At 39.5% G+C, this 121,896-nt stretch overlaps 2 protein-coding genes across 2 annotated transcripts in view; both read left to right on the top strand.

Moving 5' to 3' along the window:
- The first annotated feature begins 19,337 nt into the window (after nucleotides 1-19,337).
- On the top strand, nucleotides 19,338-56,747 carry LOC113833780 (signal-regulatory protein beta-1-like). Its single transcript, XM_035439979.1, has 6 exons — nucleotides 19,338-19,893; nucleotides 20,048-20,398; nucleotides 47,118-47,468; nucleotides 51,940-52,257; nucleotides 52,701-53,033; nucleotides 56,650-56,747. Exons 1-6 carry the CDS (start codon nucleotides 19,824-19,826, stop codon nucleotides 56,745-56,747), a joined length of 1,521 nt encoding a protein of 506 aa, XP_035295870.1. The 5' UTR covers nucleotides 19,338-19,823.
- Nucleotides 56,748-115,350: 58,603 nt separating this feature from the next.
- The window catches only part of LOC100766667 (signal-regulatory protein beta-1), a 12,683-nt gene continuing 6,137 nt past the window's right edge, over nucleotides 115,351-121,896 (top strand). The window contains exons 1-2 of the mRNA XM_035439978.1: nucleotides 115,351-115,423; nucleotides 118,180-118,530. Of these exons, the coding sequence (XP_035295869.1) occupies nucleotides 115,351-115,423; nucleotides 118,180-118,530 (424 nt within the window). The remainder of the gene's footprint in view (nucleotides 115,424-118,179; nucleotides 118,531-121,896) is intronic.

Here is a 121,896-nt window from a genome sequence, read left to right as displayed (position 1 = left end):
GTGTCTGTCTGTCTCTTTGAATATCTTGTTTCTACAAATAAAGCCTATCTGAAGGTCAAAGATTGGAGCTTGCCACTAGATAACCATAGAGGTCTGGATGTCTGCACAGACAGAAAGAAAGTGAGATCGATGGGCAGAAATGGGATATAAGGATGGGGAAATAGGAGCTCGCTCTCTTGTCTGCTGAGATGCTAAGGAGGTAAGGTGCTGTCATGGCTTGCTTCTTCTCTCCACTCTCTCAGCATTTTTCTCTATATCTAACTCCACGTTTTTATTACTTAGAACAATTAAGAACTCCATATACAGAAAGCTACAAACTTCATCATCCTTATCACAATTTTTAAGAGTTCTCTCTGATGGCTCTCTATCTAGGCTGTTGCTTTGGGTGGTGATAGGGAGATCAGGCTTGTCATAGAAACCTTCCATGTCCCTATTTATCCACTATGACTCTGTAGACATCAGTACTACAGCAACAGTAGCTTCAATGTCCTTTACACACAAAAGGGGCACAGATTATGGACTTCTGCTTAGTTTCTAGCAACATTTCAGACCACAGATATCCACAAGGTCTCTGGCACCAGATTGGGGCATGGTTCATCCTCAGGATGGTCAAGCAGATCTTGGTTCTATGCTATACCATTGTCCACAGACAGATAGTTTTGTATAATTGTGATGAAAGTAGAAGTGAAAAGAATCATATTTGTGGTTTTATCAGAATTAAAATGGAGTTTATATATCTACAACACATGCATAGAACAACTCAACCACCTTTGCTTTCACACTGATGGAGATGAAAGAATAATTTCTTCCTAAGATGCTCACCCTATTTTTGTACAGCTCTGCCTTTCTCCTGGATTCACCTAACACAAAGCTGCAATGTAAATAAAATCTAATAGTGCTTCCTTAGTTATCCCATCAGATGTTGGTTGGCATCTCATGGTCGTAGGTCTTATGTAAGGCTCCTGGAGATCAATATCCCCCCAGTCTTCAGGAGTTACCTTTTACAAAAGCCTACATCTTTTTGTTTCTGTTTATTTTATTTGTTTGTTTGTTTATTGTTTTTGTTCTTGTGGAATGCAATGCATTTTAAATCATGAATCCTTTATAGGTATGGACAGACTGATTCAGGGTACAAATAGAGCTACCATTTTTCTTATTCAAAATATTATTATTTTAGTCACTGTGTTGACAATGATATATGCCAATGCATGTCTTTGAAGTACAGCTGAAGCATGGAATAAGAAAATGATATAAAGGAAAACTAAGTTGCAGCAGATTCAGAGCACAGTACAATTATCAAGCCCAGTATCTAGAAGGAGTAACATTCAGAGCTGCAGAAGTGGAAATGCCCTGGAACCTGTTGCTGATAAGCTAAGCCTAGCTCTGAGCAATGGTCCCTTGCAGCTGAAATCACCTAAAACTCATCTTTTTCTTTCTTGGTGCAAGCTTTATGAGTACCTGCTTGTTTTGTGGGAAAGAATATGAAGAGTGGCAGAGAAGAAACTCATGAAAATCTTGAATAATTTCAGCCTCACTGAGTGGGATGATTGTCCAGTGAGTACAAACGTTCCATGTGGACAAATTTGTATTGGGTCCTAGGGTTTTCTTTTGAAAATATTACATTCTAAGTAACTTTTCAAAAAATAGTGAAGATTTTGAATATCAGGCTCTATGTAGTATTGAGAGCTGGGCTGGGGATAGGTAGAAATTGGGAGAGATTGGCCTAGAGTAACTAGGAGTAATGGTTATGATGACTGAAGACAGAAGGCATAAGTCTGTGTCTGGCATACTTCAGAATACTTCTTAGTTATCAACTTATAAAAGTGACACTATACTCAGTGGATTCAACAATATAAATGTTTAAGTTAGTCACAAATGTGCAAATTGGTTATAATTCTACAAACAAAAGTAAGAATGCTTCATTATGACTTTAAATGTATGGTGTAACATGACTTCTTAGTGTTTTTTTTTCTATTGGCTCATTTTATATTTACTACTTTAAACTTATACAATATCTACTGACAATTACTTTCACAAAATGTGTCACTTGAATGAGTCACAAATATTTGGCAAACAATAGCACTTTTATACAATGTTAACCAAAAGTACTATTTGGCAAAAGGTAAGATAGTTTACTATACTATGCATCTTCTTTTTTGAAGATAATTGTGTGCTATTTCATAGAACACAAATATTTATATAAATCTTAACTGGGTAAATTTCTCTCTTCTGGGGGATCCTGGGGACATCTTTTCCACTTAATTCACATCTTGATGACATTCCAATGTCCTAAATACTTCATTTTTGAGGTACAATCTCATCTCACAGTTTTTACTATAGAGTTCAAGTTTTCATTTAATAGTAGCTAAATAGTTCACACAAATTATTTGATTAGTAATATATTGCTTCACAATATACAATAGTCAATACTCTAACTACACCTATTGACTTTAGTCTCACAAACAGGTAAATTTTTTAGTTTTTGGTTGACTTGGTATGAGATATAAATGGCAGAGGAGCATGTTCCTCATTAATATCCATTTAGCTGTCTGGCCATATAAATATATATTCTACCCAGAATAAATACAAAGGACACAGTCCAAAGTTAACAATGTAAACACATTCCATCTCCCTATTAGTTTCATACCTAATAGTATGAAATAGTACAGTATGGCATAGCAAAGACTCATGGTCTAGTCCGAATGTGACTCAAAAAGGTTTTCGAAGTTTGGGAACCTCTACACAAGTCTGTTGACTTTCCTAATCTTCTAACAGAACACCATTTTATTCAAGAAGAAATATTTCAGTGTAGCCTCTCCAGGCTTCCCAAGGCATCTGTACAGCCTTATTGTTCTGCATAACCTTCCAACCAATAAGAGTAAAGTGGTGCCTTAAAAGCCCTCACTGGCTGTTTTACTTCCATTGACACTCTCTTGTCATGCCTTAGTGATTACTGTTGAAAATCAAACATCAATAGCCTCAGGTGACTACTGATAAAAGTAAGAACATCTAACTAAACTGAAAGATTTTTTTTAAATTATTTTTATTCATTGATGGATTCTCCATATGTAGTCCTGGGTGGCCTGCAGCTCGGAGACCTACCCGCCTGTCTATGAGTACTGGGATTAAAGACATATACTACCATACTTTATTTTACTTGGGTTTTTTGTTTATTCAGTCACCTGCTTAGAATAGCATTGATCAAATTGGGCTACACCCTCCATAATTAACAATGGAGAAAACAAAGATGTGACCATGAGCCAACAAGACAATTCAGGTTCCTATACTCAGGTGTCAATGTCACAGCAAATATTAGCGTGATGCTCACGGAAACACCACAGCAAAGACTACTTATACCCAAGTTAGAGAGGAGAAGTTCAGGTATTGAAGGTTTGGTTCTGTTGCTTTTTCCTTTGCAACTATCTGAAGTCCATGAGGGCAATTATCCTTTCTTTCTCCCTATTTTCTACCTGTATACAGGTAGAAATTGAAATATCTTCTTTTTATCTGGCACAGATTCTAGGCATCATTGTGTCAGTCTGTTCTTCCTGAGCAGGACAGTTCATATTGTTCCCTTCTTGGTATTATGTACTCTTTAATCATCCACTAAGCATATAGTGATTGAAGTGCTCCCACTTGCTCTCTGTAACAAACAGGGTACTGGGGAAAAATGACCTAGCAAAGGCAACTTAAGAGAGCAAAGATTTATTTGACCCACATCTCCAACCTACAGATCATCATTCCAGTAAAGTAATTCAAGGTGGCAAGAATTCATAGCAGAGAGTGACATTATAGCCCAAGACAAGAGTGGGTTGCTATGAATGAGTGTATGCATGTTAGTATTCAGGTTGCCTTCTCATTTTATAGTCCAAGATCCCCTGTTCATGAAATTATTTTGCTCAAAGTCTAGATGAATTATCCCAACTCAATTAACTAAAGTAAAGCCCTTTTAGACAGTCTAAAAGGAATTCTAAATCTAAATAATCTGTTTTAGATGTCCCTTCCAGCTTGCTTCATCTGCATCAAGCTGACAATTACTACTAATCATTATCAGATTCTACTTGGTAGATTCTATAGCTTCACTTGGACTACATTTACCAGGCTAGCAGTGAAGGATTTCCAAAGGTCATTCCCAGAGGACAACGTATTTACTCGATCACTAAGCTTTCTTACAAACATCATATGGGCTTAACTGAGAACTCTTACATGAGCCTGGGAAAAGACAGCCTGCAAAGCAACAACATTTGCAGGGTTAAACTTAAGTGTTTAGAAAATATCATTTTGTCCTGGGTTCCAATTGGTGACTTACTAAGATAAAAGGCATTGAACCCAATTGGATCTAGTACAGATTCTAGAGAAGGGTGTGGGTTAGTTTTTCCTAGGCATATCTGATTCCCTCTAAAACTCCTGATAAATTACTTTTCAGAAGAAGCTGCCTGCAACACTGTGCCTCTATTTCAAAACAACCAGTATGGTTCCTGTTTCTTCATAACACTGACATATTCTTTAGGCAGAAAAATCCACAGTTCTCTTTTTCTCTTCAGATCAGACTTGGGGATCTCAGCAGCACAGACACTGCAATGAGAAAGCTCTTTTTTCTCACCATGCTTGACCTGGACTTTTGGTCACGTATTCCTCGCACTGTCCTTCTGCTGACCCTACTGCTGGGACTCACAGGTGAGTATGTCCCAGGAATAGAATCATCTCCCTACTGCTACCTACAGCTGCTAATATAATTCAAGGACTTCAGGTAAACACCAAACTGCCACAGGAGTGAAGTTCACAATATTGTTTTTTTTTCTATAGGCAGAGTCATAAGAACTACTCTGTGAGTTCATATATTTACAAAAATACCTTGCAATAGAATCACTCTTAAGTCACTGTAATTCTGAGCAGTCTAGTCAGTTACAAAGTAGCTGATGCGCTGGCTTCATGCTCATCACTGTCTGCTGACTTACTGACACACTGAAGCTGACATGCAGGCCAGTGACAGGGTTATGGCTGAAGTGTCTCTGGCAATGCTCAGCCACCATTCCTTCTCACTTAGGGTCCTCATGCTGTCCTCTGTCCTCCACTTCCTTTCTCATCTGACCTCATTCTTCTCATGGAGTGCTGCTGCTTTGAGAATTTGTACTGTTGTTTTGTCTCATCAATGCCTGTGTTCTGTTGCTAGGGTTGACATGACAGGGTACCACAGGCTGTTGGTGAAAACTATAGACATTACTTTCCTCACAGTTCTGGAGGCTGGAAGCACTGGGTCAAGATGTCCACTAAACTAATTTATTCCATAATGCTTCTCCTGTTATAAATTACACCTTCCTCATCTGTCTTCATACATGATCCTACCTCATATTATCTGTTTGGTTCTTCTCCATTTCTTTAAGAGTCACCTGAATGACCTTAATCAACTTTTACTTCTTTAAAGTCCCTGTTCCACATTATAAGCTACTGGGGTTATAGCTTTGATAAGTAGAGTATAAGCAATTCATCCATAACATGCAACTACGCATTCTTGGTCTTCTTGATCTTCTCAGTGAGCTTTGTTTTCCCTCTTCTCTTGGCAAGCAGGATCATTGACACTTTCTGTGGTCACTTCTCCAGATTCCCAAAAGGCTCTTTTTCCTCAGTTCCTTCTTTGACCATAAAGAAAATTTGAGGGCTTCAGGTCAGTGATTATTAGACCTCAGGCTCCCCATTTTGGTGAGGTGTTATGTCACCTAAATGTCACAGAATTTGAACACTTAAAATATGATCATTATACCATCACTGCACCTGATATTAGTAATAATTTATATGTCCTTCTGAATATTTTAGCACTTCCTAAACTTTTTTAAACTTTCTCAAATTAATAAATAATTTTGTTAATTACATCTTTTTCCCTGATCCCTTTCTCTAATTCCTGGGCTCTGTTCCTTTTTTTTTCTATTTTAATCATGTGATTTATTCCTTTTAAATATGTAAAACAATGTCTTTTCTCAGACATCAGCATGCATCTATTACATAATTTCTAATTCTACATTTGTTTAAACCTTTAACACTTGCATATCGAACTGGTCTGTATATAACGTACGTTTTCTGGCCCAGCAGGTCCCTCAGCCCTTAAGCCCCCAAATAAACATGCTGACACTACATTAGTTATAAAACTGTTGGACCCTGGCTATGGCTTCTTATTGGCTAGCTCTGTCTAAACTATTAAGCCATTCCTAATAATCTAAGACCTACAACTCCTTTGCCTGATACATTGCAACTGCTCAATTTTTCTGCAGAGAAGAGATGAGAGCGATTTCCTGCTTTTTAAATGAACCCCACTCCTAAATATATAAATAACAACTTGCTTAGTCTACACAATGGTATCTGAACTAGGACAAAATCAATAAACATTATTATATTAAAGGGAAATACATCATTGTCAGAGATTGTTTGTCCTTGCTCTGTATCTTCAGTAGTGTTTTATCGATGCTTTGTTTTACTTCTGTATCCCTACCAGGATAACCCTTCTTCCTGCTGTCTCCAATGGAACGGAACAGCCAGCAGATTAAAATTTCTAAACTGTGATATTTAGGGAAACTTAGGATTTTGATGGCAAATTTATCTTAGAATTTCACTGCAGTATTGGGAAGTTGTCTAGCACAAATGTTATATTTTCAATATGAAATATACCCCTAATTTTTTCTCAGCTGATGGCACTACTCTGAAAAACTATTGGGTGTTTAGAAGGTAAGGTGGAAATGAGCAGCGTTGTTCCATTATACACTGTCTTTATGAGCAAGCTCTACCTCACCTGAGACCATAGCAATGGAGCCAGCCAGCCCTCCGATCCCTCAACTCTCTGAAACATTGAGGCAAAATGTTTCTTCCTTTGAACTGCTGATCCCAGGTATTTTTCAAATCAATAGAAAGCTAATTTAGAAATCTATTATGAAATCCATATGCCCTTCAAAATCTAGAGCTAGATCCACCTTCATGACACTATGCATAACATCCAGTGTCAGGAAAGGCTCATAGGCCCAGAAAATCAACTGAAAGATTGCATTTCAAAATCAGGAACACTCACCATGTACCAGATGCTGTGCAAAGTACTCCCACAGTTCTACCTCATGTGGATGATCTTATCACATTGCCATAGACACAGAAAAAGAAGTAGAGGCAAAAACAACCCTAATGGCAATGTGCAGAGTGGTGGCTTAAACTCAGGCTGTCTGAATAAAGACATGGGATTATCTTTGTAATTAATTACCAATTTAAAATGGGATTTAGTGACATTGGAAGATGTCACACTGAGCATACCACAGGTAGGGAAAAATTTTCTGGATACTGACTAGGAGTTACATGCTGTTGTAGGAACATGTACTCCACTGGGGAATACAAGTGGCAGGATAGTTACCCATGAGGAGATTAGACTCTGCTAGGGGAAATGACAATGATTAAGAAAAGAACATGAATCTACTTTTAAAAAGTGATACATAACCAATTATCCAAAGACAAATAAGTCTCTTTGGAGAGTTAAATGTTGAAAATGTGGGTGTGTGTGGACACCAGTGAAAAGAAGAAATTTGAGTAAAGTTAAAAAGAAAATGTGAGAGTGAGGCACATGGCCCAGCACTCTAGAAGAAGGACTTTCCCCAAATCAGTAGCTTGGCAAAGACCTTGAGTAGAGCCTGCCATGTTCATGAACCAAGCTTTTACCAAGGTGAGTGGGAGCCACTGCAGGCTTGAAACAGAGAAACACTATGGTGTTGCATGTCTTTCGAACTAAGTTTCCATCTAACAACTGAACACTGACATTTCCAGGACAGATAAAAGAAGGATGTTTCATGTCACCAAATGAGAGAGGGAGGCTTTCACAGGGCAGTGATGGAGAGAAAATGAGAAAAGGTCAGATTTTGGATGCATGCTGACATGGAGGCTACAAAGTTTTCTGAAGGATCAGACTTGATGTGAGAGTGCAGACATGAGTAGGCTTGGGGCACCAGCATCTGGAAGAAGAAATGAGCTTCATGTGAAATCCATAGGTCATGTCAGGAGCTTGCTTTTGGACATGTTCACCCTGAGAAGTTTACTTCACTTAGGAAGCCCCTTAAGTTTATGACTGAACAAACAACTTCAGAGTCACAGAGTGAGGTGCTGTGCTCCAGGTCTTACTTCTGAGATTATGTATATTACTTTATTAATAATTCATTATCCATTCTCCCATCTTCACAGACTTTAAAATTCAAAGCACCTGAGAACCACAGCATACCAGCCCCAGCCCTGTAAAGACATGTAGTCACTTGGAGAAGGGCAAAATAAAATATGATTCATGTACCTTAGAATATTCTCTTAAAATTCTTTGCCAGGAATTTCATCAATATAATGACCTTTGGGATCTGTTGCTAGAATTATGTTGTTCTCTGGAAGGCTATGTTGAACACTGAGGTTGTCAACCCTGTACTAGTGTCATAGGATTTGTGTGAACTCACATTTGAGGACATAATGGACTGTCTGACATTTCATTACCCAACCAGTATAAAGTCAAAAACACTTCTGGTTTTAGATGATACAGAGCTGCTAATAGCCAGCTTTTTGGTGGATAGAGGCAAGAAGATGGATGGAGTTTCTGCCAAACAAAGCTGCTGTGTAAACTCCAGCGGGGCTCTTTAAACCAGCTGAAGCAAGGACTGGGTGTGTCCACTAGCTATGATGGCTCACATTCACGAAAACAGAGTGAGCTGAGATTCTCAAATCTATTCTGCAAAGCAGATTCCACAGGTGTCAGGATAATTAGTTCAGTTTTTTTGCTCTCTTCCCCGAAACACAAGGTTCTTAATGACTTGCTTCATTTGCCCGTATTACTTTGCCTCAAAGTGCAGCTGGCCACTGTTTTAATTCTTTGTGAAAGATGAGGTGGTTCTTGGACATGACCCATTGACTTTCAAATATCCCCCCATTTACTATTTTGCAGTTATAGAATTAAACTTATCAAATTACAAGTGGTAAGATATTATTTAATTTTACTTTATTAATCATTATAATAGAGCATCTATACCCATAAGAAATTCTGTAGATGGATGTATACCACATATATTTCTTGTCAGGTAAGCCTAAGCAAGCCATTAAATATTTTTTCTATACTTTGTGTTTTGTTCTTGTCTCAACATTATAGTTTACAGTGCTTAATAAAATTTGAAGTTATGATTGTCTTTGTAAAAACTTTATTAAATCGCTTAATGAAATTTTGAGAGTTGCTTTCATTTTTTTTCAACTTTGGACCTATGTTATCTTAGTAGAAAAGCTAATTAGGTCAATTATTCATTTTCTTCAAAAATTTTGTCTGTAAATTTGATATATATGTGTTTAGGATTTGTAATTGGAGCAAACTATAGAAGTCTGAGTAAATTAGTTATATATTTTGTGTACACACCTATGCCAAAATATAAATTCCTATATAAGCTTACATAAACTGACTCATTCCCATTATTTACCCCTAATTTATTTTTTAATCAGGAAGTATTCTATGACTATCCACATATTTTCTACAGATGACTTAGGTCATTACACAAGGTCCCATTTTGCTTTTGGATTAAGTTATGTGGGGATACTGAATTTCCATATCAGATATCCCAATTTGAGACCTGCAGTAACTGTGTAGCCTCAGTCCATTCAGTGCCCTTCCCTGCAGCTCCTGATGTGTGGCATTCACTACATCTGCTAATAAGAACCACTGAAGTAAAAGATTAGAGTCAAATTCAGAAATCCATAAATAACTAATGGTTCGAGCCACAAATCCTTCTCAGTTAGGTTCCTCATCCTGTCCTCTGGCCTCCAGTTCATTATTCATCCTATCTCAGTCTTCTCACTGAGTGCTACCTCTTTGAGAAGCTGTACTATTATCTTATTTTCCAGGTTCCTGTGTTTATTGCTAGGGCTGTTTTTACCATGTACCACAGGCTGTTGGCTCAAACCACAGACACACATTTCCTCATACTTCTGGAGATAGGAAGTCCTGGGCCAAGGGGTTCACAGAACTTTTGATTCCTCTCCTATTAGATGATGGGGGAAGTACTTCTGTGTATATGTCAGGCTTATTGGTTGATAAATAAAGCACTGTTGGCCAATAGGAAATAAAGATGGGTGGGGCTGGGAGTCGAGGAGGATTCTGGGAAATGTAGTAAAGAGGAGGGTTGCCATGTGATCCCAGGAAAAAGAAAACACATGCTGCTGGCGTCCTTGATACGGTAAATCTTTATAAAATATATAGATTAATGATTATGTTTGATACTTAAGACAGAGCTAGCAAATAAGAAATCCTAGTCATTGGCCAGCAGCATTGTAACTAATATTAACCCCTGTTTGTTATTTGGGGACCCTAACGTGGTGGCTGAACTCATGCAGCTGGCAGAAAGAGTTATGTTACAATTATAAATTGTACCTTCTCCTTCTTTGTTCATAAATGACCCTACCTCAGCTTGTCTCTGTAGATCTTCTCCATTTCTTGAAATGAAACCAGTTTATCTTAATTTCCACCTGAATACAGTCACAATATGAGGTTTGCGGATTATAGTTTTGACATGTACAGCAAAAGAAACTCATGTATTACAGTTTTCAACACATCCTGGTCTCTTTGATCCTTTCCAGTGAGTTTTATTTTCCTTCCACTTATGGAAAACAGGATTATTGACACTGAGTGTTCCCTCCTCATGATTTCCCAAAGGTTGTTTATCCTCACTTCCTTCTTTGTCTTGAGATCTATGTTAATAGTCCTTGGGATCCCCAATTTGATACAGGTATTATGACATCTAACCTCATAAGTTTTACAATGCCCTAATTACACTCTTAATTGCAATTCAGACTAGCAGTAAGAGATGAGTTGTGATGATTTTAGCACTTCCTGTCTTTCCAATTTTTAATATTCTGAAATTAATAAATAATTATATCATTTCCTTATTCTCTCTTTCCCAAATTTATGGCCTATATTTGTTTCAAGTTCTCTCTCTGTCCCTCTGTTTTTCTCTGTTTCTGTCTCTCTTTTTCTTTCTGTCTTACACATACACATACTTCTTTATCTTTCTCAGTCTACCTCTGTCTCTCTGTCTCTCTTTTCCTGTCTCTCTCTTTCAAACACATTCACATGAGCACAGACACACACATATACAAATGCACATTTCTAAATATATAAATACAACTTGCTCAGTTAAGATATTGTCTGAACAAAGATAACACCAAGAGACATTCTAATAGTGAAGGAGGATATCTCAATGAAGGAGATTGTGTGTACCTGATGTGTTAATTGATTCATGTTGCAGCCCTGCTTTGCTTTACTGCTGTCTCCCTCCCATGATGTCTGACTTCCTACAGGACAGGACAGTGAGCTGATTGAAACTTCTAACCTGTGATATTTAGTAGAGCTTCTGCTAATACTGGTTGATTTATCACAGGATTTGCTTGAGTACTGGGAAGTTGTCTATCACAAATGTTACACTTTGAATCTGAAATAGACACTAAAATCTGTGTGTTAAAGCCTTCATTGCCAGGTAAAGGCACTGCTCTGAGAGATGATGGAATATTTAGACAGTAAGGTGGAAATGAGCAACATTTTTCCACTGCATGTTGTCCTCAGGAGCAGACTCTGTGTGACCTGAGACCAGCCTGCCCTCTGCTCCACACACTCTATGACCCTGAACTCCCTGAAACATGGAGACAGAGGAAATATTTATTCCTTTAATCTGATGGTCCCAGGTATTTTTCAAATCAATATGAAACTAATATAGCAGAGTAGAATTATATCCAGATTCCCATCTGTATCTAGAGCTAGAGGCATCTCCATAATCAGAGTCAGTCTCCATGACGCTATACAGATCAGCCAGTGTCAGTGAATGATCCATGACTCATGAAATCAACTGAAGAGTTACTTTTCAATATCATGAACAGTCACCATCTTGCAGATATTGTCTAAAGTATTCCATGGTTCTACCTTGCATAGGCCTACATCTCATATGTTTTCTTGTCACATTGCCATAGACACAAAAAAAGAAGCAGAAACACTAAAAACTCTAACAACAATCTCTAAAGATGTGTTTTGAACTCAGGCTGTCTGATTGAGGTTAGGTGATAAGCAGTCACTCCTCTCAGAGGCTTTGGTCTACCCCTTAAAATTTAGCTGGGGAAGTGAGGACACTGTCTGTGGTTCTATGCTCCTGGGCTCTTCAGCATTCTCCTTACATGCAAACAATTTTTCTTTGGAAAGGTCATTCACATTGGAGACTAGGTTTCTATTTCTACATAAATTAGCAATTTAAAATGGGTTTCAGTGACATGGGAAGATGTCACACTGAGCAAATCATACATAGGGAAGAATTTTTTGAATACTGACTATGAACTAGAGGATATAGACAAAAGAGATCCAACATCCTTGACCCTTACTCTTGTGTAACATGTTTTATTCTCCTCTTTGCTGAGACAATTTCCTCCTGATTCATGGGATTTGACAGATATGTGAGCTGTTGTCACTTGTTCACTTGTTCTGCTGGGTGTGGCTGCAATCCCTGTGCTAGTGTTCTGGTATTTCTATGGACTCACAGATGAGGATATAAAGGACTGTCTGTATACCTTCCACAACCTACCTTTGTGAATTCAGCAACACTTCCCTTGCTTAAATAGTATATAGATACTGCAGCCTGGGCTCTGGGCATGGGAAGGATAAGATGGAGTTTCTTCTGAACAAAGTTACTGTGCAGACTCCAGCTGATCTCCCTAAACCATCTGAAAGGCTCTAAGGTCTGGGTGCTTCCACAAGCTATGATCACTTATATCTATGCTGAGATTCTCAAATCCATTCTGCAGAACATTCCAAAGTTGTCAAGACACTTAGTTCAGTTTTCTGTGCTCTCATACCCAACAGTCAAGGTCGCTTGTAGTCACTTCCTTGATGATTTCCTTCCCTCCCCCATAGTTGGTTGCCTCAAAGTACAGTCGGCTACTGATTTAGTTCTTTGTGAGAGATAGGTGAGTCCTGGAAAGGTGACATTGACCTTCAAATCTCCCAATACTTACCATTTCACCTTTAAATTTATCAAACTACCTTGAAAGTGTCAAAAACATTATTTCATTTTAGTTTCCATTCATTAAGATAGAGCATCTATGCTAATAAGAAAAGTTACAAAGGAATGGCTACTACAAATGTGCCATGTTAAAGTAAGTGTACTAGAGAAGCAAGCCATACATACATACTTTTTCTATATTTTCTGTTTTATATCTGCCTCAACACTATAGGTCCCATTATGGAATAAAATTTGAAGTTACAATTTTGTTTTAAAATACTATATTGAATCATCCATGGATTTTTTGAGAGTTGCTACATTTTTCAAATTCTGGACTTATATATGTTATCTTAGTACAAAAGTTAATTAGTTCTTTTAAGTCTTCATGATATTTTCTGTTTTCTGTTTTTTATATTTTTAATTACTTATATTTACATATCCATCCTCTCCCATTTTCTCACCCTCCCATCTTCCCATGTTCCTTACTCACCCCACCCCAACCTGCAACCCTACTCCTCCCCAGGGATAGTGAGTCCCTCTACCAAGGACCTTGAAAGTCTGTCATATTGTTTGGGGACGGTTTTAGAACCCCCTTGTTGTATCTGGGCTACAATAGTATCCCTCCACAGGGAAATTGGCTTCAAAAGTCCATTTGTGTTCTAGGGATAAAGACTAGCTCTGCTGTTAGAGGAGCCATAGACTGTCTTGGGTTCCTAGGTGGTACCCACATTCAGAGGGTTTGGTTTGGTTGAATGCTCTTTCACCAGCTGTATGACTAGTGTCTCCATTCTATCAGTAGGTCAGGTCAACTTTTCTGCAAGTCTCTCCATCCATGTCTTGGCTCCTTTGCTCAATCTTCCTCCCTCTCCACAACTGAATTCCAGTAGTATGGTTCAGTGCTTAGTTATGGGTGACTGTTTCTGCTTCTAACAGCAACTGGATGAAGACTTGCCTTCCTCTTCCTGACCCCAGGCTCCAATTTGGTCAGGGGTACTTGTCCCCATCCCCTTCTTTGAGGGACTATGCAATCTTCTCTTGGGGTCCTCCTTGTTTCTTAGCTCCTCAGTCAGTGTGGAATGTAAGATAGTGATACTTTGCTTTTTGTCTGAAAATCAAAAATGAGTGAGTATATACCATGTGTATCTTTTTGTGATTGGGTTACCTTACTCAGGTTGGTTTCTTCTAGTTCCATCCATTTGCCTGTGAATTTCAAGATTCCATTATTTTTTCCACTGAGTAGTACTCCATTGTGTAAGTATACATTTTATCTATCCATTCTTCAGTTGAGGGGCATCTAGGTTGTTTCCAGGTTCTGGCTATTACAAATAATGCTGCTATGAACATAGTTGAGCATATTCCATATTGTATGAGTGTACATGGATATATGCTCAATAGAGGAATTGCTGGATCTTGAGGTAGGCTGATTCCCATTTTCCTGATAAATTGTCATACTGATTTCCAAAGTGGTTGTACAAGTTTGCACTCTCAACAGAAATGGAGGAGAGTTCTTCTTTCTCCACATCCTCTCCAACATAGATTGTCATTGGTGTTATTGATTTTACCCATTCTGACAGGAGTAAGATGGTATCTCATAGTGGTTTTGAGTTGGATTTCACTGATGGTTAAGGATGTTGAGCACTTTCTCAAGTATCTTTTAGTCATTTTGGATTCCTCTATTTATTTCTGCACTCCATCTTTTAATTGTTTTGTTTAATGTTTTGGTGGCTAGCTTCTTGTTCATTGTGTATTTTGGTGATCAGCCCTCTGTCAGATGTGGGGTACGTGAATATCTTTTCCCATTCTGTGAGCTGGTGTTTTGTCTTGCTGACTGTGTCCTTTGCTTTACAGAAACTTGTCAGTTTCAGGAGGTCCCATTTATTCATTGGTGATCTCAATGTTTAACCTACTGGTGTTATGTTCAGGAAACAGTCTCCTGTACCAATTTGTTCAAGGGTGCCACCTACCTTCTTTTCTAGGAGGTTCAGTGTGGCTGAATTTATGTTGAGGTCTTTGATCCATTTGGACTTAAGTTTAGTGCATGGCAATAGATATGGATCAATCTGCAATCTTCTACATGTCGAATCCAGTTATGCCAGCACCATTTGTTGAAGATGCTTTCTTTTTTCCATTGTATAAATTTAGCTTCTTTGTCAAAAATCAGGTGTTCATAGGTGTGTGGGTTAATATCAGGGATTTCAATTGGATTCCATTGGTCAACCTGTCTATTTTTGTGACGATACCAAGTTGTTTTCAGGACTATGGTTCTATAATAGAGCTTGAAGTCAAAGATGGTGATGCCTCCTGAAGTTTCTCAATTGTACAGGGTTGTTTGGGCTATCCTGGGTTTTTTTGTTTTTCCATATGAAGTTGAGTACTGTCCTTTCAAGGTCTGTGAAGAATTGTATTGGTATTTTGATGGGAATTGCATTGAATCTGTAGTTTACTTTTGGCAAGATTGCCATTTTTTACTATGTTGAACCTACCTGTCAAGAGCATGGGAGATCTTTCATTTTATGGTATATTTTTTAATTTTTTTCTTTAAAGACTCAAAGTTCTCACTGTACAGGTCTTTCACTTTTTTGGTTAGAATTACCCCAAGATATTTTATGTTGTTTGTGAATATTGTGAAGGGTGATGTTTCTCTGATTTCTATCTCAGCAAATTAATCATCTGTATATAGTAGGGCTACTGATTTTTTGTGTTAATCTTGTATCCTGCCACTTTGCTGAAGGTGTTTATCAGCTGTAGTGGTTCCCTGATAGAGTTTTTCAGATCACTTATGTAAACTATCATATCATCTGCAAATAGTGAAAGTTTGACTTCTTCCTTTCCAATTTGTATCCCCTCGATCACCTTTTGTTGTCTTATTGCTCTAGATAGGACTTCAAGTACAATATTGAAGAGTTATGGAGAGAATGGCCAGCCTTGCCTTGTCTTGTTCCTGATTTGAAAGGTACCCCCTTAGAGTTTCTCCATTTAATTTGATATTGGCTGTTGGTTTGCTGTATATTGCTTTTATCATGTTTAGGTATGTTCCTGTTATTTCTGATGTCTCCAAGACTTTTATGATGAAGGGATGTTGGATTTTGTCAAAGGCTTTTTCAGCATCTAGGGAGATGATCATGTGGTTTTTCTTTTTCACTTTGTTTATATGGTTGATAACATTGATTGATTTTCATATGTTGAACTATCCTGCATTTCTGTGATAAAGCCAACTTGATCATGGTGGATGATTTCTCTGATGTGTTTTTGGATTCGATTTGACAGTATTTTGTTGAATATTTTTGCCTCAATGTTCATGAAGGATATTGGTCTGTAATTCTCTTTTTTGTTGTGTCTTTCTGTGACTTGGGTACCAAGGTAATTGTAGCCTCATAAAAAGAGCTTGGCAATGTCCCTTCTGTTGCTATTGTGCGGAACAATTTGAGGAGTACTCATATTAACTATCCTTTGAATTTCTGGTAGAATTCTGCATTGAATTCATCTGGCCCTGGGCCTTTTTTGGTTGGTAGATTTTTGATGACTGCTTCTATTTCATTGGGGATTATAGGTCTCTTTAAATCTGTTCTTGATTTAATTTTTGTAAGTGATATCTCTCCAGAAAATTGTCCATTTCCTTTATGTTTTTGAATTTTGTGGAGTGCAGGTTTTCAAAGTATGACCTGATGATTCTCTGGATTTCCTCAGTTGTCTGTTATTATATCCCCCTTTTCATTTTTGATTTGGTTAGTTAGTGTGCTCTCTCTCTGCTTTTGGATAGTTTGGCTAGGGGCTTGTCTATCTTGATTTTCACAAAGAGCCTACTCTTTGTTTCATTAATTCTTTATAATGTTTTCCTACTTCTACTTTATTGATTTCAGCCCTCACATTTTGATTTCCTGGAGTCTATTCCTCCATGGAGAGCTTGCTTCTTGTTGTTCTAAAGCTTCCAGTTGTTCTGTCAATCCTCTAGTGTGACTATTCTCCAGTTTCTTCATGTGAGCACTTAGTGCTATGAACTTTCCTCTTAGCACTGCTTCCAGAGTGTCCCATAATTTGTGGTATGTAGGGTCTTCATTCTCATTAAATTCTAGGAAGTCTTTAATTCCTTTTTAATTTCTTACTGGACAAAGGGATGGTACAATTGGGTGTTATTCAATTCCCATGGGTTTGTAGGTTTTCTGCAATTTGTATTGGTGTTTAATTCTAACTTTAAATCATGGTGGTCTGATAAGATACAGGGTGTTATTCTAATTTTTTTGTAACTGTGAAGGTTTGCAATATTGCCAATTATGTGGACAATTTTAGAGAAGGTTCTATGTGGTGCTGAGAAAAAAAGGTATATTCTTCTGTGTTTGGATGTAATGTTCTATAGATGTCTGTTAAATCCAATTGGGTTATAACTTCTATTAGTTCCTGTGTTTCTTTGTTCAGTGTCTGTTTGGTGGTCCTGACTAATGATGACAGTGGGGTGTTGACATCTCCCACTATAAGTGTGTGAGGTTTTATGTGTGATTTGAATTTAAGTAATGTTTCTTTTACAAATGGGGCATAGATGTTGAGAATTGAGACTTCATCCTGATGGACTTTTCCTTTGATGAGTATGAAATGCCCTTCTTCATCTCTTTTGATTGATTTCAGTTTGAAGTCTAAATTGTTAGTTATTAGGATTGCTATACCAGCTTGTTTCTTGGGTCCATTTGATTGGAAAATCTTTTCCCAACCCTTTACTCTGAGGTAATGTCTGTCTTTGGGGTTGAGGTGTGTTTCTTGTAAGCAGCAGAAGGATGGGTTCTGTATTGTATTCATTCTGTTAGCCTTATATTTTGACAGGCAGGTTAAGACCATTGACATTGAGGGTTATTAATGTCCATTGATTGTTGCTCTTTGTTTTGTATTTATTTTTGGTGGTGCCATTGTATATAGATTTCACCATCATTTTTTTTTAATGTTTGTTAAAGTAGGATTATCTATTGCCTATGTTTTTCTGGTTATAGTTAACTTCCTTGGGTTGGAGTTTTCCTTCCAGAACTTTCTGTAGGGCTGGATTGGTGGATATGTATTATTTAAATCTTGTCTTGTCATGGAATATCTTGTTTTCTCAATCTATAGTGATTGAAAGTTTTGCTGCATGGAGTAGTCTAGGCAGTCATGTTCTCTTACTGTTTGTAGGACATCTATCCAGGACCTTCTGGCTTTCAGAGTTTCCCTGGAAAAGTCATGTGTAATTCTGATAGGTTTGCCTTTATATGTTACTTGACTGTTTTCTTTTGCTGCTCTTAATATTTTCTCTTTATTCTTTATGTTTGGGGTTTTGATTATTCTGTGTCAAGGAGACCCTTTTTTTGTCCAGTCTATTTGGTGTTCTGTAGGCTTCTTGTAGTTTAATTGGCATGTCTTTTGTTAGGTTGGGAAAATCTTCTATGATTTTGTTGAATATGATTTCTGCACCTTTGAGTTGGGTTTCTTCACCTTCTTCTATACCTATTATTCTTAGGTTTGTTCTTTTCACAGTGTCCCATATTTCCTGGATATTTTGGTTAGGAATTTGTTGGACTTAAGATTTTCTTTGTTTGATGAGTCTATTTACCCTAGTTTATCTTCAATGCCTGAGATTCTCCTTTTTATGGCTTGTATTCTATTGGTTATGCTTGTATCTGTAGTCCTTGATCATTTACTCAGCTCTTCTATTTCCAGAATTCGCTCAGTTTGGGTTTTCTTTCTTGTCTCTATTTCAGATTTCAGGTCTTGAACCATCTGAATTGTTTCCTTCAGGGGTTTGATTGTATCTTCTTGGCTTTCTTTAAGAGATCTGCTGATTTCTAGTATTTTTTCATTTTTTCTTCCATTCCTTTAAGGGATTTTCTCATATCCTCTTTGAGGCCCTCTATCATTTTCATATAGATGTTTTTAAGGTCATTCTCTTCTGCTTTATCTGTGTTGTGATATTCAGGTCATGCTGGTATAGATTCCCTAGACTCTTGTGGTGTCATACTGGTTTTTCTGTTTTTAAATGTGTTTTTATGTTGTCTTCTTCCCATTCCTTTTTCCAGTGGGTGTAATGGGAGTTTCTTCTTCTCCTGATGCGTACGGGACCAAGGCTACCTTCTGGCAGTTGCAAACAGTTCCATTACTCTGATATCTCTCCACTTCTCATAGATGGATTCAAGACTGGTACAAGGTCCTAGGTAGTCTCTGGATAGGCTGCATCCTGCTGATATGGGATTCACCCCATGAGCAGTTCCCAGGCCTCAGGTATCTCCCAGCAGGGCAGAGGAATTCATGAATGCTGGCTGAAACAGTCCCAAGCTTACCTATTCCAGTGGAGTGAGGCTGGAGTGGTACCAGGGCCTTGGCATTCTGTGGGTGGGCTGGAAACTGCTGAGATGGAATTCACCCCATGTGCAGTCCCCAGACCTCAGGTGTCTCTGAGCAGGGCAGAGGAAGGCTGGCTGGAAAGAGGCCCAACATGACCTAGTCCTGTGGATGGAGGTGGGACTGTTAACAGGGCTTTGGCAGTCTTTGGTGGGCTCTATAATACATATTTTTATAACTGGTAACCTAAACTGGGGTTTTATTTCTCTAATTAAGGAGCACACTATTTTATAATGGGAGAAATCTATGGCATTTTCATTCAACCCCATCTTGAGCTGCAGGCCTGACCCAAATAATCATGTAATCAAATGTACATCTAACTAACTATACCTAGTACTATGTTCACAACTCACTAGTCTAAAACAGTCATATAATCACACTGTTACTATTACATAAGAAATATGTCATGCCATATGCACAGAAAATGAAAACAAAGCAAATACTGGATGAAGCATGGGATTTCCAAACAGAATTGGGGCTTCAATAACTATACTGCCAAGATCTCAGTATCTCTGTGATTCAGGTAATTTATCTGCTATGTCCTTGTTTTAAGAGGCCCAATATGGGGAAATGTGAACATGTACATACTATGCTCTAGTACTAAACAGTATTTGATCACAAACTAGAGCATCCTGTGAGTTTCCATCATGATGAGCACTAACTGATGTTCCCTGCAGGAACAACTACACAGGAGCTGATGGTGATTCAGCCTGAGAAATCAGTTTCTGTTGCTGCTGGACAGTCCGCCACTCTGAACTGCACTGTGACCTCTCTGCTTCCTGTGGGGCCCATTAAATGGTTCCACGGTAAAGGGCAGAGTCGGCATCCAATATATACTTCCATAGGAGAGCAGTTCCCAAAAGTCACATATGTTAGAGATACTGCAAAGAGAAACAACCTGGACTTTTCCATCCGAATCAGTAATGTCACACCTGCTGACGCTGGCACCTACTACTGTGTGAAACTCCTCAAAGCAGAAGCTGACAAGGAGATTCAGTCTGGGGGAGGCACAGTGTTGTATGTGCTTGGTGAGTACTGCATTGTCCTCCTCATTCTCATATCTCCAACAGGTCAAAATGTGCCCAATATTCTGTGAGCAACAAGGAAGAAGCAAGTCTGTAAGTGTCCCTTATGTTCATAGGGTGACTACTCCAACTGTGGATCAAGGAAACATGGGAGTAGACATGGTATTTGCTAGAGCTACCACTTCTGGTAAACAGGGGTGAATCCATATTCTTGTCTGCCTCAAAATACTTATCTTTCTCAATCTGGCCCATTCAACTGGCTGCATAAAGATAGCCAATGCCATATTCAATGACAGGGTCAAACTTGACTTACTGCCTCCAGAACGTATGACCTCACCTGATTAAGTCTTCTCTATCTTCCCAAACAACTTGGGGCCTAGTATATTCCAGGTTCCATTCCAGATGTCAAATGAGATGGCAAGAAACAGGCAACCAAGAGCCCTTTACCCAATATATGTGTCTCCATTCTCCCAAGAGGTAAAGCAAATCAAGGCAGAAAATGACAAGACCAGGGCACAGTGTGCTTTTCTCATTTTCTCTTCATCCACAGCATACTGACATCCTTTGGTATATGCCCACATTCACTATGGAATCTCTTGCACTTTGTCTCGGGTCTGTCTGGAAACAATTTTGTATCTTACTTGCACAGTCACTGAAGGTTCTGGGCAATGTAGACTTAAGTCCTGGAGTTAGTCTCCTTATAGATGATCTCCAATCACAGCCTAGGCATCAGAACATTCACTTTAAACTTCCTGATAAAGTCCAGAAGTCTCATTTCTTGGTCTTGATTTTGGCAATTTTATAGCATAAAGACAATCAGATTATGAGGTACAGCCATGTTTGCTATGTAAGGCGAGTTTGCCATACTCATGATCACATAGCCAGTTAGTGCTGGGGTCTGGTCTTGAACCCTCATCTGATTCCAGGCCAATTTCTTGCTGTCCATTTAAAGGTCACCATCATAGGAGCCTAGTGCATAAGAGATGCTCGGTCAGTATTTCTCAAACTCAGCCAGCATTTCCATTCATCATGAGATCCTCAATGTTTCAAGATGTTCCTCACACTCAGGTGCTAATAGTATTGATGACTAATTTGCACCAATGTCAACCATACTCTCACTCCACTGTTGCCCTGTGTAAACAAAGCATCGTAGTCCACCAGCTAAATACACTAATTCAGTTCCAAGATCATGTGTTTCATTTCTTTCAATTTGTGGCCACTAAGGTGGTGCCACAGTTTATTAACTTGTACAGCCATAGTCCTGGCAATAAAGCACATGCCTTTAGTTGTTTTTTTACTTTTGGGGATCTTGACACCCAGCTCCCAAATAAATACCCAGAGTCTTATTCTTACTTATGAATGCCTGGCATTAACTTGGTTTCTTTCCAGCCAGGTTTTCTAACTTTAATTATCCCATTTTTTAAAACTATGTTTTGCCTTTGGGCTTTCATCTTTTAGAAAAGATTTTATTTTCTTATCTTACATAGCAACCACAGTTCCTCTTCCCACTGCTCTTCCCACTGCCCCCCACCTACTCCCAACAAACCCCTACACACCTACTTCTCTAAAAGGGTAAGTCACCCATGGAGAGTCAACAAAGACTGGCTCATTAAGTTGAGGCAGGACCAAGTACTTTAGCACTGCATCAACTTTGAACAAGGCATCCCACCATAGGGAATGGGCTGCAAAAGGACAGATTCTGATCCCACTGCCAGGGTCCCCTCAAATAGACCAGGTCTTTCAACTCTTGCCCACATGCATGGAACCAACACAGCTTGGTCCCATGCCTGCTCAATAAGTGTTGGTCTAGAGTTGGTGAGTTCCCCTGAGCTTGGTTTTCCCCACCATGGCCTTGACCCTGCTCATGTAATGTTCATATAGTACTCATATAATGTGCCAGTGACATTTCTCAGGAAGGAGACACCAGGGTCCCTTAGATTCATCCAAAGCAAAACCCTATTTAACTCCAGTCTCAGGGCACAACTTGCCTATATTGCATAATAGTGCAGAACAATTTCTGAGCCCTGCTCATATAATGTTCATATAGTACTCATATAATGTGCCAGTGACATTTCTCAGGAAGGAGACACCAGGGTCCCTTAGATTCATCCAAGGCAAAACCCTGTTTAACTCCAGTCTCAGGGCACAACTTCCCTATATTGTACAATAGTGCAGAAAAATTTCTGAGGTCAGACATTTCTCTCTTTCACTCAGAACTCTACCTTAATGACACAGCATGTCACTGAGCTCTGTCCTTCAATTTCCCTTGGTCACCTGCTCTCTATAATTAGTGCCTGTGGAGCATGTACTGATTGTACTGTAAAAGCTTCTGTAGTGTTAGTATGGATTCAGAACCCAAATGACTGTGAGGGGTCCTAACAGGAACCTCATTTCCTGCAGTTTTTCTATAATGGACAAATATCTATGTATCCAGATCCTGATTCCAGTTTACTACATGCAGCTTTTGTTTTGGATGTGATCGCTTGCCCTTCATCAATCACCCAAAGAGTGATCAGTTTTATAGACAGGGAATCTAGGGAAGGGGATGCAATAGAGTTATTGAATTATTGCCATGATACCATGTGATCTGAACTAATTAATATACCAAAGGGAAATCTAAGTTCCCTGGGAGCAAGTTCATCAATGGTATCCAAGGATAATTTTGCTACCAAAATATTTCCCTTAGACTTGCTTCTATCCACTGTGGAAGAAGTTCTATGAACTTTTTGTAGAAATAGAACAAAGGAAGCCGTAAGTCAAGACACTTTTACATTACATTGGTGGAAACATAGAAAAGGTGTGTTATAACACAGCAGAGAATTAGAGATTTCAGATGGTATCTGAAAACATGCTTAGCATCTGAGCTGGTAGAAGTTAGTGGTATCCTAAGTTAATAGATTCTAAAGGAAAACTAATATTCTACTTGTAGATTCTCAATTATTTACCTAATGATCACAAAGCTGTTATGTCAAGTACAGAGGAAAGTGATATATGGATATTAAGAGAACTGAATATGGTCCATGATAACTTCACTCTAGACTTGAAACATACCAACCTCTCCAATTCCCTGAATTTCAAAAAATTAATAATCTTTATAAAAAGATCCATTTGAAGGTTCCATGTGGTGATATAATATTTATGATTTATTAAAGCTTGCCTGAGGATTCAGAAAGAAAAGTCACACTCAACCTACAGAGATCAAGCAGTGTTGGTACACATCTTTAATCTCTGGAATCAGGAGACAAATTCAAATGGATCTCTCTGAGTTCAAGGCCACCCAGGGCTACACAACATTGAATCAGTCTAATGGAGTAACAGAGCTCATGCCTTTAATCCCAGCAAGAGAGAAATATAAAGGGTAGGTGCAGGGTCTTCACTAGTCAGTTTCAGGATTCTCCTGTTATGATAAATCTTTCTGCCAAAAGCTGCCCAAGCCCTACCACCACCTGCCCGCTGCGTGGATGGACAAAATAATACAGAGACATATTAGGTACAATGCTGTTTGGCCAATGACTAGGAGTCCTCATCTGTTAGCTCAGTCTTAATTATCATAAATCTATATATTTTACAAGACTTATCTTATCAGATGCCTTATTGGCGTCCCTCCTTGCTGGTGGATCACATTTCACCGATGGAGAAGGAACAGGAAAAAGGGCCACTTCCTGTTTCCTCGCTTAGATATGAGTCTCCTTGCTATGTCACTTCTGGCCTGGATCACCACTTCTCTACTACATTTCCCTGAATCCTCTTTGACTCCTACTCCCGTCTAACTTGCTGTCTCATTGCCCAAACAGTATTTTATTTAACAATCAGTAAGATAAACACATACAGGCTTGGATGACCTATCTTGTGTTGATTCGTCAACTAGTTGTTATAGCCTATAGGCCCTCCCATGGTGGTTACTATGTTCTGCATGTCACTGTTACACTTTTACTGTAAAGTGCCATAATGCACATCGGCTAACTTTTGATTGGTTCCTTGCCAGGAGGAGGGTATCTGAACTCCTAGCGACCACAGCAGGCCCAGGCATGTCAGACAAATGCTGAACCAGAGAACTACATGTCTTTTCTGCAGCACATCATGGATGCTAAAGGGGGGGCTGGTCCCTCAAGGCAGGAGGTTTACAGCAGGTAGGGTGGGGGCTTGCTAAAATGTTCTAATCTAAGGGGCAAAAGGAAATCAACCAGCTCACACATGCATTCCCATCGTGACTTTTTATTCTTCAAGAAATGTTCTTCCCAAAAAGCTGTCTCTCAAAAGCTCTGTTTAAGATTTCTCCTTAAAAGTTTCAGTAATTTTCCAGCCAGGCATTGGTGGTGCACGCCTTTAATCCCAGCATTCGGGAGGCAGAGGCAGAGGCAGGCGGATCTCTGAGAGTTCAAGGCCAGCCTGGTCTCAAGAGCGAGTGCCAGAATAGGCTCCAAAGCTACACAGAGAAACCTGTCTCAAAAAAAAAAGTTTCAGTAATTTTCCTTCTATAAGGTCTCTCTTAATAATCTCTTTCAAAAGTTCTCCTTAAAAAAATCTACTAGAGTACTTGACAAGAATTCTCTAAATGTTCCTTCTAAAACTTGTCTTGAGCTTCTTTCTAAAAAGTCTCCAAAAGCTCCTTCTTCTAAAAGTTTTCTTGAAGTTTTTTTTCCCTATCCCACAAGGCTTCTAGATTTATATCCACAGGCACATTTATCAACTCTCTAACAATAGGGCATCTGTATTTTTCAGAGTGAGGAAGGCCGATAAGATCTCGAGAAAGGAAGGCAACTCACCTATCCCCCCTGAATGTAACTTGCAAAATGTTCAGGGGGACATGACTTGTAGAACTTGCTGTTAACTGATCAAAGATGACTTCCCAGCAACTACATCAAAGGGAAAAACTGAGGTTGTATAGTGTGAGATCCAGAGGCTGCTGCTCTTACTGCTGATGCACCAGTGAGGAGCAATTTCCTTTCTCTAGGGAACTTAGGAGAATATAAAGCACCCAATATATATTCTTTATACAGCCAAGTTCATAGTAACAAATATTCTGGAGTTGATATCTAGAATATTAATTGCTAATTCTATAATAAATGATAAAGGCTCCTAACACAAAGCAAAACTAGAAATCTCTTCACAATATCTTCTGCTTTAAAGTATTGGAGCTGGGATAGGGCACAGATTCAAATTCCTCAGAGCTTTGATTGGCTTGGTGATCTACAAATAGGACAGGTTAATCTCCTTAATTATAAACCCCTGTGTCCTCTCTAACGGTTCCTCCTTTCACTTGATTTCCAGAACCGAAAACATCAGATACTGCTGAAGTGCTTGTAGCTGTGCTTCTTGGACTCAAACTGCTAATGGTAATTGGTGCCTCTGCCATCTACATGCACAAGAAGCAGAAGGCCTGACAGTAAGTTAGGAGGGTCTCAGGGTGTATTAGTTACTATTCTGTCAATAACATGACACAGCAGTTGAAAAGAAATATATATAGAAAAAAAGGTTAATTTGCCATACTGTCCCAGACACATATGTATCCATCAAACCTGAGAGTCGTGAAAGGCAGATCAGGAAGTTAGGAGCTCACAACCTCAGTGGAAAGCATGAAATAGAGAGAATATACTAGAAGTGCCAGAAGACCTTTTAGTGTCAAAGCTCACCTCCTGTGACATAGTTTCTCTGGGAAGGCTGCACTACATAAACCTCTCCAAAGAGTACCACCAACTGGTAACCATGAATTCAAATATCCTAGAATATAGAGAATAGTTCTTATTCAAACTACCAAGGGGGATATTAGTCTATTGACTAACAAGGAATTGACAGGATCAGTAGGAAGGCCAAGGCATTTGTCAAACAGATTTAGAACCTCTGGTGATGACATGTTGCTAAGGATCCTCAGTAATCTCTTAGGATATTTTGAGACATCTCCAAGGAAGAATGGTTGTCCTGAAGGAAGGGTTCAGTCAAAATTTAGCAAAGATACCCAAAAAGGCATAAAGGATGTGAAGAACAAAGGCACTGGGTAGGATGTGGGGTATTGACCTCACTGCTGCTGTTGAAGGTCACCACTGAAAGTGGAAGATCAAGCTCCAAGGGAAACAGCAATCTTCCATTTGAACCAATTTTCTAGAAGTTCCAGAGACCTGTAATGAGGACTGTTTCTGCTTTGGTTTCTCTGCAATCATGAAGAATAGACTCTGGAAAACTGTATGACTTGGGGACTAGGTTGAAATGACAATATTATGATAGGGGCATCTCATCCACTCAGGATTGGAAGAGAGCAGTACCAGAGAAATTGCAGAACTAAGACACAATGTGCAAATTGTGAAGATATTATTGAATGAGAGGTGATTCTTCACAGCTCTTCTCTTCATCTTCTGCCCACTGAACCCTAAATATTGATATCACCTCTCTTGAATGGCATCAGCCTAGAAGCAGCTGGTGAGAAGCTATGGAAAACTGCTACAAATGTCTCCCTTACAAGGACAACTCCAACTCAGAATTTGCTATTTTTCCCCTATATCAGTATTGATAGATGATTGCTTTGATGATATTGTCATTGGATTCTACACTTGGTGTTCTTATTCTCATTAATAAAAGAATAAAAATTGGCTCAAATGAAAGTTAAAAGACAACTTATTCCAGTTATTGGGAAAATTTCAAGTTTAGGAATGTATACAACTCAGCAACCTCACAGAAGAGGAAAATGGAGGGGTAAGGGGAAAATATACTCATGCTGTCAAGAAGGCATGGAGGTCAGACATAATGTTTAACAAACAGACATATGGTGAAAAGAGAGCATTTCTAGAAAAAGTAAATAAACCTAAAGTATCATTAATGGAATACTTAACTTCAGCCATCATCCAAATCCAAAAGAAAGAAACAATAGAAAGGAAAAAAGAAAGTTTTTCATGTCTGATCTGGCCATAAGGACATAAGCATACCCAACTGAACCTCAACATAGCATGTAGAGACTGTACTGGGTAAGGAGAATTCTGGGAAGAAAATGGCATATCAATTAATGGGAAGTGTTTTTGTTTTCTTTTTCGGCAAAGGGTTTTAACTATATAGCCTTTTCAGTCTTATATATTGCTATGTAGACAAGACTGACCTAGACATGGCTCTTGCTAGTAGCCTGGGCCTGGAAAATCATGCATCCATGTGGCAGCACAGGTCACTCAGATTGGCATGGCCTCCCTGGCAGCACAGCCCCCAGATACTAATATAACCACAGATTGTGGCCTAGACTCAGGTACTCTTGTGGACGTTGGTGGTAACATAGACCATTCATACTAATACAAAGGCTGGCTGTAGTAATGCCATGGACCTACACATTGTCTTTGGCATCACAGTGGGCCTGGATGCCACCATGGACACAGGTGGCAGTGCAGGCCACTCAGATTGACATCATCCCAGTGGTTGTGTGACCATTGAACACCACCATGACTCAACGTAGCAGTCCAGACCCCTAGTATTGGCATGGCCTTCTGTGGATTCAGGAGAAATCACAGACAAAATAAAATAAAATAGAATAAAAAGCAAAAAGAATCTGAGAGAAATCCAAAAACAGGTTTGCTGGCACAGGCTGCTGGAATGGGCGTGCCTACAGATAGGTCACATGACCAAGATGGTGGCCCCCAGGTTAGCCCACATGGCCAAGATGGCAGCAACCATAAGGCGTTTTTTTTGTGTGTTTACCTGCTTGTTGGGCTGCAACCAGAAAGGTTCCTTATGCTTTTCCCTTGGGTGAGGCAAGTGGAAAAACTGGGAAAAGCTCCTCTCCAGATGCCCATCAGCCCATGGGAGTTGACAGGGCCCTAGCCCCAAGGGGACACATCTGTCCCCAAAACCAAAAAAGGCCTCAGTGGTCTGAAACAAAACACACCACTCCCGGAGTAGGGTGCTAGACCTGACCTATGGGAGATGCACCCAACAAGTGAAAGAAGAAATCAGAGACAAAAAATCACTGAACTGAGTGGGCAGATCTAAGCTAGGTCATGTGGTCAGGGTGGTAGTCCCCAGGTAAGACCACATGTCCAAGATGGAGGCCCCCATAAGCACATTCTCAACGGCCGGAAGAAGTTTTTCTCCATAAGTAAGGCAGTAAGATGTGTGAAACTAATTTATTCTTTTTTATCTTTTTAGATCACATTTGGCCACCTGGCCCCCAATTATAGATTTATCTCAGAAAGATGCAGAAAATGTAGAAAAGGCCATAAAATCTCAGGCTTCTCAATCTACGAGGAACAAAATAGAAATAACTTCTTCAAAGAGGAAAGACAAATGCTGCTCCACATTCCTGCCCAATATATCAGAGAAATGGACTTCACTAATCTCCCAGGTAGATTTTCAGCCCCGCCAAGTGAATAGAAATAATGAACTGTCACATATCCACAGTTAAATTCAGCTCTCTTGTCAATGATTTATATGACACTCTTATACTGCCAAGCATTTTCCTGACATTGCTTTGTTTTATAATGGAAAATTATCCTTAAAATAACATTCTCTATTACCAAGACAGAACCTACTACTCTGTTCCTTGCTTGTACATACCAATGTCTGTGTATGTTTATGTATAAATAATGGTGTATACACAGAAATATATTTTTACATGCCTTTCTCTGCTGTTACATAAAATAAAACTTTAAACCTCATAACACCCATATAAGACAGCAACTTCCTTTTCCTTATAACTCAGTGTCATCTCTCGGCCTCATTATTTTCAATCTCTTATAGGAAGCAAACTTCTCTTTTACTAAAATAAAATTTGTCTCAAACCATTCTGTCCACTTAGGCCTTGGATTTCCCTCCATTGACCAGGGGATGGAAGAAGATAACAAAGACTAGGAATAGGAAAGCCTGGGGCCACACTCTTGAAGGGGATTTTGAGTTCCTGCTCTCTAATTTTCTCTTGTTTGTGACACAACCAAGCTTTGCTTTATCACTGTGTCTGTTGGATGAACATTTTCACACAGAACCCAAAGACACAAGACTACCAAATGATTGAAGCCTTTAAAGCAGGGAACTGTAATAAAATCTCTGTCTTTGCCATTTGATTTATCTCAGGGTTTTGCTTCTGTACTGGGGAGTCAATCACACAAAGGATATTCTTCAAGTCTAATGTACCTCAACGCTCATGGATTGAGGTTTGCGCTTGAGGAAGTTGAATGATTTTAGGAGGTGATCTAAATTTTAGAGATTAGGGCCTCAGTAGAAATGTGTGTCTCTTTGATATGCCATTGAAGATTCTGCAGGATTCTCAAAATTCTTCATCATTCTCCTACCATCATGCTCATGGGGATGAGCAACATTAGTCCATCACACGTTATTAGTATCTGAGCCAAGTGTCTGTGAACAGAATCCTCTGAAACCACCAGACAAAAGTGTTAGTCTTTTTCAAATGTTTTCCCCAAGTATTTGAAACAAAAAGAGAAATCTAGCCCAATAAGCTGTCATACACTGACATCTGTATCATATCCTAATCCATCTTAAGCTATACACATACATAGAAATATACTTCCACACCTTGTCCCCAGATGCATGTTTCTACACATTATCCAGTGTTCATAAAAGCTACTGTGTTTCAGAAAATCTTCTCAGGAACATGTTTTAAATTTCATAAACTCTAGAGGATATTGGAAATACTCTTGACTCTAATTCAAGTACCCCAGTTACTTCTGTCACATATAAAGGAACAAAAATCACAAATGAACCTAAGGTTCCTCAGAAGCAACTGATAGAGCTGTGTGTGGGATTATCCATCACACACAGAGTATCATCTCCCCCAGGCCTTTTTGCAGTGACATTCAGTGTTTGTGGGAAAGGGTTGAACAGGAACCAGTGGTTTTGACTTTCCTCTTCTGACATTCCTACTTCAACTTTACATGAAAATAGCTTCCCTAGAAGAATGCCATTTACTTGGGGAACTCATTTTCTGTTAAATTTCACCTAAATCATCAGTTTAAAGTGGACCTCAGTGATGCAGGCAACTATCACACTGAGCATGATAGAGATAATATTGGAGCTCATTAGAAATATGTTACATTGGAGAATAAAAGACAGAGTCATTGCCAAGATGGAACCCACCTGTTGCTAGAGGAAATAACAGTAATAAGTTAATAGGCAAAACAAATAAAGCTTTAAAGATAATATACATTTGGGAGGGATTCTATACTTGTATGATGAAATAAGAATCTGTGGAGTAAGGAAAGGAGATAGTAGAGTATAAATAAGGTGGTAAACTGAACCTTGTGGACACTAAAGAAACAGGTTTGTTGAAGGACAGCAGTGCATAGGCAAAGGCAAGGAGCACAGCTCATTGCTCCATTAAAGGACCTAAACTTTATTTTTTTAATTATTTTTACTATAAACAAGCTTCATTTACATGTCAATCCCAGTTCCCTCTCCCTCCCATCCACCCATGCTCACCACACCCACATCCCAACCCCTTTCTGCTCTCCAGGGAGGCCAGGGTCTTCCATGGGGGATCTTCTAAGTCTGTTATATCATTTGGAGCAGGGCCTAAACCCTCTGCTGTCTGTCTAGGCTGAGAGAGTATCCCTCCATGTGAAGTAGGCTCCAAAAGTCCATTTTTATACTAAGAATAAATACTGATCCACTACCAGAGGCCTCATAGATTGTCCAGACCTCCAAACTGACATTCTCAATCAGGGGGTCTGGAACACTCCAATGCTGATTTCCCAGCTATCAGTCTGGGGTCCATGAGCAACCCCTTGTTCAGGTCAACTGTTTCTATGGGTTTCTCCAGTCTGGTTCTGACCCCATTACTCATTACTCCTCCTTCTCTGCAACTGGATTCCAGAGTTCAGCTCAGTGTTTAGCTGTGGGTGTCTGCATCTGCTTCCATCAGCTACTGGATGAAGGCTCTGGGATGGCATATGAGGTAGTAATCAATCTCATTATGAGAGAAGGGCATTTAAGGTAGCCTCTAAACCATTGCTAAGATTGATAGTTGGGATCAAACTCATAGATCTCTGGACATTTCCCTAGTGCCCAAATTCTCTTTAAACCAATAATGGCTCCCTCTATTGTGATACCTCTTTTCTTGCTCTCCTCAATTCTTCCTCTGACTAAATCTTCTTGCTCTCTCATGTCCTCCTTTCCCCTCCTTTTCTCCCCCTCTCTTTCTTCTAGCTCCCTCTCCCATTCCGCCATGCTCACAATTAGCTCAGGAGATCTTGTCCCATTCCCTTCTCTGGGGGACCATGCATGTCTTCTCCGGGTCCTACTTGTTTCCTAGCTTCTCTGGTGGTGTGGGTTGTCGGCTGGTACTTCTTTATTCTATGTCTAAAATTCATATATGAGTGATATACCATTTTTGTCTTTTTGTTACTGTGTTCCCTCACTCAGGATGGTTTCTTCTAGTTCCATCCATTTGCCTTCGAATTTCAAGATTCCACTGTTTTTTTCATCTCAGTAGTACTCCATTGTGTAAATGTACCACATTTTCTCCATCCATTCTTCAGATGAGGGGCATTTAGCTTGCTTCCAGCTTCAGGCTATTACAGATAATACACATCCTTGTTGTGAGAAAGTTCATCTTTAGGGTATATACCTAAGATTTGAATTGCTGGATCTTGTAGTAGACTGATTCCCATTTTTTGTGAAAAAAAATATGCCAAACTGATGTCCAAAGTGGCTGTACCAGTTTGGACTCCCACCAGCAGTGGAAGAGTGTTCCTCTTTCTCCACATACTCTCCACCATAAACTATCATTAGTGTTTATGATTTTAGCCACTCTGACAGGAGTAATATGGTATCTCAGAGTTGTTTTGTTTAACATTTCCATGATGGTTAAGGATGTTAAGCACGCTCTTATGTGTCTTTCAGCCATTTTAGATTCCTAAATTGAGAATTCTCTATTTAGTTCTGTACCTAATTTTAATTGGATTACTTGGTGTTTTGGTGACTAACTTCTTGAGTTCCTTGTATATTTTTGGAACCAGATCTGGGGTGGGTGAATATATTTTCCCATTCTGTGGGCTGCCATTTTGCTTTGTTGACTGTGTTCTTTGCCTTATAAAAGCTTCTCAGTTTCAGGAGGTCCCATTTATTATCTGTTGACCTCAGTGTCTATGCTACTGGAGTGATGTTCAGGAAGTGGTCTCCTGTACCAATTCATTCAAGGGTACCACCTACTTTCTCTTCTAAGAGGTTCAGTGTGGCTGGGTTGATGTTGAGGTCTTTGATACATTTGGACTTAAGTTTTGTGCATGGAAATAGATATGGATCTATCTTCAGTCTTCTACATGCAAGCATCCAGTTATGCCAGCACCATTTAATGAAAATGCTTTCTTTTTTCCATTGTATAATTTTAACTCCTTTTTCAAAAATCAGATGATCATAGGTTTATGGGTTATTATCAGTGTTTTCAATAGATTTCATTGTTCTACCTGTCTATTTGTGTGCCAAAACCAAGCAGTTTTCAGGACTAAAGCTCTATAATGGTGCTTGAAGTCAGGGATGGTGATGCCTCCAGAAGTTTCTTTATTGTACAGGGTTGTTTTGGCTATCCTGGGTCTTTTGTTTTTCCATAGAAAGTTGAGAATTTTTCTTTCAAGGTCTGTGAAGAATTGTGCTGGGATTATGATGGGGATTGCACTGAATTTGAAGATTGCCAGAGCTTAAGGTACTGATTTCAATCAACACAAGGACTTCAATTAAGATAATGACTTCACCTTAGACCTTCCATCAATCATCTCCCACCAAACACAGACTGGATATATGTTTTGCAGAAAATCACTCAAGACATTCACTACTCTAACATTGTCTTCCTACAGGACCCTTTGAGGCTATCATCCCATTTCAGCAGGAAGTAACTCGAAGAATACTAAGCCTCCTTTCCCCACTGTTGACACTAAGGATAATGGAAACCTAGTTGGGGTAGTTTCCTATTGTTTAGGGTTGAGTTTGGAAGGAAGTGTTCAGGTTTTAGAGTTTAGATGGAATAGATATAGTTAGGATGTGATATAAGTAGATTATTATATCTTCTTGTAATTCACCTTTATGATTGTTAATTATAGATAACTTACACTGTTAAGTTTAAGTCCTCTTTAGATTAAAAGGGAAATTATAGGGAGAAATGCTGATTAGAGTTATAATTAACCATGCTCACTTGGGCATGGCTGAACTGACTGTCAAGCTTTTCTGGGTACGTCCTGCTGAAGTGCATACCTGGTCACTGGCTCCCTTGTGTGAGTATTTTTCCTCAATAAACTTCTGGTTATCAATCTATTTATCTCTCTACTTTGTAATAATATATAGGGGTGTTCATCAAAGGCCAACTAGGCTGAAACAAACAGAGGTGAATATGCAACATGTCTTCTAGCTTTAAATTAGGTGGTGACTACGTCTCATTCAATTGATGGGAACTTGACTTCAAAATCCAGGCACTTCACTAATTGCACAAAGGGGAAGGGGGTGGTTCAGGAAATATGAGTTCTTGCAAGTCTAAGTATTTTTATTATATATTAAAAATACCTTATATCACATATCCATTTTTTTATTTCCTTGGAGAGTCCTGAATAATATCACTGGCTTTTGTAGCTAAAGTAGTTTCTTTGTTTCCTTCTAAAGACAACTCTTCTGTTAAATAACATTCAAATTTGTTCAGTAATACATTGGCAATAGGTGGGCAGATACATATGTTCTTGCCAAAATATTCCCTAAGATAGTTGTCTATGTAGGTCTTCAGAGCAACATCCCCTCATATGAAATCACCACTATATTTTTTCAGTACTTTAACTCTCCCTCCATGTGAGTTTTCTTTTCTTTTATTTTATTTGAATGAGAAACAAGATTGTTTTACATGTCGATCCCAGTTCCCTCCCTCTCCCCCCCTCTGCTACCACTCCCCTCAACTAAAACCCTACCTATCACATTACCCTTTCTGCTCCACAGGGAGGATGAGGCCTTCCATGGGGCTCTTCAGAGTCTGTCATAACCTTTGGGGTAGGGTCTAGGCCCACCCCTGTGTGTGCCTTGGCTCAGGGAGTATCCCAACCAAAAATTACAAGATATCAACAAATCTTTCAAGGAAACAGTTAAAGTGAGTTTTCAACACAATACATTGCAAAAATTATTCTTGATTGTAGTTCCATATCGAATTTTTATGTAACATTTTTCTTGATTATTCAGAAAATTTACATCATGTACCACAATCATACCCACCTCCCAATCCTCCCATTCCTCCCAGGTATGTCCCCCCCACTTATGACCTCCCCCACACCAAGAAAGGAAGAAGAAAAAATTCAAATTTGTTGCTCATATTGGTGAGTACTGGAGCATGGTCAAATTCTCAGTAGTCAACCCCTTAAAGAAAACTGAGTCTTTCCCCACCTGCCACTTCAACAGAAGCCATCAACTGTGGAGAGCTGTGGTGATATCTTGTTTGTACTAATAAAGCCTGTTTGTAGATCAGAGATTGGAGCTTGCCACTAGCTAACCACAGAAGTTTGTCAGACATACAGGAAGTGAGATATCTGGTCAGAAAAAGGATATGAGGAGGCAGAAATAGGAACTTCCTCTCTTGTCTGCTGAGTTGCTAATGAAGTAAGGAATGGCCATGGCTTGCTCCTTCTTTCTGATCTCTCAGCATTTTCCTCCATATCTGACACCTGGTTTTTATTATTTACAAAAAATAAGAACTCCATTTACAGAGAGCTATATACTTGAGCATCCTTATCACAATTTAAGAGTTCTCTCTGATGGCTGTAGGGGAAGCTGTATCCACGCCTTCTTAGGGGCTGGCTACAGGAGTACCTGAGGGCTTGTGAGGGCACGGTCAGAGTGAGTAGGGGGACTGCGTTTTTGGTTTCTGTTTCTCTTTGTTTTTTGTTGTATAGATTACCACCGGCTGGCTAGTTCGCTCTGTAAGTAAGGCTTTTCCCTATTAAATACCCTTATATTTTTACCTGACTCCGTATTGGTAATTACCTACTATATCTGGTTGTGTTCGCTCTGTAAGTAAGGCTTTTCCCTATTAAATACCCTTATATTTCTACCTGACTCCGTATTGGTAATTACCTACTATAGATGGCTTTCTCTATAGGCTGTTTCTTTAGGGGGTGATAGGGAGATCATACTTGTCATAGAAACTTTTACATGTCCCTGTTTATCCACTATGACTCTGCAGACATCAATACCAATGCTCAGGTAACTTCCATGTCCATTACACTAAATAGGGGCACTGATCATAGAATTCTGCCTAGTTTTTAGAACATTTCAGACCAAGCTCTCTGGCATCAGAATGGGGCATGGTTCATCCTCAGAAAGGTCAATGCAGACCACAGCCTTCTGTCACAACATGGGCCACAGACAGATTTTTTGTAGAATTGTGATGAAAATAGAAGTGAAAATAACCATATTTGTGGTTATATCAGAATTAAAATAAAGTTTATATATCTATAGCACATCCACAGAATAACTCACTCACCTTTGTGTGCACACTGACAGAGATAAAAGAATAATTTCTTCTTTAGTGTGTTCACTCTATCTTTGAACAGCTATTCCTTTCTCCCAGATTCACCTAACACAAAGCTGCCATGTAAATAAAATCTAATACTTGTTTATTAGTTATCACATCAGATGTTTATTGGCATCTCATGGCTCTAAGTCTCATGTAAGTCTGTAGATTAATATCCCCCAGTCTTCAGGAGTTACCTTTTATAAAAACCTACACCTTTTTTGTTTCTGTTGTTGTTTGATTTGTTTCATTATTTGTTTTTATTCTTCTGGAATGCAATGCATTTTAAATCATGAATCCTTTATAAACATCGTCTGACTAAGTCACAGTACAATAAAGCTACCATTTTTCTTACTCAAAATATTATTTTATTCACTGTGTTGACAATGATATATGCCAATTATGTCTTAAAATACAGCTTAAGTGTAGGATGAGGAAATGATACTAAAGGAAAACTAAGTTTCAGCAGATTCAGACCACAGTACAATTGTCAAGCCCAGTATTCTAGAAGCAGTAACATTCATGGCTACAGAAGTGCAAATGCCCTGGAAACTGGTACTGATAAGATAAGCCTAGTCCTGAGCAATGTTCCCTTGCAGCTGAAATTACATAAAAACCCATCTTTTTCTTTCTTGGTGTAAGCTTTCTGAGTCCCATCTTGTGTTTGCAGGAAAGAATATGAAGAGAGAGAAGAAAGAAGACAGAGAGAAAACTCATCAAAGTCTTGAAGAATTTCAGACTCACTGGTTGGGATGATTGTCAAGTGAGCACAAATGTTCCACATGGACATTTCTGCATGGGGTCCTAAGGTTTTCTTTAGAAAATATTAGATTCTAAGTAAGATTTCAAAACATTAGTGAATATACTGAGTATCAGGCTGTATGTAAATCTGTAGTCTTGAGAGTGGGACTGGGGATAGGTAGAAATTGGGAGAGATTGGCCTAGAGTAGCTAGGAGTGATCCTATTGATCACATAAGACAGAATGCATAAGTCTGTGTCTGGCATACTTCAGAGTGCTTCTTTGTTATTAATTTATAAAACTGACACAATACTCAGTGGATACAATAATATGAATGTATCACTTAGTCATAAATTCGAAAATTGCCTATAATTCAACAGATCAAATTAGGACTACTTCAGCGGGACTTTATATGGTGCAACACGAAGTCTTAGTCAATTTTTTCTATTGGCTCATGTTATATTTACTACTTACCACTTATACAACATCTATTAACGATTAGTTTCACAAAGTGAGTCATTTGAATGAGCCACAAATATTTGGCAGACAACAGCAGTTTTCTTGTATGTCAAACAAAAATAATGAATATTTGGCAAAAGGTAAGATAGCTTACTATACTATGCAGCTTCTTTTTGAAGATAATTCTGTATTCCTGGAACACAAATTTTATATGGAAATTCTGGGTTTTTTCAATTTTTTAATTTAAATTCTTTAATTACTACTCATATTTACATATCATTCCCCCATTCCCTGGAAATTCTAGCTGAGTAAATTTCTCTCTTCTGGAAGGTCCTCAGGACACCTTTTCCACTCAATTCACATCTTGATGACATTCCAATTTCCTATAAAGTTCATATGCTGGCTAGAATCTCATCTCACAGTTTCTACCACAGGTTTTAAGTTTTCTTTTCACAGTAGCTCAATAGTTCACAGCAATTATATGATTAGTAATCTTTTTCTAGAGAATAAATAAACAGTCAATTTTCTAACCACACACAAAAATATGCATTGACTTTTCTCTCACATACTGGTAAATTGGTGTTTGGTTGACTTAGTATGAGATATGAATGTCATGGAGGCATGTTCCTCATTAACAACCATGTAACTATGTGGTCATATAAATTTATATTCCTCCGAGAAAAAAATACAAAGATCACAGTCCAAAGTTAATCATGCAAACACATTTCACCTCCATATCTGTTTCATACCTGACACCATACCATAACAAAGACTCATGGTCTAGTCCTAATGTGACTCAAATTTTTTTTTAAAATGTTGAGCACTTCTGCACAAGACTGTGGACTTTCATAATCTTCTAACACAGCACCATTATATCCAAGAAGAAATTTCTCAGTGTAGCCTCTCCAGTCATCCCAAGGCATATATGCAGCCTTATTAGTCTGCACAGCCTTCCAACCAACAAGAGTCTCAAATTAATATCTTAAGAGCCCTCACTGGCTGTTTTACTTTGAATGACACTCTCTTGTCATGACATAGTGATTGCTGTTGAAAATCAAACATCAGTAGCTTCAGGTGACAACGGATAAAAGTAAGAGTATCTAACTAAACTGAAAGTAATTATAATTATTTTTATTATTTTTTGATGGGTTCTCCATATGTAGTCATGGATGGCCTGGAACTCAGAGACTCTGATGTCTGTCTCTGAGTGCTGTAATTAAGGTTATATGCCACAATAGTTCGCTTGAGTTTCTTTTATATTCAGTAAACTGCCAAGCATATCACTGACCACAGAAGGCTTCACCACCCTTAATTAGCAATGGAGAAAATTCTGCAATATGTGATCATGGAACAACATGACAATTCAGGTTCCATTACAAAGTTTTCAATTTCACATCAAATATTTGCCATCACATTCACTGAAACACCACAGCAAAGACTACTTCTACCTGGATTAGAGAGTAGTTCAGGTCTTTAAGGTTTGGCTCTCTTGCTCTTTTTCCTAAGCTCCTATCTGTGGTCTGTGAGGGCACTTGTCCTCTCTTTATCCCTATTTCCTAGCAGCACACAGTCGGAATTGAAATATCTTCTTTTTATCTGGAACAGACTGTGGACATGGTTGTTTCAGCCTGCTCTCCCTGACTCAAGAAACAGTTGATGTTTTCCATTCTCAGTGTAATATACTCTTTCATCCTCCACTAAGCATATATTTATTGAAATGCTCCCACTTGCTCTCTGGAAGAAATCATGGTGCTATGATAAAATGCCCTGGCAAAGGCAACTTAAGAGAGCAAGGATTTATTTGGCCCCACTTCTCCGAACTACAGTTGATCATTGCAGTAAATTATTTCAGGGTGATAAGAATTTGAAGAAGAGAGTGACATTATAGCCCAAGAAATGAGTGGTTTACTATGAATGAGTATATACATGTTAGTATTCAGCTTGCCTTCTCATTTTATAGGCCAAGAACCCTTTTCTACGAAATTATTTTGATCAAAATTAAATGAGTTATCCCAACTCAATTAACTAAATACAAGGTCTTTTAGACACATTGTCTAAAAGGAATCCTAAATCCAAATAATTTGTCTTAGATGTCCGTTGCAGCCTGACTCATCTGTGTGAAGTTGAAAATTCCTAGTAACCATTAACATTTTCTACTTGCTAGACTCTATAGCTTCACTCGGACTACATTTACCAAGCTATCAGAGCAGGATTTCCAAGGGTCATTCCCAGAGGCCAGGTGATTTACTCCAACACTGATCTGTTCTTATAAACATCATATGGGCTTAACTGGGAACTTTACATGAGACTAGGAATATACAGAATGGAAACATTTGAGGTGTTAAACTTAAGTGTTTAGAAAACATCCTTTTTTCCTGGGTTCCAATTATTGAATTAATAAGTTAAAATGTATTGAAACCAAGCAGATCTAGCATAGGTTCTAAAGAAGAAAAGCAGACTATATTTTCCTAGGCATATCAGAGTCTCCCTAAAGCTCATGATAAATTGCTTCTCCCATGAAGCTGCCTGCAACACTGAGTCTCCATTTCAAAATAACCTGTTTCTTCATACCTAGTTCCTGTTTCTTCATAACACTGACAATTTTGTAGGCAGAAAAAACCCACAGGATTCCTTTTCTCTGCAGATCAGACCCAGTGAATTCACCAGCACAGACACTGAACTGAGCAAGCTCTTTTTTCCTCACTATGCTTGACCCGCACTCTTGGCCATGTATTCCTCACACTGTTCTACTGCTGACCCTACTGCTGAGATTCACAGGTAAGTATGTACCAGGAGTAGAATCATCTCCCTATCACTGGCTACAGCTGCTAATATAATTCAAGGACTCCAGGTAAACATCAAACTGCCATAGGAGTGAAGTTCAGAATTTTGGTTTTTTTCTATAGGCAGACTTATAAATACTGCTCTGTGAGTTCATCCATTGACAAAAATACCTTTCAGTAGAATCACACTTAAGTCACTGTATCTCTGAAAGACAACAGAGCAGTCTAGTCAGTTCCAAAACAGGTGATACTTTGGCTCCATAATCATCACTGTCTGTTCACAAACTGACACACTGAAGCTGATAGGAAGGCCAGAGACAGGACTGTGGGTGAAGTGTCCCTGGAAATTCTCTGTCACCATTCCTTGTCACTTAGGTTCTTCATTCTGCCCTCTGTCCTCTATTTCCTTCCTCATTTGAATTTATTCATCTCACTGAGTGCTTCTGTTTTAAGAGACTGCACTGATATTTGGTATTACCAGTGCCTATGTTCTGTTAGTAGGTTGAGATGACAAGACAGGATATCATAAGCTGGTGACCAAAACCATAGACATTCATTTCTTCACAGTTCTGGAGGATGGAATCAAGGAGTCATGATGTCCACTGAGCTAATTTCTTCTATGAGGCCTTTCTTGTTATAAGCGGTACCTTTTTTATCAGTCTTCCTGCATTAGCATACCTCAACTTATCTGTGTAGTTCTGCTCCATTTTCTTTAAGATTTACCTGAATGACCTTCATTGACCTTTACTTCTTTAAAGACTGTATTGCACATTATGAGCTACTGGGGTTATGACTGATAAGTTGAGTAGAAACAATTCATCCATAACATGTAGCTACACATTCTTTGTCTTCTTGGTCTTCCCTAGTGAGCTTTGTTTTCTCTATTCTCTTGGCAATCAGGATTATTAACACTCTGTGTGCTCCCTTCTCAGGGTTTCCCCAAAGGCTCTTTTTCCTCTTTGACCATGAGGAAAATTTGAGGGCTTCAGACTGGTATTAACATCTCACAGGCTCTGCACTTTGGTCAGGTGTTATGTCATTTAAATGTAATAGAAGTTGAAATTATAAAATATCCTCATCACACTCTCACTGCATACTATCAATAATTTGTAAGTCTTCTGAAGACTTAAGCACTTCCTAAACATTGAAAAAAATTTTCTCAAATCAATGTATAATTATGACAATCTCATCTTTTTTTGAAGCTCTCTTTTTCTATTCATGGACTCTGTTTCTTTAAATGAACCCAATACTAAATATGTAAATAACAATTTTGATCAATCCACATAATGTTATCTGAACAAGACAAAATCAATAAACATCATAATATATCATTTTTAGAGATTGTGAGTCCTTGTTATGTATCTTCAGTAGTGTTTTATCCATGCTTTGCTTTATGGCTGTCTCCCTACCAGGACAATGTGGTGTATTCCTACAGTCTCCAATGGGACAGAGAAGCCAGCAGATTCTAAAATGTGATATTTAGTGCAACTTCTGATTTTATTAACAAATTTTACTGCAGTATTGGTAAGTGGTCTAGCACAAATGTTATACTTTGAATCTGAAATACACCCAAAACTTCACATATAAAAGCCTTTGTTAGCCACTAATGGCACTACTCTGAAAGAATATTGGGTGTTTAGAAGGTAAGGTAGAGATGAGAAACATTGTTCCATTATACATTGTCCTCAGGAGCAGGCTCTGCCTAACCTGATACCACAGCAATGGAGCCAGTCAGCCTTCTGATCTTTCAACTCTCTGAAACATTGACCAAAGAAAATGTTTCTTCTTCTGGAATGCTGATCCCAGGTATTTTTCAAATCAATAGAAAGCTAATTTAGCAAGCTATAATAATATCTATATTCCCTTCCTATGTAGAGCTAGATCTAGCCTCATGACACAATGCATATAATCCAGTGTCAAGGTAGGCTCCATAGCCCAGAAAATCAACTGAAAAATTACATTCCAAAGTCAGGAACGCTCACATGTCATAGATACTGTGCCAAGTACTCCAAGGCGCTACCTCATGTAGATGATCTTCTCTTGTCACATTGCCATAAACACAGAAAAATAACTAGAAGCACCAACAACCTGAATGACAATGTCTACAGCTGTAGCTTAAACTCAGGCTGTCTGAAAGAAGTCTTGGGAATACATTTGTACATAAATTACCAATTTAAAATGGGATTCAGTGATGAAGGAAGATTGCACACTGAGCAAAACATAAGTAGGGAAGAATTTTTTGGATACTGACTAGGAGCTACATGTTCTTGGGGAATATGTGCTGCACTGGAGAATACAAGTGGTAGCATAGTCACCCATGTGGACATTAGACTCTACTAGGGAAAATGACAATGATTAAGTAAAAACATGAAACTATGATATTTTAAAAAGTGGTACATGTCCAATTATCCAGAAAAATTGGAAGCTATTTGGAGAGTTATTTATTGAAAACTGGGTGTGTGTATGTGAAAAGAGGAAGTGTGAGTAAAGATAAAAAGAAAATGTGGAGAGAATGGGGCACATGGCTCAGAATTCTAGAAGAAGAACTTTCCACAAAGCAGTAGCTTGTCAAAGACCCTAAGAAGAACCTGTTATGTCATGGACAAAGCTTTTATTCCAGGTGAGTGGGAGCCACTGCAAGATTGAAACAGAGAAGCACCATGGTATGGCATGTCTTTTAAACTGATTTTTCATCTCATGATTGAACACTGACTTTCACAGGACAGATAGAAGAAGGATATTGCATGTCACCAAATGATAGAGGGTGACTTGCACAGCACAGTGATGGAGTGAAAATGGGAAAAGGTCAGATTTTGGATGGGTGCTGACTTGGAGGCTACAAAATTTTCTGAAGGATCAGACTTAATGTGGTGGTGCAGTCACTACTGGGCTTGGGGCATTAGCATCTGGAAGAAGAAATGAGCTTCATGTGAAATCCATAGGTCATGTCAGGAGCTTATTTTTGGACATGTTCACCCTGAGATGTTTACTTCACTTAGAAAGCCCCTCAAGTATATCACTGGACAAACAACTTCAGAGTCACAAAGTATGGTGCTGTACTCCAGGTCTTCCTTCTATTATTATTTATATTACTTTATTAACAATTCAGCATCCCTTTTCCCATCTTTCACAGACTTTAAAGGTCAAACCACCCAAGGATGACGGCATACCAGACCCTGCCCTGTAAAGAAATGAGGTCTCTTGGAGAAGGGCGATTTGAAATATGATTCATGTACAATGTGTATTCTTGAATCATTGATACCTTGTAATCTTTTCTTCAAATACTTTTCCAGGAATTTAATAACCATAATGACCTTCGGGATCTGTTGCTAGAATTATTTGGTTCTTTAGAAGACATCATGCAGCCTTGTCATCTTCATGTTTCCTGTGCTCTACTTCAAGATACACATATCTGGTGATCACTTTTCTGCTACATTGATGAAAAGGTCCTTATAGTAAGAAAACTTTTGAAGACTTCTCCAAAATTGTCTGCTATGCAATGCAAGTTTTATTCCAGTCTGGAACTGTAGTACAGTACCCCTGTACTTTTCAGATGTGACTAATAACTTTGCCACAGTGTGTTACATAGTTAATTCAAAGAGAACCATGATCCACAAATAACTCACATGAGTGAGAACAACTGTGAATACACAGCAGAGGGAAATGGGTTTCCAATCTGTAGGTATTCCAACAGTGGGAGTGATGGTATCAGTGAAATGATATTTCTTCTGTAGCTAAAGATTTATTCTCAAATGTAGGAAAGTGCCTTTGACCTAGGAAGACCTAGGATATCAGGATGACTTGGCCTTAGCACAGCCAAAGGCATGAGTCCATAACCTGCTATATTTTTTCATCTGAGTTTTAGCAGCACAACACACTAAAATAGGTCCTAGGGGCAGAGTGGTAGCATGCCCATCAGTTCCCAGTCCTACCATTAACAGGTAACACAGATTGAAGACCATGTAACCTTTGACAAAAGAGATCCCACAACCTTTATTCTTATTCTTATGTAACATGCTCTATTCTCCTCCTTGTGGAAAACCTTTGCTTCTACATCATTAGGGCAATTGACAGTATTGAGTATTTCTGTGTTGTTGTTCTGATGGATAAGTTGAATATTGAGGTTGCAAACCCTGTACTAGTGTCCTAGGATTTCTGTGAACTCAAAATAAGCATGTGATGGACTGTCTAACATTTCATTACCAAAGCAGTATAAAGTCAGAAACAGGTTTTGGTGTTTCTCCCAAGCAAAGCTGCTGTGCAGATTCCAGCTCATCTCTTTAAACCAGCTGAAGCTTGTAAGGACTGTGTACTTCCACTAGCTATGATTGCTCACATTCATGCAAACAGAATTAGCTGAGATTGTCAAATCCACTCTCCAAAGCAGTTTTCTGTGTTCTCCACCCAGAAACACAAGGTTCTAGTCCCTTCCTTGATGACTTGCTTCACTTGTCCATACTTTGCCTCAAAGTGAGTACAGCTGGCTACTTCTTTAATTCTTTGTGAGAGATAACATAGTTCTTGGACATGGCAGAATGACATTCAAATGGACTCACATTTACCATTTTGCATTTATAGAATTATCTTTTCAAACTACTTTACAAGTGCTAAAGTATTATTTCATTTTAGTTTATTAATATTATGGTAGAGTATCTGTACCAACTAGAAATTTTGCATATGAATGGGTATCACATATATTTCATGTTTAGGCAAGACTACTGGAAAAGTAAGCCATAAATACTGTTTCTATTCTTTGTTTTTTTCTTGTCTCAAAATTATAGGTTCCGGTGATTAATAAAATTTGAAGTTAAGATTCTATTTTTAAAACTTTTTATTAAATCCCTTCATAAAATGTTAAAGTTGCTTTGTTTTTTAGGATTTTCAGATAGAACAAATTATAGAACTTTGAGTAAATTGGTTATATATATTTGCACACACCTATGCCAAAATATAAATTCCTATATAAGTTTACATAAACTAACTCAGACCCATTATTTTATTATTTTAATTAGGAAATATTACATGACTATCCACTTATTTTCTAGATGTGACATTAGCTCATTACACAAGTTCTTTTTTGCTTTTGGATTAAGTTATCTAGGGAAGCTGATCTTCTCTATCGGATATCCTAATTTGAGACCTACAGTAACTGTGTAGTCTAAGCCCATTCTCTGTCCTTTGCTGCAGCCCCTGATGGGTGACCTCTACTACATCTATTAATGTGAACCACTAAAGTGGACTATTAAAACCAATATTTTCCCACATCTAAGTGGAAGCTTCTAGCTCAGGGTGCTTCATGAAATTTCAACAATCATTATACTACCAAACCTTGTATTGTCACTTAAAACCAAGCTTACTCTCTGACATCTTTTATTTCAACCCAACTTAACCCCATTAGCATTTCTTTCAGCATAGGTGTCCTTATAATGAACTCACACTTTTGACTAGGAATAGCATGTCTTCTCCCATGTATTGTTCCCTAAGTGTTGTCATATGTGGAAGCCAAGGTTATATTTACATTCTGCATGTACTTTTTCTTTTAGATCTGTGAATACACATACTATTTCATTGCCCCCTGATGTTGAAATTTCTAATAAGAGCTGTCTTCATAAGACTTTGATGTTGAATGAGATGAATCATGGTCCATGCTGATCTCAGCATTCTCTGAATGCTACACTTTTGTCAGTTAGATTCTAGTGTGTGCTGATGTGAATCTATTTGAGTTTATCTCACACTGATTTACTTCAGTGTTAGAATTATATTTCCTATATTCCATCAAAACAAGGTGTTAGACAACATTTTTTCAAACAACCCTGTGCCTATAGTCCATATTCTTCAATTTCTTCTCTTTCTACTCTCCTTGCCCTGTGTTGCTGAGTAATGTTACTGAATACATTTCAGTCCTGTTAAATTACTTGTAACCTGCTGAACCCTCCATGGATGCTGCCCATTAAACTACTAAGTAATGTAGTTCTCCAATCCCAAATGCCATTTGGCTCCTTCTTACAGATTCTCTCCATTATGTTCATATGTTGCTTTTCAGACTCTTGACTTTCTTTTGTGTTTTTCATTACTTTAGTTTTTGTTCTCTTCATATCGAAAATGAATGTTGTACAGACTTGGTACAGTGCAGTACAGTGCAGTCTTCCCAGATCGCCAAAGTGCTTTGAAACTATGTTAATGGCTTTGTCAATTAAAAATAAAATTAAAACTTCTGACTTGCAAAGAATGTAATAAAAAGCTTCTGCTGTGTCAAACCAGTAATTTTATAGTAATCTGTTACATAATCCTTAAATGAATCCAGTAGACCCAAGACAAATGATAAATAGATATTTATTAGGGAAGCACATACACAGATAAGAGTAAATAATCTTCCTTATCTTCCTGCTCCAGAAGGCACAGTCTCTGCCCTTCAGATTCTCTCTGCAATGCAAGAGAGCCAGCTCCTGCTGTACCTTATATGGGTCATGTCTGCACTTGAAACCACCCCCAAAAGGGTGTGGCCACCATGAGAATTTCACTTACAAGGCAAGATGCCTCTACAATACAATGGTGGGTCTGGAGATGGTTCAGTTAGAAAGACCACCTACTGATCTTCCATGGAAACAAGGTTGAGTTCTAAGAACAACATGATGACTAACACATTCAGTAACTTCAGATCCTAGGGATCTGACAACCTTTTCTGGGTTTCTTGGCCACCAGACATGCACAGAGTCAAAATAACCACTCAAACAAAATTAATTAATTAATGTGTTTTATATTTTAAAAGCTGATAATTTACCCCAACGTTTTCTCTCTCTAAACAAGCTGCATGTTATTTTAGATTGGCAGTTATCTTTGGCATTATCAAACCACCTGATAAAGCAAGCCCCATCATGAACTGGGGACTAGCCCAGAGACACTGGTAATCGAATGTATATCTCACTAAACATACAAAGCATTTAAATTCACACCTCACTAATCTAAAAGAGTCATATCATCACATATAATACTATTACACAAGAAGTGCCTCATGTCATGTACACAGAAAATGAAAACAAAGCAAATACCAGAGGAAGCATGAGATTTCCAAACAGAATTAGGGCTTCAATCAATATACTGTCAAGTTCTCAGTGTCTCTGTGATTCAGTTTCCTCATCTGTAATATCCATGTTTTGAGAGGCCCATGACAGAGGGACTGTGAACCTGTACATGCTATGCTGTAGTAATAAACAGTATTTGATCACAATTAGAGCAGCCTGTGGGCTTCCATCATCATGAGCAGTAACTGATGTTTCCTGCAGGAGCAGCTGTATGGGAGCTGAAGGTGATTCAGCCTGAGAAATCAGTTTCTGTTGCTGCTGGACAGCCAGCCACTCTGAACTGCAATGTGACCTCCCTGCTCCCTGTGGGGCCCATGAAGTGGTTCAGGGGTACAGGGCAGAGTCGGCACATCATATATAGTTTCACAGGAGAGAAGTTCCCCAGAGTTACGAATGTTACAGATGTTACAAAGAGAAACAACCTGGACTTTTCCATCCACATCAGTAATGTCACACCTGCTGACACTGGCACCTACTACTGTATAAAGCTCCTCAGAGCAGAAGCTGACAAGGAGCTTCAGTCTGGGGGAGGCACAGTGTTGTATGTGCTTGGTGAGTACTGCATCATTCTCCTCATCCTCTTATCTCCAAGAGTTCAAAATGTGTCCAAGTTTCTGTGAGCAATCAGGAAGAAGCAAGCATAGAGGTGATCTCATGCTCATGGTGTAATGATCCCAACAGTAGACAAAGGAAGCTGAGGAGAACACAGGACATGCTATTTTCCAGAAGTCCCCTTTCTGGTAAACCAAGTAAATCCATTCCCTTGCCTGCCTGCCTGCCTGCCTGCCCAGAAGTGCTTACCTTTCTCAATCTGGCCCAGCCTAGTGGCTGCATAAAGACCTTGAGAACTGACTGCCTTGTCTAGTGACAGGGTCAGAGCTGACATAATGCTAGAGTGTGTTTGCACTAATTATTAAGAGTTATCTTTCTACCCAAACATCCTGGGGCCAAATATATGCCAGATCCCACATTAGATGTCAACAGAGATGGCAGGAAGCAGGCAAGCAGGAGCTCTTTACCCAAGATTTGTATCTCCTCTTTTCCAAGAGGAAAAGCACATTGTGGCAGAAAGTAACAGGACCAGGTCATAGTTTGTTTTTCTTATTTCCTTTTCATCCGCGAAACACTGAGAACTCATGATATGCCCACATTAACAGGTGAAATCTCTCACCTGGTTTAGATGTTGGCACCAAGCTAGGCCTTTGCCTTAGATCTGTATGAAATTGACTTGGCTCAAGAACCAACTCTCTCAGGGACAGAAGGTTCTGGACAATTTACGCATATATAGTGGAGAATTTGTCCAAATAGATGACCTCCAATCCCCAGCTGAGGCAATGGCCACTCACTTTAAGTTTCCTACAGAGGACTGAAGTCTTCTTTCTAAGTATTGATTCTGAGAATTTTACAGCATGAAGAACATTCGGACTATTCAACCCAATCCTGTTTGAGACATGAGCCCTGTGTTCCAATGCCCTATCCATGATTACATAGCCAGTTGTTGCTGAGACCTGGACTGGAACCCACATCTGACTCCAGACCACCTTTTTGCTGTCCCAGGAAATAGACACTATCTCCACTTAGGATCCTGATGTATAATAAAGGCTGAGTCAGAATTTCTCAGACTCAAAGAGCATTTCAGTTTATCATGAGCTCCACAAGGTTTCAACATATTCCTCATACTCATATGCTAATATGTGGTAGTGATGGGAAAAGTACCCCAATGTCATCCATACCCCTCACTCCATATTGGAACTAAGAACTCTTCCCCTCTGTAAGCAAATCATCTCAGTCCATCAGCTGTGGATAGACAAATTCAGACACAAGTTCAGGAATGTTTCATTTGTTACAATTTGTCACTATTTAAGTGGTGCCACAGTAGATGATGTCATAAAACCACAATTTTGACCATAAGGCATATGACCTCTGGTCAAGGCCTGCTGAGTCTCTGGGTGAACAGCTTTGTAAAGATATGACCTTTCTCTCACCCATGTGCAATTTTTGAAAGTCTTCCCACAACCCTTCATTGGAGAGTGACAGGAGTGTGGCTTCATCCTAACTTGATAAATGTTACAAATAAAGACACTGAAGTAATCTAATGCCTAGGAAACACCAACCAGCAAAGGGCTCAATAAGATGCAATCAAAACCCTTTCAGTGAGATTTCTTCTGCCATGTCATTTGCCCTAAGGATGCTCTTGATGAGAAAATACGTGTAAGGTGGCAACAAAACAGCAATGTGCTATGTGCCAGATTGCCATGATATCATTGTTATTTTATTTTCTCCCTAAGTATGTCCTATAGGAGAGAGGTCACTTCTTCCCTTCAGATAAGAGACTAAGGCACATAGAAGATGCCTCACTTCTGAGCAGGCAGACTAGAATCAAGATCTAACCAAAGGATCCTGCCTCATATACTAAAAGAGCATACATGGTATGTTTACTACATAGCTTATTCTCTAAGCAGCAGCCCAGAATGCAGTTGCCTCCTGAGTCAAGTCTTGAAAATCTGGTCTGTCCATGGAAGAAGGAAAAAGGCAGGTTCTGCCAAGCCTGGGACTCCTTATACAAGTACCTCCTGACTGGAGCCACCTGAACAGGGATTTGGATTAGAATTCCTCAAGTCAGGTTCTTAGAAAAGAGTCAGAGGCAGTGGCAGGTTTATAGAAGTGGGAACAGTTGCTTTGTTGTAGTAAATGAAAGTGAGGGCATAGCACATGGCCTCTGAGACACAGCAAGGAAGTGGGGACAGAGGCTCTGTTTCACCCTCAGTGTCCTAATCTGTGACTTGGTGATGACCACAGATCCCTTAGAGGGAAAGGCTGGGACCAGCTATATCTCCTGACACAGCAGCTACACCAAAATCAGGCATCATGGTTGTAAATCTTGGATGACTCACTCTCAATTGAAAACCCAGTTTCCATTCCTTTACAATGTTTATACCTGTACCCTTTTTTGAGGGTGATAGGACTATCTAAATAATTGCTAATAGGCATCAGGAAAGCATGGGAGAGAAATCCTTGGTCTCTGTGGAGTCCTCAGTTTCCTTTTCAGTGATGATGACAGCCATGTTCCATAGTCAATGTTATGGTCACAATCTAGGTGGTGATGCCAGTGTCATTATAAGGTATCTGTAGTTCAGTGATGTCCAGGAGAGAGGAATGTGACTGTCTTCATATGGTCAGGCCTATCACATCAATACCCCACCCAGTCACTGGTACCAACTCTTTCTTTTCTTAATTCCTTCCTTCCTTCCTTCCTTCCTTCTTTCCTTATTTACTTTTATTTAAATTTAGTTTTACATTCCAACTAAAGTTCTCCCTCCCACCCATTCTTTGGCTACCATGGCCCACAACTCTTCCCTAGCCCACCCCCTGTTCACTCCTCTGAACAGGTAATGGCTCCCAAGGGGAGTTGACTTAGTCTGGCACATTAAGTTGGGACAGGACCAAGCCTCTCCCTGCTGGGTTAGGGCTGAGCTTGGCATCCCACTGTAGAAAATTTGCTGCAACAAGCTAGCTCATGTACCAGGGACAGAACCTTGTCCTATTGCCAGGAGGCCCTCAGAAATCTCAATCTTCATAAAAGTGTCCCATATATGGATGGCCTAGTTCAGTCCCATGGAGGATAGTCAGCTGTTGGTCAAGATTTCATGAGTTTCCATGAGCTTGGTTCAGCAGTCTTTGAAGATTTCTCCATCATGCTCTTGACCTCCCTTGCTCAGGGTTGCAATAGCTGTGAAGAAACACCATGACCACAGAAACTCTTATAAAGGAGAACATTATTTGGGTGGTTAACAGTTTCAGTGGTTTGGCTCATTATCATCCTGCTGCATTCCTGAAGACACTGTGCTGGAGAATGAGCTCAGACTCTTACACATTGATCCACTGGTAACAGGAAGTGAATTGTGTGTCACACTGAGCATATCTTGAGCTAAGGAGACCTAAAAAAAAGCCCACCCCCATCTTACATACTACCTCTATCAGGCCAAACCTACTCAAACACAATCATACCTCCTAACAGTACCTATCCCTATGAGCTTATCAGGGCGAATTACCTTAACAATACCACTTCCCTCAAACAGTTTAAGTTAACATCAATTATCACTTGTTTATAATCCTAGTTTGAAGGATATTACAGAAGAATTCACATATGTAGAAATACAAATAAGTATGGTATTTCCAAATACAACCTGTTACACATAATAACTTAAGCAAAAGGCATCTATACAGCACACTTCCTTCCTCACATTTGTCCAGTCATATTTATGCTTCCAACCAAGGAGTGATTCTGTCTGCTGAGCATGCTCATATCTGTGTCTCTCCTGATTAACACATAAGAAATGAACTACATTTAGCTTAGTCTGCAGATAGTAATCACTGTTTTCAACCTCAAGCTAAGTCCAACTGAAACCCATTTAGTGATGCAGACTAGAGAGCTCATAATTTTAAATTCAGGCTTGGCACAGATAAACTACTATCACATAGGTAACAAGAAATAAACCAAGGAACTGGGCAAAGCAGGAAGGGCTCTGACTTTGTGGCTCTTCTATGATGTCATTTATTTCCTGGGTTACTATGAATGCAAATCTAAAAACATTTTCCCTAGATTTGCAAGGTTCCCAGAGGAAGCCAGCAGGAGCAGATAACAGAAAATATAAAACATATTGACAATTGTTTTATTTTGCCCTGATTGAGAATTCTATCTGGCCTTGCTCTTCCTAATTTACTGGTGGATATCTTTGCTGAACTATGGAGATAAAAGAACAACGGCTACTCAACAAGAAAAAGGACAAACCCTGGCCAAAAAATATGAATGTGAAAAGGATAAACAGTTGATGTCTATGGCTGGGACACAGCCATGACCTTATAGTAGAGCAGATCCTTAGTGTGGTTGAAGCTCTGGTATTGATCCCAAGCACCACAGTAAACAATGACAATGGGGATAATATCTAAGAAGGTTCCTCACAATGTTATGTCACCAGTGGCAGCATCACAATGACACCCTTGTCTACTTGCTTCTTTGTAGCAAAACCATCTCTTCCTGTTGTCTTGGGTCCAGAAGTCAGATCCACACCTGAGGAGACAGTGATCTTCACATGCAAGTCCAGTGGCTTCTACCCTGGGAACATCATACTGAAGTGGTTCAAAGATGGAAATGAGCTCTCTCATTTCCAAACTGCTGTGTACCCCAAAGAAAAAAGCACCTCCTACAATATCTCCAGCACAGCCAAGGTTGTGCTGGATGCTGAGGATATACACCCTCAGATTATCTGTGAGGTGGCCCATGTCACCCTGCAAGGAGGCCCTCTCCTTGGGACTGCCAACTTGTCTGACACTATCCGAGGTAAATGATTCTGAATTCCAGCTCAAGTTCATATCTGTTTAGAATGATTTTGGCCACAGTTACCAGCAAACATTCATGCACACAATGGGGATCATAGACTGTGATCGGCACATAAAGGAAATTATATTTATGTTAACAAAAGTAATGATACCTACACAGATTATGAGCCATAACCCTCATTCCTGGTATTTTCCTATATTTTTACTGTTATTATTGCTTTTCCTGTGTATCTGGGTGTTGTGCTTATTGACTTCACTTATTAGGACACTCACCCTGTGCACCTATGTGTTAGGAGCTATGTTTAGGGGCCCTACTCTGGCACAAATACTGATCCTGTCCCCATGATGAACTTGCAATGCAGATTGATCCCCCATAACTCAGATTCTAATGGCATCTGTCTGCCTAAATTCTTTCTGTCTCAGCTTCTGCTTGTATTGTTTCAGTTGCACCCATTGTGGAGATCAGCCAACAGCCATCAGTTACATGGAAGCAGAAAAATGTCACCTGCCAGGTGAAGGAGTTCTACCCTTCCAGTCTTGGGTTGATTTGGTTAGAAAATGGAAAGGTATCCTGGATGGAAAGACCTTCTACACTAACAGTAAACAAAGATGGAACCTACAGCTGGACCAGCTGGTTAATGGTGAACAGATGTGCCGATGAGGAGAACCTGGTACTCACCTGCCTGGTGGAGCATGATGGACAGCCACCAGTCATTAAAACCCATACTGTGGTGGTCAGTGCACAGCAGAGGGAGCAAGGCATTGATACCAAGTCTGGTGATTCTCCACCTTCTTTGATGTTTGTAAATTTTGCCTTTTTTTGAATGTCAAAGGTAGCATTTTATGTCAAAGGTGCCTATTTTATGATAATTCTAATATCTACAAACCAAGTTATATGTTGTCACCTTTATTGCCAACTTCTCCTGGGTCTCATACATCTCTATATTAATGTATTGACATTCACAGATAATAAATAATGGAGACGGAAAGGCATTATCCTACCCTAGAATCCTCTCTCTTGGGTTTTTTACCTAACATTTATTATATCCTCATGTTCAACTTCTTCATCTTCAATATCTTCCATGTCTCCATTCCCCTTTACACTTTTCCATGAACATCTATGTCCTCACTCAGTGTCAGACCTCCTGCCGTCCTGAAGTTTTAGTGTGGATTGGGACCCCAAGTGATACTGAGAGATCAAAACAGGGATCTCATTTTCTCCTGTTTTGTTACAATGAATAAATACCTATGTATTGAGACCCTAGCTCCACAGATACTACATGCAGCTTTTGATTTGACTGGGATCTCTTCCCATCATTACTTACCTAAAGACTCTTCAGTTTTAGAGACTGGGAATCTAGGACTAGGGAAGCATTAGGGATGTTGAGGTCTTACCCTGAGATCATGTGAGCTTCTCTATTGTAATGAAGAAAATCTGAGATCCCTGGAAGCAAGGTCATCAGAATGTATAAAGTGAATTTTTCTAATTATTTCCTCTTGACTTGTTACTGTCCTAGGACTTAGACGAGTTAGATAGAGACCCCTTCATATAAATATATCTTATTTCTCTATCATGAAACACCAGGAATGGCCATTAACTTCCATGACTTTTTAAAAACAAATGTTCCTTGTCATATAGCCTTTATTGTGATCTTTATCTTCTAGATAAACAATAGGTCACCCAAATATCCATTTCATCGCCATTAAAACAGTAAAGTTTAGAAAGTACCAGCTCCATTAGAGTATGAACTGCACAGATGACACATAATGACACCCTCTGGTAGTTCTGTCTTCTATGCTCATATCCTTGCAAATGCAGTCCACAGTGGATACTCAGTAAATAAAGATATTTTCATTCAAATTGAATACCATCATTGATTAAGTATAATTCCCAACAATGGTTTCAAATGGACTCTACTTTCAAAATTGCTTTATAGACCTTTTTGAGTGTAATAAAATTAGATTATTCTAAAAGATCACCTTCCACAGTTTGACCAGTAACAAGGAAATTCAGAACTCTTTGTCCATTTTGTCTTATGCTATAGAATTTATTAGATGATTATACTGATTGTTTTTATCTAAATGTATATGTAATTATAAAGTAATGTTCCTCTCGACATTGATGTGGAAATTTCTCATATCTCTTTCATTTAATCAGTCTTTCTAGAAGATTTCCAATTTTTTTAAGAACAATCTTCTTTCAGGGGGTATTATCTATTTTTCAGTTTCTATTTCATTAAATTTGTTCTATTCTCTCTTCATAAGTATAACAAGCAGATTGGAAAATGACTTATGGGTCATCAAAGGATATAAAGAAAAATGTTGTCCTATCTTCGGGTTCTTATTGCCATTCACTTAAGAATGGATTCAAAGGACAGGAAGCTCAATGAGAATTTAATTAGTGTTTGAAATATACATACATACATATATATATATATATATATATATATATATTTTAAGGGCCTGCAAGCTCTTACTCTCATCAGATTCAGATTCCCAGAGGTGGAAAATGTTAAAAACTATAGGCAAGCAAAAACAGAAACAAATAAACAAACAAACAAAAACTTCCATGCTATTCTATCCAGCACAAAGTTCAGACACGTTGTGAAGAACTAGTGGGGAAGGAGATATAGAAAAATGGTAGTGCAGCCAATAGTACCAGATAAATCAAGCATGGGTTCTTGCAAGTCCTGAAAGAACGATATGAAAAAAGTACAAGAAAAGGTTTTACTCCTTTAATTAAGCCACTGAAAGGTGAACTGCATAGCAGTTCTGTACTGGAGGAAGTCATACTGGGAGGAAAATGGCAATATCTCGTTAACAGAATAATTATTCCACCTCTTTACCATGACTTTTGTTTAACTTGCTTTCCTAAAGCTCAAGTTGAGATTCTATTCTTTTGTTAGGAAGTTTCCTTAGGGTTTGTTGGCATTCTAAGGATTGTATTTCCTTTGCTCTTGTTTGCTCATGGTTAGTTTTGTCTTCTTGGTTTCCTTGAGGTGGAACACAATCCACTTCATGACTTGATACAAAAGAATTCCATGTCGCTGGGTGTTGGTGGTGCACACCTTTAATCGCAGCACTCAGGAGCCAGAGTCAGGCAGATCTCTCTGTGTTCAAGGCCAGCCTGGTCTCCAGAGCGAATGCCAGGACAGCCTCCAAAGCTACATAGAGAAACCCTGTATTAAAAAAAAAAATTACCTGTCTATGGATAACTATTGTCTACCAGTTCAATTTAATCAATTATACCTTTATTACAAGCCCTGGTAACAGTGACCATTAGTTAATGGATTATTACTGCCAGCCAGTTCAGTAATCAAATTCCTATTGCCTTTATTTGAGTGATTTATGCAGACTATTCTCACATGTCAGAATCCCAGATAAGTATTCTTTTATGAAAGTAAGAAGGCAGACCTTCCCAGAACACTGTGAATATTGACACAGATATGAAACAACCTGTGAACTGAAGGAGACATGAGCTCACAGTGCAGGGGCAGCAAAAGACCCAGCTACTCCTCAGAGAGCTGGAGCATAGCAATTTTCAGGCTGAAAAGCAGAGAAGGGGCAATAAAATTGATAACGCTGCTGCATCAAGTTAGGTGTTTACCTCTTCCTAAGACACCATCAAGCCCATTTTGATTCTTGTTTGTTTAATCATTTTTTGTTTGTATTTACATGCAATGTCATACTTTCATTTTAAACTCAGACAAAGAAATGTGTTGTTTAGCTTGCAATTCCAGGATACACAAGGAAAGTCATTTCAGGAACTCAAACATCATTCCCACACTCAGAAGCAGAGAAAAACAAAGGCAACCAAACTATCTGTTTACTAGGTGATGCTAACCTAGATTTCTTCACTCTTCTTACAATGTGTGGGGTCCCATGTCTAACGAATTGGTGCCACCCACACTTGTACATTCCCAATTATTTACCTAATGACAACAATGCTGTTATGTCAAGTACAAGGGAAGGTGATATATATGACTATTACGAGAGCTAAATGTGGTTCAAGATAACTTGACACTGGACCAGCAACTTGCCAAACTCTCCAAGTCATTGAATTTCCAAATAATCATCAAAAAAGAATCAGTTTGAAGGCTCAGCTTCTTTGTGGGAGCTTTTGTTCATAAAACCAAGTGTTATATGATATTGAGAACAAATTCTGCATAATCTCTCTGAAGTACAACAAGAGAAACTTTTGCATGGCCAATGGTGAACTAGAAATCTCATTACCTTATCTTCTGATTTGAAATATTTAATCTTGGATAGGAAACAGGTTGAATCTCCTCAGAGCTTTGATTGGCTTGCAATTCACAGATGGGCCAGGTTAATAACCTAGAGATGAACTCCTTGTGTCCTCTCTAATATTTCCTCCTACCACTTGATTTTCCAGATACTTCTGAAATCCTTTTAGCTATTTTCCTTGGACCCAAACTGCTACTCGTAATTGTTGCCTGTGCCATGTACATGTGCAAGAAGCAGAAGGCCTGAATGTATATTTTATTATTCTGTCAATGTGACAACACACCATAAAGAAAACAACTTATAGAAAAAAGGGGTTTATATGGTTTTACTGGTCCAGAGGCATATGAGGTCATCAAGTTTGAGAGGCAAGGAAGACAGATCACTGATCTAAGAGAAAACATTCTCGGTGAAAATGATGATACAGAGAAAACATGCTGAAAGTTTCACGAAGCATTTGAATATCAAAGATCATCATCTGTGACACACTTCCTCTGGAAATGCTGCATTGCCTGCAGTTCTCCAATGTCACAACAACTTGGATCTCTACATATAAATATACAGATCAATTTTTATTCAAACTACAAGGGAGGTATCAGTTTATACACTCACATAGAAGAGACAGATTCAGTAAGGGGGCCAAGGTGTTTGTCAATTTATGATCTCTGGTGAAGACATGTTGTTGAGGATCCTCAGGAATCATATAACAACTTTTGAGACATTGAAGCTCCAAGGAAGTGTGTGTATCCTGCAAGAAGGGTGCAGTCAGGATCGACGAAGGTGTTCAAACAAAATGCCTACATGAGTTGAAGGACAGGTATGGTGTAGGTTGTGGGATATTGGGCTCACTGTTCCTGTGGCAAGTCACCACAGTAAGTAAGAAGGCAAGGTTTCCATGGGAAACATCAATGTACATTAAGAACCAATTTTTAGAAGTTCCAGAGATGGTTTCTGCTTTGGCATGTATGTGATCACGAACAATAGACTCATTAAGATTTTATGACTCAGGGGCTAGATGGAGATGTCACATTTTTTGACATAGGAGCTCATCCAATCAGGACAGGAGAGATGTAAGATGGATATGTAGCACTATGGTACAATGTGTACATGATGAAAGTAGTATTGAATAAGGGGTGATACTTGACAGATCTCTTCATCTTCTGGGACAGTGGATGCTGAGTATCTGACATGAATTTTCTCACATAGATTCAGACCACAAGAAGCTGATGAGAAGCTGTGGAATGCTTCCAAATGCCTCCCTTACAATGACATCTTCAAATCAGAATTTCTTGTTGTTCTTCTGCATTAGCTTTGATTGCTCAGAGCTGTGATGCTGTGAGTACTGGGTTCTATTATTGGGGTTCTTAATCTCATTAATAAAAGAATTTAAGAAGGAATTCAAGTGACAGTTCTAAGCTAATCTACTCATGTTATATGGGAAAATTCCAACTTTAGTCACTTATACAACTCAGCAACCTCACAGAGGAGAATGGAGGAATAAAGGGAAAAGCATAGTCAGGCTGTGTAAGAAGGCATGAGGTCAGACATATGGTGGACAAGCTGTCACTGGTGAAAGGGGAGCATTTAGAGAAAAAAGTGCAGAAGCATAAAGTATCAGGAAAGGTATACTTTGATTCAGCTGTGCCAAAATTCAAAAGGAAGCTATGGAAAAATAAAGCAAATGTTGCTCCTGTCTGATCTGGCCACCTTGAGGTAGGCAGACCCAACTGAACCTCAATATAGCATGTAGGGACTATACTGGTTGGGTAGAATTGTGGTAAGGAAATGGGTAGTATATCAATTAAGGGAGACTTTGTTTTGTTTTGTTATTTGACACAGGGTCTTACTTTATAGCCTTGACAGCCCTGTATATTGTTATGTAACCTGGCTGAATTTAAACTCATCAAGATCTGCTTGCATCTGCCTCTGAGTCCTGGGACTGAATTTTTGATGCACCACCATGGCCTCTAGGAAAAATTATTTAATCTATACCTTTAGTGTGGTTTAAAAGGATCTGTTGCCCAGGTGATAGATCCTGCCCACCTGGAATGTTAGGTCTCTACCCATGCCACAGATTCTGTTCTCTTAACCATGAGCTTTCTTCAATGGGCCTTTATAGCCCCCATAGCTATTTTAACTTGTTCCTAAAAATATAATCCTAAAACTACTTAGAGATGAGATCAGGATCAGAACTTCTAAGCACTTATGTTATCTCTGGCCTTTGCAAAGAACAAGGCTATCAAGAGGTCCAAGGCTATTTTAGGCTTCTAGACCAAAAGAATCAAGGTGTTTGATTTGTTTTTGCTGTAAACATCCTGTTCAGTTTCAAACTCTTCAAAAAAAAAAAAAAACACTTCTTGATTGATTCTTTGGGAATTTCACAACATTTTCTCAACATCCACTCCTATCCCGATTACTTGCCAGTCCCTCCACATCTATCCTGTAGTGATATATTATTTATGACTTCTAAAGCTTGCTTAAGGATTTAGAGAGCAAAGCCAGCCTCAAATTATAATAATCAGACAGTGGTGGAACATACCTTTAATCCCAGAAAGCAGGAGAAAACCAGATATATCTCTTAGTCCAAGATCAGCCTGAGTTATGGGAGAGTGAATCAGAGTTCATGTCCTTAATTCCTGAGCTTGAAAAGTATAAAACATAGAGGCATTCTGTCTGAGAGTTATTGTCTAGCCAAGTGGAGGAGATCATAGCAGTATGAGTGAATCTGAGGTGCAGTGAAGTCAGAAGCAGTCTGAAGATCACCCCTTTGATCTAAGTTTAGGTAGAGGTGAGATCTAGTGGCCAGCTGCTTTGCTTTGCTGATCTTCAGCTTGAATCTGGAACCCAATATCGGTCTCTGTATCTTTTATTTTCAACACTGTCTCTCACTCCTGTAGTCCACCCTGCAAAGAAAACCCTGCAGTTGCCCCAAAGAAAAACCCTGTGAAAATTATTTAAAAACAAAGCACAACAGAAAAACTAAAGTACCTTACTCCTTTATCTTTTCTGTGCTTCCATCAGCTATTCATTGTTCCTAGTAACACTGGGAAATGTGGTATGACATGCAATATGCCCTTTTGTCCAATAACCCACCCCATGCAAATGTTCATTGCAATGAGACATTGGTCTGTTTCAAGGCCTCTGGCTCACCATTCTTACTGAACCTTCACCAAACTCCTCTGAGGTATCCTGCTGTTTTCCCTAGACAAAAAGATCCCTCAGATATCTTGTTCTGCATGACCAGTACATTCATGTGATCCTGCAGGCACAGATAGGTTAGAAAGAAGGGTGGGCCAATCTAAGACCCAGAATGTGGAGCTGAGTAGTTCAGTCCTTGGCACTGGGACTCTTTCTAGGGAGAGGACCTGAGCCAGCTCTCCTAGGAACACTCCATCAGGAATACTTCCCATGGTGAGGGGTGGGGCCATCTGTCCTGAGAGCAGAAGTGGGTGTTTGAGAGTGTCAGCCATCCCATGATGGATAGGGACAGTTCTGTTGCAGTGTACAGCAAGGGGCATAGTCAGTTATACAGGGCCAGTGAAGGTTGAGGCCTTTTATCAAGATGCTCAGATTTCAACACACATTGTTCCTCTGTCCCTCTGTGGTAACACTGGCCATAAACATCCACACAGACCCCGGCTTGCGTCTGGATATCACCATGGTTCTGGTGACAACCTAGGAGACCTGGATCAGTATGGCTCCAGTAGTACAGACAACTCAGTTTATTATGACCTGAGGTGTGTCATGGTCCTCAGACATTGAAATGACCAGAGGTGGCTGCCCAGATCCCAGGCAACCTAATGGTCTTTGGTGTCCTATGTGTCATGGATATCACGGCAGCTACTAAGTGCCATTCCGCTGTGTGTCTAGGTTGAAGAGAATCACTCTACGTGGAATGGGCTCCCAAAGCCCATTCCTATGATAGGGATAAATACTGATCTACTACCAGAGGCTTCTTCACTAACACCCATATTCAGGGGGTCTGGATCATTCCTATGTTGGTTTCCCAGTTATCAGTCTGGGCTCTATGAGATCCCCCTTGATCAGGTTAGCTGTTTCTGTGGGTTTTATCAGTCTGGTCTTGACCCCTTTGTATAACAATAACTCTTTCTGATAGCCACCCAAGCCCTGCCGCCATGTGGGCACCCAAAATAACACACAGAGATTAATACTAGGTACAATGATGCTGGCCAATGACTAGGATTTCATATATGCTAGCTCTGTCTGAAGTATCAACCATAACCATTAATCTATATATTTTATAAAGACTTATTCAATGCCAGTGACAAGCCAGGATCACATGGTGGCTCCTGTCCTTACTATATTTCCCAGAATCCTGTTGGAATCCTACCCCACCTATGTTGCTTTACAATTGGCCAACAGTGCTTTATTTATCAACCAATAAGACAAACATATACACAAAAGGACTTCCCCCATCGTCTCCTCTTTTCTGTCCAAATAAACAGAATGGTTTTAACATTAGCATAATAAAATATATAATAAAACAGTAATCAAGTAAGAACTATAGTTATGATATTTAGTTCATTAACATTTAGCAAGATTTAAAGAAAATATTCTATCATCTACCTTATCTTTGTGAGTCTAAAGCCTTATTAGTAACTTATCTTTTATAATAACTATAGAAAACTATAACGATTAACTATCTTTCTTCAACGTCATCAAAGACCACAGAAGGATAATATATAAACTCTAGATCTAACAGGGACATCTCTCTACCTCCACCCAAAGTTCCTCTGTAATATTGAGGCATCTGTCTTCAGCCTATAGGCCACAGTGTGTCTGGCAGACTTCTCCATAAATCAGGAACTCTCAGGACTGTCTTGTTTTGCAAGTTCAGCAGTCATTTTCCTGTGGGTCCTGCATGTCTAGTTTATCAAACAGTCTGAGCAGTTTCCTGCCCAAATGGCTAATCTTGCCATGTTGAAGGCAAACTCCATACTGAGTTTCTTTGATGCCCATCTGTAGGGAGACACCATAAACCCCTAAGGAATGGCTATAGTTGTGCCTCACCATGCCTATCAGGGCGTGGTCAAGGCAAGGTCAGGATGACTCATGATGGGTTTTTAAGGGGTAGCAAGGCACATGGGGGTCCCTTCACTCTGGCCTGGCTGCCTTGCTGCCCTGGAACACTCTGGCTTATGTTTAGCTGGTGTTTATCTGAATAAAGATATCTTAACCATATGAACTATGGATCAGTTCTCGAAATACCCATCCTCCTTTCTGACATAATTGGTGTTGCCAGGAGCAGTTGTGTCTCACTGTCATGAAAAACCCTAAGCCATTTAAATGCCATTTATTCTGTAGGTTTTTGAAAGGTTTGAAGAATATCTATCCATCTCAAATACATCTCTGTATATCTAGAAAACCTAGCTAACCTAATTATAAGTTCTGATTATTATAGGTGATTATATAATCTGTTTTTAATTATGTATTACATTTTAAAAGATCTGTATAAAAACAATACCAAACAAGAAGAGAAACTTACATATAACAAAATTAAGTTTAAATTTTTATCAATAAATGAAATGAAAAGCCATACCATTGTAAAGTATTCATTTCTATATCGTATTCCCCTTTTTCCTTTAAAAAGAGATTGACTGTGATCAATACCATTTATAACCAACCCCATTTAAATGAATACAAACATTTATAAACAATTTGGGAATTTGGGCATCGTTCATTTCAAGCTACTTTCTACTGGTTGGAGGTGATATCCATACAATTGAGATCATGATAAAACACAGAAATCCTGGTTGTAGTGGTCTACGAATGCATCATCTCAGGTCTTTTGGATGTAGGATGAGTTGAGCCACTGCTTCAGGGGCTCTTGCTTGTGCAAACCATATTAGTCTGGCAGGAATCCATAGCTTTCTATTTTCTGAGAAAACACAAGCAAAACCTCCTTCACCAAGTAACCTGTCCTTATATACAAATTTAGAAGTCAAAGCATTTTTAGAATATATAAGTTGGATTACTTTAGCAGCATTGATAATCAAATGTCTTTTACCAGTTGTTGCTCCTTCCCCAGCAATTAAACAATTCAAAGACAACATAATAACATACAGTATCCAGACTGTGTATTTTCCATCTTTATGTGGCTTCTTCATTACTCATTTTTTTTTTACTTTTATGTTTTTCTTTTATGATGCAGGGTTTCTCTGTGTAACAATGGCTGCCCTTGAAATCACTCTGTACACCAGGCTGGCCTTGCAGTCACAGAGAGCTGCTTGTCTCTGCATACCAAGCGCTGGGATTAAAGGCATGTGCCACCAAACCCAGGTTCTCTATTTCTTCTCCTTTTTTAAAATAACACTTTATCCTGTTTCCCTTTCTCTCATAAGCCTATGTATATTTTTAAACACAGTGTCAGTCTTTTATCAGCTAAACATTGCTAAAATTAAAGTGGTGCTTGTTTTAGCCACTGTCTTTCCAAGATGGCAGCAGTACATTAACCACCAGCATTGAGAGCTGTGCAGACTGCCATGGTCTATGCTGCCATCAAGCAACAGGCCTCCAGCTTGGAGAATCAACTGCTGGTACACACCATTCAATTGTTAGCATGAGCCCTGCAGTTTTTTCAGCTTATGCTGAGTCAGTAAACCTCCCTTAAAGGAGCCGCTCGTCTCTGCTTGTTTCTAGCAAAACAGAGACCCCCTGAGAAAAGGCTGCTACCAAGAAGTCATGCTTGTCTCTGTTCTTTTGCTTCTAAAATCCCTTTTTAAGCTTTTATGAAGTTTTTATGTGGAAGTTTGTAAAACCATGTCCTGATACAATTTGTAACCATAACTCTTTCTGCCAGCCACCCAAGCCCTGCCACCATGTGGGAGCCCAAAATAACACACAGAGATTAATATTAAGTAAAATGATGCTGGCCAATGACTAGGATTTCTCACATGCTGGCGCTTTCTTAAGTATCAAACATAACCATTAATCTATATATTTTGTAAAGACTTATCAGATGCCAGCAGCAGGCTTCTTCTCTTGCCAGGATCACATGGCTGCTCCTATCCTTACTTTGTTTCCCAGAATCCTCCTTGACTGCTAGGCCCACGTATCTTGCTTCACTGTTGACCAAGAATGCTTTATTTATCAACCAATAAGACAAAAAATATACACAGAAGGACTTCCCCTATCACATTTGCTCATCACTCCTCCCTCTCTGCAACTGGATTACAGTTCAGTTCAGTGTTTACTGTGGATGTCTGCTTCTACCTCCATCAGCTGTAGGATAAAGGCTCTAGGATGGCATATAAGGTACTCGTCAATCTCATTATAGAGGAAAGGTGTCTCTACTATTGCTTAGATTGTTAGTTGGGGTCATCCTTGTAGATCTCTGGACATTTCCCAAGTGCCAGATTTCTCTTCAAACCTAAACTAGCTCCTTCTATTATGGTATCTCATATCTTGCTCTCCTCTATTCTTCCCTGAACTCAACCTTACTGATCCTTCATGTCCTCCTCTCCCCTCCTCTTCTACCCTTCTCATTCTCCTACCTCCCTCTCTCCTCCCCACACTCTCTAACTTTGCTCACTTTGCTCAGGACATCTTGTCCCTTTTCCCTTATCCAGGGGAATATGCATGTCTCTCTTAGGGTCCTAGTTGTTTCTTAGCTTCTCTGGTGGTGTGGATTGTAGGCTGCTAATGCTTTGTTATATGTCTAAAATCCATATGTGAGGGAGTACATACCATTTTTTCTTTTTGTCACTGGGTTACCTCACTCAGGATGGTTTCTTCTAGTTCCATCCATTTGACTGTGAATTTCAAGATTCCATTGTTTTTTGTCTGTTTGTTTTTCTGCTGAGTACTACTCCATTGTGTAAATGTACCACATTTTCTCTATCCATTCTTCAGTTGGGGGGCATCTAGGTTGCTTCCAGGTTCTGGCTATTACAAATAATTCTGCTATGAACATATATGAACAGATGCCCTTGTTATATGATGTTCATCTTTTGGCTGTATGCCTACTAGTCGAATTGGTGTATCTTGTGGTAGATTCATTCCCACTTTCCTGAGGAATCTCCACACAGAGTACCAGTTGGCACTCCCACCAGCAGTGGAGGAGTATTCCCCCTTTACCACATCCTCTCCAGCATAAGCTGTCATTCCTCTTTTTCATTTTAGTGATTCTGAGAGGAGTAAGATGGTGTCTCAGAGTTGTTTCGATTTGCATTTGCCTGATGGCTAAGGATCCTGAGAATTCTCTACTTAGTTCTGCACCTGACTTTTTAATTGGATTATTTGGTGTTTTGGAAAATAGCTTCTAGATTTTTTGTAAATTTTGGAGATCAGCCCTCTGTAGGATTGTGGTTGTTGAAGATCTTTTCCCATTCTGGGGGCTGCCATTTTTTTGTCTTTTTGTCTGTATCCTTTGTCTTACAGAAGCTTCTCAGTTTCAAGAGGTCCCATTCATTAATTATCAATCCCAGTGCATGTGCTACTGGTTTTATGTTCAGGAAGTGGTTTCCTGTATGAATTGACTCAAGAGTACTTCCCTCTTTCACTTCTAATAGGGTCAAAATGGCTAGATGTATGTTGAGTTCTTTGATCCATTTAAACTTATATTTTGTGAATGGTGATAGAAATGGATATATCTGCAGTCTTTTGTACACCAGGATCCAATTATGCCAGCACCATTTGTTGAAGATGCTTTTTCTTTTCCATTGTATAATTTTAGGTTCTTTGTCAAAAATCATGTGTTCCTAGGTGTGTGTGTGTGTTAATACCAGGGGTTTCAATTCAATTCCATTGGTCTACCTTCCTATTTTTATGCCAATACCAAGCTGTTTAAGGACTATACCTCTATAATAAGAGCTTGAAGTCAGGGATGGTGATACCTCCAGCAGTTCCTTTATTGTACACACTTGTTTTGGATATCCTGGGTCTTTCATCCCTCCCCATATAAAGTTGAGTATTGATCTTTCAAGGCCTGGGAGAATTGTGCTGGTATTTTGAGGGAGATTGCATTGAATCTATAGATTGCTTTTGGAGAAATTGCCATTTTTACTATGGTGATCCTACCTATCCAAGAGCATGGGAGATCTTTCCATTTTCTTGTATCTTATTTAATTTCTCTCTTTAAAGACTCAAAGTTCTTGTTAAACATGTCTTTCACTTGTTTTTTAGCATTACCCCAAGATATTTTATGTTGTTTGTGGCTGTTGTAAAGGTTGCTGTTTCTCTGGTTACTTTCTCAACCCATTTTTCAACTCTGTATAGTAGGGCTACTGATTTTTTTCTTTCAGTTTATCATATATCCTGCCAATTTGCTGAAAGAGATCTTGTGTAGTGCTTTTCAGGTCACTGATGCAAACTATCATATCATCTGCAAATAGTGAAAATTTAACTTCTTCCTTTCCAAATTGTATCCCATTGATCACCTTTTGTTGTCTTATTGTTCTAGCTAGAACTTCAAGGACAATATTGAAGAGGTATGGAGAGAGATTGTAGAGGAATCAAGTCAAGTTTAACTCCATTTAGTTTGATGTTGGCTATTGGTTTACTGTATATTGCTTTTATTATGTTTAGGTATGTTCCTGTTATTCCTGATCTCTGCAGGTTCCTTATCATGAAGGGATGTTGGATTTTGTCAAAGTCTTTTCCAGCATCTATTGAGATCATCATGTGATGTTTCATTCTCAGTTTGTTTACCTGGTATATTACACTGATACATTTTTGCATGTTGAACCATCCCTGTATCCCTGGGATGAAGCCTACTTGATCATGGCAGATGATTTCTCTGATGTGCTCTTGCATTCGATTTGCCAGTATTTTATTGAGTATTTTTGCATCTGTGTTCATGAGGGATATTGACCAGTAGTTCTCTTTCTTAGTTGTGTGTTTGTGTGGCTTGGTACCAAGTTAATTGTAGCCTTGTAAAAAGAGTTTGGCAATGAACCTTCTGTTTCTATTGTGTGGAATAATTTGAGCAGTGTTGGTATTAACTTTTCTTTGTATTTCTGGTAGAATTCTACACTGAAGCCATCTGTCCCTGGGCTTCTTTTGGTTTGGAAACTTTTGATGACTGGTTCTACTTCATAGAAATAGAATATTTCATTTCTGGTCTATAGGTTTTTTTAAGTTACTTGTCTGTTCTTGATTTAATTGTGGTAAGTGATATTTATCCAGAAAATTGTCCATTTCCTTTAAATTTTGGGAAGAACAGGTTTTCAAATTATGACCTGAAGGTTCTCTGGATTTCCTCAGTGTCAGTTGTTATGTCCCCCTTTTAATTTCTGATTTTGTTAATTTTCATATTCTCTGTCAGTCTTTTGGTGAGTTTGGATAAAAGTTTATCTATCTTGTTGATTATCTGGAAGAGCCAACTCTTTGTTATATTGATTCTTTGTATTATTTTGATAGTTTCTACTTTATTGATTTCAGCCCTCAATTTGATTATTTCCTGGAATCTACTCCTGCAGGGTGCATTGGCTTCTTTGTTTTCTAGAGCTTTCAGTTGTGCTGTTAATTCTCTAGTGTGACTATTATCCAGTTTCTTCATGTGAGTACTAGTGCTATGTACGTTCCTCATAGTACTGCTTTCAAAGTGTCCCATAAGTTTAGATATGTTGTGAAAATGAAGATTTTCATTTAATTCTAGGAAGTCTTTAATTTCTTTCTTTACTTCTTCCTTGACCCAGGAATGGTGCAGTTGCTCACTATTCAATTTCCATGACTTTGTAGATTTTCTACAATTTGTGTTGCTGTTGAATTCTAACTTTAAAGCATGGTGGTCTAATCAGATACAGGGGGTTATTCCAATTCATTTGTACCTGTTGAGGTGTTCTATGTTGCCGAGTATGTGGTCGTTTTTAGAGAGAGTCCCAGGTGGTACTGAGAAGGTATATTCTTTTTTGTTTGGATGGAATGTTTATAAATGTCTGTTAATCCCAATTGAGGCATAACTACTGTTAGTTCCTTTGTCTCTTTGTTAAGTTTCTGTCTGGTTTTCTTGTCTAGTGGTAAGAGTGTGGTGTTGAAGTCTCCCATAATAACTGTGTGAGGTATTATATGTGATTGGAGTTTTAGTAATGTTTCTTTTACTAATGTGGTTGCCTTTGTATTTGGGGCATATTGTTCAGAATTTAGACTTCTTCCTGATGGATTTTTCCCTGTGATGAATATGAAATTCTTCATCTCTTTTAATTGATTTTAGTTTGAAGTCTAGTTTTTTAATTACTAGAATAGCTACACTAGCTTGTTTCTTGTGTCCATTTGATTGGAAAATCTTATCCCAACCCCTTACTCTGAGGTAATGTCTGTCTTTGAAGTTGAGGTGTGTATGAAGCAGAAGGATGGAGTCTGTCTTTGTATACATTCTGTTAGTCTGTGTCTTTTTATAGGTAAGTTAACACCATTAATATTGAGGGAAATGAAAGACCCATTGAGTGTTAATTCTTGTTTGTCTTTGATTTGTCATTGGTGGTGGTATTGTTTGTGGATTTACCCCACTTTTTCTTTGGGCTGTTCAAAAAGTGGGATTACCTATTGCCCAAGTATTTGTGAGTGTAGTTAACATACTTAGATTGGGGTTTCCCTTCCAGTACCTTCTGTAGAGCTGGATTAGTGGATATGTATTACTTAAATCTGTTTTTGTCATGGAATATCATGTTTTCTCCATCTATATTCATTGAAATCTTTGCTTGGGATGGTATTCTGGGCTGGCATCTATGGTCTATTAGTGTTTGTATGATAACTATCTAGGACCTTCTGGCTTTCAGAGTTTCTGTGGAGAAGTCATGTATAATTCTGATAGGTTTGCCTTTATATGTTACTTGGCCTTTTTCCTTTGGTGCTCTTAATATTTTTTCTTTATCCTGTATGCTTGAGATTTTAATTATTATGTGAAGAGGGAACTTTTATTTTTATGGTCCACTCTATTTGGTGCTCTGTAGGCTTCTTGAACTTTCATTGGCATGTCTTCCTTTAGGTTGGGAAAGTTTTCTTCTATGATTTTGTTGAATATGTTTTCTGCGCCTTTGAGTTGGGTTTCTTCATCTTTTTCTATACGTATTATTCTTAGGTTTGGTCTTTTCACAGTGTCCCATATTTCCTGAATATTTTGTATTAGGGTTTTGTTGGACTTAAGATTTTCTTTGGTTGATGAATCTATTTCTTCTAGTGTATCTTCAATTTCTGAGATTGTCACTTCCATCTCTTGTATTCTGTTGGTTGTGCTTGGATCTGTAATTCCTGATCATTTACCAATCTTTTCTAGTTCCAGCATTTCCTCAGACTGTGCTTTTTTATTGTCTTTATTTCAGTTTTCAAACCTTGCACTGTGTAAACTGTTTCTTGCAGTTTGGGGGTTGTTTTTTCTTCCATGTTTTTAAAGGATTTTCTCATTTCCTCTCTTATGGTCTCCATCATATTCATGAGGTTTTTTTTGTCATTCTCTTCTGCTTCATTTGTTTTGAGATGTTCAGGTCTTGCTGGCTTAGAGTCCCTAGACTTTGGTGGTGTCATATTGATATTTCTGTTGTTGAATGTATTCTTATATTTTTGGTTTCCCAGTCCTTCTTCCAGCCGGTGCAGATGGTCTTTCTTCCTCTCCACTGCCCTGAGTGGGGGTGGAGGAGTAGCCCAGGATCTCAGCAGACTCATGGTTGCTTGATTCCCAGAGTGGAAAAGCATAAGTTGGGCCCAAGACAGGGGCCGAATCTCACCTCTGACCTAAGTGAGGGCAGAAGTAGCCCAGTGATCTCAGCAGATTCCAGGTTGTTTGGAACACAGAGGGTAGTCAACCTGCCTACAGATCCCAGGCCTGGAATTCCCAAAGTGGGCAGGTGGGAGTCAACTTGAACACTTTCTTATTCATATTTACTTTCTCTTGGTTTTCCTTTGGGGATTTATTTCTTCCAATTTTTTGTTTGTCTTTTCCTCAATATCTTGAGGAATTTGTTCATATCCTATATATGGACGTCTACCATCTTCATAAAATAATTTAAATGTCACTTTCTTATGCCTCAGCTCTGTCTATTTGTTCAGGTCTTGCTGTTGTAGGGTAGCTGAGTGCTGGTGATGCCATATTGTCTTTCTGTTACTAAGTTCTTACACTTGCCTTCAGACATCTGGATATGGAATGAATTTTGGTCTTGGGGCTTATGTGTTGTCTTTGTTAGATGGGTATTTTGTTCCTTCGCCTTCTCTTCCCTTTCTGGTCCTCTGGACTATATGACCAAGTTTCAGGTGATTAGTTTGTCTTCAGATTCAGTAGGGTGAACCCTCTGAATTGGGGAGGGGTAAGGGTCCCTATATCTGGCATGATCATTGCTAATGCCAAAGTCCTCTTCCAAAGTTGTGTACCATAGCATGGGAACCCAGGGAATGGGGTGCAGACTCGGGTCCCCTGATCTCTTCTGATGCCTCTGGGGTCCCTAGAACCATTCTGTCCTCCAGTACATCTGCTGGCACTGGAGTCCCTAGGTCTATTCTGTGCTCCTGCAAGGCTTAATTCTTATGAAGTTGTAGACCTGGGGTGTTTAGATTAGTCCTGGGCTCTTGTAAAGTGGGAGTCTTTTACTCAAGTTGTAGGCCAGGTTATGGAGGCGGTCGGTGGTAGTTGGAGGAAGCAAGGTGTGTGTACAGTCTGGGGTTCTTGGGCAGGTTTTAATGGGATTTTGTAGGCAGTGGGCAGTGTCTTACCTGGGATTCATAGGAGTAGTCTGGCCTCTTATAAGTCCGTTGGGAGTGTGGGTCCGACTATGGGGCCTAGGAGCGGAGGTGTAATCTGGGGTCTAGGGTTCTTGGGAAGGTTTCAAGGAGTGTTAGCAGGCAATGGGCAGTGTCTTACCTCAGGTTCCTTGATCCTGCTGGTCTTTGTTAAAGCCAAAGACTTCTTCCAAATTTGTAGACTAGGATATGGGGACCCGGAGTGGGGATAAAATCTGTGGATGCTTGAAAGACTTAAAGGGGTTTAGAAGGCAATTGGGTAGTATCTTAACTTTCCTAAGGAGACTAGGACAGCTCTGGGATAGGTCTTTAGGGTTTGGACCCCTAATGTGGAGCCTAGGGGAGGAAAAGCATCTGGGATTTCTGGGCAAGCTATTTCTTTAGTCAATCTATCATATTAAGAAGCTAAAGAAAACCATAGGTCATGTCTATTTGTGCAGAAAAAAAGAATTTCACAAAATCTACTGTGTATTCAGTCTATTTAGCATGTTTTAAATAAATACTATAAGCAACTTTACTATGCCTTGGACATCCTGTATAGTCAACTTTTACAACTTAATCTAAAGGCATTACTTCAATCTTAATTGCATGTTTTTCCATATCCCTGACCTGAATGGGGCCGGGAGGAGAGAAAGACAATTTGTGTGTCTGTGTGTTTGTGTGTGTGTGTGTGTGTGTGTGTGTGTGTGTGTGTGTGTGTGTGTGTGTGTGTGTATGTTATTGTTGCTTTGGTGGTGGTGGTGGTGGTTATTTTTGTTAGAATCAGTTGCTGAAAACAATCAATAGAATGAAAGAAACCCTAAAGAAAATAAGTACCCCCCCATAAATTTTGGAAGCAACATGTGGATATAGGTACATAACATCTGAATGATTTTTAGTTCTTTTGCAAGTCATTAAGGTCCAGTAAATTAATTTTGTTCCTTGTAAAGCTAGTAAAAAATAATTAAGAAATTCCTCATTTCTTTCCCATTCCATGTTTTCTGTGCTCATCACTAATACAAGGCAAGCCCTTTGCTTAGAACTGTCAGACACCATGGAGAAGACGAGTAAAGAATTGAAATCTTGACTCACTCTTATTCTAAAATATTTCAAGAATCTTTTTTCTCAAATGTTGCACTGATTGTGTCCAATTTCTTTAGTCTCAGCCTATAATGTCCTAGAAGGCATTAGAAGAGAGGGTGAAAGCTGGGGCAGGAATCTAGTTTTCAAAGGAATAAATAAAATTCATACATTTGAAAAACTCATACATTTGAAGATAATTTTCTACAATAAAATTCTAAAGAGTCTATCAGAAAGCCATCCTTGCAGGTTAAGAAAATAAGCAAGTTCAAGATTGGGTAAAAGATGAATTTACAAACATCAGTTTTACTTGTAGCTACTGTAAATAATAACAGGACCACTAATGTCTCAAATGAAATAGTTACATATAAATGTATTAAATTAGTCACTTGAAATATATGAAGAAAACCACAGAAGTAGAACCATCACTGTTTTCCCAATAAGCATCCATATGGGTTATTTGGTAGAAATCAATGAGCTGATTCCAATATTTGCAACAGTAATACCAAAGTCCTATTATCTCAAACAATATTGAAAAATGTCTGGGACTTGACAGTATCTGACTTTGATTATCATTTACTAATTAGCACCATAGTAGTGAAAAAATAAACCACAGAACAATCTTTTTTGTTTTTGTTTTTAGAGACAGGGTTTCTCTCTGTAGAATTGGAGCCTATCCTGGCATTTACTCTATAGACCATGCTGGCCTTGAACTCACAGAGGTCTGCCTGCCTATGCCTCCTGAGTGCTGGGATTAAAGGCATGCACCATGAATCCCCAGGTCACCACAGAACAATTTTTAAAATTAAAATTAAAATCAACACCCTCTGGTCAATTTATAACAATTAAAATGTATTTTGCCTATTAGATATTTATGTCATAGTTCATAACAGTACTGATATTATAGTTACAAAGTAACAATGAAATAATTTTATGGTTGATCTCACCACAAATGAGGAACTGTATTAATGACTCACAGCACTAAGAAGGTTGAGAACCACTGGATCAATAAAATGTAATCTCGATTTCAGAAACACAAATGACTGATCATTCACAGAGGAGTAAAGTTTTTGTCTTGGTGGAAAGTCATTCTATTTAAGGAAATGCTGCACAACAACTAGACAAGGAGAAGAAACAAATGCATCCAGCCAGGGTCCTTGCTGTCACAAAAAGTGACTCATTTTACCCAAGACTTCACTAAAAGACGACCAGAAGATAGAATTAGTGATCCCCAAGTAACCATGGCTATAGATGTAACTTCACATAAAGCTTACAAACTTTTCTTTCAAACTTTATTTTGAGATCATTTCTTTTTCTTGCAGATTTTTTATTTGAATTAGAAACAAAATTGTTTTATTTGTCAATCCCAATTCTGTCTCCCTGCCTTACTCACCTACTAACCCCCCCAAATAAAACGCTACCTATCACATATACTTTCTGCTCCCCAGAGAGGGTAAGGCCTTCCATAGGGGATCATCAGAGTCTGTCATATCATTTGGGATAGGGCCTAGCCCCACCCCCATGTGTCTTGGCTCAGGGAGTATCCCTCTGTGTGAAATGGGATACCCTTCCTCTTCTCCCCTTCTCATTCTCCTAGATCCCTCTCACATCCCCCCATTCTCCCAATTTGCTCAGGACATCTTATCCATTTCCCCTTCTCCAGGGGACCATGTATGTCTCTATTAGGGTCATCCTTGTTTCCTAGCTTCCCTGGCAGTGTGAATTGTGGGATGATATCTAAGATCCATATATGAGTGAGTACATACCCTGTTTGGCCTTTTGTGATTGGGTTACCTCACTCAGAATGGTTTCTTCTAGTTCCACCCATTTGCCTGAGAATTTCAAGATTCCATTGGTTTTTTTGTATTGTTTTTTTTTTCTGCTGAGTAGTACTGCATTATGAAAATGTACCACATTTTCTCTATCCATTCTTCAGTTGAGGGGCATTTAGGATGCTTCCAAGTTCTGGCAATTACAAATAATTCTGCTATGAACATCATTGAACACATATCCTTTTGGTATGAATGTGCTTCATTTGGGTATATGCCTAAGAGGGGAATTGCTGGATCTTGTGGTAGACTGATTCTCATTTTCCCCATACTGATTTCCAAAGTGGTGGTACAAGTTGGCACTCCCACCAGCAGTGGAGGAGTGTTCCCCTTTCTCTACGTCCTCTCCAGCATAAATTGCCATTGGTGTTTTTTATTTTAGCCATTCTGACAGGAGTAAGATAGCATCTCAGCGTTGTTTGGCATTGCATTTCTTAGATGACTAAGGATGTTGAATACTTTCTTATGTGACTTTCTGCCATTTTAGATTCCTCTACTGAGAATTGTCTGTTTAGTTCTGTACACTGAAATTTTTACTATGTTGATCCAACCTATCCAAGAACATGGAGATCCTTCCATTTTCTGGTATCTTGTTTAGTTTCTTTCTTTAGAGACTCAAAATTCTTATGGTACAGGTGTTTAACCTTTTTGGTTAGTGTTACCTCAAGTTTGGCATTGACCCTTCTGCTTCTATTTTGTGGAATCTTTGAGAAGAATTGGTATTCCTTGAATACCTGGTAGAATTCTGCATTTAAGCCATCTGGCCATGGGCTATTTTTGTTTGGGGGACTTTTGATGACTGCTTCTATTTCATTAGGGGCTATAGGTCTATTTAAGTTGCTTATGTGTCCTTGATTTAATTTTTGTAAGTTAAATCTATCCAGAAAATTATCCATTTCCTTTAAATTTTCAAATTTTGAGGAATACAGTTTTTCAAAGTATGACATGATAATTCTCTGTAGTTCCTCTGTGTCTGTTGTTATGTCCCCCTTCTCATCCCTGATTTTATTAATTTGCATGTTCACTCTCTGCTGTTTGGTAAGTTTGGATAAAGGTTTGTCTATCTTATTGATTTTCTCGAGGAACCAACTCTTTATTATATTGCTTCTTTGTATTGTTCTGCTAGTTTTCACTTTATTGATTTCAGCCCTCAATTTGACTATTTCCTGGTATCTACTCCTCCAGGGTAAATTGGCTTCTTTGTGTTCTAGAGCTTTCAGTTGTGCTGTTAATTCTCTAGTGTGACTATTCTCGTGTTTCTTCATGTGGGCACTTAACATTATGAACTTTCCTATTAGCACTGCTATCAAAGTGTCCCATAAGTTTGGGTATGTTGTGTCCACATTCTCATTGAATTCTAGGAAATTTTTAATTTCTTTTTTTATTTCTTCCTCCACCCAAGAATTGAGAATTGGGTGTTACTTAGTTTCCATGAGTTTGTAGGTTTTCTGCAATTCGTGTTGTTGTTGAATTCTAACTATAAAGAATGTGGTCTGATAAGATACACTGGGTTATTTTAACTTTTTGTACCTGTTTAGGTTTGCTATGTTGCCAAGTTTGTGGTCGATTTTAGAGAAGGTTCCATATGGCACTGAGAAGAAGATATATTCTTTTGTATTTGGATGGAATCTTCTATAGATGTCTGTTAAGCTCAATTGGGACATACCTTCTATTAGTTCCTTTGTTTCTTTTTTAAGCTTCTGTCTGGTGTTCCTGTTTACTGGTGTGTTGATGTCTCCCACTATAAGTATGTGCAGTTTTATGTGTGATTTGCGTTTTAGTAATGTTTCTCTTAGAAACGTGGATGCCTTTGTATTTGTGGCATAAATGTTCAGAATTGGTACTTCATCCTGATGGGTTTCTTTTGTAATGAGTAGGAAGTGACTTCCTTCATTTGTTTTGATTGATTTTAGTTTAAAGTCCAATTTGTTGGATGTTAGGATTGCCACCCCTCCTTGTTTCTTTGGTCCATTTGATTGGAAAAATCTTTTCCCAACCCTTAATTCTTAGGTACCATCTTGTTTTTTGTATGCAGAAGGGTGGATTCTGCCTTCTTGTCCATTCTGCTAACCTGTGTCTTTTTATAGATGGGTTAAGACCATTAATATTAAGGGATTTTAATGAGCATTGATTGTTCAATCTTGTTTGTTTTGGATTTGGTGGTGGTTTAGAAATTATGTGTGGGTTTCCACCCCTTTTGTCTTTTGGTTATTGGTAAACTGGGATTATATATTGCCTATATTTTTCTGGTTGTAGTGAACCAGATTTCAGTTTTTATTCCAGAACTCTCCGTGGGGCTGGAATGGGGGATATGTAATATTTGAATCTGGTTTTGTCATGGTATATCTTGTTTTCTCCATCTATATTGATTGAAACCTTTGCTGAGTATAGTAGTCTGGGCTGGCATCCATGGTCTCTCAGTGTAGGTAGAATATCAACCCAGGACCTCTGGCTTTCAGAGTTTCCATGGAAAAGTCAGGAGTAATTCTGATGGGTTTGCCTTTATATGTTACTTGACCTTTTTCCTTTGCTGCTCATAATATTTTCTCTTTATTCTGTATGTTTTGGGTTTTGATTATCATGTGACAAGCAGTACTTTTTCTTTGGTCCAGTCTATTTGGTGTTCTTTAGGCTTCTTGTACTTTCACCAACATGTCTTTCTCTAGGTTGGGAAAGTTTTCTTCTATGATTTTGTTGAATATGTTTTCTATGCCTTTGAGTTTGATTCTTTCACCTTCTTCTATACCTATTATTCTTAGATATGGTCTTTTCATGGTATCCCATATTTCTTGGATATTTTGTGTTAGGTATTTATTGGACTTAAGATTTTCTTTGTTCGATGAGTCTATTTCTCCTAGTGTATCTTCAACTCCTGAGATTCTTTCTTCTATCTCTTGTATTCTGTTGGTTATGCTTGCATCTGCAGTTCCTGATTGTTTACCCAGCTTTTCTACTTCCAGAATTCCCTTGGATTGTGCTTTCTCTGTTGCTTCTATTTCTGTTTTAGGTCTTAAATGGTTTCCTTGAAAGATTTGTTGATATCTTTATTTTTGTCTTGTTTTTACTTCCATTTATTTAAGGGATTTTCTCATATCCTCTTTGAGCCCCTCTATCATTTTCATGAAGATGTTTTTAAGGTCATTCTCTTCTGCTTCATCTGAAAGCTGATGTTCTGGTCTTGATGGTGTAGGGTCCCTAGTCTCCAGTGGGGTCATACTGTTTTTTTCTATTGTTGAATGTCATTTTATATTGTCTTCTTCCCATCCTTTCTTCTGTTGGGTGTAGCAGGAGTCTATTCCTCTCCTGGTGGGTACAGGACCAGGATTCCCTTCTGGTAGATGCAAACCATTCCAATACTCTGATGTCTGTCCTCTTCTCGTGGATAGAGGCAAAACTGGAACTGGGGCCTTGGCAGTCTCTGGGTGTGTTGGATCCCATGGAAATGGGATTGCTTGAGCAGCCCCCTGGCCTCAGGCATCCCCAAGCAGGGCAGCAGAACCCAGGCCGGAAACAGCTGAGATCACTTCTATGTTCACACTTCCCCCAAAATCACAGATACTTCTAAGACACATCTATGAGTTTCTTGCATCTTCATTTCCATGAGTTTGTCTTCTAATCAATTAAAAATTAATTGTATTTGTATTTGGGGCAATGTGTGAGAGAGTCAGTAATGCATATGTATGTGAGTATGATATTTGTTCACATGTGTACACATGTGGAGGGCAGCAGTACATGTCAGAATCCTCTTCTATAGACCCTGACCACCTAGAATATTAGGTCACCACTCACCACAGATTATGTTATCTTAACCATGAGTTTTCTTTAATAGATCTTCATAGATACTCTAACATCTTTTTGAAAAAGTAACCCTAAATCACTTAGGAATGTGATCAGGGGTCAAAACACTTTTTCCTTCTGGCCTTTGGAAAGAATAGCCTGCCACAAAGCCCAAAGTCATTTTGACCTGCTAGACAAAGAAGAAACTAGTTGTTTCTTTGGGCTCTTTTGACCCTAAACATCCTGTTTAGATTGAAAGTCGTATTCTTGCCCCATGTTCTTCATCTTGTTTCTATAATTTATTCTGCTCTCCTCCGGACAATGTGAAGAGTCCTTTCTGAGTACATAATGGGTATTTGGAATCCATTGTCATGGGTTGCCCCTTATTGAATAATCTCTATCTCTTGGATTCAACTATAGCCCAACTCCTAAACTTACTGATACTATCTAATTTGATACATCCTTATTTTATGAATACACCACAGGATCAAGGAAAGATAAAACCATATCTACCAGGTCTCATTTTAGCTACCAGAATGTGTTGGCAAATTAAGTGCTCCTTACTTGTCAAATCCATTCTACATCTCCCTGTGATAGCCTTTCCTATTATCCTGTTCATTTTCAGGGGCATTAACACAAATAAAAGAATTGCCTACTATCACCTATATAACTCACTGAAGAAACCCAGGCTTAAATCTAGGCAATTAAATTTGATATTTCTCCTCTTAATCCTCCCATCTGTTTTTGAGCTGGGGATTGAAACCATAACCCCACTGGTGTTAAATCCATGCTCACTATTAAACTCCAAACCCATCCTCACCTCCACCATGGTTTCTTCATTTTAATTACAGAATGGTACTAGACTTTCTGGTGTAAGTTAATTGCAGAAATAATAAATTGCATCTAATGGGACTGGAATAGCTACTCCTCACAGGTCTTTGCAACTATATGATGAATAATTGAGGCCAACTACTTAAGAGAAAAAATCTTGTCTAGTATCCAGTTTACTGTCCAACATGACTTCTGATATCGGAGACACACTCAGAAGAGTGATTTACTAATTTCCAAGATCTTCATTACACTCAAGTTGAACACCAAGATTAACTACTACATGAATAGAGTCAAAACGTAGTATGTATTCTCATTCTTATTACCTTTATCTCTGAATGTATTTTACTGAAATTACTATAGTATTAAATGTTCATGACCTTAATATGACCATAAATAATGGCATGTGCAGGAACAGTTTTACATATTTTGTATTTATACAATGATATGTGTTCATTAGTATACACACAAAGAGACAAAACATTTAAAAATATCTTTCTTTACTGTTACTTGAAGTTCTCAATTTGCAAAATATTTACAAAGTACTATAGTGTCCTTCCTGTTTCACCCAATATTGTTCATCACCCACTTCTCCATCTCTTCCAACTCTTTAAACTTCCCTAATTTCTTACAGTAAAGAAACTTTCCTCTCTGTAAAATAACTTTTTTCTGAAGGCTGAACTTTGGTACATTACTGACTTTGACTTCCTCTTGTATTCATGGGAGGAAAGGAGGAACTTATAGCTAGAGAACAGAAAAATAATAGTTTGAATATGTTCCCTAATGGTCCCTGCACATTAATGGCTTGTTCTCTAGAATAGATTTATGAGAATATTGTAAGACCTCTAAGAAGAGACAATGGGGAGGTCTCAGGTAGCTTTGTACATATTTTGCCAGGATTGTGGTTCCCTGATCCATTTTTCTCTCTTTATCTAATGTCTCCACTGGCATTCTTTTCACTCCTGCAAAGATATGCCTTTCCACATGTCCAAATGCAACTGGGTCACTGATCATCTAAAAGTTCTAAAACTACAAACTGTAATAAACTTATCTTTATTAGCTACAGGAATTTTATTTCTAATAATTTAAATATTAGAAAGCAGTGGATCATAGATGCTAAGTTTTTTCCAAGAAATTATTTTTTTGTTATTTCAAATAAGAAACATACCTGCTTCACATGTCAATCCCTGTTCCTTCTCCCTCCCCTCCTCTCCCATCCCCCACCAACCCCACCCCATTCCCCCTTCTGCCTTTCATGGGGTAAGGCTCTCCATGGGGGATCCCCAAAGTCTGTCATATCATCCTGGGAAGGGTCTAGGCCCTCTGCCATGTGTCCAGACTGAAAGAACAACTTTCCATCTGGCATGGGACCCCAAAGTCCTTCAGGGATAAATACTTATCTGCTACCTGAGGCCCCTAGGAGTGCTGAGGCTTCCTCACTGACATCCACTTTCAGGGGCCTGGATCAGTCCCATTACAGCCTCCCAGACATCAGTATAGGTTCCATTCACTCCACCTTATTCAGGTCAGCTGTTTCTGTGGGTTTCACCAGCCTGGTCTTGATCTATTTGCTCAACACTCCTCTCTCTCTCTGCAGCTGGGTTCCAGAGTTCAGTTCAGTGTTAGTTGTGGATGTCTTCCTCTGCTTCCATCAGCCACTGGATGAAGGCATATAAGGTAGTCATCAGTCTCATTACAGGGGAGGGGAATTTATGGTAGCCTCTCCACTATTGCTTAGATTGCCAATTGATGTCATCCTTGTTGATTTTTGGAAATCTCCCTAGTGCCAGATCTCTCCTTGAACCTATAACGGCTCCCTCTATTATGGTATCTCTCACTCTACTGTCCTCTATTGTTCCTGTTCCCCCATTTCCTCCTTTTCTCCACTTGTCTTTCTCATAGCTGCCTCTCCCATACCCTCATGCTCCCAATTAGCTCAGGAGATCCTATTCCCTTCCTCTTCTCCAGGGGACCATGCATTCTTCTCTTGGGGTACTCCTTGTTTCTTACCTCCTCTGGCAGTATGGAACATGATCCCAATCAAAATCCCAACACAGTTCTTCACAGATCTTGAAAGAACAAAACTCAACTTTATATGGAAAAACAAAAAATCCAGGATAGCCAAAACAATCCTGTACAATAAAAGAACTTCTGGAGGCATCACCATCCCTGACTTCAAGCTCTATTATTGAGGCCATAGTCCTGAAAGCAGCTTGGTATTGGCCAAAAAGTAGACATATAGATCAATGGAATCGAAGCGAAAACCCTGATATTAACCCACACACCTAAGAACATCTGATTTTTGACAAAGAAGCTAAATTTATACAATGGAAAAAAAGAAAGCATCTTCAACAAATGGTGCTGGCATAACTGAATGCAAACATGTAGAAGACTACAGATAGACCCAAGCCTTTCACCCTGCACAAAACTTAAGTCCAAATGGATCAAAGACCACAACATGAATTCAGCCACACTGAACCTATTAGAAGAGAAAGTGGGAGGTACCCTTGAATGAATTAGTACAGGAGTCTGCTTCCTAAACATAATGCCATTACCACAGACATTGAGATTGACAATTAATAAATGGGACTTCCTGAAACTGAGAAGCTTCTGTAAGGCAAAGGACACAGCCAACAAGACAAAATGACAGCCCCCAGAATGGGAAAAGATCTTCACCAACTCCACATCTGACAGAGGTCTGATTACCAAAATATACAATTAACTCAAGAAGCTTTATCCACCAAAACACAAAACAATGAAATTAAAAAGTGGGGTGCAGAGTTAAATAGACAATTCTCAACAGAGAAATCTAAAATGGCTAAAAGACACTTAAGATAGTGCTCAACATCCTTAGCCATCAGGGAAATGCAACTCTAAACAACTTCAAGATACCATCTTATACCAGCCAGAATGGCTAAAATCAAAAACGCCAATGACAGTCTATGCTGGAAAGATTGTGGAATAAAAGGAAAACTCCTCCATTGCTGATGGGAGTGCAAACTTGTACAGCCTTTTTGGAAATAAGTATCATGGTTGCTCAGGAAAATGGGAATCATTATACCTCAAGATACAGCAATTCTATTCTTCAGCATAAACCCAAAGAATTCATATTCATATGTATACATTCTTGTTCCTGAATGTCACCATAGGGCGCCAGGTCTCATTCAAGGTAGTTGTTGGCAACCATATGGTTACCCAGAATTCAACTCAGAACCTCTGGAAGAACAGTCGGTGCTCTTAACTGTTGAGCCATCTCTCCAGCCATTCACAATGTATTTATTAGGTATTTGCAACAACATTAGAAGTAACACAGCAATCTATAATTATATCCAAGCTATGACCATATGCTGATCGACATTAATATTCATGTCCACATTAAATTCTAGAGCTGTATCCAGGCCCAAATCTCCATGTTTCTATGCAGGCCATCTAATGTGAGTCAAATCCTACATGTCTCATGATATGAATAATTTTCCATTTCATAAATATTTTCTGGTAGATATTAATGAAGCACATTAGACTTTTGCATTGCATGGCTATGTGTCTTAGTCAGCAATCTTTTTATACAAGGTCATAAACAAACACAGGTTAAAAAAATCTTCAATTGTAAAGGAAGAAGTCAAATTTTAAATATTTGCAGATGATATGATAGTTTACAAAAGTGACACAAAAAACTCTACCAGGGAACTCATGCAGCTGATAAACAGCATACAAGATTAATTCAAAAAAATCAATAGCCCTACTATATATAGACAATAAATGGGCTAAGAAAGAGAGCACAGAAACATCACTCTTTACAGTAGCCACAGACAACATAAAATATCTTGGGGTAATGCTAACCATACACGTGAAAGGCCTGTATGGCAAGAACTTCAAGTCTTTAAAGAAAGAAATTAAAGAAGATACCATAAAATGGAAAGATCTACCATGTTCTTGGATAGGTAGGATCAACATAGCAAAAATGGCAATCTTGACAAAAACAATCTACAGATTCAATGCAATCTCTATCAAAATCTCAGAACAATTCTTCAAGATCTTGAAAGAATGATATTCAACTTTATATGGAAAAAAACAGGATAGACAAAACAAAACAAAACAAAAACACCTGTACATAAAAAGAACTTCTAGAAGCAATACCACTCCTTATATCAAGCACTATTATAGAACTACGGTCCTGAAAACAGCTTGGTATTGGCACAAAAACAGACAAGTAAACCAATAGAATTGAATTGAAGTTCCAGATATTAATACACACCTGATTTTTGACAAAGAAGCTAAAATAATATGATGGAAAAAAGAAAACATCTTCAACAAATGGTGCTGGTGTAATTGGATGCTGACATGTAAAAGACTGCAGATAGATCCTTATCTATCACCATGCACAAAACTTAAGTCCAAATGGATCAAAGACCTCAACATAAATCCAGCCACACTGAGCCTCTTAGAATAGAAAGTGGGAGGTGCCCTTGAAAGAACTGATACAGGAGATCACTTCCTGAACATAATTCCCATAGCACAGACACTGAGATCGACAATCCTGAAACTTAGAGGCTTCAGTACGGCAAAAGACACAGTCAATAAGACAAAACAACAGCCTACAGAATGGAAAAAGAGCTTCACCAACCCCACATTTCTCAGAGGGCTGATTTCCAAAATATACAAAGAATTCAAGAAGCTAGACATGAGAATACCAAGCAATTCAATTAAAAAGTGGGGTTCAAAACTAAATAGAGAATTCTCAATAGAGGAATCTAAAATAGCTAAAAGACACTTAAGAAAGTGTTCAACATTCTTAGCCATCAGGTAAATGTAACTCAAAACAATTGAGGAACTATCTTACATTGGCCAGAAGAGCGAAAATCAAAAACACAAATGACAGTCTGTGCTGGAAAGGATGTGGAGAAAGGGGAACATTCTTCCATTGCTAGTAGGAGTGCAAACTTCTGTGGCCACTTTGGCAATCAGTATGGCAGTCTCTCAGGAAATTTGTATTCACTCTACCTCAAGATCCAGCAATCCACTCTTGGGCATATACCCAAATGTTGTACATTCACAAAGTAGGACATACATATGTTCAACTATGTTCAGAGCAGCACAGTTTGTAACAGCCAGAACATGGAAGCAAACTAGATGCCCCTCAACCAAAGAATGAATGAAGAAAATGTGGTACATTTACACAATGGGATATTACTCAGCAGGGAAAAAAATAATGAAATCTTGAAATTCACAGATAAATGGATGGAACTGGAAGAAACCATTCTGAGTAAGGTAACCCAGTCACAGAAAGACCAGCATGTTATCTACTCACTTATATATGGATATTAGACATGGAGAGAAGGACTACCAGCCAGCAATCCACACGACCAGAGAAACTAGGAAACAGGGAGGACTCTAAGAGAAAAATGCATGGTTTCCCAAAGAAGGGGAAAAGGACAAGAAATCCTGAGCAAATTGGGAGCATGGAGGGAGAGGGGAGAGAGGGAGGAAAAAGAGGAGAGAGGAAGAGAAGGGGGAGGAGGACATGAGGGATCAGGAAAACTGAATCAGAGGAGGAATAGAGGAGAGCAAGAAAATAGAAAACCTTAATAGAGGGAGCCAGTATAGGTTTAAAGAGAAATTTGGCAATAAGGAAATGTTCAGATACCCACAAAGATGACCCCAACTTAGAATCTAGGAAGCAGTGGAGAGGCCGCCTTTGATGCCCTTCCCCTATAATGAGATTTATGACTACCTTACTTGCCATCCTAGAGCTTTCATCCAGTAGCTGATGGAATAAGTACACACCCACAGCCAAGCACTGAGCCATACTCCTGGAATCCAGTTGTAGATAGGGAGCAGGGATGAGCAAAGGAGTTAATACTTTGCTGGAGAAACCTAATGAGTCAGCTGACCTGACCTAGTGAGAGCACAAGGACCCCAGTTGTAAAGCTGCTGAACCAGCGTTGGACCAAACCAAAGTCTCTGGATGTGGGTTCCAGTTAGGAGGCCTGGGCAGTCAATGGTTCCTCTAACAGTAGAACCAGTATTTATCTCTAGTGCACAAATGGACTTTGGGGGCCCATTCCCTATTGAGTAATACTATTTCACCCCAGATATAGGGAGGAGGGCCTAGGCTGGCCCCCAAATGATGTGACAGACTTCTCCGATCCCCCATGGAAGGCCTCACTGTCTTGGGGAGTGGGTTGAGGGGTTGTTGGTAGCGGGGATTGGAGGTTGGGAGAGAGGGGAAACAGGGGATTTATATGTAAAATGATTGTTTCTAAATAAAAAAAGGAGAAAAACGTCCAATGTCCCTCAATAGCAACTGCTAAGGCTTTAATTCAAATTGAGGCAATCTTATGTAGTCATGGATTCACCCTTACTTTTCTCAGATAACGTGATCTTTCCTGTGACCTTTCTCAGTTTCTGCCATGGAGTATTGAGGAGAGTTGACTGAGGGCAGTGATTGATTTTCTTCTCCATCTTCCTCTATAAATGAAAAATATACTCTTTTCACAAGGCTATTATTTTGTTAGGATTTCTATTGCTGTGAGGAGATACCATGACTGGAAATTCTTAAAAAGGAAAACATTTAACTGAGGTGGCAGCTTGTAGTTCAGCAGTTCAGGCCATTGTCATCATGGCAGGAAATATAGCAGCAGGCAGTCAGATTTAGTGCTGGGGCTGAGAGTCCTTCCATCTTCATAGGCAGGCAACAAGAAGTGCTCTCACTGTTGCATTGAATGAAGCTTTAGAAAGCAATCTCAAAGCCAACCCCATACTGACACATTGCAGTGATACTTTGCTTATGATCTGACAAATAAAGCTTGCCTGAAGATCAGGGTATAAAGCTAATCACAATGGTTATCCATAGAGGCCAGGCAGTAGTGGTACACATCTTTAATCCCAGCACTTAGGAGACAGAGGCAGACAGAGCTCTGTTAGTTCAAAGTCATCCTGAGCTACACAAAATCGATCCAGTCTAAAAGAGAAACAGAACTCAAACAAAGGTGATCTCAGCACTTGGGATCCTAGGCCTCTATTTCCAGCACTAGGGAGGTGGAAACAGGAATAATATGGCTGGGCAGAGAAAAGAATATAAGGTGGAAAGAGACAGGAGTTCAGTGCTGTCAGAGGGGCAGTAGAGTCAAGAGGGGTCTGAGGTCTGAGGAGCAGATGCAGTCTGAGGAGACGATTGCCCTTTCAGTCTGAGCATAGTTAGAGAGGGGAACTCTCTATTGGCTGGCCACTTCGCTTCTCTCTTTTTCAGCTTGAATCCCAATATCTGTCTCAGAGATTTTATTACTAAGACCAACTAAAATTCGTGCTACAACACACTTTCTATGAGGTTATGGGGGACCAATTATATTCAAACTAACATTCCACTCCCTGGACCTCAGAAGTTTATAAAAATATTATGATGCAAAATGCATTTAGTCCAATTTTAAAAGTCTCTATAATCTATAACAGTCTCAACAACGTTTAAAAGTTCATTCCCTATTAACTTGTGGAGGCCAATTACATTCAAACAACCACAGGTATATCTGTGGAAACTTAGTTTCTAACAACTTCCACATAACCATCAATTTAAAATGTACTTTGTTAATAAGGGTAGATGTCACAGTGAGCAACTAATGATACAAATATTTATTAATAACTTACTATAAGCCAGATGGTGTTACAGGAACTTGTGTATCATCATTGGATAAAAACATATGGAGTTTGAGTTTAGCTGCCAATGTGGCACTTAACTTCTACTATGGGAAATGACAGTAATGAATAAGTATGTAAATGGCATACCATTTTGTAACATTATACATGATAGGAAAAAAATCCAGATGTCTAAAGAAGCTAGAAGAATCTGTTGGGGAGTTAGACCTTGAAAACATAGAGGTGTGTATTAGCATTACTGGAAAGAAGATGGTCCAAGACTGAGACATGGATGTGATAAAAGTAGGCTTAAAGAATTAATATCCACAAAACCAAACCTACAGAGAATACTGGAAGCAACACATCAAACGGAGGAGAAGGAGAATGAAGGCAAAGAAGAAATACAAAGAAAATAAAGCTGTACAAATACAAAATATGAACAAAAAAGAAACAGTAAACTGCAACAATGAAAAACTGCAATAAATACATACCTTTCAATAGAACTATAAATATTGATGGTCTCAATCCACCAGTAAAATGATATAGTTGTGCTGAGTGAATTAAGAAATAAAATCCATCTATCTTTTGTCTACATTAAACTCAGCCTTAAGGATGAGCTTTTAATACCACCTCAAAGTGAAAAAACAGGGGAAAAAAGTTGCCCAATCAAATGAGACCAGAAAGCAAGGTGGTGTCACTATCCTAATACACACCACAATAGACTTCAAACTAAAAATACCCCAGAAGAGGCAAATATGGAGACTCTATTGTAATCAATAAAACAAACAATAAAGAACACATTGTGATCCTAAACATATGTACACTAAATTCTGGTGTACCCAATCTCATAAAGTAAACTGCTGGACCATGATTAACTCCAATTTAGTAATAGTTGGTGATTAGACTTAACCTCCTCTCAATGGGGAAATTAATTTCTGGTAATATAAACGTAGGCAAGTATCTTTGGTTAATGAGATTATCAAAATCAAGAGAAATAAGTGACTGAAGTGTATCCAATGACAATGTATACATCGGTACCAGCCCTTACAACTAAAGTTCAGGATTTATCATAGAAGAAGTGTGGAAAGATAATAATATCATAAGAGCCACAAGCCTAGTGCTATTAGATAGTGTTCCCTAGATGGAAGAAAGATGTTGGATTAAGGGGGATGTCCAGTTGGATCCATGAGATCACATGTGGTTTTCTAAAAGACAAGCATAAGGATAACACTAATGAACATACCTACTCAGATGGAGGAAATGGCACCATTCTTAGATGAAGAGTTGCAGGAAGTTAATGGCTAGTGAGAGATGGGAAGTGAGTTTCCTTCATGGATGAGCTCTCACATAGCTTGTCCAATTCACAATGGTCAGCCCTGGACACATGGACATTCAAGCAAAACTAACAGTCTCAGTAGTGTGTGTGTGTGTGTGTGTGTGTGTGTGTGTGTGTGTGTGTGTAAATAACAAGTAAAGAGAAATCATAAATTTAGTAGGGGGCATTGATTTCCTGACTTCTCCTTCTCCCCAGGTCCTGTGGTAATCTGGCTATGTTCCTGCTCCACACTACTCTCCTCCCACCCCAGTGGATTCCCATCAGCACCTACCTGTCACTCCCTGCCAGCCCTCTCCTGGGCCTGTGACTTCTCCTTAAGAAACCTTTTCTGGTAGAGGAGCCTCTTTATTTTTTGGACACTCTCTTCTCAGATGTACCTTCCTTTGCCCTGTGATCCATCTTTGACTCCTCACTGAGAGCTCAAAGGTTGCATGGCTGCTTCATGCCTGCCTTAGGTGGCTGCATAAGAACTCTGCATGCAGAAACCATATGGAACTAGAGCCTCATGGAGATGGGCCAGTGGCATCTCCATGACTCTAGACTGATGGGTCGGGAGCCAGCCTAGGACTGAACTAGGCCCTCTGCTTGGGGGCCACAGTTTAGTAGCCTGGTCTGTTTGTGGGACCCTGGCAGTGGGACCAGGATCTATCCCCAATGCATGAGCTGGCTTTTTGAAGTCCATTCCATATGGTGCAGAGGGGAAGGGTTTGATCCTTCTTCAACTGAATTTGCCAGGCTTTGCTTACTACCCACTTGAGGATTTACCCTTTCAAAGGAGTGAATAGGGGTAAGTTGTGGGAAGGTGTGACAGATCCGGAGGAGAGGAGAAAAGAACTGTGGTTGGTATGTAAAATGAATAAAAGATAAAAATTTTTTAAAAAAAATTTTTTTGAAAAAAATGTCACCTCTAACAGGATAGCAGTCTCTGGATGAAAAAATGATCACATATAAAAAGCACTAATGTCCTCAGAGATGTATATTCTGAGATGTTATTTTAGTAAGTACCAGGACAGATATTTTTAATGTAAGAGCCAAGCCCAAGCCACCATGAATCCTACATAAATGGAAGAACATAATTATTTTTTAAGTTTATGTGTTACAGCAGACAAAGGAGAAAATAGCATTACAAACTTGTGGATTTTACTGGAAATTTATAATATACTTGCAAGGTAACTTGATGCATTCAAAAATCAGATACCTCAAGAATTTGTGGCCATGTAAGAATATACTTACCAATAGTCAGACCTAAAAAGATACATACATGTAACAGTATATGGACCAAAAACTAATATTTAAGGATATATATGTGCATATAACACACATATATGCATGCAATAAGAGGGAAGGGAAGGGTGGATATGAAGGTTGGAGGGAGGATAGGGAAGGAAGAAATGTAACTAAGATACAATCTCAAAGATAAAAATAAAGAGAATATAATTCTTTCACAGAATATGTAGAAGACTAATTAAATTAATGTTATTGAAGTCAGAATGGCTAAGATAAACAAAAACAAAAATGATAACAAAGGCTAGCATTAATGTAGAGAATGGAATACTCATTTTTTAATTGACTGAAGTGCACACAGGTCCCTCCAATTTTCCACAATGGATCTTTTCCCACTTACCTGGAACATCTTTACCTTCGTTTTCCTAAGACTTTTGACTGTATTTAGTCTCTTTATCAAGCATTAAAAATATGAACTCCTTCCAGATGTATCAGATTCAAGCATTCTTCACTTTGATTTGTTGGAATTTAACCTTAGGACAAATTTTGCACTAAGTCAGAACATCTTAACTTATATAAAAATCACTTCATTTTCCTGTTCCTTATATATTTATAGTTCTAGGCATTTCCATAGGTATTTTGTATTTTAATAACTACAGCTATATAGCCATGTGTCTGCATGTTGTAGTAAGGATAAATAAAATTCACATAGAGTTACAGAAAAAATACATTGGAATAAATTTAGCCAATAAGAAAAAGTTTGTACAGTGAAAACTTTATGACCCTGACAAAAATTGAGAACACCAGAACTTGCAAAGTGCTTTATTCTCAAGAACAGTTAGGGTTAATATTTTGGAAAAGACCATCCTACCAGAAGTAATCTATAGACACAACTCTATGTCCATCAAATTTCCAGTGTAGTTCTTCAAAGAAATAATTTTAGATTGTACATGGAAACACAAAAAACACCCAGGATAACCAAAATAACCCTGGGCATAACAAAACAAACAAACTGAAAAGACCATCTGCTGGAGGTACGGAGTTATCTCCATAGCAAATTTCAAGTTGTTCTAGGAAATTATCCCACAATGGGAAACACAGCAAAGTGGACGTTTCCATCCCTGAAGTTTGAAGTTACACAGACGCCATCATGTTCAGCAGCACCTACTCAGCTGATGCCTGAATGCCATAAGGATGCTACAATGAAACTATTTTTAGGTGACAGAGTCCCCTTCATCAGCTGACTGGCTGAAACTTACTGCAGAACAGTCTCCATAGCACTTCAGAACATTTGCCTCTACCTTCTTTATTGCTTTCTAGGCTTTCCTGCTACTCTCCCTAATTTCCTTATCAGGCAAATTCATGTCTAGAATCAAAACCCTTCAGTTTCCTGGAGAATGTATGTAATGCAGTACCTATATGGCATTTTCTTCCCTCAGAATTACGTTATGGAAGACTTTGGAATCTATTTGTAATAACATTTTTTCCATAAAAGGAGAATAATAAGCTGAAATCAAGACTGTAGTGATGCTACCTTTATAAATGCCCAACTGTGGGGAAATGTCATGGGTACTTTATTCTAATATCATTATTGTAATTATTGTTGCATAATTATGTATCATTATTATAATGTCTGTAGTCACTATTCATGAGTAAGTTTTAGCTATATCTATTTCCAGTAACAACATTGGGTATGGGCCTTTATAGAATATTTGATTTCCTGTGTCTTTTTCCCTTTTATTTAAATTAGACTTTTTTCTCACATATTAAATCCTAATTACAGTTTCTCCTACCTTTCTTTTTTCAGTCTCTCCACATCTCCCATCCCATCCCAATCCATTCCTTTATGTCTCTCATTGGAAAACACACAGGCTACTAAATAATAAGTAAAATAAGGTAAGAACAAAAGTAATACATCAGAGTTGGACAAGACAAACAGAAGGAATCAAAAGTCATTCTATTAATATGTTTTTGCTAGGAAAATGCTTTTTGGTTTTACCCTAAGTCCCTGGGCTATTTAGTTTCTGGTTCCTATTCACTTGCACAGTGTCCTTTATGGGTTCCATATAGCAGAGTGGGCCTTCAGTCAAATCAGATATTGGTTGGTTATTTCCACAAGCTTTGTCCCACCATTGCTCTAGCATATCTTGCAGTCAGGACACCATTGTCAAGCAAAGGGTTAATTAATGTCTGACTTGGTAATTTATATTTCTCTTTTGGTAAAATGCTGAGTACCTTCCTGAACTAAAGATGCTAGCACATAGGTGTAATGACAAATCTTTACTCCAAGCCGCCCGAGCCCTGCCCTGCCACATCGGTGCTTTTCACCAGGCCCCCAACTTTCTTCTGCCACCACACTAAGGTCCCAAGTAACATAGAGAGACTCATATTAGGTACAAATGCTGCTTGGCCAATGACTAGGATTTCTCATCTGCTAGCCCAGTCTTAATTATCAACCATAAAGTCTTATCTTATCTGCTGGTGTCTTCTCTTGCCGGAATCACATGGTAGCTCCAGATCAGAGAGCAGAAGGAAGAGAAAAAAGGAATGAATTCCTTCTTGCCCTTGCTTATATATGAGTCTGCCTGCTATGTCACTTCCTGCCTGTATCACAAGACTTCCTTTCAACACATTTCCCAGAATCCTCCTTGACTCCTAGTCCCACCTGCTTCTTCATAAGCCAATAGTACTTTATTCAACAATCAATAAGATAAACATATACAGAGAAGGACATTCCCTGTCACTTAGGTGTGATGGTTCTACAGAGGCACTGGTTTGACTTTTCCATGTTCAATGAGTTATATAGGTATTACCTTCAGCAAAGGGGCCTTGCTTTCAGTTTGTGGAGAACAACCAGGCAAATGCCTGGTTATTTGGTGATTCCCATGGGAACCCTTTGACCAACAAATGAATTCATTAGCACCTAAGATATGGCCAGTTGGGACTCTGTCTCCACCATTGTTTGGTGGAAACCTACTATATTAGGTTTCCTTACTAACTCTCAAATGGTCCTTAATTTTATCTGGCTTTCCCCATATTCCCTCCTTTATTAGCATCTCCCATCCTTCTCCCAACTTGGTTTTCCTGTTCTAATCACCCATTCATCTTAGCTATATATTCCATTTCACTTTGCCACTCTGGTCTGACTGTACCTCCTATTCCCTTAGTCTAGGCCTATCTTATGTTGCTCTATAGATTGTGGCTTAGATATGACTTACATTATTGAATTAACAAATAATATCCACATACATGGGAAAGCGCACTATATTTGTTTTTCTGGGTCTGGAATACCTCACAGGATAACCTTTTCTAGTTCCATCCATTTACCTATGTATTTCATGATTTAATTATTTTGAGTATTATCATGAAGTAATACTCCATTGTACAAATGTACCACACTTGCTTTATACATGTTTTATTAAAATAATGATCCACTAACTTCCTAGTGCTATGAGCCTTTAATAAAGTTCCTTATGTAGTGATGTCCAACCATAAAATTATTTTTGCTCTTAAAACTTTAACTGTATAATTGCAATGAATCATAAAGTGAATATCTGATAGTCAGGCTATCTGAAATGAGACTCCCTTAAGAGGTTGTGACCCAAAAGTTGAGAATCACTGCATTAGAATAACATGTAAGTTGTTTCCATTTTGGGCTATTATAAATACATCAACAATGAATATGGTTGAGCAAATGTTTCTATGATAGGATGCCCAAGAATGTTAATGCTGGATATTGGGCTAGATTGGTTGCCATTTTCCTGATGAACCACAACACTGATACACATCATAGATATACAAGTTTGAACTCTAATCAACAAGGGATAAATGTCCCCTTACTTCATATTTTTACCAGCATAAGCTGTCATTTCTTTTATTGATCTTAGTCATAATAACTGATGTAAGATAAAATATCACAGAGGTTTTGATATGTGTTTCACTGATGACAAAGGATGGTAAGCATTTCTGTAAGTAATTCATACCCATTTGAGTTCCCTCTTTTGGGAATTCTGTTTATATCTGTACACTATTTTTAATTGGGTTACTTATTTCATTGATATATAGGGTTTTTTAAAATTCTGTTAGACTGAGGTGATGTCTGTCCTTTTTGTTAAGGGGTTTTGTGTTTTGTTTTGTTTTGTTTTAGAATAGAAAGAAATATGGATACTGCTTTTGTATGCATAGAGTTATTGTTATCATTTCTAGTATGTCTGGGGTCCCACAGCCACCCATTCAGCCCTCAGCATTCAGGGAAAATGCTTAGTTACCCAAGGTATTAGCATTTCTAGGGTCCCACAGCCTCACATGTGCTGTCAGCATTCAGGCAAAATGCCTAGTCATCCCAGGGCTTTATGTAATCTATGCACATATGAAGTGTGGCTTGGCTACATAAGCCCCATATGCATTCACTGAACCACCTTTAAAACTGGACATGCCTGTTCCACTCTTTCTCTGATAATTTTCTTCCAGACAGGCCTGCACAATCCCCCTTCTTCCCTTTCCCCACTCTTTACTAAGAAAACTCTTAAAGAATTTTTTTGTTGTATATGTAGTTTTCTGTTCTCCTGCATGGTAAAGAACAGTTATTCTCTCTCTCTTATTGAAGAATTGAGGCCACTGATACTGAGATTTATCAATGATCAATGAAAATCTGTTGTGGTCATTGCTGTTTGACAAACTTCAAGTATTTTTACACTGAAAGCACAATTATCCAGTACATTTTCCTTTTATTTTTAGTGATTCTCACTATAGGCTATGAGAGATCTCTTATGCTTTTTCCTTTGAGAGATATTTGTATGGGTTTTGAAGGTTGAAAATATACACTAATGACTTTGCATACTTGTGCCCATCTGATTACATCAAGAACAGAAAAGTTAGAGATTCACTAGATACATCTGACACCAAGAATGTAAACGATACAATCCAGATCTAAAGCCTGAGGCTATGATGGGCAAAATTTCAGTTAAAAGTAGAGAGAAATCAGAATGGTATGGTATAATGAAAAAATAGTAAGACATAAGAACCTCCCTTTGTGGGGGGTTATGAGAGAATCAGGCTCATATAGTAAGACTAAAACATAAAGGGGATCAATAAGGAAACAGCTTATCACAAAATCTTCCATCTCTTTTAGAGTCCTCCTTGTTGCCTAACTTCTCTAGTGGTGTGGATTGTAGGCTGGTAATTCTTTGCTCTACGTGTAAAATACATATATGACTGAGTATATCCCATGTTAGTCTTTTTGTGACTGGGTTCCTTGCTCAGAAGAGTTCTTTCTAGTTCCATCCATTTGCCTGTGAATTTCAAGATTTCATTGTTTTGTTTTGTTTTGTTTTTTCCCAGCTGAGCAGTACTCCATCGTATAAATGTACCACATTTTATCTATCCATTCTTCAGTTGAGGGGCATCTATGTTGCTTCCATGTTCTGACTATTACAAATAGTGCTGCTATGAACATAGTTGAACATATTCCTTATTGTACAAATGCGCATAATTTGGGTATATGCCTAAGAGTGGGATTGCTGGTTCTTATGGTAGACTGATTCTCATTTTCCTGAGGAATCCCCATACTGATTTTCAAAGTGGCTGTATAAGTTGGCACTCCCACCAGCAGTGGAGGAGTGTTCCCCTTTCTCCACATCCTCTCCAGCATAAATTGTCATTGGTGGTTTTGTTTTTAGCCATTCTGACAGGTGTAAGATGGTGTCTCAGAGTTGTTTTGATTTGCATTTCCCTGATGGCTAAGGATGTTGAACACTTTCTTAAGTGTCTTTCAGCCATTTTGGATCCCTCTGTTGAGAATTCTCTATTTAGTTCTGTACCCCACTTATTATTGGATTATTTGGTGTTTTGGAAACTAGTTTCTTGAATTCTTTGTAAATTTTGGAGATCATTCCTTTGTCAGAAGTGGGATTGGTGAATATCTTTTTTCCATCCTATGGGCTGCCATTTTGTCTTGCTGTGTCCTTTGCCTTAGAGAAGCTTCTCACTTTCAGGGGGTCCCATTTATTAATTATTGATCTCAGTGTCTGTGCTACAGATGTAATGTTCAGGAAGCTGTCTGCTGTACCAATTCTTTCAAGGTTACTTCCCACTTTCTCTTCTAAGAGGTTCAGTGTGGCTGGATTTATGTTGAGGTCTTTGATCCATTTGGACTTAAGTTTTGTGCATGGCAATAGGCATGGATCTATCTGCAGTCTTCTACATTCCAGCATCCAGTTATGCCAGCACCATTTGTTGACGATGCTTTCTTTTTTCCATTGTATATCTGTTTAGATTAAAGTCTCTTTATTCAAGAAGACACCAAGGCAAAACACAGGCCAGAGCTAGATTATAGAACCCAGCAAGCATGGCCAGAACAAAAGGGGCTGGGGTCCCCACGTGCAGCCCCTTAAGAAGCTCCCTTACGTCACCCCAGCTTTCCTTCACCACGCCCTTATGGGCGAGTCCCGGGTCCACCTGGTACCTGTCCCAGGACTATTGGGCGGGGCTAGGGTGTCTCCCTACAATTCCCCTTTTAGTCTAAAAGAGGATTAAAACTTAATAGTGTAAAATATCCAAAACTAACAATCATAAGGGTGAAATACAAGAAGATACAATAATCTGCTATGGTACATCCTATGTCTATTCTAGCTAAGTCTTAAAGTCATGTGGAAAAAGTGTCTAATTGAACACCTTCTTCCAATCCCAACTCTAAACAATAAGAAGGTCATTCTTAACTAGACTTATACTACCCTAATACACAATAATGGGGAACGGGGGCATAGCATCTTCTAGGTTACTTCCTGCTGAAATGGGATGATGATAGTCATGTGGAGGCCCTGTGGAAAAAAAAATGCCAGTACAGGGAAAGTCTCTAATGAGTTATGTCTAGTCCATATTAGATGAGATTTGTTTGATTGAAGATCTACGTTGAAATCCTCAACTTGATTGAAGTCATTACTCGAGGTTCTGGTTGGAGTGTCAGTCGAAACGGAGTGAGTTGAATCCAGTGCAGTCAGGGAGGTGTAGTCCAATTCCTTTTCCGGAGCATGCAGGGATTGCTGTCAGGCTGGGTCTTGTTGGCTGTATGGGACTCAAACATAAGTGTCATCAGAGAAATGTTCGCTTGTTCATGTATGTGTACCAGGAAAGGTACCTTGACGAACCTTGAGGAACAATGATTATGAGAGGGTGTGAAAGAAAAAGCCAAGAAAAGACAAAGATAGTCCTCTTATTCTTCATTTATTCTGTATTACAGCAATTGGTTTCTTGATATAACACAGAAACTTTTAAATGTTGTTAAATAACATGCTTGGATTTTAGAGTAGGAAAGCCAAATCCAACTCTAAATCCAGCCTCGATTTAGTTGAATAGGGACTAGGAAATGAATAGACATAGAGTTATTCGAGAGACAGCTGTAAATTTTACCATATGGTACGTTCCTTTTGTTCGATGGTTATAGCTACATTCTTTCCTTAAGTATCCATACATGTAGTGTCCTTTGACTTCTAGAGGAGGGGTTCCTCAGAAAATACCTGTCAGTCATCCTTGTCGAGGGGGTTGTCTTCCTCAACTGGAATCTTGATCAATTTTGATGGTATCCAAAGATTTTCTTCTCCTGTGGAGACAAATGCAAAACCCCTACCCCAACATAACACATGTCCAGGCTTCCATACCGAGGTCAGCACATCTTTGAAATACACTGGTTGGTTCATTTCAGCAGTTTTTTCCGTAGTCCAGTGTCTTTTCGCAGCTGTCTGTCCACTGTCATTGGCATTAAGAAAGTTTAACGTTAATAAAGCATTATGTAATCTATGTTTGGGGGGTTTTGACTTACCAGCTTGCCTATGGAGCATCTCCTTAAGTGTCCTGTTAGACCTTTCAACGACTGCTTGTCCTGTAGTGTTGTGTGGTATACCTGTGACATGCTTAATGTTATAATATTTGAAGAACTGTTCCATTTTTGTGGAGACATATGCTGGAGCATTGTAAGTTTTTATCTGCGCTGGTATGCCCATAACTGACATCACCTCCAGTAGGTGTGTAATAATGGAATCAGCTTTTTCAGAGTTGAGAGCAGTAGCCCATTGGAAACCTGAGAATGTGTCAATGGAATGATGCACATATTTCAAATTTCCAAATTCTGTAAACTGAAAGACATCCATTTGCCAGATCTCATTCCTCCAAAGGCCTTTAGGATTACATCCTGCTGGCAGTGGAGTTTAGTTATAAAAGGAACAAGTAGGACAGTTTCTCACTATCTCCTTGGCTTGTTGCCAAGTGATGGAGAAGCCCTTCTTTAAACCCTTGCTATTTACATGATGTTTTTTATGAAATTCTGAGGCTTCTAGCACAGTGCCAATCAATAAACGATTGATCTCATCATTGCCTTGTACCAGTGGGCCTGGCAGACCCGTATGGGATCTGATATGTGTAATGTACAGTGGGTTAATTCTGTTTCTGATTGTTTCCTGTAACTGCAAGAACAACGAGGTTAGTTCAGTATTATCAGGGACGAATTCTGTAGTCTCTATGTGCAAGACGACTCTCTCTGCATATTGGAATCAGTAACTATATTAAGAGGTTCCGTATAATCCATAAGCACCATAAGAACTGCATATAATTCTGCTTTCTGTACAGATGTATATGGACTTTGAACTACTTTACTTACCTCACCTGCTTTATAACCAGCCTTACCTGTTTTGTTAGCATCGGTGTAGAAGGTAAGAACTCCAGAAATGGGAGTTTGTCTTACTATGCGTGGAAGAATCAAACTGTCTTTTTTATGAATTTAATTCTGTCAGTTTTGGGATAGTTGTTACTAATTGTTCCCAAAAAGTCGGTGAGAGCTATTTGCCAATATTCATTATCCTTCCATAAGGAGGAAATTTCATCATTAGTTAAGGGTACTATAATCTCTGCTGGGTCTTTCTCAGTCAACTGATGAAGTCTTAATTTGCCCTTTAAAATCAAATCAGAAATCTCTTCTATATACGTCTTTAACTTTTTGTTCTGCTTATGTGGCAGAAATATCCATTCCAATATAGTGTCTTCCCTCTGCATCAGAATCCCAGAAGGGTATTCTCTGGATGGCAAGATGACCAGAATGCAGTCTAGATCAAGGTTTATCTGATCTACATGCGCATCCAATATTCTGTTTTCTACCCATTGTAGCTCTTTTTCTGCCTCAGCAGATAATATTCGTGGACTGTTTAAGTCCTTATCACCTTTTAGTGCCATTTTTAAATGCTTTAAGTCATGTCCTTCCACACCAATAATCATCTGTAATTGAGAGATTTCTCCCAGTAGCTTCTGAAGACTGTTAAGAGTTTGATAACGGTCCCTTCTAATTTGTACCTTTTGAGGTCTGATTCTTTGTAAGTCTATCTTATATCCTAAATAGTTAATAGAATCTCCTCTTTGTATCTTTTCTGGGGCAATTTGTAAACCCCATCTAGGCAGAACATCCTTCACCATTCTATACATATGTTCCAAAGTTTCCTCACTAGAATCTGCTAAAAGAATATCATCCATATAATGATAAACAAGAGATTGTGGAAATTGTTTACAAATTATTTCCAAAGGTTGTTGTACAAATTGCTGACACAAGGTAGGGCTATTTAGCATCCCCTGAGGTAAAACCTTCCATTGGTATCTCCGAACTGGCTGTGAGTTATTAAGAGTTGGCACTGTAAATGCAAACTTTTCTCTATTGCTTTCTTGTAATGGTATAGTGAAAAAGCAGTCTTTAAGGTCAATTACTATGATCCACCATCCTTTAGGTATTAAGGAAGGCAATGGCATTCCAGGCTGCAGAGCGCCCATAGGCTGAATTACCTTATTTATGGCTCTCAGGTCTGTCAGCATTCTCCAGTTACCTGACTTCTTCTTGATGACAAATACAGGAGAATTCCAAGGGCTGGTAGATTGCTCTATGTGACCAGCCTCTAGCTGTTCCTGTACTAACTTTTCTAGAGCCTCAAGCTTTTCAGAGGTCAAAGGCCATTGCCCTATCCAGACTGGTTCATCTGTAAGCCATTTTAATGGCAGGGCCTTTGGTTCCTCTGAAGGCCTGTCATTTGTATTTAGTGTCTGTACAGCCTGGATAGTTGGTAACCATTTTCCATGGCATCTTACCCGATCTTTTCTACTATCCAGCGATTGTCTAGAATTCGTATCTGACACTGGAGGGATGTTAATTTGAGTATTCCATTGTTGTAATAAATCACGACCCCATAAATTTATAGCAATATCTGCTACGTAAGGTTTCAGTATTCCTTTTTGTCCTTCCGGTCCAATACAAACCATCGAGTTAACACTCCGTCGAACTCTAGATAGAGTTCCAATTCCTAAAAATTGTACATTGGCCTCTTTAAGTGGCCATTTTTTAGGCCAACATTTCTGAGTGATAATAGTCACATCAGCTCCAGTGTCCACTAAGCCAGAAATAACTTTATTGTTAATTTTAATTTTTAACTGAGGCTTTTTATCATTAATAGAAGCTTGCCAAAATATGCGTTTGTTGTTTTCACCAGTCACATGTGATTCTTCATCACTATTTAAACTACCCTCTAGAGCAGTATCATTTTCCACGATAGGCAAGGAATTATCTATCCGTCCTGTGAGAGATTGTCTTCCACTCTTACTGGGAATGATCGAACTATTCTCGGGGCAGGGACCTGCTTGAGTCCCCCTTCTGAGTTTCCTGGTGCCAATAAGTTCCCCTGAACATCCCTAGTTGATCTGCATTCATTAGCCCAGTGTTTGCCCTTACCACATCTCCTACATAACCTAGAGGGCAACGACCTGTCGCGTGGGGAACTGTTAGAATTTCTCTGTCTACAATTTTTCCTTGTGTGTCCTATTTTACCACAGCTGAAACATCTATTCTCCTGACGCCTCCATGGACTTCTGGAGCGTGCTCTTCCTATGTGAGGCTCTGGGTCAAGGTGGCGATGAGCACTGGCCTCACTGTACCTGTGTGAGCCCCTGTAAGTTGCTCTTCCTTCCCAAGTCCTTCTGTTGCTATCTTTTCTAATCTGTTGTTTGTTGAAACCTCTTGGGACAGCTTCTTCTGCCCAGATTCCAGCATCTTGTATGTTACAGTCAACATGGGCAGTATGCAAAACCCATTCTTCTAGTGGAGCTGAGCTGATCTTTAGAGGCAAAAGTATTCTTTTGCACATTGGGTTTGCACTATTATAAGCTAAGCTATACACAATTGAATGTCGTATCGTTGGATCTGCTACCTGTTTGTCTACTGCTCTGGTCAATCTGTCTAAGAAGTCTTTAAATGGTTCTGTTTGTCCCTGTTCTATTTTTGTAAAAGCTTCTAGCTGTTCTCCTGATTCACGAACCTTGTCCCATGCATTTAGTGCTGCTGTTCTGCATAGGGACAGCGTATGGTCGTCATATTCAGCCTGAATCTGTGGGTCAGAATAAATACCTTCTCCTAGGATTTTTTGGAGGGGTGCATCAACTCCGTCCCTGGCGGCTTGCCATTCTAGGAGCCCTCCTTCTTCCCTGAATAATGCTCTCCATTCAATTAAGCAGGAATTCTTGAGGACAGCTGATGCCAATCCTACCCAATCTGCGGGCGTCACCCTGTTAAAGGTGGCCCATGAATGCAACAGCTGTTTTACATATGGGCTATGAAGACAATACGAGACAACCGATTCCTTAATATGCCTAAGATCCTTTAATTGGGTTGGTTGCCATGTATATGCTCTCTGCCCCTGGGAGTGTTTTTTAGATGGTTGTTTGTCCACCACCATGGCCGGGTATACTAAAGGTGTGTGTGTAACCACTTTAGGGTAATTGAAATACCTTCTCGAATTGTGCATCTCAGATGGGAGTGAGTCAGTGTCTTCTTGTTCAAAATATGTCAGCCGGGTCAGAATTTCCTCACGTGAGGCTTTAATCTCATCCACCATAAAAGATTGTAGGCGTGATGCGGAATCCACGATTTGCTTTGACAATTCTCCTGTAAGATTTTCTAGACGAGTAATACGTTCATCCCTAGCTAGCATTTGGGTGGCCTGGAATTAGCCATCCAGAGATTGAAATTTAGAATCAAGGTTGCGATTAATCTCTGCCATGAACTCGGTAGACATTTCCAGTTTGGCAACCCTGGTCTGTAACTCCTCCTGTAAGCTTTGAAACTCAGTTCTAAATTCATTATAGTCCCTCTCATATTTCCCAGCTATTGACTTTATGGCATTATCTGATTGTTGAAGCCTATTCTGGGTTTCTTGTACCTTAGTAACAAAGGAATAAGAGAGAGAGCCTAACTGAGTTTCTAAGTGGCTGCATACCGTCTCCAATGATTCACAGTCTGCTGCCTGCCTAGCCACTAAGGCATCATGGTCTGTAGCCTGTTTCATTTGTAGCATCACTAAACTAGATTTCAGTTCCTCATGGTCTGTAACCTGTTTAGTTTGCAGTATTCCTAAACTAGATGTCAGTTCCTCATGGTCTGTAACCTGTTTAGTTTGCAGTATTCCTAAGTATTCCTAAACTAGATGTCAGTTCCTCAGGGTCTGTAACCTGTTTAGTTTGCAGTATTCCTAAACTAGATGTCAGTTCCTCATGGTCTTTACTCTGTTTAGCTTGTAGTATTCCTAAACTATATGTCAGTTCCTCTTGGTCTTTAGTATGTTTAGCTTGTAAGGTCTGAATATGTTCCTGAATCTCATCATGGTCCTTTGCCTGATTGGCTTGTAAAGACTCTAAGATGGAGCATCTTTCTATTTTTATGTTGTTATAAATGTGCTGCACTTCAGCTTGAGTAGTAGAGAGATCTGCCTGTATTGGATAGAACATTGAACGGAGCCCATCATCCAGTTTTTGTTCTAACAGCTCAAAAAGCAATGAATAGGTAAGTTTTGATTCATTTAGAGCCTGGCTACATAAGGCTTGTATGTCCTGCGAGTGGGTAGAGAGATCAAACTTCCTTCTGTTCTTGTGGAACAATGACACGTGAATCAAGAAAATCACAGCTAACAAAACATATAAGCCAATATTTTGTAAGTCAGCCTGCTCCTCCAGCAGTGAATGCATATAACATAAGATATGTTATACATGTCTAACTGCAAAGGAAATGTAGCCATATTTATTGGTAATTTCATTTCCGGTTGTAGTAACCACATGCCGGCCAGCAGGTGGTTGAGTAGGATCTAGAGTAGGATCTGACTCACAGAAATCTACTTTTGCTGCTAAGGAACTCTTTAGAACTTACCTGTCAGGTATTTGCGTCAGGCAGGTGGCTGTGCTCAGAGCTAGAGTTGAAAGGCTTACCCTGCCAGGGTCTGGCTGCAGACAGCGGCAGCAGGTGTAGACAGGCAGGCGGGAACAGGAGGAGTAGTAGCAGCATGAAGCGGGTGCTTTCCCTGCGGATGAAAGCTGAAAAACCCTCTGCTGTGCGCGCAGATAGCTCCTGCGTTCAGGCCCTAAGCGCACACACGTAGCTAGCTAAAGCGAGTGCCCGGGAGAATTCTCCCAGGCAGCCAGAGGGCCAGACAAAGCCAGGCCGGGTCTCCTGCGGGCAGGGCGGTGGTGTGGAAATACCGCGGCGGAAGTCAGAAGTCCCAGTGGCACGATTAAGCACGGGCGCTGCTGTTCGCGGCTGAGCCGCAGCCTGCACCAGCGCTCGCGGGAAGCGGAGGAGTCCGGCCCACAAGCGGGTGGGTGGGCGGATGGGCCTCACGTGGCAGTGTGGAAATACTGTGGCAGGAGTCAGAAATCCTGGCGGTGCAAGCGCTGCACCTGGCCCGGGGGAGGAGAGGGCGGGGGAGGGAATGCGCCGCGCGTGGCAAAACTCACTGGATTCTCCTGGGTGCCCGTTGGCTCTTCAGGGTCGTAAAGTTCGTTGAGCGCCACCTGTTTAGATTAAAGTCTCTTTATTCAAGAAGACACCAAGGCAAAACACAGGCCAGAGCCAAGTTATAGAACCCAGCAAGCGCGGCCAGAACAAAAGGGGCCCAGGTCCCCACGTGCAGCCCCTTAAGAAGCTCCCTTACGTCACCCCGGCTTTCCTTCACCATGCCCTTATGGGTGAGTCCCGGGTCCACCTGGTACCTGTCCCAGGACTATTGGGCAGGGCTAGGGTGTTTCCCTACATATATCTTTACCTTCTTAGTAAAAACTCATGTGTTCTTAGGTGTTGGTTAATATCTGGGTTTTCAACTATATTCCATTGGTCTACCTGCCTATTTTTGTGCCAATACCAAGCTGTTTCAGGACTATATCTCTATAATAGAGCTTGAAGTTAGGGATGGTGGTGCCTCCAGAAGTTCCCCTATGGTACTGGGTTGTTTTGGCTATCCTGGGTCTTTTGTTCTCCATATAAAGTTGAGTATTGTTCATTCAAGGTCTGTGAAGAATTGTGCTGGGATTTTGATGGGGATTGCATTGAATTTGTAGATTGTTTTTGCAAGATTGCCATTTTTACTATGTTGATCCTACCTATCCAAGAGCATGGGAGATCTTTCCATTTTCTGTTATTCTTCTTTAATTTCTTTCTTTAAAGACTCAAAGTTCTTGCTATACAGGTCTTTCACTTGTTTGGTGAGTATTACCCCAAGATAATTTATGTTGTTTGTGGCTATTTTAAAGGGTGATGTTTCTCTGATTTCTTTCTCAGCTCCCTTATCATCTGTATATTATATGCCATCCTAGAGCCTTTGTTCAGCAGCTTATGGAAGTAGAAGCAGACACCCACAGCTAAACACTGAACAGAACTTCAATCCAGTTGCAGAGAGGAAGGAGTGATGAGCAAAGGGGTCAAGACCAGGCTGGTGAAACCCAGAGAAACAGCTGACTTGAACAAGTGGGAGCTCTTGGCCCCAGCTGATCACTGGGAAACTAACATGGAATTGATCCAGACCCCATGAATGTGGGTGTCTGTGAGGAGACATTGGAAATCAATGGGGTCTCCTGTAGTAGATCAGTACTTATCCCTAGCACAGGTGTGGATTTGGGAGCCCATTCCACATGGAGGGATACTCCCTGAGCCTACACACACAGGGGTGGGCCTAGGCCCTATCCCAAAGGATATGACAGACTCTGAATACCCCCCTAAAAGAGCTCAATTTCCCTGGGGAGCAGAAATTGTATGGGACAGGTAAGGTGTTAGTGGGGGCAGGGGAAGGGGGGAGAGAGAGGGAAACTGGATTGACTTGTAAAACAATCTTGTTTCTAATTTAAATTAAAAATGGAAGGAAAAAACAACTCTGCCACCATGCCCTTTGAGGAATAATAATTGCTCTTAGAAGTCCTTTTCTCAAGGTCAGGAATTTGGATAATTTCCTCCATTCCCTCAGGGGCTTAAGGCAATTTCCTGTTCGGTAAAAGTGGTTGTTCTTATCTCTGCCCACTTATGGTCCTTCCATTGAAGTAAGAGTGTTCCTGGTAGAGTTAGTAAACCTTTGAGAAAAACAGGCATTAAGATACTTGCTGAACTTAACAGCTTTTGTCTATGGAAAATTGCTATAATGTAGTTAATAGCCCCTTCCTCTCCCTGAATCACTGAGTACACTTTCAAAGACTATGTGGCTAAACTATTGAATACAAAGGGTGTTTTCCATTAGCAATAAATGGTAGATGGCTCAGTCCAGATTCACCCTCAGATCATGTTTGTCTCCTCTCTTCCTTTCACCAATTCCACACATCCTGTTTGGGACTTGAATGCTACTTCCCACCCCCAAACTACCCCCAACACTGCCTCCAAAGCTGCCTCTGGCAAATGTGGGATTCCTGTTATTATGTGGATGTGTGGATTTTGTTGTTGTTGAGTGTGTGTGTGTGTGTGTGTGTGTGTGTGTGTGTGTGTGTGTGTGTGTTTTACCTCTTTTGACTTTACTTGGACTTTACAGGTCTGGGATAGGGTTGGGTTAGCCAATCAATATTGCCTAAATTTGGTTTTGACATGGACTGTCATATTTTATCCATGTATCATAATTGAAAGACTTGCTGGATATAATAGTCTGTGGAGGTATCTGTGGCACATTTGTCTAGTCCCTTACCTTTTATAGTCTCCAGTGAGAAATTAGGTGTTATTCTAATGTGTCTGTTTGTAGATGTTACTTGGTCTTCTCCCCTTGTTTTTAACAGTTTTTTTCTATTTATTTAGTGTTTTGATTATTATGTGCAAGGGGCACTATTTTCTGGTCCAGTATTCTGTTTGTTTCTTGTACGTTGATAGATATTACCTTCTTTAGTTTAGGGATTTTTTTATCTTTGATTTTGTGTAAATATATTTTGTGCTTTGACTTGGGTTTCTTCTCCTTCCTCTATTACTGTAATTCTCATCTTTAGTCTTCTCATAGTGTAAGACCTTCAGAAAGCTCAGGCTTCCAGGATCTTATAGCCCAGAACCTCGGCCACCCCAACCACCAGGCAGGGGTAGAAGCTTGATGCAAAATGCATGAGGCTTTATTGTTTAACGAGCTAACCCCATGTTAGCTCCAGTCTTTCATCCATCCACCAAGGCTGATGGCTACAAAAGACAGTTCAAAGCGGCTGCATACAGATCTTATAGGGCAGTGTAAGGGGAGTGTCTAGGGTTATGCACAGGTTCAGGATTAGTGTGCCTCCAGGCTTGGAGGGCTTGCCCTGTGTTGATTGATCAACTGGTTGTTAAGGCCCATAGGCCCTCCCAGGGTGGTTGCTATGCTCTGCATGTCATTGCTGTGCACTTGTCTGTAATGCACACCCAGAGCCGTAAAGCATACCACCACCAGCTAACTTCTGATTGGTTCCTTGCCAGGAGGCAGGCACCTAACCTCTAGTCACCAAGGCAAGGTCAGACAAGCAAGTGTTCGGTTGTTATAGCTGCCGAAATGGGGAGCTGTTCCCTTCATTCCCCCATTTTCTTTATTGGAAATTCAAGTCATGGAATTGCTGTCTCTCCCTCGTCCTCATCAGGGAGAGAGATATTGGCATCCCATGCAAGAGAGTTCCCTCTGACTTAGTATTTCAACCATGGAAAGTGGGTGACGTATTCTTTCTCATGCTATTTCCTGCTGACTTTGGGATGAAGTTAGGGACCCGCAAAAGGCTAAAATGCTAGTCAAAGCAAAAAAGGAAATGTAGGCAATGGGGATTCCATCAGGAGCTTCTGGTTGGCAGATTCTAATGCAGAGACAAGGGGTGTCCACATCAGCTGCACTGGTTCACATCTACAGCAAGTCCAGGGTTCAAAATCTACTTAGAACAGCCTGTAGTCAGCAACTGATACTCAGATGTGTCTGCCAGAAGCAGAAACCTGTTTAAGACATGTTTAAACTAGGAACTGAAGTTAAACTTATTTATTGAAGTCCACAGTGCAGAAAAAGCAGATATCTGGATAGTTGTTCAAACAGCAGGAACATATTTATAATTTTGAGACCTAGAAAAAAACTACAGATTTGGGCTAGAAGCATGTACATTTTTCCTTCTGTCCAGAGAGCCAGGTATGGTTTGGACCAAGGTGCCTTTGGCCTGATGAAAAGCACTTTAAGTTTATACTTTGATGACAACTAAAATAAACCTAAAAACCTTGAGCTTGTGCCTAAACAGTAGATAGTCATTACTTTATCAGCTAATATACTGACTATAGTCTATAGTGGATCTGACTGTCTGATGCTGCCAAGCTGACAACCATTCATATTTCAGAGATATGAGAAGGGTATATTTTATCCGAATCTACTAAAAAGTGACAGAACCCAGTTAGAAGCCAGTCCATATACAGTTAGCCATACCCAAGTTTCTCTATTACCACTGGAAGCAGATGTCTCAAAGAACAGCAATCTTTGCCAGGCCTATAAGGTAAGAGGTTTTTTTTTTTTCCTCTTCCTGTGGAAAAGGGACATGGAAAAGACTGACCTTGTTTTGTCTAGGCAAAGGTGTACAATCAATTTTCCAGTGTCCAGCAGCTTTGTCCACAGTCTTGGCCAGGTCCTGGCAGGCAACAAGTATCATATCTAAGTATCTCGCTCACTGGTCCAGGTGCAGGAACTAGGGCACCTCATAATCTTCTTTGGAGACTTTGGGTCACTGTCAGGATCTGGCAGTCTCTCTGATATTATAAACTTTAAAGATAACATTTTAAATGCCATATTCTTCAGGTCTCTGAAGCATTAGAGGTCTGTCTGTCTGTAAGTACACAGGTGGCTAGATAAGGTCTTATTTCTGTAATTTTCAGTCTGACTGTAACTGGGTTTAACTTAGTAAAACAATTGAAACTTAGCACAGCTGAATTTAAAATTGCATAGAGTTACCTTATATTCCTTAAACAGTAGCTACATGTACATATTTTAGCTGCTTGTTTGAGCTTCTTTCTGAGACAGGAGTCTTTGGAGCCTGTCCTGGAATTCGCTCTACTGACCAGGCTTGGCCATGAACTCACAAAGATCCACATGCCTCTACCTCCCGAGTGCTGGGATTAAAGGTGTGTGCCACCATCGACCTAAACTTAAAGACGTGTGCCACCAACACCCTAAACTTAACTTCTGAAAACATAAACCATAACATCTTATAATAGATTAGCATCTTTTATAAAACAAGAACATTACGTTGTCAGGCTTTGCTTAAAAATAATTCTAAATTGAAGCTCCTTAAGTACAAACATTAATAAAAAGACATTTAAAAAAACATAAACATTTAAAAAACTGGTTTTAAAAAGAAATTTAAATTCCCTTAATGTCTTTAATATATAGAAGCATTAACATTTAAATCTTAACTGAAAAACTTGTTTCTAAGATGGTACCTCTAATTCCCATATGGTCATCTTTAGTCAACATGGTGGTTTAAGTATCTCTTTTTCAACTTCAGCAAAATGGCTACCAGTCAGCCATGTAACAAAACTTAGGTTATGCCAGACAACAGAACATTTTAAAACAAGTATACATAATTTATTTGAGAAATAAACAAAACTTTTAAAACAGAATTAACTTAATATGTTTAAAATTTTAATTTATATTTCCAGTTTTAAAATTTACTATTTATAGACATGAGAAACCATAACACTAAACAGTTTACATTTTTCTCTGACTTGTAACAACCTTTCCTCTGACCTTTGACAATTTTCCTCTGATCTTCTATAACCTGCTTTAACCCTCTATAACTTTCTTAGTTCATTTCTTGATTTCCTTAGACATTCTTAGACAAATTTCTCTCATTTTTCAGTCAACATAAAAACTCTTATCAAAGTCGTTCATAGGGTTTTTTTAAAATAACTTTAAGGCCGTTTTTTTAGAAGTCTGGATCAGGCCAGATAAGTTCATATGCCCCAGCTCCATGTGCTCAAGGCAGAGACCTGGGAGGGGGGGTGTTGCGGCTGGTAATCCCAGACCCTCAGCCAATGCAGGGGTGGGAAAAAGACCCTCAGCAGCCCCCCTGAATACCATGTGTGTGGAGCACAGAGAAGGCCGGGCAGCCAGGCAGATGTTGGCCTTGCAAACCATGACGCATGGCAGGATGGCATTTGGGGCCTCAAAGACTGGCATGTGAAGATAGAAAAACAGACTCACCTCAGCCAGACTCAGCTGTGAGGGCTGCAGCAGTGGTTGGAGTTAAGAGTAGCAGCCTCAGGGGACTCCAACGCAACACACTCTAACCCATGACACAAAGCAGAGGAACTCCTGTCCATACCACATGCTCAGGGCAACAAAAGACCTATGACCCATGCATGCCAAGTAGTAGGAACAGAAAGAGATGCTTAACAAACACACAACACAAATTTGAAACATGGACAGACAGTACAGTAACACAGACCAGGGTCCTATTCAGAATTTCAGATGACTAGCCCCATGGAGAACAACTTGATCCAAAACCAAGTCTCCCCTACAGATTTGAGACCCACCTGGGTCCCCTGACAGATGGAGCAGGCAACTTGCTCCCAACAAGTCTCTGTCCTACAGATTGGGCTACCTGCTTGGGTCCCCTTAAAGATGGAGCAGGCAACTTGCTCCCAGCAAGTCCCTGTCCTACAGATTGGGCTACCTGCTTGGGTGCCCTTTCATATGGAGCAAGCAACTTGGTTCTACCAATTCCCCGCTCCTACAAACTGCGGAAACTGTCATCCGAACCTCCACCCTAAACAATTCTTGTACAGAAACCATACAGAAACAAAGACTGGCACAGATAAGGCAAAACAGAAACCCAAGACACACAGACAAAACCTATCAGATGTCTGTCTCCACCTAGACAGACAAAACCACTCCAGAAATACAGACGGTCTGGAGGGTGAATAACTTCCGTACCCTTACCAGCTCCCAAATGGGAATCTCCCAAGCGTCCCTGAGGTTCCCACAGACTTCCAGGAACGTCTTCCAGGGTGGCAGTCGGTGATCCCCTAGCACGTCTGCTGATCACACTCCATCTCCTCCCGAGACCAGAGTCCTCGTCTCTTTCTGGGACAGGAGTGACTGCAAAGCACAGAACCAGATTTCAGCCAGCACAAAAAAACAAAGACACAGACAATACAGGGTACCCGCTTACCTCCAAGATCGACTCCACTCAGGTGAGGGGTGGTCACAAATCCAGGATGAGCCCCCAAATGTAAGACCTTCGGAAAGCTCAGGCTTCCAGGATCTTATAGCCCAAAACCTTGGCCACCCCAACCACCAGGCAGGGGTGGAAGCTTGATGCAAAATGCATGAGGCTTTATTGTTTAACGAGCTAACCCCATGTTAGCTCCAGTCTTTCATCCATCCACCAAGGCTGATGGCTACAAAAGACAGTTCAAAGTGGCTGCATACAGATCTTATAGGGCAGTGTAAGGGGAGTGTCTAGGGTTATGCACAGGTTCAGGATTGGTGTGCCTCCAGGCTAGGAGGGCATGCCCTTTGTTGATTGATCAACTGGTTGTTATGACCCATAGGCCTTCTCAGGGTGATTGCTGTGCTCTGTGTGTCATTGCTGTGCACTTGTCTGTAATGCACACCCAGAGCCGTAAAGCATACCACCACCAGCTAACTTCTGATTGGTTCCTTGCCAGGAGGCAGGCACTTAAACTCTAGTCACCAAGGCAAGGTCAGAAAAGCAAGTGTTCGGCTGTTATGGCTGCCAAAATGGGGAGTTGGTCCCTTCAATAGTACCCTACATTTCCTGGATGCTTTGTGTCAGGAGTGTTTTACATTTAACATTTTGTGAAAGCTATATCCATTCCTTTTATTGTGTCCTCCATGCATGAGGTTCTCTCTTCCATATGTTGTATTTTGTTGGTGAAGCTTGACTCTGTGGTTCCTGTTAAGATTTCTGAATTTATATTCCAGATTTTCTTCAGTTTGACTTTCCTTTATTGATTCTATTCCTACATTCAGGTCTTGAATGAGTTTGTCCATTTCTGTTCACTGCTTGTGTTCTCATAAGTTTCCTAAAGAGATATTTGTTTCCTCACCAAAGACCTCTATTATATTTATAGATATTGTTTTAAGGTCTTATGCTTAAGCTATATTGGAATATTCAAAGACGGTGCTGTTAGGATTGCCCTGCTCTTGTAGAGCCATACTGTTATGGATATTAGTGATTGTGTTTTAACCTGCCATTTAGGTATCTGGGATTGGGATAATTGTAATTCTAGACCCCAATATCTGGCCTTCTCTTTGTTGGGTAGTGTTAGAGTTTAGGCATTTGTACTGGCATCTTCTTTGGGTTCTGACAGGATATACTCTCAACTGCAGCCACAAAGAGCACCACCTGTGCACATTCACAATGTTCCCTTCTAATAGGGCCCTGCCACCCATTCATCTCTCTTTTTTTATTTCTCTCTCTCTTTCTCCCTCTCTCTGTGTACATGGGTGTGGGTGTGGGTGTGTCAGATCCCCCCTCTCTCTCTGCCTCTCTTTGTTCTCTCCCATTGCTCTTGTCCCTTGAGGCTACATTCCTCCCTGCCCTTTCCCCATTTTACTATCTTTTTCTTCTAATAAAATATCCCTCCACTTGAACTCTATGGCCTGCAGTCTTACCCTCTCTAGCCACTTTTTAAAATTACAACAAGTAGATATTTTGTTCCTTGTTTTTTGTTTACTCTCAGGTTTTATTAGAGTGCAGTGGCTGTGTGGTGTGCATAGGAAAATTTTCTGTGGCAATGATAAGTGTGGGAACAGGGGCTTCCAGGAAAAATAGTTTTCTGAGTGTCAGGACCTGAGACATAGGAATTGGGTAACATTGGGGATATATTTAGTTAGTTCCCTGAATATGGGAACAAAGAGTAAGAGGATACTACATCACATTTGTTAAAGAGCTGGGGAGGAAACTGATGGATTGGATTTGAACGGACTGAGTAAGAAGTGAAGATGTGGTCTTGGCCTACCATTTTCCTTGGAAAAAGTAGCCTATGTATTCCCAGGGAGTGTCTGTCTGAGTTGGAGCCTAGGACAAAGCACATAGTGGGCAAGTGGAGGTTAAGAGGGAAAGAAAGATCTGTGGAATCTACTGGAGATGGGAAATGGGAGAAAGGAGGCCTCAGTTGAGGTCAGTTGCAGAGCAAGGGATAAGACTGGGGGATTGGATTTGGAGGAGAGGAATGAGAGGTGAAGGTCTGGAGTCAGATACATCCTTCCCTAGCTAACGTTGATCTTCCATTTTACTTTCAGTCTTTTTCTTAAATTCACAATGCACGTTCAAAATTCTACACTACAATGTCTTCACTTGACGAAAAATTAGATCTAGCTATAATCTGCATATAGTCAGATGTATAAAATGTGTCTAATAACTGAATTCACAGCATTATGTTAGCTGTACTTGGAAAACAATTCAACACTAAATGAATGCTATTTTTGGCTCACAGGTAGCTGTTGAAATTCCGTATGAGTAGGCATTTATCTTTTTGCTTCTTTCTCCTCCTCCTTCTCTTCCTTTCTTTCCTCCAATTTTTTCTTCTCCTCCTCCTTTTCCTCATCTTTCTCTCCTTCATTCTTTCTGAGAATTGTTCTCACTATGCTGCTCAGCATGGCCTGAACTTTTCTGCTCAGGTGACTTTCCTATTTCAGTTTATGAGAGCTGGGACAACAGGAGAGTGATATCATGTCTGACTTGAAATGGTTATTTTTTCTTAGTATATCAGCATAGGGCAGAATGCATAGACATTTTGGAAAACAGATGTCTGTATTTTTTTACAAAGGTGTGTTTGTGTGTGTGTGTGTGTGTGTGTGTGTGTGTTGTATGTGTGTGTGTGTGTGTGTGTGTGTGAGAGAGAGAGAGAGAGAGAGAGAGAGAGAGAAAGAGAGAGAGAGAGATGAAGAGAGAGATGAGATTAATTAAGGGAATTTCAATAAAGAATTTCCTCTCTCCAGTATGCTTGGGCTTCATTCTAGCAAGGGATCACATTTTCTCAGATGAGGACAGTAATATCTCCAAACCATCTTCCTGAGCAGGAGGGAAGCATCATTAGATAGCTTTGGAATTCTACCTTGATATTCAGCTAGCCCACACTAGCTGGACTTTCCAGCCCCCATAATCCTGTGAGTCAATTTCTAGAAAGAAATCTTCCATTTCCTCAGTGTAAATGTTTTAAAAAATAGAAAAGAATTCCCATGTGGCACAAAGGTATATACAAATAAAGCAAATGTATCTAAACATGACAATTGTTTTTACAAGAAAAAAAAGTGCATCAGAATGCAAGCAGTGTGACATCACATGGGAGTTAACAGGAATCAGGCTTATGGCTTTGATACAGTTGATGATTGCATCTCATCCAATTCCTGGGAGCCAAACTTCAAAATCTAAAGCAGTTGATTAATTGCATAATGGGAAGCAGAGGATCTCACAAATATGAGTTTTTGATAAGCTAAATTCCTATAATGAAGAAAATGATTACTTACACTACACACCCATTGTTATTGTTTTTTGGTGGAGCCCTGGCTAATTATATTGGCTTTCCCAGATAAAGCAGATTTTCTCTTGTTGGACAACTTTGCATGGAGTTTGCTTTTGAGATAGTAAATTTTAACTGACTTTTCAAAAATTTAAGTGAAGTTATTAGGTAGGTGGTTCTATGTGAATCTGCAGTGCTGACACCTGGACTAAGGAAAGGTAAAAATTAGAGAGGCATTGCCATATAGTGACTAGAAGAATGATGGTGATAATGACCTAGATAGAAGGCAGAGGTCTGTGTCTGGCATGTCTCACTATGAATACTATGTAGTATTTCACAGTTATTAGTTTATAAAACTGGCATGACATTCAGTCACATATAATAAAAAGAGTGTATCATTTTATTATGCATCCACAAAATGACTAGAATTCAACAAGTCAAAGCAAGACTCCTTGAGTGTGAATCTCAAATTATGTTGTACCCTGTCTTCTTTGTCATTTTGTACTTTTGTTTTGTGTTATTAATACTTCTTCCATCCATGCAACATCTACTGACAACTGTTTTGACAAAACATGTCACATGATGAACCTACCAAGATTTGGCAGGCCACAGCATTTTTCTACATTAATAACAAAAAGAAATGAGCATTTGCCAAAAGGCAAGATAGCTCACTATATTATGCAATTGCTTTTTGGAAATAATTCTGTGTTTTTTGAAATAAACACATTTAGCTGCATGGTGGTTGCGCATGCCTTTAGTCCCAGCACTCAGGAGGCAGAGACAGATGGATCTCTCTGTGAGTTTGAGGCCAAGCCTGGTCTACAAATCTACACAGAGAAACCCTGTCTCAAAAAAAAAAAAAACAACAAAACAGAAAGAAAAGACATTTAAATTGGAAAAATTCACTGGATAATTTTCTACCTTCTATGGCATCACAGGGAACAGCTTTGCAACTTAATTGACATATTGATGAGATTCCAATTTCCTATAAGATTTAGTTTACTAGTTGAAATCTAGGCACACTATTACTACTATAGGTTTTACATTTTCAATTAACATAGCCTAATAATGTACACTAATATTTGATGAAAAATCTATTACTACAGAAAATTACAGATGGAGGGATAGACCCTCCTTAGCAATGAAGAAAGTACTTCACAGATATGACCATGAGTCAATCTGAAGCAATCAATTTTTCCATTGAGGTTCCTTTACTCAGGTGTCATCTTCACAGCAAAAGATTAGCCATCACTCCACTAAAACAAACAAATTCTGCTTTTTTCAATATGTATTTTGCCTTTATTCCATTTCATGGACAGTTGGTTCTTTTACAAAGGAAAAGAAAAATAAAAATCAATCTATTGCCCCTTCTCAGCATGATGAATACTTTATATAATAGGGAAGCTCATTGGAGTTGGGGAGGCTTACCTGGGAACCCATCTTCCCTACTCCCAATCATGTCAAAAGACATATCATATTCCCTCACTCCATCAAGCTTCAATGGGTAAGAGGAAAGTGCTGTTGTCAGATTCCAGAGAGAGAAAGAGATACAGAAGGCAGTTGGGGGAATGAGGTCAGGGTTGTTTCTGGGCTTTAGATGACACTGTTGCTGTCTACCCTTTATAACACCATAGGGCTAAGAAAAAATATCATTGCCTCCTGTCCCATCTCCTTATCTCCACCAGTCCTCACTAATATCCAGGAATGTAGGAAATCTGCATCATTGAGAACCAAATAATGAAGTCTTAGATCCAGGGCAAGTGGATGACAAAGAGCACATTTTGGCCTCCCGGGTGATAATACAGGAAGTACTTGACAGGCAGCCATGTAGTTTACCTGTTTAGTGAAGTCAAGAGTGATACCATCAGATAATATGCATGAAGCTGGGTGCAGGAAATGGGAACTCCCAAGTTCCCTTCTGCTCTGCTATATAAGGTGCTGGTTGAACTTTTAAACCACATACAAGGTCCCAAGACCCTGAGTATAGAATCTTCAGTCAATGAGCTCTGAAACTATGTGGAGAGAGAGGTAATGTCCTCCAGCCTGACTTGGGTCTTCCTTCTCTTTGGTAAACCACCCCCACTTAAATATTCTGAGCCTCAGTTTCTCATCTTTAAAAAGGTAGCACTACCATCTTCACAAGTTACAGAAAGGGAAAGATAACATGGGCTTTGGAATTACATGACCTGGTGTCAAGCCCCAGATCATCCATGTAGAAGTGTCTGGCTGAGCTCACAGCCCACACTTGGAAGGCAGGAATAGTAAAAGCAGCTTTCTGGTAAGGGGCTTATATTGTAGATCACATGAAATTATGTAAGCACTTCTTATACCTGGATTAGTGGGTAGAAAATAGGGTCTAGAAATTTGGCTCTCTTTCTGTTTCCTAGATACACATCTGTGGTCAGTGAGGGCACTTATCCTTCTTCTCTCTTTCTAGTTCCTAGATGTAAACAGTAAGAAGTAGATTATATGTTTTTTTTTTTTTTATCCAGAAGATACACTGGGTATCATTGTGTCAGACTGTTCTCCCTGCCTTAGGAAGCAATCCACACTGTACCCTTCTCAATATAGTGCTATTCCCTTTCATGCTCCATTAAGTAAACATTCATTAAAGTGTTTCCACTTGCTCTCTGGAAAGATTTTTTTATGCTATGATAAAATTCCCTGGTAAAGAAAACTTAATAAAGCAAGTATTTATTTGGATCACACCTCCAAATTACAGTTCATCACTGCAGTGAATTCAAGGTGGCAAAACATTGAAGCAGAGTCACATTATATCCATAGACAAGAACAGGGGGAAATGAATTAGTGCAAGTATGCTTGTATTGAGTTGGCTCTCTCCAATTTAGAGTTCAAATGGTATTTGCTTAGGAAATTATTCTGGTCAAAATTTCAGTGCTTCTTCTGCTGTTACTAGTTGATTTATCTAAAGAATTTGTTTCAGTGTTGGAAGTTGTCTAGCAAAAAATGTTACACTTTTAGTCTGAAATGGATACTGAAATTAAGATGTGTTTTCCCAAATAAATTAATAAAGGACAAGCCCTCACAGACAGTCAGAGACATTGTAAAATTAAACAATCTCTCACTGATGTTTCTGCAGACATGCTTCCACTATATCAAGTTGACAAGTAATTCTACCCCTAGCAGATTCTGATAGATTTGTGGCAACAAATATACTCCTAAGGTTCCCTTGGACTTCATTTACCAGAATCAAAGAAGGGTTTCTAAACGCCATTCCAGGAGAACAGCTTGTTTACTCCAGCACTGAGCTTCTCTCACAAGCATCATATGTGCTTAAGTGAGAATTCTCAAGTAAGTCTGGAAGAAATAGGCCTCAAATCAACAGGAAGGGTCTTAGAATTAGGTGTTTGGAAAAAACTTATGTCCTGGATTCCAGTTGGTGATATAGTAAGAGAAAATTATCTGAGACCAAGTGGATGCAATATAGAGTCTGGAGAAAGAGAAGGGATTACTTTCCCTAGATTTATCTGAGTTCCTCTAAAACTGAATGATAAATAACTCCACCCCTAAGCAGATTGCAACACTGTGTTTCTATTTCAAAATAACTGGTATGGTTCCTGTTTCACCATAACACAAACACACCCTTTATTTAGGATAAGGCACAGTATCTCTTTTTTCTGCAGATCAGGACCTGGGATCTCACAAGCACAGACACTCGGCTGAGCTAGCTCCTTACCTCTCAACATGTTTGACCTTGACAGAGGGCCACACACGCCTCATGGTGTCATGCTGCTGCCTCTATTGTTGGGACTCACAGGTGAGTCTAACCCAGGAAGACAGTAATCTCTCTGCCTCTGTCCACCTCTGCCAATGGTAGGCAAGGACTTCAGGTAAATACAAGGACTGCCATAGGAGGGAAGGTCAAACATTGTCTGAGGGCCAACAGCCAAAGTCCTCAGCACTGCTCTGAGATTACATCAATTGTGACAGGTGGGTAGAAGCATCCTTGCAGATAATGCTTCAGAAACAGTCATTTCATATTTCATCTAACAAAATTCTTCTCAGGCAAATTCCACTTAAATCACTATAACTCTGAGGTGCAACAGAGCCAAGAAGTCACTTGCAAAGCAGCTGATGGAATTGCTTGGCTCTTTACACTGCATTCACTCTCTTTGCTTACTGCCTGAGACACTGAAATTCACATGCAGGCCAGTGACAGGACTAGGGGTGAAATGTCGCTTCAAAAATGTCTCTGGAAATGCTCAGCCACCATTCTTTCTCAATTAGGCTCTTCATCCTGTCCTCTGTCTTCCAGTTCCTTATTCATCTGATCTCAGGTTTTTCACTGAGTGCTACGTCTTTGAGAACCTGTACTACGTTATCTTTTCTTCCAGGTTTCTGTGTTTATTCCTAGGGTTGCCATGACAAGGTACCACAGTTTAGTGGCTCAAATGAACCATTTGGTTTTTTCTCACAGTTGCTCTCCATTTGGCAATATATTTAGTTATTTAAACTATTTTCTTTAGTGCCTTTTTCATACTTTCCTTTTGCTCTATTCATATCTCAATTGAATGTTGCATTGTCTTGGTCCATTAGTACAGTACAGTGCAGTCCCACCAGATCATCAGTGTCCAGGCAAGAAAGGGCAGAGATGTCAGAGCTATGGACCTATGAGCAAATAGGGTGCTATGATGGGAGGACAGGTGACAAGAAAGAGTGTAGACAGATGATGAAGACATCATGTGCAAATAATAAACAGTGTCTCCAGAAGGGTGGGGTGCTATGCCCTGTGATATTGCCTTATTACACCAAATTAGAAGTCTGACCTCCAAAGCACGAAATAAAGTGTGTCTGTTGTGTCAAACCACTAACTTTAAAGGAATTTCTTGCATCATCCTTAAAGTTAATATGATGCTGGGCCTGTAGAGATGGTTCAGGGATTAAAATAACTTGCTAATCGTCCACAGGACCCAGGTTCAGCGATGACTTAGAACTATAAATAACTTCAGTTCCAAGGGCTCTGACACCCATTTCTAGCTTCCTTGACCAGTAGGCATGTATTTAGTGTATAGGCATACATAGAAGCAAAATATTCACACATATACAATTAATTAGATAACTAATGTGATTATAATTTTAAAAAACTGTTACCATAAGCTGATGTTTTATTTCTCTAATTAAGGTGGGAATTACTTTATATTGGGAGCTATTTGTGGCATTTTTATTCAACCTGTAAAGCAACCCCATCTTGAGCTATAGGACTGACTCAAAGAATCTTGTAATCAAATGTACATCTCAGTATCTACACCTAGCACTATGCTCACATCTCACTGGTCTAAAACAGTCACATAATTACACCTATTACTATTACTATTACACAAGAAGTGCCTCATGGGACCCCAAGAGAAGATTACATAGTCCCTCAAAGAAGGAGAGGAGGACAAGAACCCCTGAGAAAATTGGGAGCACTGAGAGGGAGAGGTGGGAAGGGAGGGGGAGGAGAACAAGGGGACTGAGACAGGGGAGCAATAGAGGAAAGCAAGAAAGGAGATAACTTGATAGAGGGAGACAGTACAGGTATGGAGAGAGGTCTGGCACAGGAGAAATGTTAGGGGATCCACAGGGATGACCCCAACTAAGAATTTAGGCTGTGGTGGAGAGGCTGCCTTTGATGCCCTTCCCCTATAATGAGATTGATGTCTACCTTGGTTACCATTCCTAGAGCCTTCATCCAGTAGCTGTTTGAAGCCAAAACAGGCACCTACAGCTAAGCATTGAACCATACTCCTGGAATCCAGTTGTGGAGAGGCAGGATGGATGAGCAAAGGAGCCAAAATTGTACTCAATAAACCCATAGAAACAGTTGACCTGACCTAATGAGAGCATGGAGATCCTAGTCGTAAAGCTGGGGAAACAGCATTGGACCAAACCACGCCCTCTGAATGTGGGTGCCATCTAGGAGGCCAAGACAGTCTATGGGACCTCTAACAAAGGAGCCAGTGTTTACTCCTAGAGCACAAATGGACTTTGGGAGTCCATTCCTATGGAGGGATACTATTGCAGCCCAGATACAACAAGGAGGACTAGGCCCTCCCCCAAATGATGTGACAGAATTTGACGGTCCCCAGTGGAGGGCCTCACTATCCCTGGGGCGGGGGTGGGGGGGGCTGCATAGTTTGAGGGGGCTGAGGGGAGCATGGGAGGATGCATGAGTGAGGGATGGGGTAATGGATATGTAAATATGAGTGATTCCAATAAAATAAACATACTACAAAAAAAAAAAGAAAAAGAAAAAATGCCTCATGCCACAAGCACAGAAATTGAGAACAAAACAGACACTGGATGAAGCAAGAAAATTCCAAATGGAATTGGGGCTTCAATCAAAATACTACCAAGTTCTCAGTGTCTCTGTGATTCAGTTTCCTCATCTGTTACATCCTTGTGTTAGAGACCCAAGATGGGGGAACTGTGATCATGTGCATGCTATGCTCTAGTAATAAACAGTATTTGATCACAAACTAGAGGAGCCTGTGGGTTTCCATCATCATGAGCACTAACTGATATTTCCAGCAGGAGCAGCTACAAAGGAGCTGAAGGTGATTCAGCCCGAGAAATCAGTTTCTGTTGCTGCTGGAGAGTCAGTCATTCTTAACTGCTCTGTGACCTCCCTGATGCCTGTGGGGCCCGTGAAGTGGTTCAGGGGTACAGGGCAGAGTCGGCACCTCATATATAGTTTCACAGGAGAGAAGTTCCCCAGAGTCACGAATGTTACAGATGTTACAAAGAGAAACAACTTGGACTTTTCCATCAGCATCAGTAATGTCACACCTGCTGACACTGGCACCTACTACTGTGTGAAGCTCCTCAGAGCAGAAGCTGACAAGGAGCATCAGTCTGGGGGAGGCACTGTGTTGTATGTGCTTGGTGAGTACTGCATTGTCCTCCTCATCCTCAATTCTCCAACAGGTCAAAATGTGTTCAAGATGCTGTAAGCAACAAGGAAGAAGCAAACCTGTAAGTGACTGTCATGCTCATGGGGTGAGTTTACCCCAACTGTGGGCCTAAGAAACAGAGGAGAGGAGATAACATGCTATTTGCTACCACTTTTAGTGAATGAGGGTAAATCCATAAGCTAGTCTGCCTCACAACACTTATATTTCTCAATCTGTCCCACTCTAGAGGCTACACGAAGATACCTGATAAGATGTTCAATGAGAAGGTCAAGCCTGACCTACTGCCTCACCTGATTAAGTTTTCTCCATCTTCCCAAATAACCTGGGACCTAGGGTATTCCTGGTTCCATTCTAGATGTCAAATGGGATGGTAAGAAGCAGGCAGCTCTTTACCCAAGACATGTGTCTCTTCCCGCCAAAGAGCAAAAAGCAAATCAAGGCAGAAAGTGACAAGGCCAGGGCACAGTGTGCTTTTCTCATTTTCTTGTCATCCACAGCACACTAAGATCCTTCCATATCTGCCCACATTCACTGTGGAATCTCCTACCCTTTGTCTCTGGAAACATTTTTTATCTTACTTGCACAGGCACTGAAGGTTCTGGGCAATGTAGACTTAAGTCCTGGAGTTGGTCACCACGTACATAATCTCCAATCATCAGCACAGGCATCAGGACATTCACTTTGAACTTACTGGCAGAAACCTGAAGTCTTAATTCTTGGTCTTGATTTTGGTAATTTTATAGCATAATGGACAGTCAGATTATGAGGTACAACCATGTTTGAGATGTGAACCTGATTTGCCAGTAACCTGTCTGTAATAACATAGCCAGTTAGGGTTAGGATCTGGCCTTGAACTCACATCTGATTCCAGGCCAGTTTCTTGCTGCTTATGCAAGTGACACTATCCCACAAAGGAGCCTAGTGCATAAGAGATGCTGAGTCAGAATTTCTGGAACTCAGCCAGTGTTCCCATTCATCATCATATTCCCAAGGTTTCAAGATGTTCCTCACACTCAGATGCTAATAGTAGTGATGACAAACTTACAGCAATGTCAGCCATACCCTCACTCTACTGTTCCCCTGTGTAAACAAAGCATTGTAGTCTACTGGCTAGAGATACACTAATTCAGATGCCAGATTATGAGAGTTTCATTTCTTTCAATTTGTGGCCACTAAAGCAATCCCACAGTACATTAACATGTACAGCACAGTCCCAGCAATAAAGCACATGCCTGTAGTTGGTTTTTATTCTTCGGGGTCCTGCCACCCATCTCCCAAATAAATATTCAGAGATTTATTCTTACTTATTAATATGTGGCCTTAGCTTAGCTTGTTTCTGGCCAGCTTCTCTAACTTAAATTATTCTGTTTCTCTTTACCTTTTTTTTTGGCTTTGGACTTTCATCTTTTAGAAAAGGTTTTATTTATTTTCTTATCCTACAAACCAACCACAGTTCCTCCTCCTACTTCTCCCATTTCCTCCCCACCTACACCCAACTGACCCATAAACATTCACCACTCCTAAAAGGATAAGGCTACCATGGAGAGTCAACAAAGACTGGCACATTAAGGTGAAGCAGGACCAAGCCCCTTCAACCTGCATCAAGTTCAAACAATGCACCCCACCATAGGGAATGCGCTGCAAAAAAAAGCAGATTCTGATCCTACTGCTTGGGTTGCCCTAAATAGACTGAGCCATACACACAGTGTGCCCAGCTTGGTCCCATGCAGACTCAATAACTGTTGGTCTAGAGTTGGTGAGTTCCCAAGAGCTTAGATTACCTGTCTCTGTGGATTTCCCTATCATGTCCTTGACTACCTCCTGCTCCTATAATCCTTCTTCCCTCCCTTCAACTGGACACCTGGAGCTCAGCCTGGTGCTTGACTGCATCTGCTTCTGTCAGTTACTGGATGAAGGCTCTATGATGACAGTTAGGGTATTGACCAATCTGATTACAGGTGAAGGTCAGTTCAGGCACCTTCTGCACTATTGCTAGGAGTCTTCGTTGGGATAATCCTTGTGGAATTTTTCAGGATTACCCTAGCACAAGGTTTCTACATAACCCGATAATGGCTCCATCTATCAAGCTATCTCTTTCATTGCTCTCCAACTTCATCCCTCCCCCAACGAGGTCACCCCATTACCTTACATTCTCATCCCCCATCCCCTCCTCTCTACTGTCCACCACCCCCAGTTTACCAAGAAGATCTCATCTATATCCCCTTCCCAGGTTGATCCTTGTGTCCTGCTTTGGGTCCTCCTTGTTACCTAGATATTCTTTTTCTATGGATTGTTCTGGTTATCTTTTTACTTTATACCTAGCATATACTTATGAGTATCACTTGTTTTTTTGAGTCTGGGTTATCTCAGGATAATTTTTTGTAGTATTATCAATTTGTCTGCAAATTTGATGATGGTATTGTTTATATCTCGCTTTCCTTCTTACTCCATGGCTAGCAATGTGGCTGTGTGGCTGGCCCATGGAATATTCCTCCTCTTCTCACTTTCTCACTCCTTCCCTTCTCTTTAGCCTAGTTTTCCCTTCCTATTTATTCTCTTTGCCTGCTAGCCCCACATATTTTTCTCTCCTGCCTAGCTATTGGTCATTTTTCTCTTTATTCGACCAATCAGGTATTTTTGACAGGCAAAGTAACACAGCTTTATAGAGGTAAACAAACACAACATAAAAGAATGCAACACAGGTTAGCATTATTAAACAAAATTCCACAGCATAAATGAATGTAACATATACTAAATGAATATTCCACAACACATGCCCTCTGGAAGAGGCCTGCTGAATTTGAGGACAAATTAGTTATAAGGATGTCACCAGTTTCCTACCTGGGTGTGGCATTGCAAGTTTTCTCACAACCTCTCAACAGAGAGAAACAAAAGGAGTGGCTTCATCCTGGCACCACACAGGGGCATCCTATGATACCCTCTTCCTGATAGCACTGTATGTAAACTTCCCTAACTAAAGGAATTAAGTCATATAACACACTTAACGAAACTGCTGCCATGTAGGAGATATTCATCTTGTGGTTTTGTTACTCAGAAACCATATGAGCTTAAATTGTCACTTTCCCCCTCCAGGTCTTAGTTATCAATTCAGTGAGGGTGGGGGGTTGGTAGCTCTCAACCTGGCTGAAATTTTCTTTTTGAAATAACTTTGGAAATGAGAGAAATCCAAGATCTATGTTCATTTAATTGGTCTGATATGGGTTTTGGCCTCTGAAATATAAAATACTCCAGGCTTAAAATCTCCTGAGATACATTTTCTGAAATCACAGGAGATATTTGTGATTATTCCCTTGATAGCTTTGTTAGGCCACCAAGC

The sequence above is a fragment of the Cricetulus griseus genome, chromosome 2, assembly GCF_003668045.3.
Source record: "Cricetulus griseus strain 17A/GY chromosome 2, alternate assembly CriGri-PICRH-1.0, whole genome shotgun sequence".
Taxonomy (NCBI): Eukaryota; Metazoa; Chordata; class Mammalia; order Rodentia; family Cricetidae; genus Cricetulus; species Cricetulus griseus.
Note: the sequence above shows the minus strand (reverse complement) of the source record. Positions and strands in the feature narration are given on the sequence as shown.

What these genes read in the sequence shown, in the direction of transcription:
- LOC113833780 (XM_035439979.1), top strand. Translation starts at nt 19,824, where the DNA reads ATGGGATTTCCAAACAGAATTGGGGCTTCAATAACTATACTGCCAAGA. An exon ending in TCAGTATCTCTGTGATTCAG is followed by an intron (nt 19,894 to 20,047) that starts GTAATTTATCTG and finishes TGTTCCCTGCAG; the next exon opens with GAACAACTACACAGGAGCTG. An exon ending in AGGCATTGATACCAAGTCTG is followed by an intron (nt 53,034 to 56,649) that starts GTGATTCTCCAC and finishes TTGATTTTCCAG; the next exon opens with ATACTTCTGAAATCCTTTTA.